This window comes from Cupressus sempervirens, chromosome 1 (assembly GCF_028749045.1).
Source record: "Cupressus sempervirens isolate cs-2001-9-10 chromosome 1, ASM2874904v1, whole genome shotgun sequence".
Lineage (NCBI taxonomy): Eukaryota > Viridiplantae > Streptophyta > Pinopsida > Cupressales > Cupressaceae > Cupressus > Cupressus sempervirens.
Genome location: NC_143118.1, coordinates 637,755,714 through 637,899,892, shown reverse-complemented (window position 1 = coordinate 637,899,892; position 144,179 = coordinate 637,755,714). Strand labels below are relative to the sequence as shown.

Genomic DNA, 144,179 nt, shown 5'->3' with positions numbered 1-144,179 from the left:
GGAATAAGAATTGATATATTTTCCTAATTTTTAAGTATGATTTATTAGTTGTTGAAAAATGCTAAAAAAGAAGGGTCTAGTTCCCATCACAAAACTATATGGAAATAAACATTTTCCCCATTGCTCTTAGACTATGCTATAAATGACATATATAGCTAGATGAATTAAAAAGATTTTTAAAAAATTATAAAAAGGCTTTTGACCTATATTTTCTCTTTTTATAACAATTCAAATTTCAACTCACCTAAAATTAGTAGTTTTCATCGTGTACAACATTTTTCAAATTAAATCTATTCTGACCAAAAAAAAATTATACTTTGTGGAAGCCAACTATCTCCTCTAAAATGTCATGATTTTTTTTAATAAAAATTATATGATTTACTTTTTATTCTTTCTCAAAAATAAACATCTTACCGAGAGTTAATTACAATATACTATATCTAAGTACATTGCTACAAAATCTATATGACAATATTCTTAACTTTGAGCTCTCTAAAATGGTGTTGATATGTTGTTAGAAAAATATCATTATAAAGAGTAAGAGTTATTGAAACATCTTTTTTTCTAAAATAATTTTATTTCTTTAATAATTGTACACAAACTAGTATAAAATATTCATTTAATAGACATTTCCTATTAGAAGAGTGTGGAAACATATATAACTTAGATAGAATGAATTTATCTAGATCATAAGTTTGAAACAAATATTTTTAGATAGAAATACTCAAACTTAGTCATTCCAATAAGTTAGCATGGAAGGTGACACAACTATGTACTTTTACCCTTAATTAAGCAGTTAAGCTTCATGTTAAGGGGCCAAAGCTCTAATGCTAATTGTAGGAATAAGATTGATTACTAAGATAGAAAGGGACATACATAAGTAGTCACAAAGATAACCACTTTCAAAATGTCTACTTATAAGATTCATATTTACCTATAATTCTTTTATCAATTAGATGTCTTAACCCACAGTAAAAAGTATAACCATCAACACAACAATAAAACAAGTATATATCTTGTGCAAACCTAATTTGGGTGAAAACCATGGTGTGATAATAGCACTCAAAAAATATTATACTCTTCTAGAATATGCTCTCTTAGGAGCTTTCCTAGTAAAGGGTTAGAAAATAGTATTAAGTGTACCTTATTACAAGATTTATCTCTAGATAAGTTAGGATCTTTAATCTACTAGTATTAACCTGATTAAAGGATTTCAACACTCTAAGCTAAGAATACCACCTTGCTAGAGGTTTTATAATAGACCAAATAAGGTCACTCTTCTAAGGGATTTAGGATCTTACAGTGAGAAAAAGTAGTGAAGATAAAAATGATCCTTAATTCACAATGACTTACTATATCAGATCCAATAATGCTCTTCAATAATTTATCATGGCATTCACTATTCTTCTTTTCTTTTAACATAACTTTTCCCTTCTATGCTCTAATAGGTTTGTTTCACTCCTAGCTTCTATTGTGTTGTTCTCTCTATGTTTCCTCTCTTCTCCTTTCACTTTTTGTGATTCACAAACCCTAAACCTAGATATGATGATCACATATATATCTTTCTATACATGTAGAAGCTTCTGGAACAATATTTTATTTCTTAATGTAATTATTGGCTTGACTTGTCCACTTCACTAATAAGCCTTATGTTCTTATACTCTGATAAGGTAATTTATCACATAAAACTTCTCCCATTGATCATTCCAGCTTTTACTTAGTATGGTGATTTTCTTATTTTCTCTTTGGTCCCTCAGTGCTAATAGACTTGCTAAATATATCGCAAGAACATAAAGTAATATGTCAAACTTTGGTGTTTTTCTTATTTTCTCCTTCGTTCCTCAGTCCTAATAGGCTTTCTAAATACATGGTAAGAACATAAAGTAATATGTCAAACTTTTGACATCAATGACAAATAGTATAATCAATGAAAAACAACATATAGCTTTCCTTTCTTGATCAACAACTTCTCAGTTATGCCAACATTTTAACCATAAACAAAATAATATGCCTAATGTTAAACCATTCATGCTAACTATACCCATAACTCTACCACTAAACCTAGGTGAAATACTCATGTTATCTATCATACTAACCTTAATTCTATCCCTAACCATAACATCAGCCCTAAAACTCATCCTAATTACACCATTGAACTTAGTTATTACCCTAAAACTAACCATAAACATAACCCTAACCCTAACTAATCATAATACTATAACTATATGTAACACTAGCCATTACTCTTATATAATTAAAAATTAAAATTCTTATAATATCATTACATTCCCTCTAACCTTAACTTTAAAATTAATTGTACCTATACCACTCACTAAGTATCTTAATTGTAACCATATCTATAAGAGAGTTAAAAAAAAGATTGATAAAAAAAAACACAAACTTCCATAAAAACTCAATGAATTTTTTTTAATGTAAGTTAAGATTTGATGAGAGTAGGTGTGTGAAAAAGGATGAGTTTTGGCACACAAACACACACATATACATGTATATATATACATGTATATATACATGTATATAATATATACATGTATAAATACATGTATATAATATATACATGTATAAATACATGTATATATATGTATGCATGTATATATGTATACATTATATATATCTATGTATATGTATGTGTGTATATATATCTATACACACACACACACACACATATATATATATATGTGTGTGTGTGTGTGTGTGTGTGTATAGATATATATACACACATACATATACATAGATATATATAATGTATACATATATACATGCATACATATATACATATGTATATATGTATATATACATATATATATGTATGTATGTATATAATATATATTTATATATACATATATGTATGTATAGATATATGTATATGTATATATGTATATAATATATGTATATATATATATATGATCAGACAGATGTGAAAAACGATCTATTGGTAACAAGCTTTATTAACACGCAACAATTCAATATAGTACACTATAACTAATTAGAAAGCTTGGAATGTTTTAACTAATTGGAAAGACTCCTAAAACCGGTTCAGCCAGTAGAGAAGTTTGTTTGGTTTTTAATCACCATAACCGTAAAACAGTTTCGAAGACAATCCATGCATTTTGCGAAGATCTAGAAATTACTTTTAAAATGCTGTGCCGGCGACGGTTGATGTTCTATTTACATAATAAAACACGAAGCGGCAAGCCTAAGCTGCCCCTTCAGTCTCCAATACACCCCTTCGAAACATACATAAAGACGGAAGGGAACTCGAAGGAAAACTCATCTTTGTAGTTGCAACTGTTTCATCGCACTGTACAAGGACAATCTAAATATGGCCGATGAGGAGATCGTTGAAGAAATGGAGCGAAGAAGGGAGGAAGAGGATGACACTATGCAATCAATTGAAGAATGTATGGATAATCTTGGCATCCGTGCGAGTTCCTTGAAAGAAGAGGCAACCAAATTAGAAACTGAATATAATGGTCTGCGTGAGTGCGTGGCTGATCATCCTGACATATCTCGCCATTTGATTGAGCCATTTGAAAATATCTGCGAGAAGCTGGACGAGGTAATTGGATTAGTGGGGAGTCCCAAATCCTCAAGCTCTACGAGTACATCTTCTGCCAATAGGGAAGCGTTTGAGGCGCTAATGGGCTCTGGTAGTGAATCGGGAGAACCAAGCAATCAATATGTTAATAGGAGACGTTCTAGGGCACAAAGTAGACAATCCACACCGCGTCAATCTCGAGGGCGTAAAAGAGATGAATCAAGGCATAAAGGAAAGAAGAAAATTGTCTCTCATTGTAGCCACAGGGAGGATACCAATGAGATACATGTTCGAAGGAACAGTCGAAGATTATCTGTGCCCAGGGAAATAAGAGTTAAATCCAGTCGGTGCAATCACACTACGGATACCTTTAATATACATATTACTCTGAATTGTACAAACGGTGAAATGGCGGCTGAATCTCCTAGGGACAGAAGAGGCGGGTCGAGAATAAGTGAAGAGGAAAGTATCTGCGAACACGGGGAGAACACCTACAAAATCTACATCAAACGGACCTTTCCAAAAACAGAAAATACAAGTGGAATGCGGATCTGCAGCCACGGTAACCACAGAGAGGATACTCATTAAGTATATGATATCAGTTATTATCCTAATACGAAAACATGAAGATCGTTCCCACCATCTCAATCTGGTAGGAGTAGAACAGGCGGATCATGGGTTAGGTCAAAGAAGGAGATCTTTTTTTCATTGCCACTATTTTCACAATCTTTTAAAATTTTAACTATATTTTGTTTTATTGTAGGATTCTAGCGGTAACTATTGTCTGATGAAAGAATCAATAATGCTCATGAAAACAAATGTCATTGTAGCATGCTAAATAGTTACAATTGGAGGCGTTAGACGTGGGACTCTGATGCATAATTGCTATAATAATAGCCATCAATCGAGGAGTGAGAAGTAATCCATGGCTATGGAGTACTAATTAAGTGTGTTTTAATATAATACTTTTGAGACATTTGTTTTGCATTTTTCCCGTTCATTGGTTTTCTGAAAAAAAATTAGTATCAATGAATTTTTGAAATGTGTGTTCTGCTACATTCTTCCCTTGTATTAAGTTAACAATACCGAGAGAGAATTTTGTTATTTTAACATATCTTTTAAAGTACCTTTATTTGATGTTGTTCTTGATTAAAACTTTTACTCTTTTATGTTGTCTTTCTACAATAATTTTCAATATAGTTAAATTCACTTGAATATATATATATATATATATATATATAATTGAAAAACTATATATATATATCATCCCATCTTAAAAATAAACTATTAGAAACCAATAAAATATAAATGATATCTTAGTAGAATGGACAAGCTATACATATTTTCGTAGTTTGCTTAGAAAGATTTAATTAATTCAAAAATCATAAAACATATTTCGAAAAGTGCAAAACTTTTCCTGTTATCAACATATAAGTTCCTTTTAGTTTTAACTACCATAACTAAAAAGTAGTTTTGAAGACAAGTCATGTATGTGAAAATATAGGCACTTCCTTGTAATATGCTATGCTGGACAATTATTATCATAGAAATGGTAAGTATGATGACTATTTGATTCATACAAGTCGTTCTATATATTTATTGCTAATATTATTTTCTTAAATTTCTACCCCTCTTTTTCTTTATATTAATTTTGAACATTGTAGTATACTGAAATCATGTTCTATGAAGAAATATTTTATTTTATTGGATAGATAATATACTACCTTTGATACCCTTTTCCTCACAATAAGCATTATGATACTTTATCTATGGTTTACCCTATCGATTTATGTCACCTTTTTGTTGGACTATACTATTGTCTTTACTCAATCTATTATTAATATTTTTCTTATTACATGTAATTCACTAGTATTTATTCGTTGTTGATAGAATTACTACATGAATTATGTTACCAATATTTGCAAAAAACTAATCTAAATGGCAACTAGTATCATTATCATAAGGTGTCAAATTCAGTCATTTAAGTGACATTTTACAAACATAAGTATTAGAATTTATTACATGCATATTTGAAATAAGTATGGTTGTAAGGTTAAAGTATTTTTAAAATGTTAAAAATTATATTAAAATGGTTTTAAAACTTGCTTAAAACCATGCATAAAATACTAGTATTTAAACTCTATTAAAATACTCATTGTGACAAAAACATAAATTATTATTAATAATATTAAATATTAAATTAGAACTTTTTTTAAATTTTAAATTAGGGATTTTTTTGTCATTGGATTTGCTAACAAAGTTGATTATGACACCTTATCCTTCCATAAGTGGTCTCTAAAATAGAACTATGATGAGTATATTTTTACAATTGTCCTTGTTTGGTTAGGTTTTTTTGTATTCCCCCTTGTTGTAAGCACCTCAACAAAATATAGAATCCTCTTGGCTAGGATTTGTTTGAACATAGAAAAACTAGAGAATCCCCCTTCGGTAATAGGAATTATCTCAAAACAAGGTATTTTGAAATAGGAAATGGAGTTTGAATCTCTCCCTTTCTCTTGTTTTGTTATGGAATCTCCAAGACCTAGCTTCAAAGAGGGGGAAAAGGACAAGAGGGTAATTCATCTTGTTTTGGTAGTTTCATTGGTAGGATTGGATCTTGAAGTGGAAGGGATATAAAATGATTAAGGAGAGGAAGTCTTTATAGATGACCTTGGAGATGGAGAGGTAAGGAAAATAAGGTTTAAGGCTGGTTAATATTTATTACAAGTGGTGTTTCTTGGTTTAGAAGACTTTAGGCAAGATACATTGTTGGGTCCAATGGTTAGGGTTATCAAAGAGTACATATGTGGTCTTAGAGCTTCTTCCTTATTTTATTTGGGAAACTAAATTTTCATTGGATTTTGAAAAAAGTGAGTTGGATGATGGAGCCCAAAGTCAATAGTTTAAGGTATAAGTTAGAGGAAGAAGAAATTCCTAGCTTCTACCTAGTTCTTCAAGAAGGTCTCAAAGTATAAACTAAAGTAAAATGTGTGTGGTAATAAGTGTGGGTACGGAAGGAAGAACAATTAAATTCAAGAGATATTAGTAAAGTGAAAATTGCAAGTGGAAAACAATTGACCATCTACGAGAGTTGCTCAAAAAGTTTTGAATGAAAATCATGTCATGGAACATAAGATGAATGAATGCTCCTCATCTTAGATATTTCTTGCTTTTTAAGAATAGTAAAGTGTTGGGATGTAGTTCCAAAGGAACATATGGAGGAGTTGCAGTCTTTTGGAATAAGGCTATAGTTCTAAGTGAGTTGATCTTGTTTGACAGTAACCTTTTGTGTGTTTAACTTTTGAATATTACAAATAAATTATCTTAGTTTTTATCCAATTTTTATGTGCCCAACTCTAATGCAGGAAGGATGGTGCTCTAGGATAGATCATTTTCTCTAAGAACCTCTTTTGTTCAAGGTCAATGACTTATCATGGGTGATTTCAGTACTATTATATACAATTATGAAAAGGTTGGATGAGTTTCATCCCAAAGTCAATGAGATGGAAAGTTTGATTTGGTAAGATTCCTTGACTCTTAGGCCTATATAGGATTCATCTTTACTTTGTCAAATCACATTTCTAGGATTGATATAATTCAAGTTAAATTGGATAGTTATTTAATTTTAGATAACTAGCTTAATCTTTTCTACTACTCTTTGTTTATCCTTCATAAAGTTAATTCTAACTACTTTTTAAATTTCCTTGGTAGTTAAACCCTCAACCATTAAAGTAAATTCTCTCTTTAGGTTTAACAAAATGTGGCTAGAACATTTGGATCTTAGTGGTAGTAATCAAGATTGGTGGAACATTAGGATTAAAGGATCTACAATGTTGAATATGGCTAAGAAACTAATTTTTATAAAAAGAAAAGTGAAAGTTTGAAATAATGAGGTCTTTGGGGCCATTTTCAACAAAAAAAATTGATATCAAATCTAAGCTAGATGTCATCAAAATATTAAACCAAGATTTAGGCGATTTCCTTCAACTTAGGGATAGTAAAAAAGCTACCTTAACTAAATGCAGTGGTATCATAACAAAAAAGGAACATTTAAAGAGGCAGGGCTCTTTGGCTAAAATATGGAAATATGAATTTGATATTTTTCCACGTCACTTGTTCTAAACATAAGGAACTCAATCAAATTTAAAAAATTGTCTCTATCTTTGGAGTTAAAACTTCTAATAAAGAAATCTCTGAAGAACTCAAAGGCTTTTTTTATTCTCTATTATCTAAAGGAAATTCTTTGATTTTCAAAATCCAGGAGAAATATTATGAGAATATTCTTGACATTCTGAATGAGAAGCATAAAAAGTTCCTTGTGTTTGTTCCATTCATTAGGGAAATTATTGATCTTGTTTTCTCCTTGAAAGGGGACAAATCCCTAGGACCTAATGGGTCCTTGATGTTCTTTTTTAAGGTGTTGTGGGATATTGTAGTGTGGGATCTCTATAATGCGATTAAGGAAGTCTTTGGTTCTAGACTCCTCTTTAAGGAAATCAACTCTACCTTTATTACCTTGATTCCCAAAAAAAGTTTGAGCCTCCTTGGTAAATGATCTTAGACCTAAAAGTCTTTTCAAATATGTTTATAAAGTGTTCTCTAAAATCTTAACTTCATGTGTTGAATTATCTTGATCACTGTAAATATATTAGCGATACTATTATATTCTATCTGTGTCTATTCTAAATGCAACATCCTCATACATACACACATATACATACATATATATACACACATACAAATATAGACACACACACACACATGTGTGTGTGTGTGTGTGTGTGTGTGTGTGTGTGTGTATGTATGTATGTATGTATATACATATCTCTATATATATGTATACATATACATATATAAATATTCATATATATATATATATATATATATATACATACATATATATATATATATATGTATGTATATATATATATATATGTATATATATATGTATATGTGTATATATATATATATATATATGTATATATATATATGTATGTATGTATATATATATATATATGTATGTATGTATATATATATATGTATGTATGTATATATATATATGTATATATATATATATATGTATGTATGTATGTATGTGTGTGTGTGTGTGTGTGTGTGTGTGTGTGTGTGTGTGTGTGTGTGTGTGTATTCATAGACATATATATGTAAATATATATTTTTGTATATAGATTTTTATATGTATGTATATATGTATGTATGGATGGATGAAGCAAGGAGGGATTTGAAGAGCAAGGGCTAGAGGCGCACCTAACAATCTAATCACCTTGTTGAGTAATACAATAGAAGCAAACAACATAGAGAACAACACCAATGAGAGAAGAAGCTTTGAAATGCTTTCTTCATTCATCAAATTATTTACATACATGCCCAACTGTAAGGCCTTCTAGGTTATTGTCAACAAAATAAAACTTAAAAATCCACTCCCCAGCTTCAAATTTACTATTCTAGGAATATTTTCTCTCAACTCTCTAAGTAATGCCTAACCTAGAACTAAAAACGCTTATTAATACTTGTCAAAATGGCTTACTAAAGATTCTAGATTACTACATAATAGAAAAGATGACCTAAAAATTGTTTGTGCACATTCAAAGACAAGATATGAATATCAAATTTACAATCTAGATTAATTTCATAAGTTGGCTGAAACTAAGAACTAATCATATAAAAACTCAGTCAATGAAGGAATAGAGCATTAGTAAATGTCAAGTTCACTCAAGACATGAAGCATCAATAAATATTCATAGTAATATTTTCCTCTCATTGTTTTACCAAATCTCTGATCCAATATTTTTGCAATCTATTCAATCCACTTCTTAGGCTAATCATCTAGTACAACAACATCATCATTTGACTCATGAAACTTGTGTAAATCAATGACACTGAATATGGAATATATATCCATGTCATCTAGTAACTCAACTTCATAAGTATTATAACTATGAAACTTCCTAAAGATCTTACAAGGTCTAAACTTCTTCATCTTCAACTTAATTTAGGTTCCAATTTGAAATATACGCTTCTTCAAATGAACCATCACCTAATCACCTACTTCAAAAACATGATGTCTACTAGACCTATCAGTATTATCATTATACTTTTGATTACTTTTTTCCAACTTTAACTTTACTTCCTCATGCAAAGACTTCATAAAACTAGAAAATTATTCTCCTTCAGCACTTCTCTTGAACAACAATATCCCTCAAATATGATACTAGTCTAGGCTTAATTCTAATAACAATCTCAAAAGGTCATTTTCTTGTACTACTATTCATAGAATTATTATATGTAAACTCATCTTGTGCTCATACCATATCCCAATTACTTGGATGATCTGCGACTAAACATCTCAACAAATTACTCAAGCTTATATTTATAACATTTGTGTGTCCATCTATTTGTGGATGGAATGTAGAGCTAAATTTAAACTCAGTATCCATCTTGTTCCACAAAGTCCTCCAAAAATAATTAACAAACTATATGTCTCTGTCAAAAATAATAGTTTTTTGTAATCCATGCAATCTAACATTTTTTTAAAGAAAATCTCAATAATATACAAATTATCTAATGTCTTCTTACATTATATGAATGTTGTTGGATACAATTCATTAATTATGTGTTTTCTTTGATATTACACAAATGTCATAATCATTATTAGTCAGTATAAGCTAAGCTCACTTGGGCAATCTAGAGAGTTCTTAGTGTCTACTGATCATTCCTTTGATTGCCTAGTTCAGAGGGTGGTGTCTACCAAGTTCACTCAGATGTTGAAGGAAAAGTTGCAAAAAGAGAGTGTTAACTAAGCTCACTTAGGTAACAAAGGAAAGTTAAATGGGACAAGTATTAACCAAGCTCACTCAGTTGCCAAAAGGATTTTCATAACTTTGTAGTACTAACCAAGCTTCTATTGGTTAATGAAGAAAATCACTTCAGAGTTAGTTTCTACTGAGCAAGGTCAGTCAGCAAAGGATTTTCCTATTTTGTTTATCTATTGATTCTAGTTGACTGAGGTTATGAATATTGATCAATGTAAATTGTATTTGAGTTGACTTGAAAAATTGAAAGGTAGAAGTATAAGGTCAAGTTGTGATTTCAAAGTGAGTAAGTATGCAAGTGAGTGCAAGAGAATGTGCAAATTATGTTCCTATGATTAAAGATCTTTTGATAAGTAGAAGAAGTGAATTTAAATGATAAGAAAAATATCCTTGTGGTGCAGCAAAGGCATATTTGATGAGAAAGGATTAAGTAAAAACTAGAACAGAGATCTAAAATCAGCAAACAAGTTGCATTCAAATCAGGTCAACTCATTGTTACTCTCTAACCATTTTAGTAGTAATCTAAATCTCTTAATAGAGTTAGCTCAATAGCTATTTGCAAAGCCTCTAACAATGTGGCAATTCCACTGAATTGTTCTCAAATACCTCTAACTAAGCCATTGCTAATAGGGTTGATTAAATCCTTTAATAAGTTCACACCTAATAGTATGTTTTGTAACCTTTAACAAGGTTGGCTCCTAACAGGGTTCAATTCAGAAGAGTGAAAATCAATAACTAGTTGCTATTGGTGGATTTTTCCAAATTGGGTTTTCACATTAAATCCTAGTGTCAAATGTGTTCATGCTATTTTCTTTAAGTGTTTTCAAATAAGTTAATTTAATGATAATTATAGATAACATCTAATGGTTCATAAGTTAATCTATTATCAAGCTAATCCCATTACTACTAAGTTACAACATTCTGTCTATTTACTGAGCTTCAATAGTATTCAATTATTTTTTCAAATTTTGTACTAACATGAAAAGGGATCTGTGATTTATTTTTGTAGTAACTAATTCACCCCTCCCCTCTTAATCAATCCTCTTATATTTCCAACAATTGGTATCAAAGATTTTGGTGCTTCCAGAGAAGGTTTCAAGGACCTAAGGTAAAGATCAGGATGTCTTACTAAAGAGAGATTCCTAAGCTGAACAGAGACAACTTTGTAGCCTGGCAAGGACTAATGAGATTGTATCTAGCTACCATTAGTGATTCAAGTTAAAATTATCTTGATTTTGAATATAAGACTCCTTCTAGAGCATTATCAGTTGAAGATATTGTTGAAAAGAAGAATTATAATGTCATGACGATTGATATTGCATCTTCTCTTAGTTATGCTGAATTTGATGAGGTAAAATACTACAAAACTACTTTTGATATGTGGAACAAACTAAAAGATATCTCTAGAGGAGATGACAATATGAGAAGAGCCAAAGAAGAAAGCCTTAGAGGATAATTTTATCAAAGGAGAATGAAGAAGATGAAAACATTGAAAAATATGTGGAAAGAATCAAGGCTATTGTTAGTGCAATCGAAGCATCTAGAGTAGACATCAAGGAGAAAACTATTGTAAGTAAAGTGCTTAGAAATATTCTTCCTATTTATTTAATTAGAGTATCTACTATTCAAGAAATGATATGTGATCCAACTAATAAGATAGGGTTGGGTGCTCTAGTTGGAAGAGTAACAACATTTGAGTTAGACAACTATGATAACTATGTTCTTGCTTCAAATAATATTGAATCTGCATTCAAAGATAAACTCTCACTCAAAGGAAATGGAAAAAAGTAAAAATTTAGTCAATCAAGAAGTGAAGAAGACCGATCATTAGAAGAAAATTCAGATAGTAATCTTGAGGTTGTTGAAGTCCTACTTGGAAGGAAGTATTCTAACAGAAGAGGGAAGTACAAAGATAAAAATCCTCTTATCTACTTTTCTTGTGAAGAAATTGATCACATTTCTGCTAGGTGTCCAAACAAGAAAATGAAGGATGAAAAGAAGAGCAACAAGCATAAAGACAAGGACTTGAAGAACTACAAGAATTTTCAGGAAAAAGGTAAAAAATCTTGCTTCATAGCTAAAGATTTTGATAAAAGTTAAGATGAAATTTTTTATATTGTTGTGAAAGATGGCACTTATCTCTCATATTAGCAAAAATGATATATGGATTACTGATAGTGGCTACTCACATCATATTACTAGTGACAAAACAAAATTTGAGCATATGGAATATTATGATGGAGGTAGTGTAAGATTTGGAAAAAATAAACCCTATAATATAGAAGGAAAATGATGTATCTTGTTAATTATAAAACCTATGTGTGACAATGTCTATTGGGTTAAGGACTAAAGCATAATCTACTAAGTGTGACACAACTAAATAACATTAGATTCAAGGTAGAATTCATGAATGGTTAGGGAAAACTACTAGATGGAAAAGGAAATTTGGTTGGTTCTGGCAAGCAAACAAAAAGTAATTTTTGTTTATCTTGATCCCAGTGATTGTTCATGTTTTATTGCTCAAATAGAAGAAATTTGGTTATGGCACAAAAGACTATTTCATGGAACTTTGAAAATCTGGTCAAGATAAGAAAACATAAAAGAGTAAGAGGTATTCTTGGTTTGAAGAAGCCTAACATGGGTCTATGCAAGAATTACCACATTGGTAAGATGGGAAAGACAAGATTCAAAAGAAAAACCTATTAGTCACAAAAAGTCTTGGAAATTGTTCATACAAACTTATGTGGATCTATTTGAATAAAGAGGTATAATGTAGAAAAGTTTTTCATTTTCTTTGTTAATGTACCTAAAAAAAAAATCAAAAGCTTTTCAAAAATTCAAGTGGTATCTGGCAAGAGTAGAAAAAGAAACTAGAAAGAAGTTGAAATGCCTTAGATCAAACAAAGTCGGTGAATTCATTTCCCATGAATTTAATAATTTTTACATTGAAAGAGAAATCAAAAGACAAGTATCTACTCCTGGTACACCACAATACAATGGTATAGCAAAAAGAAGGAATAGATCTATCATGGATTGTGCAAGAACCCTAATGATTGAAAAGAACATTGCTCTCAAATATCGGAAAGAAGCTATCAAGACTATAGCTCATACCTTGAACAGAGTTTAGTTAAAGAATGATTCAAACAAGACAAGTTATCAGCTATGGTATGGCTACAAACCTAATGTAAGTTACTTGAAGGTATTTGGTAGTAAATGTTACATATTGAAGGAATCTAGAAAAGGAAAATTTAATGTAAAAAGTGACAAAGACACATTTCTAGGACACTCCTATAGAAGCAAAGCATACAGATGTTTAAATTTGTCCACTCACAAAATCATAGAGAGTGTAGATATTAGAATTGATGAATATGTAGAAAATAATGAAGAATAAAGTAGCAAGGAACTTGAAGACTACAAAAGATTCATTTACTATGAACCTAATACTCTTCCTAATCTAGCTGAAAGAAAATATTCTTCAACTCTTGAGTCCTCAAAAAATGCAATAGCTACCGATTGTAGATAGTGCAACCTGAGTTGCAAGGACTGAAGTCATAATTAGAGGCTACCAAGCTAGTTCAAACCAAGCCTGATGGAACTGAGTCATAGATAGGACCCGAGCTTGAAACTAAAATTCAAAAAGAAGATGATGAAACTCATTCAAAGAGAAAAGAACCTGTACTAGCAAGATATTTCAAAAAATATCACGCACCTCACTAGATCGTTAGGGATAAATTTGATGGAACAATGAAAAGAAGAAAATTAAAAGGTACATGTTTACTTGCTAAATTTGAACCTAGAAGTGTTAGAAATGTGCTAGAAAATAAAATTTGGATTAAAGTAATGAATGAACAGATAGAACAAATAGAGAACAACAAAACTTGTACTGTTGTTCCTAGACCCAAGGATAAAAATGTAATTGGTACAAAAGGGGTATTTAGAAATAAGCTGAATGAAGATGGAAAAGTATCAAGAAATAAAGGAAGACTAGTATGCAAAAGGTACTCTCATGAAGAAGCTATTGACTATGGTGAAACTTTTGCTTTTGTAGCAAGACTTGAAGGTGTTAGAACTTTACTAACATATGCAACATATAGAGGATTTAAAGTATATCAAATGGATGTTAAATCTACATTCTTGAATGGAATTCTTAATGAGGAAGTTTACATTGAACAACTAGAAGTTTTTGTAGATCCTAGCAAAGGAGATATGTCTTGCAAACTGCACAAAACTTTATATGGTCTCAAGCAAGCTCCTAAAGCTTGGTATGAAAGACTTCATAATTACTTGGTATAGATTTTTTTTCAAAGGAATAATGATAGCAATAGTTTGTATATCAAGGAAGGACTAGATAAGAAGATCGTCTTAGCAAAAATATTTGTTGATGATACTTTATTTATAGGAAATGATAATCTATGCAAAGAATTCTTAGAAGAAATGAGAAAAGAATTTGAGATTTCCATGTTTGGTGAAATAAAATTCTTTTTTGGGTTGCAAATACAACATAACAAGAATGGTATCTACACCACTCAATCTAAGTATATCAAGGAAATACTGATAAAATTTGAAATGGAAGATTTAAACCTTTTGGAACACCTATGTCTATTGGACATAAGCTTTCCAAAAATGATGATTCCAAAGAATTGGATAAGACTACTTATAGATCAATGTTTGGAAAATTGTAGCATGTAATTCACACAAGGTCTAGTATTGCTCCAACAGTTGGAATAGTGGCAAGGTTGTCAGAAAATCCCAAAGAAAATCACATGATGGAAATCAAAAGAATCATGAGGTATCTAAAAGGTATTGAAGATTATGGTTTATGGTACAGACTTGGAGGCAATTTAAACTTAAAAATATTTATTGATGTTGATTGGGTAGGAATTCTTGATGATAGAAAAAGCACTAGTAGTGGAGCATTCTTTCTTGGTAAAAGACTAGTATCTTGGACAAGTAAGAAGTAGAATTGTACTTCTCAATCCATAGTAGAGGCAAAATATGTAGTAGCAATAGTTGATTGTTCTAACATTGTTTGATTCAAACAACTGTTAGAAGGAATGAAGGTAGAAATCAAAGATCTAGTTGTCATATATTGTGATAACACCAGTGTAATCAACATATCAAAGAATCTAGTGATGCATTCCAAAACAAAGAATATTACTATTAAATATCACTTCTTAAGAGAATTGGATAAAGAAATTAGAATTGAATATGTGAATACAAAGGAATAGATTGTAGATGTATTCATCAAGCCATTACCTAAGAATACATTTTTCTATCTAAGAGGTAAGCTAGGAGTCATTCCCCTATCTAAAATTCACTAATTAAATTTTAGTGAATGCATCAACCAGAACCTATTGAAGATCAATCAATTGGTGTAGAATTGGCAAGGGCATATTGCAGATGAATTAGTACTTAAGGTACACTGGAATTTATAAAGTTATTGTCTTTGGAATGTGTTGTAAAAGAGGGAGAAGTTTATTTTCATATCTCATAGAAATATTTTGAACTAGAATAAGGTTAGAAATTAGAGAAGGAGAACTTCTCTAAAAAGATGAAGTATGCTGAAAGTCGAAGATTGTTCTGAATCAACTTGCTAATAATTGTTGTAGACAAAATTTAGTAAAAAGGAAAAGATTACACTGATAAAGGGGGTTCTCAAATCCAAATTTTCATTGTGCTATTACATGTTGTGTTTCCATCAATGCCAAAGAGGAAGATTGTTGGATACAATTGATTAATTGTGTGTTGTCTTTGATGTTACACAAATGTCATAATCATTATCAGTTAGTATATGCCAACCTCACTTAGGTAGTGAAGATAGTTATCAACATCTATCAAGCATTCCTATGATTTCCTAGTTTAGAAGTTAGTGTCTACTGAGTTAACTTGGGCGTTGAAGGAAAAGTTGTAGAAAGAGAGTATTAATCAAGCTCACTCAGGTAACAAAGAAAAGTTTGATGGAACCAATGTTAACTGAGCTCACTAGGTTGTCAAAAGGATTTTCATAATTTTTTCATATTAACCAAGCTTCTATTGGTTAATGAAGGAAATCACTTTAGAGTTAGTTTCTATTGAGTAGGGTCAGCCAACAAAGGATTTTCCTACTTTATTATCTATTGATTCCAATCGACTAAGGTGATAAATATTGATTATTGTAAATTATATTTGAGCTGACTTGACAATGTGGAAGGTATAAGTATAAATTCAAGATGTCATTTCAAAGTGAGTAAGTAAGTGTGCAAGTGAGTGCAAGACAATGTGCAAATTATGGTGATATCATTGAAGATCTTTTAGTAAGTAGAAGAAGAAAATTTGAAGGATAAGTAAAATATCCTTGTGGTATAGCAAGGACATATTCAATTAGGAAGGCTCAAGTACAATCATGAATAGAGATCTAAAATCATCAAACAAGTTGCATTCAAATCATATCAACTCATTGTTACTCTCTAACCATTGTAGCAATGATCTAAATCTCTTAATAGAGTTATCTTAAGAGCTAATTGTAAATCCTCTAACAAGTTGGAAATTCCATTGAATTTTTCTCAAAGACCTCTAACCAGGCTACTCCTAAAGGGGTGATTAAATCCTTTAATAGGGTCACACCTAACAATGTGTTTTGTAACCTTTAACATGGTTGGCTCCTAATAGGGTTCAATTCAGAAGAGTAAAAATCAGTAACTAGTTGCTATTGGTGGTTTTTCCCAAATTGGGTTTTCACATTAAATCCTAGTGCCCAATGTGTTCAACCTATTTTCTTTATATGTTTGCAACTAAGTTAATTTAATGATAATCATAGATAACATCTAATGGTTTATAGGTTAATCTATTATCAAGCTAATCTTGTTACTACTGAGTTACAACATTCTATGTGTTTACCGAGCTTCAGCAATATTCAATTATTTTTCACATTTTGTACTGACATGAAAGGGATCTGTTATTTATTTTTGTAGTAATTGATTCACCCCTCCCCTCTCAGTTACTCTTATATTTCCAACAAATGCACTATTTTAGAAATATATCCACAAAAACAAACATGGAATCATACCCTCTTACTATCTTAGGTAATCCAAGAAAAAAAATCCATACTAATTTCACTCCAAGGTTTCTTAGGAATAATGATAGATGTATATAATCTAGTATTTTGACTTAGTCCTTTTACAACTTAACAAATTTTGTGAGTCCTTACAAACCTATGAACATCCATGTACATTTGTGGTCAATAATACTTATCCTTCAGCAAAGTCAATGTCTTATCAATTCCAAAATGTCTAGCTAGACCACCGCAATGCTTTTCCTTAATCAAATTAACTCTCATATAACGTCTTGGTATACACAACTGAATTCCTTTGAATAACATACTTTTTTGAATTAAATACTCATCAACTTACTCAATTGATATGATTGGAGCTCTTCAGTCTCCATGCCTATGAAAAATTAGGGTCAGTATCATCCAACTCCTTCATTTCATCAAAACTAAGAACTTCAACCTTCATCTTGGTGAACAAAAAAAAGTCTTCTGCTCAATGCATCTCAAACTTGATTGGTGACTCCACTTTTATTCTTTATCATGAATGCAATACTCTGCAAGTACTCATCCAACTTCATACATCTCATATTTAATTTATGTTGACTTCTCAAATATTATAAAGCTTTATGACTAGTATCATATACATACTAAATTTTAGCATCATTCAACTAATCACTAAAGAAAGAAATAGGTTTACCATCTTGACTCAACAAATCTCCTATTACACTACTACTTGCATCACGTTCAACTTGAATTACCTTATTGAAATATAACTTATGAACATTTTCACTATCTCTTTGTTGAAAGACCTATGTACACACTTCTTCCTCATGACTTATGCTTCCATGCTCTTCCTCTTTTCACTATTTAGAAAACCACTCCCTCGTTACTCATGCTTTCATGTTAACTATATAATATCTCCTTGTTTAACAACAATGCTAAAGATAATTCAACATATACATTTAAATTTTTCTCATATATACTCAACATGTATGTGCTTGGGCTTAATATACATCACAAGATTTGTAGATATATTTACACCACTTTTATTATCACAAAATATAATAATAGGTTCAATGATCTCTTCCTTCATTCCTCAATAGTTGCTTGATCCAATTATGTTAGAGCAATTAATGGTTGCATCTACATATTTAGCTTCAATAATAGATTGGGAATCACAATTTTTCTTCTTGCTTGTCTGTGAAAAAAGTCTCTTTCCTAGATAGAAAGCTCCACCACTTGTACATTTTCTTTCATCAACCTTTCCACCCCAATCTACATAAATATACATTTTAAGACAAAAAATTTCATTCTTCTTCTAATATAAATCATAGTCCTATATGCCTTTTAGATATCTCAGTATTTTCTTTTCATAGCCATCATGTTATTCTCCTTAGGTTTTGTAGAAAATATTGCAATAATCCTAACTACTGGTGCAATATCTAGTCTGCTATGAATAACATATTTCAACTTGCTAGTCATCACTCTATATATTGTTTTATCCACATAAGTAGAATTAACCTTTTCTAAAAGTTTATTTCTAGTTGTCATTGGTGTTACAATTGGTCTTGAGTCTTCCATACCAATATTTTTAAATATCTCCTTGATATATTTTCATTGTGTAATGTAGATAACTTTCTTCATTTGATACACTTGCAAGCCAACAAAGAATTTGATCTCTCCAAACATAGAAATCTCAAAATATTGTCTCATTTGATCTAAAAATTACTTAAACAATGCATTCTTTCCTCCAAATATGATATCATCTACAAATATCTTAGCCAAAAGTATCCCTTTTTTAGATCCGATCTTCATGCATAGATTTTCATTATTATTTATCCTTGCAAAACCAATCTTCACCAAATATGTATGCAATATTTCATACCATGCTTTATTGGCTTATTTCAATCCATACAAAGGTTTGTGCAACTTACATACCATATCACTTTTGTCAGGGTCAATGAATCCGTTAGGTTGTTCAATATTAGGCCTCTCAAAGAATTGCATTCAGAAATGTAGAATGAAATCCATCTAGTATACTTTGAATCATTTTAAAGAAGAATATGCAATTTCTCACTCCTTCTAATCTTGCAACAAGGGAAAATTTCTCCCCCATAGTAAATACCTTCTTCTTATGTGTATCCCTTACAATCTAGTCTTTCTTTGTTTCTTGTTACTTCACCTTTCTCATTCAACATGTTTCTCAATACCTAGTTTTTTTCAAAATTATTCTTGTCTTTTGGTCTAGGTATTAGTGACTAGGTTTTTTTCTTCTCTATCTACTCAATTTTTCCACTCATTTCTTTGATCTAATGTTCATTATCCAAGGCATATTTTACTAATTTGGGCTAAAATTCACATAGTAAACATGTATCACTTCTTAGCCTTTTTCTCCTTGTCATAACTCTAGTGTCTTTGTCTCCAACGAATTGATGAGGTGCATGATATCTTCTTTTATATTTTTCTAAGGTATGATAATTTCTTCTTTCTTATTCTACAACATCTTCCTATAGATTTTCTTTAGGAAGTACTTCATGTATTTCTACTTGTTCTTCTGGTTGATTAACATTCACTTGTTGTTTCTTGCCAAGTTCTACCTAGCATTCAACATGCACTTCATAATGCTTGACACTAACTTCTTGATGCTCGACATGTTGTTATTGTAACTTGAAATGTACTAGTTGTTGTTTCTTGATAGCTTTCTTCTTAGGTTCAAGTAAGATGTTAGGCTCACCTTCATCATTGTATATAAAGCTTCTATAATCTTCAGGCTCTTTCCTACATTCAACTTTATTCTTTTTTGTATATTCATCAACTTTCATGTTTTCACTTTCAACAACTTCTTTAGTGTTAGAGCTCAAACACTTATAGTCTTTGCTCTTAGTTGAATAACCTAAGAATATGCCTTCATCAATTTTAGCATCCAATTTTCAATTTCTATTATCATTCAATACATAGAATTTACATCCAAAAACTTTGAAATACTTCAAATTAGGTACATGTCCATACAATAGATCAAAAGGTGTTAGGTTTGTAGCTTTATTCCATTTTGTGGAGGGGTTCTAGGTTAATACATTTGTCTCTTGATCCCTCTATCATTATACAAGGTGTTGAATTCTCCATATAGAAATTCACCTCATGTGCTAGATCTGAGACACTTTAATATATCACCTATTTCTTTTTCAACTCTAGTGAAACACAACTTAAATATTTGAAATGCAACATATTTTTATTTAAGAAATATTGAATAGTTAGCATTCTAAAGTAGTCATCAAAAAATATAAAATAAAGGATGTGTCACCATAGTCGCTTTGCACATCAATAGGTCCACAAAGGTTAGTATGAATCGACTTTTAAATAACATCATAAGCATATGTCTTTCTCTTGAAACTAGACTTTGTCATTGTTCCTAACTGACATTGTTTACACATCACATTTTTAGGTTTCCTCAATTTTTGTGACCACTTACTTTCTTCATTTAACTAATTCTTACCAAATTATCAAAATTTATATTAGATAGCCTCTTATGCCATTACCATGTATCATCACATTGTGAAAATAAGAAAACATCATCAGATAGGTCCAGATAGGATAAATTAACTCTAGTTTAGTGTCCATTTCCAATCGATTCTCCTAATCCATTATAGATCCTGGCCTTCTTATTCTTAAATTCAACTTTGTATCTTGAACTGTTTGATTGTGCCACACACAAGAAATTATAGTTAAGTTCTTCAAGCCAATAATAATTATCATATATGATCTTATCAATCAATTTTATTCATTCTTTACCTTTCACAAGACATGGTGGATCATTATTAAACTTAATACTACCACCTTTATAATGTTCTAGGTTTTCAAACTTACTTTTAGCACTAGTTGTGTGATGTGAGGAACCACTATAAATAATCCATCTATCACCTTTACTCACATATAAAAGTAGTGCAATTTTCTCATCTTCATCAAAATCATCCTTCATAGAAACATACATAACTTCATCATTATTAACAAACTCATCATTAATATCTTCTATAGAAATATAACCAGACCTATTACTTTTTCCTTTATTTTCTTTATATCCTTTTTTGTGCTTTTCTATCTCTTCTTCCTTTGAACTTGATGTTGTTTCTATCATCATTGTCATCCCTACCAAGACATATTTTAGAAATATGAGAAAATTTATTGCATGAAAATATATTATAGGTAATTTACCTTTGTAATTTCATTTGGCTCTTGAATGTCTCCTATGCATTAATGCTTCAAGATCATTAAGATCATCGTCAAAAGATTCACTCTTACTAACTTCATGCTTTCTTTCTTCTTCTTAGACTTATGTCAAACCAATTATGATTTAAAAGAAGATTCAATAGTAGGGACATTAAAATTATCAAAATTTGACCATTCAAAAGTGGTAAGTCTACCGACTAGACTATCAAAGATTAGGTAATTACCAAGAGTACATCTTAGTTCTTGTATTGTAGAAACTTCAATAGCATAATAGGAAGTAAATTTCGCAATACCTTGTTGATTATAGTCTCATCACCAATCTTTCAATTAGCTCCTCTTATAATATTCACAACTTCTTTGACTCTTCTAACATATTGGGAAATGTTTTCACCTTCTATCATTCTCGTATCATCAAACTTTCCTCTCAGGCATTTTAATTTGGCTTTTAGTACATTATTATCTCCTCCATGGATCTTGGCCAACTTTTCTAACATATTCTTTTTACTATCACATTTTTTTATGTCATCAAACTCATTACAACTTAGGGAAGATGGAATCTCCAATATTGCTTGATTGTGCTCTAAATTTTTCCTTTATTTGATAGGCTCTCAAAGGTATAGGTATAGTTATATCATTATTTTCTAGGAAGAATACTTTTGAATTTCCAATTCCAACTATGTATAGCTTCATTAGATATTGCCATGCTAAACATTCTTCTTATTCAGCTTGGGTATCTTTAGATATTGATCTTTAGCTTTAAGTCCCTTCAAAGTTTTCCTCCACAAGAAGCAAAGCTCTGATACCACTTTTTTGAATGATTTAGAATAAATAAGATGGGTGGGTGATGAATTAGTTATCCTTAGGTCTCAATGTACAAATTAAAATTTTAAACACTTCAAACAAATATGAAACTAGGATCTAATGTAGAAACCCAATTTGTGTAAACCCACCATGAACATGTCACCAACTTTTTATTCTTTGGCAGAGAGCTCTATTAAGAACCAATCTTGTTAATGGTTCAATATACACTATTAGGTGTGACCCTATTAATGGATTTAATCATCCTATTAGGAGTGCCCTTGTTAGAGGACTTATTAACATTCTATTAGAATGTCACCTTGATTACAAGATTTACAAATGAGTATTAGGCTAACCCTGGTTGAAGGATTTCAAATAATACAATGGTTAATAACTAAAAATGGGTTGATCTAAATAAATAAAAATCATTTTGGAAATAGAGATAGTAGTTTGATTAAATAGATGATTTATTAACTAGCTTCCATTATTATTAGCATTAGTGATTTTCTTGGAAACTATTCATGCAATCACTCTTCACCTAAACTCTTCACTATTCGACCTTCTACTTTAGTTTTCCAATAAATAGAATCAATAATTTCTCCCACCTTTATTGGTTTGGTAACTTCTACTGACCTTTTTAGATTAGCCCTTATGCCTCCTTAATTAGGTAGCTTGACCTTTGTTTCTTAAACACATCATTGATCTTATGTTTAGGTCAGATTCATCAAATCCTTCTATCTTTTTGTTCCTCCCACCTCTTCTAGAGACTTCTCCAAAATTCACTTTGAATACATAAATAGAAAATCTCAAACATGGTTTCCCTTGTATTAAATATTCTAGCTGATCAATCCTTATCTTTGACATACATTCCATATTCCAATAGTTCAACTATGTCTCAACTAGGAATCTCAATTCCTTTACAAATTGTAAAATGTTGACAGTCGACCAACATTGTGTTCCTTGGCCTTGATCATAACTAGATAGCTTGGTGATGATTATCTTCCCTCTCTCGACTTACACTTTCTTCACTCGATCCTTATACCAGTGCTCAGTCCAAGTCTTCAATTACTCTATCTTTTACTAGCGCTCAACCAAGATTGAATTTTATTGGCTTCTATTGTTCATGCAGTCAATACTAACATAGATCAACTTCAACTATAAGTTCCTTACTCTTCTTCTTTGAAGCTCAGTTAAGCATAAGTATTATTTCCTTTATTGATCATCTCTTCTAGGGTTGAACACAACTCCCTTCTCCACTTAGTTCTATAATTAAACAACACATTATCTTTGCAAAGTCCATTTGATCAAGTGCCTATTATAATTCTTCATAACTTAACCTTTGCACTAGGTCCTCTTATTATCACTTCTCAAATCCTCTTCATCAATCATCTTGATATGGCACTCTACTTAGCTAGCAACTCTCTCACCAATAAGGTTTGACATCAATGACAACATAATAATTTTTTTTATTGTAGCTTCCAACATAAACTACAAAACTCATTTAGAATTAGCAACAAAATAAAAAATATCCAAGTAAAGTATGAAAGGTATACGAGACCATGGACATAACCCTCGCACCCTTCAATATTGCAAGTTCAATTTATACTTCCTATTATTTTTTAATTAAATATAGCTCAAGTTGTTTACTTTTTTTCTAGCATCAAAAACTTTATGACCTCTTTTTCAATTATTGTAAATAGGGTTTATTATTAATACCATTAAGTTCCTTTTATAACCATGTCAAAATTATTAATTTTATGATATTAATTTTAGGTATCTCATTAGTGTTAATGTCATCAAATAGTGTTAAGATCAAAGATCATTTAAATATATTTGAGTACTCTTGTACTAGAGAGATATTTATCTAGAAATATAGTATGATCTACTTGTTATGTCTAAGTATTACTTTAGTAAATTTTAATCAAGCTCAAATGATCCATCCGATAGACTCAATTAACTAACCTAAATTTGATGGATACATTAAAATTTTGATCCTCCTTATTTGTTTAACAATTTTGTTAGAGCTAGAGTACATGATGATTCATTCTTTCAGCACGTTTGATCCATTTATGGTTTTATTACTTAGACTCATGTTTCCTATTTACATAGGAGAATCTATGTTAAAAAAATATTTGGAAAATCTTGATCAATGAGAAATGATCCTTTTTTGGAAATAAGTAGCTTCAATGGTTTTATATAAATTCAAGTTATTTCTTCTTGGATTTATGATTCAATCAATATCTTTCTTTCATATCAATAGAAATAGCAAATAAAGAGTACTAGAGAATATAATTTCTCTTTTGATCTATGTTTAGTTCAGCTGCTTAATCCTAAATTAGTTAAAATGATAAGACATGAATATTAATCTGAAGTTCTACTAAATATATATATTATAGTTTCTTTCAATGTCACAATATCTAATCTATATTTTTTCTAATACTCAATAGTTTGTAGCATCTAACTCTAGTATGGTATCTTTTGAGAATTTTAACAAATAAAGCGTATTAACTCTAAAATGGTTGAACATTTAGATTGTGATCATGAATAGTGAACCTTAATAGAATTTTATAGTTTCCTACAAAATTTAGGTACCATTATGAATAGTATATATTGGTAGCTTGTAATAATCCTTTTAATTTTTGTTAAATTTGATTGTTCTTCAAGTGGGATGCATTTACATGCTAATATTCTTTTTTTTTGCATTTTCTTCAATAAAGTCTCATCCTCCGAATCTTAGTTCATCATTTTAGCCATTCTTACATCAATTTTTTTCTTTCTCCATATATTCATGAAATTCCTGGCTTCTAATCAAGTGTGATGTTTTTCTCTCCTTGAGGAGTATAGTTTGTCTAATCTCTTAGTCTATGTTCATTTCTGTCGGTGTTTCATAGTGGTTTCTTCTCACTTTCTCTGAATTTTAATATTAAATAGGGTTTTAGTAATTTATATTTGGCCATTTATTTTAATCTAGCCCATCTAACCTCTACCTAATATCATTGGATTCTTATTAAACAATCCTCTTTATATTGGCTTTAATCCGAATGCTCGATTTCCTATAGAAACATAAATGTCATCTATATCAATTCTTTTTCAATATTTATTCTCATTTTTTCTATTTTTAGTTCTCCTCATCTTGAATCAAGATGTTGTAGCTTGTTATGTTAAATAGGGGTTTGGTTGGTCTTGTATGTTTGAAAATCTATTAAGGTGTCCCAAATATAACATCTTTATCTACCCTTTCCTAATTCATATTTCACCCTTTAATTTATATCTTTCTTGAGGTCTCACTCTTATCCCTTATATGTAATTGTATAGCTTAGATAATCTAGAAATCTATGAGTTCAAATCACAAGGACATGGGATTAGAGATAGATTAGGTCTCTCCTATATCCCTTTTAGAAGGTAACTTATTCAATTCTTACTTTAGGTATTTTAAAAATAATATCACTATCTTGAAAAAAAATTACTTATTATTCTATATTCTCTTTTCTTTTTTTGTCTACCTATGTCATTACTGCTGTAGGAATTTTCACCTCACATTGACAACACATTCCACTAAGTTATGGTTTTGATGTTTCTTACATTCATAATATAAGATGTAATTTCTAAAATATCATGCTATACTAAGTGGTTTATTTTTTAAATTTTTATATAGCTATTTGGATAAAGTACACTAAAAAATGTAATATGGCTATTAGGATTTAATTGTGTAGTTTTTGAGTCAAAATCATTGACCCATGCTTCATGAGTGGTGATTTACATGAATCCATCTCTCATGAGAATAAATGCAACACTTAGCACTCATTAGATCTAGGTGATGCTCACAAAGTTGAAACACTAGGACATGTTGGGAGGTCACCCATCCCAATACTACTCTAGCTTGAGCATGCTTAACTATATATATTCCTCCATGGCTAAACCCACACTACTTTCAACCTAATTTGTTAAACATTAATCAACTTCTATGTCCTATGAACAATTCACTAGAAATCCCCTTAACCTCATTTGAATGAATTTTTCATGAGCAACACTTGGTGAAGGTTTTCCTAATAAGGCTACAAGAAGAGTGGGTTTAGCCATGGAGGAAACACTTATTAGAAACAAAAGTCCACCAAGATAACTGAGAGGGTGGGGTGGGGGTGAATTAGTTATCCAATGATTAAAATATTTATCAACTTTAAACAAACTTAAACATTGAACTAAAGTAAACAATGTAACCATACAGAGATGCACATACAAAATTACACTAGATATGTTAACTAAGGAAACCCTTGATTAGAGGGAAAACCCCAATGGAAATGATGCCCACAAGATGATGTACTAATATAAATATTCCTTGTTAGAGGATGGATCAGGTTAGGAGTCTATTACAACATTTAGTACATATAAGTCCTTGTTTGGAGAGTTTGAATCCCTATTAGAAGCTTCCAACTATGTTAGGAGTTGTACTAACCTTGTTAGGAGTTTTAGTACAATGTATGCAAGAAGAGCCCATTACCCAAACATGCAACTTCAATTACAAGAAGAGCTCACTACCTAGACAAGTAATTTAATATTAAGTTCATCTTTCGTGTATTTTTTCAACTGAACCAAACATTATCAAACCTTGTAGACCAAGTCCTGAACCTCGAATCCAAGTATCCAACTTTGGATCACTCAATAAAACCTTGGCAATGAAGTTTCCTTCAATTCTTCTCTACTCTGCTCAATTTTAGATTCTTTTCTTTGTGTTTCTTACAATTACTTCACATACTCATGGTAAAGAAAAATATCCTTCCTTTATATCAAATCCATAAAAAAATTCCCTAAGTTGGCTATTAAACCTTCTCAATTAATTCTAATAGGACCACATTAAGAACATGTTACACTTAGTGATAAAATTAATCTTCCTCCTTGCAACTTAAATAACTTTTTGTACATGTGTCATTATTTTGAGAGAACCTAGCTACATCATCACCAACATGTCTTCTTTACACCTATAAATTTGGCTTCTCAGAATAATAAATCTACTAAGAGATATAGCAAGTTTACAAGAACATGCCTCTGTAAAATCTATCTATAAATAGTCATCATGAAAACTTGCATAACATCTTCCAAACTTAATATCTTATCCTTCTAAGGTTAGCTAAACATACTAGACATTTAGTAGTATTCCCTTTAACCTCACTACTAAATGTGTGCTAGGATCTATTTTTACAAACTTGATCTTTTTATTGTTCTTTCGGTAGATACCACAAAAAACTACTATGTTGACATCAATGCAAACATAATCATGAATGTAACACATCATTATGGTAATATATCTAAAATACTCCCCCATAGGAATATCACCAGAATTTATATTTCTAACAATGTCCCCCTTTGCCATTGATAGTAACATAGATGAAAAACATCTAGTTCCAATAATAGCAACTATAAAAGACCATTAATATTTTCTTTTCAAATCCTCTTCATCAATCATTGTCCCTCATTAACATACCTCAATGTGCTTTTTGTTTTTCCATGTTGTACTTCCCCAAAATTATTTTCATGTTGAACTTCTCCCAAATAGGTTCTACTTACTCTAGCTTATTTTTCATGCTAAACTTCTTCTCCAATGACATCAATGTCAAAGGTTTCAATGACCAATAATCTCTACAACAACTGTCTCTAACTTGCTCAAGTGTCCAAAGACACTATTCAGAAACATCCAACAAGAGTTCTAGATAACTTTATCCATCACATATACTACCCCATATAGGAAGCATCAGCATTAAGTCTAGAAAAAAATAGTGCTCTATTACATAGGGCTGATGAACTTCTTACATTATATATTATAATGTAGGAAAGGGCATAATACCATATAATACCTTGAAAATACTCAAAAGTCTCTTTGGGAAGAGGCTTAGTGAAGATATTTGCAATCTTCTCTTTAGTGCTCAGGTACTCCAATATAATTTTCTTTTCTAGAACTTTTTCTCTCAACATGTCATACTTAATAGAAATGTTCTTCGTCTTAGAATGTAACACTATATTCTTAGACATATTTACTATGCTTGTGTTGTCACAATGTATGACAATGGATTCATTGAATTCTATCCTTATATCCTTCAACATTTGTTTCATCCAAACAACCTAATTACAATTTTTCATTACTGCAACATATTCTACTTCCGTAGTACTTTGTGAGGTACAATCATACTTTTTTCTTAGCCAAGGAACTAATCTTCCTCCAAGAAAGAAGGATCCACCATTGGTACTCTTTCTATCATCCATACTGGCTCCCCAATCAGCATTAGTATAAGCACATAAAGTGAAATCATTAGATCTATCATACCATAATTTGAACTCAGATGTTCCTTTTAGGTATCTAAATATCCTTTTGACTATTGCATAATGTGCTTCTCTGGGATCATCTTGAAATCTTGCAATAATTTTAACTGCATTTTCTATATCCGACCTTGTGTGAGTCAAATATTGCAATCCTTTGATCATAGATTTGTACTTCTTTTGTTAAACAATAAGTATCTTATTCTTTGTAGATAACTTGTGTCTAGTTATCATAGGTATTCTAATTGGTTTACATGTTTCCAAACCAAACCTTTTCAGTAATTCTTTCAAACAGTTAGTCTAAGAAATAAATATTCCTTCTTCATCCTTATCAATTTTTAATCCTAGAAAATATTTCATCTCTCCAGTCATGGTCATTTCAAATTCCTTCTTGATTTCTTCTACAAACTTGTAACTCTCATCATCATTTCCTCCAAATATGATATCATCAACAAATATTAGCAAGATCATTAATCGATCATTGATTTCTTTCTAATAGAAATTACTATCTATCATACCTTTTCTATATCCAAGCTTTGTCAAATGCTTGTCCAACCTTTCATACTAGGTTTTTGGTACCTGCTTCAACCCATACAATGCTTTCTTTAGTTTACATAATATGTTCTTGTCATCTGTCAAAAGGAAAATCTTCACGTTGTTCTATGTACACCTCTTCTTCAAGTTCTTTATTCGTAAATGCTGACTTGACATCCATATGATATACTTTGAATTTCCTATGTGCTACAAAGGCTAAGAATAACCTCACTACTTCTATTCTTTCCATGGGACCATAGGAATCATCATAGTATATTCCTTCTTGCTGTGAGTAGCATTTACATACCAATATTGATTTGTTCCTTAGAACTTCACCTTGCTCATTCATCATTTTTTTGAATACCCATTTAGTTCCTATTATATTATTGTCCACTGGTCTAGAAACTAATTCCCATGTCTCATTCTTTACTATCTAATCCAATTTCTCTTTCATAGCTTGTTTCCAATAGTCATATTTACATGCTTCATTTGCATTCTTAGATTTAACTTGAGATATCAACCATAGTTCTTCATTGATTCTACCTCTTGTCATCATACCTTTACTTTTGCTTCTAATGATCTACTCAAGTGCATGATTATTTGTCATATTCTTACCTAAAGTAGGAGTTTCTATCGCAATGTTTAGCTCTACTGAAGGTTTTGAGCTTTGTTCCTACCTTGGCTCTCCTTAATTCTACAAATCATTGTTAATCTCAAAGAATATTTCATCATTCATTAGTTTAGTAACAACATCATCATTTGAATTATAATCAACTATTCTTTCTTGTATCTTAAATTTCGCATCAACTCTCACATTAGCACTTTGCATAATGGTTTTAGTTCTTAGATTATAACATCTATAAGCCTTGATTCTTTAATGAATAACCAATAAACATACCTTCATCACTTCTAGCATCAAACTTACCAATATTATCATCTCTTTTGATATAACACTTAATACTAGAATTTTTAAAATACTTAACTATAGGTGAGTGACCAAACCACAATTCATAAGGGGTCTTGTTTGTGTCTTTCCTAACTTGCACTCTGTTTATAGTGTAGACTATTGTATTCACAGTTTCTCTCCAAGACATCTTGGATGCACCTTTCTAGGCTAACATAGCTCTTGCTACTTCTCTTGCTAATCTATTTCTTCTCTCTTCTATACCATTCTATTTAGGGGTTCTCAAAGCTGATAACTATCTTTTGATTCCATTAGCTTTACAAAAGATGTTAAATCATTTGAAGTAAATTCTACTCTTCTATCTAATCTTAAACATTTAATCTTCATGCCTTATTCATTCTCAACTCTATTCTTGAATATCTTGAACTTATCGAATCCCTCAGATTTTTATTTAAGAAATGCAATCCACATCATTATAGAAAAATCATCAACTAAAATCATTAAATACCTTTCACCATAGAATCCTTTAGTCTTTGTAGAACCACTGAGATCTGTGTTTATAATATCCAATTTTTTTATAGGAGTAAACTTCTTGCTATGAAAAGAAGTTCTTTTATGCTTTGTCAATACACACTCCTTGCAAATTGTGTCAGTAAGTTTTACAATCTTAGGAAAATCTCTAATTGCAAACATACTAATAGTCTTTACAATACTATCAAAGTTTATATAACAGAATATTCTATGGCATAAGCAACTGACATCTACATTAGCAACCAAACATGTCATTCCAATAGGATTCAATTGAAATACATTACCTCTAGATCTAGTTCCTATTCCAATTACCTTTCCATCTTCATCTCTGATCATGCATGTCTTCTCTATGAACTACAATTGACAACCTTTTTCCACCAGTTGTGCAACACTCAAAAGATTGTGCTTCAAACCATCAAAAAAATATACATCCTTAGTTTTAGTCTTACCATCAAGACTTACATATCCAATACCTTTAACCTGGCATGCTGCATTGCTTCCAACTCTGGCAATGCCTCCATCATGACTTTTGAAGTTAACAAACTTGTTCATCTCACCAATCAAATGATGTGAACAACCATTTTCAATTATCCAATTAGATTTCTTTTCAACCTATGATACTAAAGATATTTTCTCTGAGATTTCTCCTTTAATAGCCACAAATCTGATTTCATCATCACTAGCACCTACTACTTGTTCATCAAAATCACCTTCTTCATTTGCATACAAACATTCTCTATCTCTTCTAGGTTTAAAAATTACCTCTATACTTTTTCTCTCTTTTAGGACACTTACATGCATAATGACCATATTCATTACATGTCCAACATTTAAATATTTTCTTACCATCTTTTTCTCTTCATACAAGAAGGGTTATTCCTTCTTCAATCTTTCTATTTTTATTAGTTCTACTACTTCTAGAAAAATATCCTCTAGCACTTGAATTAGTTATCCAATGATTAAAAAATTTACAAAATTTAAGCAAGCTTAACCATTGAACTAAAGTAAACAACCATACAAAGATGTACATATAAAAGTACACCAGATATGTTAACTAGGGAAAATCTTGATTCGAGGGAAAACCCCAGTGGGAATGATGCCCACAAGATGATGTACTAATATAAATATTCCTTGTTAGAGGATGGGCCCTATTAGGAGTCTATTGCAACATCTAGTACATATGAGTCCCTATTAGGAGAATTTGAGTGCCTATTAGAAGATTCCAACCTTGTTAGGAGTTGTGCCAACCTTGTTAGGAGTTGTAGTACAATGCATGCAAGAAGAACTTGTTGTCAAGAAAAGTAATTTACTATTAATTTACTCTTTCCCCTATTCTTTCAACTACACCAAACACTACCAGACCTTATAGACCAAGTCTTCAACCTCAGATCCAAGTATCCAACTTTGGATCACTCAATAAAACCTTGGCAATGAAGTTTCCTTCAATTCTACTTTGCTCTACTCAATTTCACATTTCACTCTTTGTGTTGTTTACAATCACTTCACATCCATACGCATGAAAAAAAAATGACCACTTCCTTTATATCCAATTCATAAAAAAATTCCCTAAGTTGGCTATTAAACATTCTCAATTAATTATAATAAGACCACATTTAGAACATGTTACACATAGTGATAACATTAATATTTTGCCTAGCAACTTAAATAACTTTCTTTACATGTGTCATTATGATGAACAAACTTAGCCACATCATCACCAACATGTCTTCTTCACATTTTTAACTTGAACTTCTCAAAATAATAAATTTGCTAAGAGATATAACAAGTAGATTCTATTTGAGAACAATTATCTTGTCATTCCAAGGTTAGGTACATATACTAGGTACTTATTATTATCTCCCTTTAGTTTTCCTACTAAATGTGCACCATGACCTATCCATACCAACTTGATCATTTTATTTTTCTTCTATCAAATACCACAGGAAACTACTATGTCGACATCAATGACAAACATAGTCATGAATGTAACATATCATCATGATAACATATCTACAATACTCACACATAGGAGTATCATCAACATTCATGCTTCCAATAATAAAATAGTTAAGCATGCTCAAGATAGACTAGTATGAAGATGTGTTAGTTCCCATGAAGTCACAATGCTTTACCTCTATGAGTATCACCTTGATCCAACGAGTGATAAGTGTTCTAGTTATTCTTATGAGAGATGGATTGGTGCAAATCACTACTCGTGAAACATGGGACAATGAGTTTGAATTAATAACTACAAAATTAAATAATAATAGAAATATCACAATTGAATTTGTTGTGCAAAATATCTCTTACTTATCTTAAAGATATAATAGTCTGTTGAGTTTTATAAGATGTTGAAGTTACAAATTGTAGATGTACGATAGATTTAGTTGCTTTAGTAAATGATTCATTCTTATCTACTCACTTTCTTTATTGGTTAACTTTTTCCATATCTTCCCATTCTTGTTTTCTAAATTTTAAAATTTTTATTCTAATAGGTTGGAGTAAACATGTTGAATTCAAAATTTGAGCTTTATATTTTATGATGTTTTTTATTCTTATCTTTTTAACTCCTTCTTCTTAAAGCCCAACTATCATCTAAGAGGACCTCTCACTTTGAGTTGCACCCCTTCACCTTCTCTTAAAAATCTTATTTATATATGATCTTTTTTAAAGGAAAACGTTAAAAAACTTGTATATCTATTCAAATTCAATGACCTAAAACAAGCATTATTATTTAGAATTTGGAAATAAAAATTTCCCCTTTGATATCAGACATATACAGGTAGATCAATAAAAAATAAAAATAATATTTTAAGCTATATTTTCTCTTTTATAACAATTCAAATTTCAACACACCCAAAATCGATAGTTTTTATCTCGAACCACACTTTTTGAAGCTAATCTATTATAACCAAAAGAAAATTTACACATTTTGGGAGAGGACTCTCTCCTCAAGAATGCCATATTCTTTTTAATTTTTTTTAAATTAAATTCACTATTATTTTTCTCAATATCAAAATCTTCTCAAGTGTTAAAATACATGTACTTGTAATATTTTTTCATTACAATATATTATATCTAAGTAAAACATTGTAAACTCTATAGGAGAATATTCTTAACCTTGATCTCTATAAAATGGTTTTTATATATTATTTAAAATATATCATTAAAAGGAGTAAGAGTTATTGAAACATTAACTTTTGGAAATAATTTTATTTCTTTAGTAATTGGTTACAAACTAATATAAAAGAAGAGAGTATTTAATAGACATTTCCATTGGAAAACTATAAGAACATTTATAAATTAGATAAAATAATTTTATCTAGATCATATGTTTGAGTAAATTTAATTTTTAGATAGAAATACTCAAATTTAGTCATTCTAATAAGTGAATTTAAAAGGTGACACAACTTTGTACTTTTACCCATTTCTCCTTACTGTTGTAATACTTTTGAAGATAATTTTAATTCATGTAATCTAGATTAACATTTGTCTATTTTCAATTGTCTAATCATGTTATTATTATTAGAATATTGGTATATTAAATTTTTTTATAAGGGATAATTTCTCTCAATATGCAGATTTGAAAGTTCCAATTACTTCTTATCCCAAGTTGAATCCATAGTGTAAGTTCAACATATCTTAAAAGATGAGCATAAATTAGTTTATCATTTATTCAAAATAGCCACCCTTGAGGCATTTCTCCTCCTAATATTATCTTTATAAAGGAACCTTACATAACTAAAGACTAAGGACTTTTACCTATCATAACAATAACAAGAGCTTTGTAGAGCTAGAATCTTACCATAATGTGTAAAACCAAATTAATTATAATTTAATACTTTTATTTATTTCATGATGATTTTATGATGATATTCTAGCCTAAATTAATGTCTCAAATATTTGTATTGGGAATTCAAATAGAGATCTCTAGTTTCCACATAATTTGTACCAATGGAGAGATAATAATTAGTAGTCTATGCTAGATGTTTGTTTAATTCCTTTTGTGTGACTTAATAGGTAACCATCACATTAATGTCTCACTTTCAAAAATATAAGATTCTTTAGCTCAGGTATAAGGTGCTCTATCATATGTAGTTTTTTCTATTTACCCACTTTTAACTATTGAATATGTCGATTATAGATTTGAAATTCATGGAAGATTTATATTTTATGGGTTTTCACAATAGATAATTTTCAAACTTTTTTTTCATAAACAAATCACATCAAGTTCATTTCCAATTATGGCATTTAATAAGGGCAAACTTTGTTTTCATATGCACATCACATCAAGTTCATTTCTAGTTATGGAATTTAATAAGGGTTTGGTTAACTTAAAAATATTGAATATGTTTCAAGTTTATTTTTAGTATAATTAGTAGACTAATAAGTTCTATTTTCTTCATTAATATTTTTGGCACTCCAAGTCTTAGATGGGGAGGGTCACAAGGACTATTATACATTATATACTGATCTAGAGGACTTTGGGGAACTTAGGAATAAAAAGTGGATTCATGTTGGGCTCTATGATACTATTACTTTTAAATTGAGTATATTTTTTATGAAGAACATAAATATGCAAAAAATGTTATCTTGGATGGGCATAGCTCTAGCTTCTATTTACTATAGCTAATTTTTTGGCAGGATCATTTCCATTGCAAGATCCTTCCAAGGCACCTGCCATAAGTTGTGCAAGTTGTATCATTTGATTATCTTTTTTGATATGATTGAATTTTATTTATGATTCAATTTACATGTGGGGTGGACTTGAGATTAGATGTTGTGATTAAAAATTATCTTTTCCTTGAGATTGTGCCTAGTTTGGTCTTATGGTGCTTACTATAACTAATAATGATGTGGGAATCTATCAAATTTCAACACTTTTGATGACTTTGGGGAAGTTGAACCTACAATTGTCCAGTGGAAGGCATTTTAACTTTTGTCACATGAGTTCCTCCTGGAGCATACTACATTTTTTTTATATTAAATAATTTTAATACAAAAAAATTAATTATTAAACATTTGATTTTAAGTTAAGAAAATCAGATAAAGGGACCCTACAATTAAAGCCCAAAAGTTAGCTTTATATAGAAACTTGAAATTCATAGGAATCTAATCTACCAAGCTAAAAATATAATTTTAATTGACAAGCAGCAATAAAAAAAAGAGAAATTTATACTTCTAACATAACAATATAGAGAATTAGTATTCAACCATAGCCATATAATTTTTCTCTATATTTATGAGAATTGTCCAAATTTTATTCAACACAAGCCTATCTAGTATCTCTCAAGTAGCTAAGTTTTGGATGTGCACTAATATATAAAAACTAGCTACATACTACAAAGAGCTTGAAGGGATCATCTTTGATTGTCCCAAGTTTATTAGAAACTTTTTGATATTTCTACTACATCTACAAATTCTATTTTTGACTTCGACCTTCTTTAGGGGCATCAAAGCTCATTTTTGTATTCTTTGTCAAGCACCAAGCACTAGCTTCTAGACAAAAGTGTTGAGATTTTGTTCTTGATGGCCAATTTTTTTCCAAGTCAAATAATTAATTAGCAATATTTTCACTTCTTCATTGGAAGATGGAATCTATCTGTACAATGTCATCTTCCTCCTCTCTCTACATTCACGAGTGCAACAATTTTGCAAATCACATCTCCTCCTCTTAAGCCTTAGGGGCAATGTTGTTGAGATCCATATGAATTATAGTGTAAGTGGCCATACATTTCTTTCTAGGATTTATCATTTCTACTACATGAGGTTTATGTAAACTTTAGATTTAATCGAAGAGAAATATTATTTCCATACAAATAACTAGAACATAAATTTCTTCCTTAATAATGATTTTATTACTGATATTAAGGAGAGCTTCCTATAGTACAAGATTAATAAAATGCATTACCTTCATTAAATTTGAGATGTTAAAATCTGTGCTTATGATTGCTAGATGTGACAAAGCTTCATATGTAAAGCCCCCATTAATATTTTTATTATCTTTCATTAATGGCCATTAAATATTAGCATTGAAAAGAGTGATAGATTTGTTAATGTTTTCATTAAACTCAGTATAAGTAAACACCCAATTTCTTTGACAATTTTTAAAAGAGAAAAGATTGTGGGAAAGGCTCAAATTAAATTATTACTCAAGATGGAATAGCTTTTGTTGATTACATCTATGAAATGTACCATCCAACTCTATAAGGATATCAATCCCATCAAATTGGGCATCAAATTTCAATGTAAATTGATAATGTGTATAGTGACTATGCCATAGTCATAACCTATTTGGTGCATTGTACATTATAAATAAACCTAGTATTATATTATCAGTCGAGATATGTAAAATGATTTAATATGTTAATAAATGTAAGTGAAAAGTAAATGATTAAACAAGTTTATTTGATCTAATTTGATGTTAATTCATTTTATAGAGTAAAAATTAATTCCCATAAAACAATGCACATCTTTTATGAGAGTGGATCTTTCACGCTACATTCAAATGAATCATACTATGGTGCTTCTACAAATAAATGTTTATATCTTTCAATTCACCAAATACTACACTTAAAGTGTCCAATATCTAATGCTAAGCTTAAAAATTGCCTCCAGTCTCACATTTATATTCAAAATTATCTTGGATAATCCAAATATAGATTTAAGAATGAAAAAATCAATAAAACATTCATAATTTAGAACTTTCTAGGCTCTCATAAGGTTAAACACCATTAAGATCATCAATTTAGCATCATTCGATTAAAGAAATTTATAGAAGAAAATGGATATATGAAATTGAGAATTGTAAAGTATGATTAAAGCATTGAGTAATGAAAATAAATATTTTAGTATCCCATAAAATTTTACTTCCAGATTGTAATTCACTTAACCTCATAACAACTTCAAGTAAGCCAACTCAAGAAAATTGGGACACTCTAATTTCTTAATACATAGTTTAACAAAATGCTTTAAAAATGTACAATTTCAATTTAGAGTGCATACAATAATCTTAGAACTATTAAAACTATTAAATGAGGAACAAGAGAATTAAACACTAAACACTAATTGTAAAGGTTACATAAATAGAAATAGCAATACAAGTAGGAAAAACTTACAATGAAAAATATTCATGGAGAGAAGCAAGGAAATTCACTACAGGGAAGCATCTTTACATTTAAAGTCACCATTGTCACATAAATTTATGTATCAAATGTCTCTTCCATCTCAGTACATGAAACCAAACACTACCTTAAAATTTATCACAAATACAAAGATTATAAGACTAATGGGGGGTATTGCTCTCTTTAAAAGTTCAAGGTACAAGTATCTAATCCACTGACATCTTAGAGAGAATGGTGAAGCCAATGGACTACAAGAGAATCAACCCCTTTTCATATGTTTAATGTAGCAGGATCTACTTTCTCCATTTTGTCTACAATAGGGTGGCATTCAAAGGGAAATTTGAGAGTCCTCCCTTAATGAGAACCCTAAGCCAAGGATGGGGCTTCAGAATAGACTCTAAAGGACTTCAAATTAAAAGACCCTCAAATTAAATGTTGGTTAAGTCAGATAAAAGACCCTCAAATTAAATGTTGGCAAAGTCAGTCTCATCTATGGTACGAAATCATTACAAGACCATGCCTATAGTAGCCAAGACCCAAATAGACACCAAAAAATCAACAACACATGCCCGTAAAGATTGTGCAAATATAAAGCGTTTCTAAATAAAATCAAATAGAAAGCAATAAAAAAATCATAGTCGCGAAAATTATTTTCTGATTTAGCTAATGTTGTCTCTACACTACTTCACCCTTTTCTGGCTACTAGATAATTTTAAAAACATGAACATATCAGATAAACAGACTAGCATGCATGCATCTAGCCACATGAATTATTTGAAGGTTTCCAGGTGTCCATGAAAGTTTCCTCCTGTCCATGACAAATAGGTACATGGATTATTAATCCTTTTTCTAATTTTATCAAGATAAAAATAGAAAAGACTACTAGGAATTGTAGCTATAATCAGTTACAAAATAGGAATAAATTTATAAAAAATAGTTTTAATAGAATTAGTTCCATAGACCATAGGCTAATGAGCTGAGCACAATTTTCAAAACATAGATCAATTGTAAAGAAAGATGTAAAAACTATAGTCTCCACCTATATAAACAAGACTAATAATATAAAATATAGTGTTAAAAATGAGCATCTTTAAAAAGTTCTTAAAAGATATCTATATTAAAATAATTTATTATCCAATAGATATTTTCCTATAAACAGAAATAAGGACAAAGCATTCGTTTACTAGCACTTTCAAGGTCCATATAAATCGCTATGTAACCGACATTTTAAATTGTAGAATCATATAGAAAGAAAAAGGGAGAACCAGTTTCCCTAAAATGAGAAATCTTAATATCTCACAAATTATCCCTAAAGTCTATGTACTTAATCATCTAATCAGTTTAATCACTTCTCTTTGAATGAGAGAAAATTAAATTGTACACTAATATGTCGGTGCCCCGCACATGGGACACACATTTTGCCTTTCCAACCATTGCTGAATGCATTTAGTGTGAAATATGTGATTTTCACTGCAAAACAAATGGCATATCTCCTCTTCCAGTTCAAAATGTGATAAACAAATGGGACAAGCCAGATCAAAATCACCAAGATGATTCTTGGAAATTTTAACGGTACGTAAATCTTCTAAAACTTGTTCCATCTCTTTCTTTGCCTGTCTTTCTGCCCGTTCTCCTAAATCGCTTGACCAGCTTTCCCAAATCAATTCATTTACACCGTAGAAAACATCATGAATTCTCTTGATTGGATCGCATGAATAGCCACTGCATTCAACCCTTGGATTGTCGCATAAGCAGCAGTTCACTTCGTAAGAGTAAAATTCATGCTACAATGAATCAAAAACGTCGTAAAGCCGGTTAAGATGAAATGCAAAGATATTGGCTTGATTTTGAGGGTTTGCTTCATACGCATCTATCTGCCGAATAAAATCAGTTTTTAATCCACCAGCACGACTGTTTAGGTCTGCAAAACGGGTCCTAAGAGCTTCTCTCACACTATCGCCCTCTCCTGCGCTTTCATTAGCGAACATATCGAGCTGTCCTGTTTGTGACATTTTCCCGCTTGATTGTGCGCTCAAAACCCTATGTAGGTAAATAATAATGGGTGAGATTGATCTAACGCTCCTTTATTTGTACCATCATTCTTCTAAAAAAAAGAAACAAAAGGTGGTTTTATAGTCCACAACACTATGCCATAATTTTTGGGTTTACATATGGTGACAGTGATATGGGCATACATACCTTACCCCCCAGTGGGATTTGAACTTGTGACCTCTCTTTCAAGAGTACAAGTTCTCCACCACTAGGCCAACTTAGGCTATATGAATGAATAGACACCAATGCGAGGGAGTGAGCTAACGTCTAATCATTTGCATTTAAGAAACTCCGTTAACATTATATTCAAAAGCCTCTCTTTAAGCGCCCCAACCAAACACGTCATAATAATTAAATTGGGTTTTAAAAGTAATTAGGGGCAATGATGTGGTAGTTGTCTAAGCTAATTTTGCATAACTATAATTCTTAATTTGTACTAAAAATTTGTCACTTATTTTGGTGAACTTCTGTAGGTAAGTGAAGAGCTGAAAGCTAACCTTTTGTCATTTCCACATTTACAAAACTCTCTATAGAACTTGTAAAAAGAGTGCAAGGTGGTCTAAAAGTGTCATTATAAAATGTTCATCAAAACCCATTATGTTCACTCTTCAATACCCACTCACCAAAAAATAGTACTCTTTGGTACAAGCGGACTAATTAGCAACCAAGAAAGCTATAAAATATCAACTGTTTGTACGTGTATGATTGGCTATTACTACTTGTGTTATCATTTTTTGGCACTTTTTATGATCATTTATTGGGGGAATCTATAAGATAGCCATAGCGATCATTAGAACATAAGCAACTACTCAATCATCTCTCCTATGTTTCATTGTTAAGACATATATAAGTCCAAATCAAAAAAATACTTGTGTTTCATATAACATTGGCCCATGTTACTCAATTATAGCAAATTAGAGATATTATTATATAGGGGACTGACATTAGTTCGCTTCATTTCCAGTCTCTTAATGTATATACAAAAAAAAGAATATATTGATATATTTGTTATAGATAAAAATTACTTAGAAAACATCATCGAACACATTATTAAAGATGAGATGTTTAATAAAGATAATAAGCATGAAAGAAATTAAATTTTGAAAATTAACTATAATTTATTTCATGATTGTAAGTATTTCATAGCATACATTTGTCTTCTTAAGAATCTATTAAAATGGGTTATATTTCATCCTAAATTTTTTAAACAAAGCAACAAAGGACATGATTTTATGCTTAAAATAAATTTCTACTATTGTAATTATTGAGTTAAGGTAAACTCAAGATTTATAGGGACCTAGTAGTATCAAAATACAAATATAAATTACCATGCTCAATGTTAAGACTATGCTGGGAAAATATTAAGATTCTCGTTTCTAACATCCTAGAACCAAAGACCAACATATAGACAAGACCAAAAAAAAAAATCTCAAAAACTAACAATGAACCAAAGCTAGGTTGATTCCTTCAAAAGCTTAGCCACCTAGATGTCAGCTACTTCTGGTTCCTTCTCTATGTTCTTTGCATAGTAGGCACTTTATTTCTCTTCTTTTTTCCCCTATTAATTTACAAGGTCATCCCATGACTTCTCCTCCATACCCTTTGTCCTCTCCAATCAAGTCCACCCTAAGCTCAATTGCCTATGTATCCACTATACCCTTACTAGGAATCAATTTTGCACCAGCCCTTCAATTTTTGAATTGCTATCATCATTGACTTTATTCAATTCCTTTATTTTATATGGGACACCTTCTTCTAGGATTCTCATGGCTGCGACCTCTTTCCACAAATGTTTATCTTGTTTTCCCACATCCTCTTTAGTGACATTAAATTTTTTTATTACCCAACCATCAAAATCAATTGCGACCTCCTCTTCATCCATCACCCCACCAATATTGATTGAGGCATGAATGCGGTGTCTTCCTTCTCCTTTAATTTTTCTCTACAGGGTTCTCTAGAGAATCTAACACCAAATACCTAAAAAAATTTCTAATTAGAGAATATATCCTTTCAGACTTTTTGCTTTTTCCATCTTCCCTAGCTAAGTTATCCTTATTCTCCTCTTTAGAGGTCTTTGTATTTTTAGGTGAAATAAAGCAGTTTTTAATAATTTTGACATGAGGGGATTATTCATTCTATTATACTATTTCCCTTCCTTCAAGATCATCAGAGACCCTATCCTCTCAACTATCCATAGATTCTTCCTCATCACCTGTTTCCATCCTAGAATTTTCATTGTCCACATATTTTTTCTTCTCACTTGTAAAACTTCAAATATTATAATTAAAAATTATATAGATGGACTATTATGTGAGATAAATTTTTTGAATTCATAATTTAAGTGAAAAATTAAACTAGGTAAAATGCAACTACAATTTAATTGATGTTTGGAAAGTTATAGTGAGGAAGAAGTAAATAATTTAAAATTGTATGAAATGGACATGCATTGAGATTTCAATTTTTTCTTTCTCAATAAAAGATATAGTATACAAGAAAAAGAATAAAGTAAGAACAATAAAGTAACATAACACAATGGGAGCTATGAATAAACTCCCTAAAGAAACTAATGGTTATCTAATACAAGGGTGGAGTGGAAATTTTGTTACATGTTCTATTAAAATCTTATATTGCTATATCTTTACTGTAGTGATGTAATGTATAACTCTAGATGGGAGATATGATTGGGCCCACACCTAAAAAATTTTGTTTTTAAATCACTTTAGATATAAGAAAAATGTGTGCTTCCATGTTTATTGTTAGCCAAAATGCCCTCCCACCAAAAAATCAAATTTAATTAATAGACCACTCAAAGGTTGCTTAGGGTTTCTAATTTGAGATATTTGAGAGGTTTTCACAAAATAATTTAAAATTGGCTATATCCTTTTATCCTAAGTCTATGCAAAATATTTTATGTGATGTCTTTGAAATATTTTAAGTTGCAACCATGGAAATCACCCTTTGGATCACATGGTTGCATCAGAGTAAGAGCTAACCAAAGTTCAAGTTACGATGAGGTGACTAGACTATTATCACTTGGTCGTAGTGGATTAAATTTTAACTAAGGGTTATCCCCCGATGGTGTGATCCTAAAGTTTTCACATTGTCAGAAGGATGGAGCAGTTAACCTAGGTTTAAGTGGCAACATTGTGATTTTCCTTGTATCACACAGTCACATGGGTTAAAGAGCATACCATAGTTAGTGTTGCAATCATGTGATCTTTCTTGTTTTTCAAGATTATAGTGAGTTAAGGCAATCACAATTAAGGTCTCACACTTCACAGGGTTGTGGCAGTTGGTGAAGAATGTTGAGGGAAAATTGTGTCACAACAATAATAGTTTGTTGGCTCAATCATAAGCATTTGATGTTAGTCTAAAGGTAAGGTGGCAAAGCCATGATCATTTGAGATGATCAAAGAATGAGGACTTTGTGGAGTGGGAGAATGGTAAAGGATGATTGGTCCATGTGGCAAGACATGAGGTTTGACTCTAGTTGACCAAAGATAAATTTGATTTGGCATACTAATAACAAAGGAAGCAACTCTTTGGTGGAAAATTTGATCTTTTCAATCTCCTATAACCACTTTCATCATTCCCCATGTCTGATAAATGAAGAGAGACACTCCATTAATACATTTTGGTCCATCTAATTAGTCAAAATGATAATGGCCATAATTTTTATCTCTTCAAGGGATCTATTTGGTGAATAAGTTATTTTCTAGTGTCTAGATGTGTGCCATGGTTAGATCTTTCCCATATTGTAGTGATTGCTCTCTGCCATGTTGAATACGATTGTTGAGTTTTTCCTTAGGGTAGAAGCTATTTGAGTTATGCTTAGGCTATAAAAGAATATTATGTAATCTTTTGAAGGGATTCTTCTCTATTTTCCTTGACATGTTTTGGTATGCACATTATAAATTCCCTTTGCCTCTGAACTATTCATGATATTCTACCTTATCTCTTTCAACCATCGATGTACCGTGCAAGATTTATTTGCATTTCTTCAATGTAGTATGGATATCTACAATTTGAATGAGTGTATCTATTTTCTCCTATAGATGATATACACTAAAACTCTTCTTCATTGTGTCACTCATTTGGTTGTCTTATTTGCATGTGATTGGTAGATTAAAAATGTTTGAATCTATATATCTTTTGGTGTCATGATAGTTAATTGTGTATTTATGGGCAGAGATAGGATTTAACACTCTATTTTGGTGTATCACCTCCTTAGAAAAAAATAGGTAGTTTCTTTCATTTATTCCTTCTCTCTTTTCCTCTCCAAGTGTAGTTTAGGTGCATCTTGGTAGAAAAGGAAGCAAACATTCTCTAGCAACTCAACCTCATAGTTCAAGTTCCATAGCTTGGAGGTTGTTTCCATGTTTCACAAGGTTTTCCATAGGTTAAAAAGTTTCAACAAGGGTGCAAGAATTTGTGACAACATATTTTGGCATGTCGAATGGGAGAGACTCTTGAAAATTTATAATTTTATTGGTGTCAAAGAAGAAAAGTTCCAATATGTGTTCAGAAGATAGTGCTCCTCTCACTATTTTCAAGCCTTCAAGAGGTTCATTTTCATGTACTTGGTAACTCTATCCTATAGTATATCTGATTTCTAGACCAAGTTGTTGTGATTCATGCCCAAATCTCATACAAGGCCATCTTCTAGAGGTAATTTTCAATACACTAAGCTTTCATTTTCAAATCCTTGAAAAAATAGAAATAGATTGTGTCTATCTTTAGTTAGGAGTGCAGTATTAGCACATACACTTACAAGATCTCTTTCCACTCCTCCTGTTGATATATCACAGCCTAGAATACCATATGCTCATATCAATAGATCACACTCATACATGGATCAGCCTAGAGAACATGTATTTTCCACCTTTAATTGTGGGAGTCCTCTCCTTTGGGCTCAAAGACATGATATCCTAGTGTCATCGCTAAAAAGTATACCTAATTTTATTGGTGAAACTTCTATCTCCCTTGTGAAAAATATTTAGGAGATTTCAAATATTTGTAATATGCATGGTGTTACAAAGGATGATTTTGTTGTTAGGATTCTAGTTGCATCCTTGAAAGGAAAGGCATTACAATGGTATAAAGGCTTGTATCATAACTCTATTACTAATTGGGATGGGTTAGGAGTAAGACTTTGTAAGAATTTTGAGGACAAAAGTGATCAACTATCACATTTAGAACAACTAACAACCATCAAGAAGGAACCCCATCAATATATGACAAATTTTAATTATATATTTTAGAAGACATGGGATAGAATATGTACTACAATAAAGCCTTCTCTGAGTAATGCATTCTTTTATTACCTCAACACCTTCAAATGTGATATTGGTTCCACTTTTCAATCTATGGGAGGGGACACTTTACCAAATGCTTATGAGATTGCCATAAGAGTAGAAAATATCTTGATACAAGGAGCAGAGTTAGCTCCAAGGCCTCCAATGCCTTTCTTTCCTGACATACTCAATCATTAGCTTATTGTAACCCCTACTCATACTTCTTTTGCAAGTCAACCCCTTGCCATGGTCCCAATAGCTTCCACATCCTCTAATGGGGTTGATTAGATTGAGGCCATGATGAAGAAATTGATGGATAATATGGACAAGAAGTTGCAGGCTCAAGAAAAGAAGATAGAGGACAATAGTGTAGTGATTCAAAAAATAAGTAATGATTGATGACTATGAAGAGGAAAAAAACTCAAAATAATAAGCCACCCCAACTTCACTATCAAGGTCTTATATATAATAGACCTCTGAACCAAAGTCATGTCCCCTATAATCAGAATAGACCTATTGACAACACCGATATTATGAATACCAACCTAAACAGGGCTTTAGTTCCTCAAAACAATCTTGCTCAAGATCAAGATTCCTACCCTTTTTGCAACTACTCCTATGGATATTGTATGTGTCTATGCATAGAGTCTTATTTGGCATTAACCAAATAGGAAAAATTAGTGGACTAACAACACAATGTTAATCAACTTGCCAATGCTCCTCAGCAAGGTGATTGTTCCTTGATGAACCGTCGAGTACAAGAGCATTGTCATGTAAACCAAGATTCCACTGCTCACAACACTCGGAGCAAGAGAAGAGTTGTTGAATATTCTACTCCTCTTCCATCGAATCAAGCTTCAACATCAAGCATAATACCTCATCTACAATTTTTGGACCAAAAACACAATGCTAATCAACATGCATATGCTCCTCATGTAGGTGAATTTTCCTTCATGAACCATCAAGTAGAAGTGAATTGTCATGTAAACAAGGATTCCATTTCTCACAACACTAGGAGCAAGAGAAGATTTTCTAAAGCTGCTAGTCCTCCTCCTCCCAATTAGACTTCAAAATCAAATACAATAGCTCATTTACAAGCAGCAGATCATTAACACAATGCTAATCAACCTGTAATGCTCCTCAAGAGCAAAGGAATAATAATAGCAGAGGAGATGTGAATGACCCTAGGGTTGTTCCATGTCAAATTCCTACACATTCAGCCCCCAAGGCTTATACCTAAGTACCTGATGCATCATTTAATGTGGTAGAATAGATGAAGAAAAAAAATGTGAATATTTCTATGTGGATGTTGTTGCTACTAGACCATCATAGAAGAAGCTACTTCAACAAGAGTTGGAGAGCATTGAACTAAAGGATCAGCTACCTAGCATAGAGATTGCCACAAGTTTTGTAAAGCCATCAAGGGAGGTAGAAACAAGTTAAAATTTTAGACCTCCTACATTTTATTTTTCTCAAATTGTAAGGGATAAGCTAGTCCATAATTGCATGATTAATTCAGGAGCTAGCAGTTCGGTAATGCCCAAGTGTGTTGTTGATGTCTTGTAAATGAAATATAAGCCCATTATTAGGGATGTATCATAGTTGGATGGTAGTACTATCAATACTATAGAAACCATTAGGACTATTAAAATGGCCTGACATGTATGCCCTCATTGTACTATAGTTCAAGATATATTATTTGCTAAAATCAAGCCATATTTCCCCATATGTCTTTCAAGAGATTTCACTTCCCAAATAGGTGGCTACATATCCTCTGATTGGTCATACATGTTTTTTAGAACAAGCTATGGAACTAAAGCTTTGATCAAATTAGAATGTTTAGCCCTCACTCATATTGAGCCCTACACTCCTAACCTCATCAATATGAGTTGTACTATCCTAGAGATAGATGAAAATGGCATAGTAAATGAGCTTGTCATGTCCCTAGCAAAGATACTTGATTTTCTCTTAGATGAATGAGCTCATGCATAGTAGTTTGGTTCTATATTAGAAACATGAGAGACAAGCCTTGGTGCTTATTGTATATCACAAAAGGATGCTCCTTTTCCAAACCTTATGAAGAATAGAGAGTACACAAGTGGGACATGGAGCATGTACTTTGATGGATCAAGAAATAAAAATGGATTAGGGGCTAGTGTGATGTTAGTTTCTCCTACACTAGAAAGGTACAACTTCTCATTTAGGTTTCAATTTAGTTATACTAATAACATAGAATAGTATAAGGCATTGATTTAAGGTCTCCTTCTTTCTCAAAAAAGAGGAATTCAAGTGTTAAGTATATATGGAGATAGTGAGTTGATTGTATATCAAGTAAGAAACTAGAATATCACCAAGAACTATTTGCTCAAGTCTTATAAAAATAGAGTATACGATTTTCTTGAAGGTTTCAATGCATTTAATATTTAAAGCATCCCTAGGAGAGGCAGTAGTGGGTACATCTTATGAGAAAAAAGTAGCCGATTAGAGTGGTGATTAGGCATGATATCCCTGATAATAATATCAATCGACAATTGCTCAAATTTGATGGATAAATTATGAGTTTATTGCAGAATAAAGTAGAGTTCTTATATAGAAACCAACCAAGATTACATGATCAGTATGGGGATCAGGTCATCAATCTTAGTTCAAACAAGATGCATAGGGGTTTGATTACCTTACAAACTTCCTTCACCCTTAATGATCGAACAAGAGATAGAGGCATAAATCTTGCTACACGTAAGGATGATCATATTCTAGTCATTTTTGCTAATGGAACTAACTCTAAAAATGGGAAAGGTATGTACTAAGGTTGAGCAAGAAAATTCCATTCATCTATGTCAAGAATTTAGTGATCTACTTTCACTAACATATGATGACCTAAAGGGTTTTAACCCGAGTCTATTTTAGCATACCATATATTTAAATGATAATGCCAAACCAATAAGACAAAAGAAAAGGCTAGTGAATCCTAGGATTGAACCATTAATGAGAAATGAGTTATCCAAGCTAATAGAGGCCAACATCACTTTCTCTATTAAGAAATCATCTTGGGTAGAAAACCTTGACCCTGTCAAGAAAAAGAGTGGAGAAATTAGACTATGTGTAGACTTTAGGGATCTTAACCAAGCATCCCTTAAGGATCATCATCCCCTCCCTTCCATAGAACAAATATTGTCTAAGGTTAGTGGTTTAGAGAGATTCTCTTTATTAGTTAGATTATTTGGTTACAATCTAGTGTTAGTCAAGCAGTCTGACAGATTTAAGACTGCATTCACAACAATGTGGGGCACCTATGCCTATAGTAAAAATACCTTTTGGACTATAAAATATAGGCATCAAATTTCAAAAGGCAATAGAAATGACCTTCAAGATTATGATTGAAAGATTTGTTTTGGTATACCTTAATGATATAACAATGTATTTGAAAAATGTTGCAGAACATTTGGGCCATCTTAGACAAGTATTCATTTTAAATTTTTAATGTATGGAGTATCCCTAAATCCACTTAAGTGTGTCTTTTCTACTAATCAAGGAAAACTATTCAGACACATTGTATCTAAGGAGGGTCTGACTATTGATCTAGAAAGAACCAATGAAATATTTTCCCTCTCTCTTCCTAATCACAAGAAAGGGTTGAAAAGTTTTCTTGGTAGTATAAATTTTGTGAGGATATTCATTCCTAATTTAGCTACCGTGGTGAAACCTCTTATAGCTATGCTCAAGAAGAACATGATCTTTGAATGAACTAAGGAAGGGATGAAAATTTGTGAAGAGATCCAAGCAACCATAGCCTCAGCTCCTACTCTCATCAATCCAAATTTTGAAAGAGAATTCATCTTTTACACCTTAGGAGGTGAGTCAATTATTTCTACTATTTTGACTCAATTGAATGATAATAATGAAGAACAACCTATTTTGTTCTTTAGTGAAGGGCTAAAGGAGCATGAAGATAACTATAGTTATGTAGAAAAGAAAGCTCTTGCAGTCATAAAGTCTTTAAGGAAATTAAAAAATATTCTATCCTGTAATAAGAACCATTTTCTAGTGCACCATGCCAATGTCAAGGACTTCCTTTTGAGGAAGGATATTAATGAGAAAAGGATAGGTTCGGTCACCAAAGTGATGGACTATGATGTGGACATCCAAATCACCAAGTTGATAAAAGGGAAAGGATTGTGCAAGTAGATGATCTCATCTCAGGAATTAGATGAAAAATTTACCTTGGTATTGATGGATCAGTAGGAGGTCACGGATGACAAACCAAAGAGTTGGATAAACAACATGATGACCTTCTTATTAGGAAATGGATAACCTCAAGGATTAGATAGATCTAAAAGAAGATAGTTCAAATTGCAGTCAATCCTCTATGCAATGATTGATGGTATCTTATTTAGAAAGGACTTCAATGGAGCTTTGTTAAGATGTATTGATGCAGATCAAGCAAAGAGATTGATTAAGGAGCTTCATGATGGTCCTAATGGTAGCCACTTTTCAGCAAGAATAAATTCCATGAAGATAATGAGGGCAAGTTACTATTGGACATCATTGTTCAATTATTTCTATAAGTATGTTAGTAAGTGTGAAAGATATGCCTTCTTTTAATGTAAGCAAAGACTAGCAGCCCTTCCACTTCATCCTATTCAAGTGGATCAATCATTCTCTGAATGACGATTGGATTTCATAAGTCCTATTAATCCCCCTTCTAGTTTAGGTCATAAATGAATTCTAGCTATTACAAATTATTTTACAAGCTAGATGGAGACAATTGTATTAAAAGGAAACTACTGAGAATTTAGTTGTTGAGTTCTTAAATGGAGTCATCACAAGGTTTGGTACTCCTCTCACAATCATTTTAGATAATGCAAAATCATATGATGGAACTTAGATTTGTTCGTGGTAGTAGATCATGGTATTTATTTGAGTACTTCTTCCAATTACTACCATCAAGTTAATGGATTAGCTGAGTCATCCAACAAGAATTTGATTACAATAATGAAGAGAACCATAGAAGATAATCAAAAGTGTTGGCATCAAAAATTGAAGACAACTCTATGGGCTGATAGGATAACATGTAAGAAAGCATAGGAAATTCTTCTTTCATGTTGGTATATGGCAGAGAAGCTAGGTTTCCTATATCATTGGAATTTCCTACTCTTGAATTGGCTCATCAACTTGAGTTAGCTAAGGATGATGCTATGACAATAAGGATAGAAAATTTGATGGAGTTGGAAGAGAAGAGAAATCAAGTAATTCAAACTTTGGAAATACATCAGCAATAGATGAAAAGGTCCTTTTACAAGAAGGCTAAAATCAAGAATTTCAAAGAAGGTGACCATGTGCTAAAATGGGATGCAAATAAAGAAAGACAAGGGAGACATTCAAATTTGGATTCATTATGGAGCAGTCCCTATGTAATAATCAATTACAAGGAGGTCAATGCCTTCTAGTTAAGTAGGCCTAATGGTGTGATCTTTCCTATTCGAATCTATGCAACCTCTTTTATGCAATTCCTTTGAAATATTTTAAGTTGTGACCATGCAAATAACTCTTTGGTTCACATAGTCATGGAAAAGTAAGAGCTAACTAGAGTTCAAGTGGTGATGAGGTGACTGTATTGTTTTCTCTTTGTCATAGTGGGTTAAAGTTTAACTGAGGGTAAGCCCCTGACGATGTGATCCTAATGTTTGCACATAGTCATAAGGATGGAGCAACTAACCTAGATTTAATTGGTGACATTGTGTGTTTTTCCATGTATTGCATGGTTGCATGGGTTAAGTAGTAGATCATAGTTAGTACAATGATCAATCAATCATTCTTATTTTGTAGGGTCATAGGGAGTTAAGGCTAACCTCATGTTAGGGAAATGATAGTGCAATTATAGTTACAGTATTAGGTGTTGTTGGGTCATGGGGTTGGTAAAAAATGTCAAGGGCAAGTTGCATTGTAGTGATAAAAATTTGTTCACTTAGTTGTAGGCATTTGATGTTAGTCTAAAGGAAAGGTGGTGATAACATGATCGTATGAGATGGTTAAAGTAGGAGGACTTTATAGAGTGGTAGAATGGTAAAGGATGATTGGTCCACATGGAAAGGCCTAAGGTTTGACTCTAGTTGAGAAATGACATGGCCAATTAGGTTTACTAATGACAAAGGAAGAAACTCTTTGATGGAAAATATGATCTTTTCAATCTCCTACAACCACTTACATCATTTCCTATGTCTAATAAATAAATATAGACACTCCATTAATTCCTTTTGTTCTATCTTAATCAATCAAAATGCTAATGGCCATAATTTCTATCTCTTCAAGGGCTTTGTTTAATGAATAAGTGATTTTCCTATGTCTAAATGTGTACCATGATTAGATCTTTCCCATATTTGCAATGACTATTCTCTGCCATCTTGAATGCAGTTGTTGAGTTTTTCCTTAGGGTAGAAGCTATATGAGTTACATGCTTAGGCTATAAAAGAACATTTTGTAATCTTTTGAAGGGATTCTTCTCTATTTTCCTTGGCATTTTTTGGCATGCACCTCCAAATTATTCATGATATTATGCCTGATCTCTTTCAGTCATAGATTTACTATGTAAGATCTATTTTCCTCTATTCATTGTATTATCGATATCTATAATTTCCATGAGTGTATCTCTTTTTTCCTATGGATGATATATAGTGAAACTCTTCTTCCTTGTGTAACTCATTTGGTTGTTTCGTATAGATGTGATTGGTAGATTAAACAAGTCTGAATCTGTATATCTTTGGTGTCATGATAGTTAATTGTGCATTTATGAGAAGTGATAAGATTGAACACTCTATTTTGGTGCATCACCTCCTTAGAAAAGAATAACTAGTTTCTTTCATGTATTCCTTCTACCTTTTCCTCTCCAAGTGTAGTTTAGGTGCATCTTGATAGCAAATGAAGCTAACCTTCTCCCAAGACTCAACCTCATAGTTCAAGTCCCATAACCTAGAGGTTGTTTCCATGTTTTACAAGGTCATACTTAGGTAAAATCTTTGGACAAGGATCAAGCTTTTGTGAAAACATTTAACTAATAAGTTTATTGTCTCTAAGTATCAATGAGTTGATATCAAACCCTAATAAAATTATTATGAATGAGGGATCGTGGAAGTTGATTCACAATTATGTCAAAAGTTTTCTTCACACCCACTCCAAAAGAAAATTGATGACCAAAGTGAAAAAAAATTGACGTCGAGGGGGGAAATGGGAAAGGGATTTTTTTTGAAGGGATTAGAGCTTAAAATCCCTGGGTTTAGCAAAAAGAAGAGAATAAAATTTTAGTGAGGAGTTGATTTCAAATAATGAAGAAGAAAATGACTATAGTGAAGAGAAATAGGAAAAAGAGGGTCCAAGTGTTAGGATAAACCACGGACAGAAATAAAAACTACATGCAAATATAACCAATAACAGAAAATAATAGAACACACAGAAATGAACACAAGGCACCAAGATTTAACATGGTTCACCCAATCCCTAGGCTACGTCCACCAAACAACAAGTCCGATCTTATTACAATCCAGTGATTACAACCTGATTACAATCCGTAATCCCTTACAGCTCAATACCGCCGCAAGAACCAATTTCGTATCACCACATATCAAAAAATACCCAACCCTAAGCCCTTTTTATACAAGTATTAAACCGCTTTAGGGTTATAACATGTTTGCCATATGTCGGCCATAATATGTCGGCTACCATGTCGAACCCCACTATTTATGAAGTATGTACAGTACTTTCCTGATCAGTCACCACAATCTAACAATCTCCCACTTGGGGACTGATCAGGCTCCACACTAAACAACAATCTCCCACTTGGAGACTGATCCTGTAGCAATACAACTACCGCATGGGGCTCCCACTGGATCAAACCACCCTGGACTCTGCTGTTCTTTTATTCACATTTAGTCTAAAAGACCAACTGAAGCTGAAGAGGAGTTCAGCTTCTCTCTTGTGACAACCTTTGTCAACATATCTGCTGGATTTTTATTGGTATGTATCTTCTCCAGCTTTAATTGTCCATCCTCCAAAACTGACCGAATGAAATGGTACCGCAACTGTATGTGTTTCGTCTTAGAATGCAGAGCTGAATTCTTAGCAAGATGAATGGCACTCTGACTATCTGTGAACAAATAATTATCCTTCTGAGGATGTCCCAATTCTTCCAAGAAGAACTGAAGCCATATCATCTCTTTGGCTGCCTCTGTAGCAGCAACATACTCTGCCTCTGTAGTGGAGAGAGCATTAATCTTCTGTAGCCTAGAAACCCAGCTCACGGCTGCCCCACCAACAGTAAAGACATAACCTGTAGTACTCCGCCTGGTATCAATATCCCCAGCCAAATCTGAGTCAACATAGCCCTGTAAATCAGTAGTAGAGCCCCCAAAGTGTAAACACTTATTGGATGTTCCTCTCAAATATCTGAGAATCCACTTGACAGCATTCCAATGCTCAAAACTTGGATGACTCATATACCTGCTAACGACTCCCACTGCATGTGCAATATCTGGCCTAGTGCATACCATAGCATACATCAAACTTCCTACAGCTGAAGCATAGGGTACCTTGGACATCTTATCCTCCTCTTCTTGTGTCTTGGGACACATCTCCTTAGTCAATTTCAAATGACCAGGTAAAGGTGTGCTGACAGCTTTAGCATTCTCCATAGAGAAACGTTGCAACACCTTCTCAACATAATCAGCTTGAGATAGCGTCAATGTTCTGTTCTTCCTATCTCTGCAAATCTTCATACCAAGGATTTGTTTTGCTGCCCCCAAATCCTTCATAGCAAATGCATGTGCTAATTGGCATTTTAGCCCCTTAATATGATCCATGTTAGACCCAGCTATAAGCATATCATCAACATATAGACATAAAATAATATAGCTATCATCATCCAACCTCTTAAAATAAACACAGTAATCTGAATGACACCTGTTATATCCATGCTCATGCATAAAACTGTCAAATTTCAGATACCATTGCCGAGGTGCTTGTTTCAGGCCATATAAACTTTTCTTCAATTTGCACACTAAGTTCTCCTTACCTTTGACCTCAAAACCCTGTGGCTGAGCCATATATATTTCTTCATCCAAATCACCATGAAGAAAGGCTGTTTTAACATCCATCTGCTCTAAATGCAAATCTTCAGTAGCCACAAGACTTAAAACAGTACGAATAGAAGTCATTTTAACAACAGGAGAAAATATTTCATCAAAATCAATTCCTTTTTTCTGTGCAAATCCTTTTACAACTAACCTGGCCTTAAATCTTTTCTTACCTCCTTCCTCTTCTTTCAACCTGTAAACCCATTTATTCTGTAAAGCCTTTTTACCTGCAGGCAACTTGCACAAATCCCATGTCTTATTTTTCAGCAAAGATTCCATTTCATCTTTCATTGCAGACTCCCACTGAATCTTAGTATCCACCTGCATAGCTTCATCATAACTTTCAGGTTCACCAGCATCAGTAAGTAAAATAGAATACAAAGAGGGAGAAAACCTTTGTGGAGGTCTAATTGGCCTTGTTGACCGTCTAACATTCACTGGTGTATGTGGTATTTGTTGTTGCGGTTGTTGCACATCATGAGGAATGGCTGGAACATCAGCTTTTGGAGTATCATCCAGCACTACATAATCATCTTCTTTCTTCTCATGTTGCTGCAACAGATCTTTGTACAACACTTTTTCATTGAATATGACATCCCGGCTTCTTATAATTTTATGATTTTCAAAATCCCAAAGCCTATAACCAAATTCATTAATGCCATATCCAACAAAGACACATTTCTTTGATTTAGCTTCTAGCTTGGTTCTATTTTCAGAGTTTATATGAGCAAAAGCTTCACAACCGAAGGTCTTGAGAAAAGAATAACTCACCTTCTTACCAGTCCATGCTTCCTCTGGAATACCACAGCCCAAAGGAGTAGAGGGACCTCTATTAATCAAATATACTGCAGTATTGACAGCCTCCGCCCACATGTGTAAGGGCAACCCAGCATGCAACCTCATGCTCCTTGCGCGCTCCATTATAGTCCTGTTCATGCGTTCAGCCACTCCATTTTCCTGTGGAGTCCTTGGAACAGTTTTTTGTCTACGAATACCATTAGTGGAGCAATAATCTTCAAATTCATGACTGCAATACTCACTACCATTATCAGATCTGAGACATTTTAGTTTCTTACCAGTCTCATTTTCAACCAAGCATTTCCATTTCTTAAAAGTTTGAAATACATCAGATTTCTGTCTAAGGAAATAAACCCATACTTTTCTAGTTGCATCATCAATAAATGTAACATAATAATGAGAGCCACCAAGGGAAGATACCTGAGCCGGTCCCCATACATCTATATGCACAAGCTCTAATTTCTCCTTTTTGTTTTCCTTCCCTATCTTTACAAAACTCACTCTCTTTTGTTTTCCATACACACAACTTTCATAGAAATCCATATTCACACATTTTAGACCTGGTAAAACTTTCCTTGAATGAAGTACTTTCATACCTTTCTCACTCATGTGCCCAAGTCTATTGTGCCACAGCGCTGTATCATAATCCACAGCAGCTATTTGTTCTCCCTGCTCATCTGCAGTAATTGTTCCTGAATATTCATTTTTCTCTGAAACAATCAAAGTAGAAGGAACAATATGACCTGTACAAAGATATAAGGTGCCTACTTTCACACCTCTTGCTACTACAAGGGAACCTTTTGAAACCTTCCAATTTTTATCATTAAAAGTAACTACACAACCCTCATCACCGAGTTGCCCTGCTGAAATTAAATTTCTACTTAGTTTTGGAACATGTCTTACCTCATGTAGCAGCCAATGATTCCCATTCTGCAACTTAATCTTAATTTTTCCCTTTCCAACAATCTGACAGGGTTCATTATCCCCCAAATAAACAAGCCCAAAATCCCCTTGGACATAATCAATGAAATAACCTCTATGAGGTGTAGCATGAAAAGAAGCACCAGAATCTAAAACCCATGAATCATCAACACTCTCTAAAGACAGAAGCAAAGCATCCTCTTCGGATTTATTACTTACCACATTTGCCTCTTTGTCTCCATCTGATTTATCTCCTTCATTTTTCTTTCGAGTCCAGCAATCTTTCTTTTTGTGCCCTGATTTCCCACAGTACCAGCAATCATTTGGTCCTCTTGATTGAGACCTCCTCCCCTTTGACTTTCCTCTTGATTTCCCACGATTTCCAGAGTTACTTCCTCTTTCAGTCGTTCTGCCCCTGCTTTGTGCATTTAAAGCACTTCCTGATGTAGATCCACCTGAGGATTTTCTACGAGTTTCCTCACTTAAAATAACACTGATCACATCATCATATTTTAGGGTACTAGATCCAGGAACAGAATTACTCACCGCCATTACCAAGCCATTCCAGCTTTCAGGCAAAGAACACAAAATCAAGAGAGCCCTAATTTCTTCATCAAAATTGATACCCATAGAAGATAATTGACTAGTAATAGTATTAAACTCATTTAAATGATCTGCAACAGATCCACCTTCTACCATTTTCATATTAAATAAACGCTTCATGAGAAATACCTTATTTGAAGCGGAGGGCTTTTCATACAGTGTCGCTAGGGTTTTCATCAAATCTTCTGTCGTCTTTGCTTTTGTAATATTAAATGCCACCAATGGTGCCAAGCATAACCGAATGCTTCCAAGTGCCTTTCTGTCCAAAAGATCCCATTCAGCCTCTGACATAGTTCCCTGATTCTTGGCTTTTCCTTCCAACGGCTTCCACAAATCCTTCTGATATAAATAGTCTTCCATTTGCATCTTCCATAACTGGAAGTTCTGCCCATTAAACCTATCAACCCTCAGCTTACCATCATCTGCCATTGCTCCCACTCAACCGTGAGACTCCCACTTAACCGTGAGACTTTCCTGCAGAGGATAACTGAGAAACAACTAGGCTCTGATATCACTTGTTAGGATAAACCACGGACAGAAATAAAAACTACATGCAAATATAACCAATAACAGAAAATAATAGAACACACAGAAATGAACACAAGGCACCAAGATTTAACGTGGTTCACCCAATCCCTGGGCTACGTCCACCAAATAGCAAGTCCGATCTTATTACAATCCAGTGATTACAACCTGATTACAATCCGTAATCCCTTACAGCTCAATACCGCCGCAAGAACCAATTTCGTATCACCACATATCAAAAAATACCCAACCCTAAGCCCTTTTTATACAAGTATTAAACCGCTTTAGGGTTATAACATGTCGGCCATATGTCGGCCATAATATGTCGGCTACCATGTCGATGTCGGCTACTTCCAAAAAATTTTTTTTTACAACCCTAAGCCCTTTTTATACAAGTATTAAACTACTTTAGGGTTATAACATGTCGGCCATATGTCGGCCATAATATGTCGGCTACCATGTCGATGTCGGCTACTTCCAAAAAAAAAAAATTTCGGGGCGATGCCCCGAACCCCACTATTTATGAAGTATGTACAGTACTTTCCTGATCAGTCACCACAATCTAACAATCTCCCACTTGGGGACTGATCAGGCTCCACACTAAACAACACCAAGGAAAGTGAAGATGAAAATAAACATTTCAAAGGAAGATGAATAATTTGAATTAGTTGAAAGAATTTTCGGAGGTGGCATGGAGTTTCCTAGTTCACCGAGCCCAATACAAAATTTCATTTATTAAATTATGGAAGAAGAATAAGATACCAAGATGAAAAAGGAAGACATGAGTACCCCTAGTACTAAAAAGAACAATGACAGGGTGTTTAGAAGAACAATGTGGATGATGAAGAATCTAGAAAGACTATCTTTTTTGTAGACTATGATGAGTCAATAGACCATGATGTGTATATTCCATAATTGATGTTCTGATGAAAGGTACTAAATTTTAGTCTGAGAGAATAAATAAATCTTTCTTGGAAGAGAAAGAAAAGAGAAAGGGGTGAATCCTTATAATTTTGTTGTTGAAGAAGAAGAGCTTAATTTAATACATATTTAAGATGACATTAATGTTAGAAATAGGAATTACTTGGGGGGTGAATCAATAATCTACAAACTTTAGTCACCAACTAGATATTGTTTATTGCTTTAAACCATACATATGAAAGTAAACAAGCAATGTTGAATAGTGACAGTAACCATGCACAAAGATAACTCATAACACCATATTTTGTTACCTAGGGAAAGCCTAGCCAACTGAACCCTCAATGGGGATGATACCCACTAGATAATATACTAATATATGTTAGTGTAAATAATTATTGTTTATGCTTCACTTAAGTTTACTTAGGATAAATGCCTTTATTTATTAGTTGTCACCTAGGAGTAAGCATACTCTTATGTGTTGACTTTTTGACAACAAAGGAGTTTGCACCTACCTTTTCATACTTATCCTCTCGTCTACATGGAGGATAATCCACTTTTGGTGGATGGGTGATTAGTTGTCATGCTTATCTCCTAGCTCTTTCTAGCTCATTTTAGAAGCTTCCTAGAGGCCTTTATAAACAAGCTCTCCTAGTGTATTTGTATATTATATTGTACAACAATTTACATCAATTCATTCAATTTTGATTATAGCATTTTTTTTTTGTTCATCAAGAATGTCTCATTTATGGATTTGGCAATTCCTGCCTCCATAGCTTTTTGCCTCTCTCTTCTATGATAAGTGTTTGCATGCAGGTGATTCTTGGGAGCTATGGGGTTGATCTTTTATCAACTTCAACATGGTATCAAAGCTCCAAATCTTCATGCCCCTATTTTGTTTGTCAGAGATTTGGCATTGGATATGATAGCGATTTTCAGATTTGAGCTTTCAACATTTTTTGAGTCAAATTTGTGAAGGAGGGATTTTTTAGACTTTGGATTTGGGAAGGCATTTTTTTCCCAAAGGGCCATTTTTACCCTTGCATGTGGATTGAGGCAATTTTTAATTTTTTTAAAGTTTTGTATTTACACCTTTTTTTTGTGAAAGCTTTGTGTGTGTGTGTGTGTGTGTGTTTTTAACAAATTATTTTTTCCAAAAAATGGAAATTTACCTACCTATATTTTGGAGACATGTTCAACAACCTTTTTTTAACATGGCATAATTTTATGGCCACTAGATATTTTTCTTCAACACTAGCCCTTTGTTTGATTCTTGTTTCTAGTGGTTGGAGCTTTCCTCCAACAAGAGTCTTTTTTAGGCTTTTTTGCTTCAATGACTATTTGACCATCAAATTTGGGCTCGTCATTTTCTGACATTAGCACCATGTTAGCACTACATCACTACTTCCTGTCACCTCCTTGGCCTCTATTTGGACCTACACTTTTTTGCTCATATCTCTAGCATACGAACTCTAGTTTTTGCAAATGAGATATCGTCAGAAAGATGGTTCTCAGCCTATCAGTGTGGTACAAGTAATTTTTAGATTTGATGCCTTTTTCTGCTATCAAAGTCTAGAGTTCCTTTTTGCATCAAGGAGGCCTATCTTGAGCATCCAATTTTCAATTTGGGAGTTCTTTATATCATTGGAAAGCTCTTTATGGGCTCTTTGTAGTGATGTTATTTTTCTAGATTTTTCTCTAGGCACATTCTATTTAGTCTTTTGCATTTTTGCATTTTGGTTGATACCCTGGTTGTTTTAGGTCTAAGGATCAATTTATTTGCTTTAGATGATTTTTCATGACTTGTATTATCCTTTTTATTAGTTGTATGCCTTTTATGATCATTGTTGATATTATCTATAAGCATATTTATGCAAATGCAGTAAGATAAAGTCCACTCCTTGCTTTTCAGAATATTTTTCATCATTGTGATTTATTGTACTTCAACTATATTATAAAGTGCCATGGGGGGGATAGTTGTATGTATATTTGCGCCCTCTTCCTTTGTCAAGTGAGTGTAGCTTCCATGACATTAGCCCCATGATGTGCCATTGACACATTCCTTTATAGGTGTTTGTACCTTTTCCTCACTCTCAATGTTCTTTGTTCTTTCTATAGGAGAATTTTGGCCCACTTTCTCAGTTGCCTATCACCTCACCCTATTTGCATTAAAGGGGGTTCTTTTGTTGTTTCTTATGCTTCCTTGGTTCATTGGAGTGAGCTATGTATTTAGTATTTGATCCTATGTACTAGGCGATTGCAGTGGTTAGCCACATATGTATTTTAGTGGGATGGATCATCTACCTTATAGACACTCTTATTGGCTTTCCTATTTTGGTTGTAGCTTTCTATTTTAGAGGAGGTTATATAGATCAACAATTTCCCTTTGTCAAAATTTGTGGCTTCTTCATGCTCCAGTGATGTTCTTCATGATCTTCTCTTTGTTCCTATTTTCTAGGACATTCCTCTAGTTGGAGACTTCTCCAGTCCTTCACTAGGATTTCAGCTATTTCTTTTTGGAGTAGGGTTTTTCCCATTAGGTTTTCTCTATTATCTTTGGTTTATAGAGATTGCATTACATTTCATTATATTTGTACATGGGTAGCTAACAAAGCCTTTTTGTTGGGACCCATTATGCATTTCATCATAGCTTTTTATGAGCTTAAGTGCATTCCCCTAAGTTTCACTTAAGCGAGGGTGTTAGTGTAAATAATTATTATTTATGCTTTACTTAATTTTTTTTAGGATAAATGCATTTATTTATTAGTTGTCACCTAGGAGTAAGCATACTCTTACATGTTGAATTGTTGAAAACATATAATTTTGTACCTATCTTGTCATACTTATCCTTTCATCTACCTGGAGGATAATCCACTTTTTGTAGAGATGTGCTTAGTTTTCATGTTTGTCTCCTACCTTTTTCTAGCTCATTCTAGAAGCTTCCTAGAGGCCTTTATAAATAGGCTCTCCTAGTGTATTTGTATATCATATTGTACAAAAGTTTACATCAATTCATTCAATTTTGATTATAGCAATTTCTTTTCTTCTCATCTAGAATGTCTGATCTATGAATTTGGCAATTCATTCCTCTATAGCTTTTGCCTCTCTCTTTTGTAATAGGTTTTTGCATGCAAGTGATTCTTGGGAGCTATGGGGTTAATCTTTTATCAACTTCTACAATATATATGTTCCTTATTAGAGGATGGACCTTGTTAGGAGTCAATGAGAAAATTTAGTATAGATAGTCCCTATTACGAAACTTTGAATCCCTGTTAGGAGATTCCAATCCTGTTAGGATTTGTAGTACAATAGATGCAAGATGAGCCCACTACCCAAACATACACTTCCAATTACAAGAAGATCTCACTACCCAAACAAGTAATTAGACTTCTAGAATATAGATTCTATAACTTCTTCCTTAGTTTAATCTTAGATCGTAAAATCAACTTTGCATTATCACTTTCACAAAAAGTTCACATACAACAATACTTTACTTGCTTGCACAACTTCCTCCTTTCTTACTATAAGATGTATTTTGCAAAAATACCATGTCTTTGCACAAATTACTACTAGGTTAGCTAAGACCATAATACACTTTCCAAACTTAGAGTAAACATCTAGAATGTCGAGTCTAATTGGTCAAGTAATTATTTTATAAACAAAATAATTCCTTTCCTTTGATTTTGTTGTCTTATTTAACTAGTAAAACATGCATATCTCTTTTCCATATAGTCCGTACTGATTTATGAAGTTGTATACATGATCATCGACATGTATACTATCTTCATCTAATGTTGCTAGTCATTACATGATGCCAGCACCAAGTTATGTACAAAACAATATACTATGGTAAACTAAATCCATACCTAGACAAATTTTTGAGTACCAAAATCTAAGTATCTTTATTTTTTGAGGTTTCCTATAATCATTTGTTACCATAAATGAAAAAAATTACATATCTTCATTAGCTAATTTTCAACAATCTACCCTTTTCATATTGATGGCAACAAAATAGGGAAAATTGGCTAAGTATCAAAAACTTGTCCAAATTATTATAGTAACAATACATTAATCATCAATTACAACTTGTCCATCTTACATATGCTCCCCCTTAAAATATGATTTCATACCTTACAATTTTAACTTCTCCCCTTTACCTAATTTACAATTTTCTTAAGCATCTTCTCTCCCTTTGACATCAATGACAAAGGTATGTGAAAAACACTATCAAAAACTATAATCATCTACCTTAAACTCATAGTATCTTCATGCAATCATCCAAACTTTCCTTAAGATTGATTAAACCTTTCCATGTATCCTTGGTTGATTTAGAAAAGGTGAGTATTGCACATAGGGCATATGATGCAATCTCAACTACATTAAGTTCAGAGTATAAAAATTTAGAATAAGTGTCATTGGGTTTGACACACTCCACGAACTATCTCTCAACAATAGATATTTTTAGAGAAATAGACTCTTTGAAATCTGATGCTCTCTTCAAAATTTGGTCTTTCCAAAGCTCCAATTTCTTGATATCACTATGAATACTGGCCATTTTTCATTCAAAGTCATCAATTTTACTAGAAGGTTACTATATCTGGCTTAATAGAGCCACTAGCTCACTCAGCTTACCTCCAATCTTACTATAAACATCCTTGCTTAACATATGAGATAGGGTACACTTGATGTAGAATATGTTTCCATCCTATTGACATTTCTGAAGTTTCTTGATAGAAGTATCAAGACTAATCAAATCATTCTTGATGGTTTGACAAATAGTACTAACCAAATTAGCATCATGTGATATTTGTGCCTTTGATTCTACAACATTTAAGAAATTTGTAAATTCCTTATCAATATATTTCAATACTACTTGTGCCCTCTATTCAAGATCTTCCTCTATATGCTAGACTGTTAGAGTATTGTGTAATCTATCAATAACCTCCACCAAGGTTCTGTGGAGGCTCTTTACTATCTTCTTCTTCTGAATAAATTTTGACAAAGATGAGATCAAGTCAGTTTGATCATCATCATTAGTTGTTAGGCTAGCATGTGAATGAAGAGTAGATGAATTAGCTTGTTTAGATTCATCTTTCATTTGCCTCTTTTCAGCTATCTCTTTGATTCTTCTTTCTTTTGTCTCCTTATCTTCTTTCTCTTCCTCCTCTATACTCTTCTTCTCTTCATCCTCTAATTTCTTCTTATTTTTTTCCTCAAATTTTCATTTCATTTCATCTTCAAGAATTTATGCTTGGCTTCTTCTATTTTCCCCTTTTCTTCCTATAATATCCTTTTCTCCTCTTCAATTTGTTTTAGTGGATCTTTAATATCCCCAGTATGAGATTTAGGCTATTCTAAACTCTCAAAAGGGTTAGTATCATCAATGTTAATGGTAATATTGGTTTGATCAATTTGTATTGTCTCACTACTTGTTGACACTTTTGAGGTTCTTAGTGCTGGTGAAGATGTTTCCTTAGACTGTGTCATCATCTGACTTATGGCTACCACTATTTTACTTCTTATTTTTCCCTTCTCACCCACCATAAAAAGAAATGGTCTCACCTTGTTTCTCAAGTAAGGTGCCAGATTATTCAACAATCTCTTGGCTTCTTCTTCATCATTAGTCTTGCATACATTCCTTGTCATAGAATTCCAAAGTTCTATGTCCTCTTCTTGAGTTGGTTCCTTCTTCTCGAGAAGGTTTTCACAGACCTCTTGATTTACCATTCCTTCAATATCCTTAAGTTTTAGATTATTAGCTATTATATATCTCACATTAGAGATATCAATTTGATCGTTCTCAATATTAGTGTATGAGTCATAAAATTTGTTCATTTGAACAAATTTCTCTTCATTAGCAATGGTTGAATTAATCTTTTCTATCTTCAGCTTCTAGGGTTGCCAAGATTTTCCTACTAATTATTTAGAAGTAGTAAGTTTCTTACCTATTTAGTGTTTTGGTCTTCTTCTTCATCTTCACTAGATTCAACAATTTTCAACAATATCTTTTGTCTCTTTTCTAGACCAATAGCTTGTTGCCTGACTCTTTTTGACTTTGTAGTCATAGATTCCACTAATCTTTCTGATTTCCTCTTTGGTTCACTTGGTATTTCATCTAATAGTGCTGCATAAGGAATTTTCTATTCTAAATATGTCTCTCTAATAGAGACTAATAATGGTTTCATATTCATTATACCTTGTTTCGTAGTCTATCTAATGACCTGTGACTCACTTTCAGTCATGCTGGACTCTATTAGAGATTTCTTCATTATTCTCTATATCTTCTTATGGGATCCCTTCTCTAAGGATTCTCGATGAGTTGATTGGTTAATCTCTTCGTATGTCCCAAATCTATACCCAACTTGGTCCTTCTCAAATTTCAACAATAAATCAAAGTATCCAACTACTACTTCATCAACTAATTCATAACTTAAGAGATCAAGAAATGTTTCACAAGGTTGTATTTCTTGAATATAAGTAAAATTTGTGTCAACCATAACATATATATCTTCTTTAAATCTTTCTACAATTGTAGGTGCAATTCTAAATCTTTCTCTCATCCCATTCTAAAATGTTTTCATGATCAAATACACACTATCAAAAATTTTATGTACTAGATGTCTTCCACATACATCTATAATCTTTGTAGGAATTTGGTATAGCTTTGATACCATATAAGAATTATTCTAATGCAATAATTCACCACCAAGATCAAGAAGCTTAGTAGATAGCACAAGAGACACTAACGATGATCAAATGAGAATCTCAATAATGATCAAAATGATAATGGATATCTGATAAATACACACTACAAGTGCTTGTATATAAAGGCATCTAGAATGATTAGGAGTTATCAAAGAGATAAGCTCAATAACTAAGCACATGCCAACTAGAAGTGGATTACACTTCATTGTGCATGAATGTACATGCAACAATGAGAGGATAAGTATGACTAGGTGTATCTAATATAGAGATTTTGTAGACACTATGTGCTTAAATTAGTTGCTAACTTCTATGTTGTCAACAAGAAAAGTCATGTGACTATGCATATTCCTAAGTAAACTTAAGTAAAGTGTAATAATAATTAATTATTTACACTAACACCCCCACCTTATGTGCAACTTAGGAGAATGCACTTAAGCTCACAAAGCTAAATGCAAGATATAATGTGGGTCCTAGCTACTAGGCCATGATAGGTACCCATGTACAAATGCAATGGTCTACATATAATGCTATGCTATGCAATGCAATGCAATCTCTCTAAAAATGGAGAAAGAGGGAAAACTTCATGGGAAAAACCTTCTCCAAAATGAGAGATGAAGAAATAAAATATGCATACAAGGATGGAGTAATCAAGACCCCTTGGTATGATATACATCATGCATGTACAAGAATATATCCCCCATAAGAAAAAATAGATGATGGTATCCCTCCATATTGAATAATCTCCTACAAGGGTGTCATGAATAAAAAAAGTATCCAATGCCTACAAATGAAATTTCTCCCTTTAGGAAGAAGACACACCAAGTATAGGTGCAAGTATACTTCCCATTGTGGATAGGAAGATGGATTAGGAATTCATATGTAGTATGTTATGGATGCTACCTCTAAAGTATGCTCATATGTTGACAAGTCCTTGATGAATGTAGATGCCACAAGCCAATCTAGTGGATGCCCAAAAGAATGTGGCAAACAAGGTAACATGTCCATGTATGAAAGTGAATCAAACTCCAAATACAAGAAATTATCCTTATAGGAAGATATGGGAAGAGAAGCAATCTAGCCTCTCTTCAATGATGAATGCACACCCATGAAAGAAGATTCTTGATGACTGAAGAAGTTGCATCATGAAAATTGAATGATGTTCCTCCTTGTAGGAAGAAGTGGTGCCATAGGTGTAGTAGAGAATTCTCCCCAACTAGTAGGAAGAATCCTCAAAAGATATGATGTTTGAGGAAATTGGAATACAATCTCCAAATACTGATATGTCTCCTTTGAAGTAAAAGACTCCTCCTCCAACTACTCAAAATTAGTATCCATAGTCATGTCATTCTCGAAAGAAAGATAAAGTGGTTGAAGGTTAGAGCATTCCCTCGCAACAAGTGAATAAGAATTCTACTCAACAAATAGAAGGTTAGAGTGTTCCCATATCTTCAATCTTCTCCCTAGTACATCTCTCACTACTCTTAATCTTTGTGATTGACAAATAAGGAAATATGTTAAATACATGAGAGGATATGTGATTAACTAGTGACTGGAATCTAAACACACCATTTTTAGTCCTCTTTATTTTCTCAAAGTTTTCGAGAAGTTGCATTCTAAGAATTTCACTAAGGTCAACCTATTCCTTCTCAACACATATCTTATAGGTTGCATAGATAAATCTGGTTGACAATTCATCAATCTTACAACTTGCACATATAGAGTAGGCAATGATTCTACTTAGGAATCTTACATCATCTTGTTTAATGGTGCTGATCACCATGGCCTTTTGATTACAAACTACTTTTTTATATCTCTCAACTTTCTTCTTAACAAGTTTCTCACCTATAAGTACACTACGTTGTTTTGCTAAGGCCGGTCACCTCATGAATAAGGTTGGCTAAAATATCAACTATATTGTCTTCCATCCATAGTTTTCCATCATGAATTATAATTAGTATGATCTATGTCCACTCTTTGGTGTCCAATTCTTGGTGGACATTATATTTGAAAATATGTACTTTTGTCAAATCTTCAAATCTAGGCTTTATAGTCATATCATGCTTAAAGACTAATTCCATATCTTTGTTCATATACTTGCTCCCAATATTTTAAAAATTTTTGTTAAAATAACTTCCTACATCTTCCAAATGTACTACATTATTTAGAGCAATGGATAATGCTAAATTAGGTTTTCTTATATGGGTTTCATCGAAACAACCTTCAATTTTGGTCTCTCTTCATTCTTAAAATTATGAACTACTAACCTATTCATGATTATAACAAATATAAACTTTTATCAAGTAAATTTGGAGATAAATGGTAAAATATTTTTTTCTGAAAATAGGGTTTACTTCAATATTTCCTTGTCAAGTCACTTTTGAGTGCTCTATGCTTCTAATATAATCATAATGAAGTGGTAATAAAGTTTGCACTCCATTTTATTCCTCCAATTTGAACTTGCATTAATTGTATACTTTGCAAACATAAAAAACCTATCAATTACACTCTAAAATCAAACATCTACTCAAGATCTTCTATCTAGTCTTTAGATGCTACCTAAATTTTACCATTGTTTCCTTCTATCATGAAAATGCTCCACAAAAAATTTCTCCACTGAATTCTCTATAAAAAAATATTTTACATCCTCTACTACAGAATTAACTTTCTCTGTAATAAAAGTAACTCTTAATTCCTTCATAAAAAGTTAAGTTAAGCTTCAAATTTCAAGAAATCTTAAATACTATCTAAACTTATCTTGATACACCTTTTCCCAACTTCACTATCTCTAGATGAATTTTCAAATTTGGATGTTGTGAACAATCTTAATTCAACTTAATTGAATCAAACTTGATTTCTTAGTTTGATCTTGCTATCTCACCATCTTCTAACTTTTCTTTTGAGATGTTTGATGCTTTTACAAATGTCTCATTGAGTTCTTCTCAAATTTTATTGACAACATTTCTTTCTTCATCATTGGCTTTCTCAGTTTTAGAGTTCCTTTCATGGTTACTCCTATCATTTTTGACATTTGTTCCATTATTCCTTCTATTTTTGAAGTTTCTTCCATTGGTTCCTTCTATCTTTGAAGTTTTTTTCCATTCTACAATACTTTTCTCTATATCCAAAGTTGTTTCATAACTGACATACTGGGGTTCTGCTTCTAGAATTCTATTGATCATCAAGTGCATGACGATTTTGACCTATGTGTCCAAAGTTGTTGCACTTATAACACATAATCTATCTTCTTTCTTCATAAGGTCATCCTTCTCTTAATGTGCTTTCATTAGATCTTCTTCCATATGTAGGGTTAGTATTTCTAGACATTCTACTATTCCTTCTATCATTATCATATTTATGTTTCCCATAATCATTTTCTTTATGGAAAATACCATGACAATTATGACAATAAAAATCTATAACATGATTAAATGACTTATTTTTACAATCTCTTTTCATATGAACTATTTCATGACATCAAAAACACTTACCTCTAAATTCATAGCTAGTTTCATTGGGAGATTCCAGTTTCTTTGGTTCATCCAATATCTCAACTTCCTTCTATTGTCCAACTTCTTTAGGTTTATCAGAAGATTGATTGGATTTAATATAATAATTAGATTTATCTTTTTCTTTCAGATCAAATCTAATCTCAAGTTTCTTTGTAGACATGTTCAATAGATAATCAAGACCAGTTTTATCATAAGTAGGTCTCTATATTGACATTAAATCATCAAGCTTTTATCTGCTAGAATAAAGCTCCTCAAATTGCTACTTGTATTGAGTTAGTTTTCCTTTCATAATAGTGTTGTACTTATGAAGTTCTTCATGATCTTCTTTCAATGTTTCAAAATCAGATGTCTTCTTTGTAGATTTTCTCTAATATCTGCATTCTTAGTCTTCAAATTAGTTTCAAATTTATATTCATAATCTTGAATTCATGCTTCAAGATCTTGTACTCTCTCTCTTCAGCTTTGAATAATCACCATCACTAGTTTTAGATTTAGTAGATTCGGGCTTGGATTTGAGATGTTCAAATATTCTTTCCTTTAATTGTCCAATGTATACTTTGGATTCTTCATATCTATCCTTCAATGTTTCTCTTTCTTCAGTAAAGAGATCATTTTTTTCAAGCACCTCTTCATCAACCATTCCATATCCATAGGGATCTTACTCTTGAAAGTTGTTAAGAATATTTTGAGTAACTGTACTCTGATACCAATTGTTAGAAATATGAATTATTGAGGGGGTTGAATTAGTTATCTACAAAATTTAGTCACCAACTAGATATTGTTTATTACTTTAAATCATACATAAAAAAGTAAACAAGTAATGTTGAATAGTAATAGTAATCATGCACAAAGATAGATTGTAACACCATATTTTGTTAACTAGGGAAACCTTGATCAAGGAAAAACCTTGGTGGGAATGACACCCTCTAGATAATATATTCATATATATGTTTCTAGTTAGACGATGGATCCTTTTAGGAGTGAATGAGAAAATTCTGTATAGAAACTCCCTATTATGAGACTTTGAATCACTATTAGGAGATTCCAACCCTATTAAGAGTTGTAGTATAGTAGATGTAAGACGATTCCACTAACCAAACATGCCCTTCCACTTACAAGAAGATTTCACTACCCAAAAAAATAATTAGACTTCTAGAGTATAGGTTTAGTAACTTCTTCCTTAGTTCAATTTCAAATCACAAAATCAACTTCGCCTATATCACTTTCACAGAAAGTTTGCATATCACAATACTTTACTTGCACAACTTCCTCCTTTCATAATACAATATTTCTTTTGCATAAATACCATGCCTTTACACAAATCACTGATAGGTCAGCTAAGACCATAATACACTTTTCTAACTTAGACTAAACATCTAGGATGTTAGCCCTAATTGGTGATGTAATTATTTAAAAATAAAATAGATTCTTTCCTTTAATTTTGTTGTCCTATTTCACTATTAAAATTTGAATATCTCTTTTGCATATAGTTCATACTAATTTTAAAATTCATATATGTCATCACCAATATGTATACTATCTCCATCTGAATTCTCTAGTCATCATATGACATTAGTAACAAGTTACATACAAAAAAATACATTGTTGTAAACCAAATTCATGCTTAGACAATTTTTTTAGTACCAAAAGTTAATTGTCTTTATTTCCAAGGTTTCCTATAATCATGTTTTTCCATAAATGACAATGATTACATATCTTCATTAGCCAACTGTCAAAAATTAGAGACCTAGTTGTTGTTCCTCCCCATGGGGTGTTAATAATTGCCAAAGCTATATCAAATTATTCACTGATGCTAGATAAATGGACATTTCACTTTATCAAGTTTTTAAACCCAAAATGTAGGGATTCAAAGGAGATAATTGATGAGAAAATAAGAAATAAAGGAGTGGGAAGATGGAAATTTTCATTGAGACACATGGGTTATAGGAATTCATGGAATAGACAAAGAAGAACATATACAAAATGGAAGACCACAAATGATGTGCTAACAAAATGCTACAAAATGTTGGACACTTCTTTCAATTATCTAAACAAGGTCATGAGTCTCATGGAATAGGGAAAGAATGTGAAACATGTACTAGATCTGGAAGAACCTAATAAGGATGAGGTAGAGGCTAGATGTGGTAACTGTAGTCACTCCAATACTAAAAGGGAAAAAAATAAGGAGATCCAAATTGCTCAACATGAAATCAAGAAGGTTACTAAGAAGATTGAAGATATTCACCATGAGCTAAAAGATAAGTTTAAAGCTTTGGCCTAGGTTGTTTCTCTGTTTTGTTATCCTTTTTGGTCTCATCTACTCTAGTTTGGATTTTGGTTTATTTTCTTTGTTACTACTTTTCATGTTACTATTACCAAGGTTTAGCTAGAATTAGTTGTGGGTGTTTTTTCTATTTAGAACACAATTTATCTTAATGACTTAATGCTATCTTCTTTTCTTTAAAACAATTGGTGTTTTAGGTCCCCTATAAAAAAACTTGTTTTACTCTTATAAAAAAACTTGTTTTAGTCTATTAAAAAAATATGATACATGATACATGATGTTGAAAACAAATTGATACAAGTATGATAAATGTGTTTCAATCATTATTTTGTCACTAATGTCAAGCTTGCTATTCGTTGGTAAGATAACTGGTTATATGATTTAAGTACTATCACTTATTTAATTGATGAAGAGGATTTGATCAAATGATGTAACAAACTATACTAGAGGAAAGTTTCACTTATGATATTAAAAGGAGTGCAAGAATTAGCTAGGATCATGATATCACAGTGCATTGATAATCTACTTAAGGTTGCAAAGGTTGGCTATACTAAGCAAATTCAAAAGAAAAAGTTAAAAATAAAAATGTCTACCAAGCTTGATTGAATGGACAATAGGTGTTGAATAGAGTTAGTGCAAGCCAAGAAAAAATGTGTATGTCAAGTAAAATAATTGATTCTGAGTAAAGTTTAGTTGATGCCAAGCACCAGTAAACTTTAGTTTGTGCAGAGTGATTTTATAGAGGATGTCGAGTAATCCATCTTGTGTTGAGCATCAGAAGAAAGCTAATGCTATGTGTTGACATTATTAGAATGATCATGAATTAAATGGATCTAAGCCAACAAGTTTGTTTTCCTAGATTGTGTGAACTAGGTGGAAGATAAGATTGATGAGCCGGTGGCATAGAATTCATGGTAACCCATTTTGAGGTAAATTCAAAAAGGATTTAAGGATAATTTTATAAAATAAAATGGAAAGAGGGGTAGATTTATTGAAATCTACCTGATCTATCCTAACCCTAAATTGGTTGATGGAGAATAAATGACAAAATATATTAATTCTCTATTAATAGGGGTGGCTAGTTAGAAGGAATGGTTATCATGTGCAAGAACCTAAAGAAGACAATGAGTCTAGGGTATTGCTTCATTTAGTGACCTAATTGAATAGTCTACATCTATATGATGAAAAAGAAGGTTTAAGGATATGGATTCTTGAAGGGTGAACAATCTATCAGAGCTAAAGTTTGTGAAAGCCAAGCAAAATGGAGGACTAAATTTGAGATCTGTAATCTACAAATGGAGTTGAAAGTGGTTAATATTACTCTCTAATAATTGTAATTAGTCTAGGATAAATCCTTTGGATTAAGGTTGACCTAATAGTCATTTGTAAATCCTTTAACCAAGTGACATTCCAAGTGAATAGTCTAAAGTCCTCTAACAAGGCTCACTCATAATAGGGTGATTGAAATCATTTAGCTAGGTCACATTTAACAGTGTGCAGTATAACCTTTAATAGGGTTGGCCTTTCATGAGGAATCACCTTAGAAGAGTGTAAAAGAATAGCATGTTACTAGTGGTTTTTCCCAAATTGGGTTTACATTATTTTTTTTAAATGTGGTATTGTATCTATTATGTTTCATGTTACTTCAACAAATTGATTTGACAATAACCTGCAAATTTTAAGTGATTGCATAGTCTTATGGATGCATGCATTATGATAAAAGTTTTATGAGTTCACTAAGTTGTGACAAGAATTATTTGTACATCTATACCTTGAATAACTAATTCACTCACCCTAGTTATCATAAAAATTCCAAAAATTGGTATCAAAGCTACCTGCTTGACAGGACTAGTTTGAAGGTACTAGAAGCACAAAGATCAAGATGTCAAAAAGATATGTACTCAAGCTTAATAGAGACAACTTTCCTACATGGAAAATTTTGATGATGCCACACCTTTTAGGACCTAGATATCATACACAATCTACCATTACTACTAAGCATGCTGATCCTACTAGAGCCCTAAATGCTGAGTGTTGACACATCAGTCAAGATTTTTATTAGTGAATAAACTTATTCAAATTGTAGGTATCTACTAAGATTTATGTACTATTAATAGTATCAACCAAGAATTTTAGTTGTTAAGAAGTTCTACAGTTGCTACCGAATTGTTTGGATAAATTTTAGTATGTGTTGAGTAGTTATGGATATTGTGAAGATCAATAGTGTAAATTATGCATCTTAGTGTATGCTAAGTTTACCTATGTAAATTGAGCTATGTAGTGCCTACCGAGTTCATAGTTGATGTGAAGTGAGTCTAGTGTTAACTGAGCTACTCAGTATTAACTAACTGATTCAATTTATATCAAGCTCATAGTGGAAGCATTAATCAAGCTACATAGTGTGAATCAAGTGATTCAATTTATATGCCATGTTTCATAGTATTCTCTGAGTCACTAGTGCAGACTGAGTTCAAGACTACTTGGAAGTGATTAGTATGGATTGAGCTTCTATCTCTATCTAGTGCATGATGATGCTAAGCATTGATAGTGGATGTTGAGTATTAGAACCTCACCAAGTCACTCTCCAAAACTTGAGTGTCTACATTGGAGCTAAATTTGTAATATTTGTGAAAACTTGTATTGTGGCCAACTTTGTAATATTTGTGTAAAATTGTATTATGGCTGACTTTGTAATTGTATAATTGGATTGGTATATATTTAATAAATTGTATCATATCCAAGTGGGTGTAACCAATGGAATGTAATCAAATATAATTAGAGAAGAGAAGAAGAAGAGAATTACAAAGGCTATAGCAGTATAAGGAGGAACAAAGATATATCTATCATAGTAGGGTAATTTGTACATACAAATAAATCTCATTCAACAAACCAAGTTATATATCATAGATCAGCTTTTGCTTCATCTTAACAAATGGATTAGTCAAATCCTTTAACAAGGTAGACCTAATAGTCTTATGCAAATCCCTTTACCAAGTGCATACTTCATTGTATGTTTGTAAATCCTTTAATAAGGTGGATCTATTAGTCTTTATTTCTCCTAATAGGGCATATAATCAGAAGTGATCAATGTAAGCCTTAACATGACAAGTTTATACTGTAGTACTAAAGTTTGTATGTATCATCCCCATCCAAGTTTTACTTTCTATTTGGAAGGTTTCTAGGTCACCAAATCTATGTTTCAAAGTGTTATGTATGTTTTCATGTTTTTAGTTTCTTATGCATGCAATTAGATCAAAATATATGCAAAGGTTTAATTGGGGAATTAAAAATAGAAGTTCTAAGAGTTATTGATTCAGCCCTCCCCTCTCAATAACTTAGCCTTTCATAATATTTCTAATAATCTATATCAGAGCATTTTGGTTCTTAAAGAAAGTTTAATAGCTTGAGAAAAGATCAAAGACCATGGAGATATTCAGACTTGACAAGGCTATTGACAATGAGAAGCTAGATTTGGAAATGGTTGTTGCACAACTGAAGAAAGAAAAGGAGCAACTCTCTTAATGCTTGAAAAGAAGAAAAGATCATGCAATTAAAATGAATGATTATCTCTAAATTGAAGAAAGAATTGAAGACTTTCATCCATCAAGTAGCTCAGATGAAGCAAATGAAGCAATCAAAGAACTCTTAGAAAATAATGGTTCATTGTAAGAAGAAGTAAGAAAACTAAGAAGAGAGCAAAAATTTCAGCCAGTGAGGCTACGTGAAGTCATGGAAGAGAAAAACAAGATAAAAGTAAAAATGGAAGAAAAGGATAATGGGATATAACATCTATCCCTTTAGCAGACTAACTTTATTAATCAACTTACCAATGCAAATGAAGTAATCATGAACTCAAGATCTAAGAATGAAAGATTACAAAATGAACTAAACTCTAAGAGGCAAATCAATGAAAGAATGATGAGATCTCAAGTCGACATGAATCAATTGAATGAGAAAAATCTCTATAGACAAAAAGGAAAAGAAGGAATTAGATACAATGAAGAAGGTGAATCTTCAAAAGAAGGAGCTCAAAAGAATTAATGACCTACTCCCAATCACTTTGGTGAGATAGGTCATACATCAAATAAATGTTGGAAAAATGTAAAAAGAAAAATTCAATGGAAAGTGCTACAATTGCAACCAACATGCTCATAAGGCTAATGAATGCAAAGTGAAACAAAGATTTGAAGGCACGTGCTACAATTGTAGGAAACATGGACACAAGTCATTAGAATGCAAAAACCAATATATTGAATCCAATAGAACAAATTATGAAAGCTATATTTGATTGGGACTATAACACTTGGTGTAGATGTTATTACTATGGAGAATTTGGACACATTGGAATAAATTGTGTAAAACATCACATGAGGAAAAGAGACACTGCTAAAAGTTCTTTAATTTGTACTAAACTTGGTCATCTTGCCAAGAACTCTATAAATACTAGAAAGATTAAAGATGAAAAGAAGGGAAAGGTTGATTACATTAGAAAATAGATGAGACAACAATGGGTTCGAAAGTCTACCAATAATGCAAGTCCAAACAATGATGAACGAGTCATTCGAGAATTGGGTGAATCTATCATTTCTACTTAACTGCTCAAAGGAGAATAGGAACTTGGCTACCAAAGAAGAAATCCAAATAAGTCCTAGTTGAAAGGACAAAAGATCCATATCTATATTCAAGATATAAAGGAATCACTGAGTAAAAGGGTACCGGTTACTATCGGGTTACTTTCCTTACCACATGAGCTTGGGTCACATACTACCAACCAAGATTAGAGGAATTGAATCTTATGTGGTTATTGAATGATGGAAGAACCTATTGAGTAATCAATGTAGGTGAAGTGGATGACAATCTGTCAAATTAATCTACCATTTATACCAAGAATATATGGAAAAATTTGATAAAAGGAATAAAATTGAAATCATTTTCATCCTAAAATTTCAAGAGCTATTGTGCAATGCAATCTTTAAGTGCATTCAAGAAATTTGACTGAATTGTTACCAGAAGATTTCAAATTCTCTCAAACCCTACCAAGTGAAGATGACATCTAGTAGCAACAAGGGAAAATGCAGATCAAATATGTTGGTTTGTGGTGTAGAATGGAATGTAGTGGACTTTAAGCTCACTCTTGCAATCACTGAAACCCTTAATCTGAGTGGAGTGTAGTTACAAATCCCTCCAAAGGTACTATTGGTTAACAACATTCATTCTCATTTTAAATTCATGATTCAAGATATTGGTACTTTGGAAATGGATAAAGCCCTAGAAAAGTTGTGTGTGAATGGCATTTTGAAACCCAAGCATCAACACCTAGAGACTAAAGGATTAACCCATATCCCTTACATGCCCCATGATTTCCAATTAAAATGGATTAGGTTTATTCTCAATCGGGTGCACAATGGATAGTTATTATTGGAACAACCAATATTAATCACAAAGAATATGATTCATGGAATCACTAGTCTCCCAATGTTGGCCATACCTAAAATGACCAAAACCCTAGGTCAGGCTAAACTAGAAAAGAAAACCCTAGCAAAATGTGATGGTAAAGGCACAAAGATAAGAAATTTCATTAACATGGAATTGAAATTTGGCATTCACATCATTGCACACAACATCTATAGTTCAAGTAGGTTGAATAGTGTGTCATGTTAAGTATTTGACCTGGCATACAAGGTAGTCAATAAAAACCTTTCTCTTGATCTTACCAAGTTATTTCTAAATCAATTCAACAAGAACATGGAGAGCATTAGAACATCAATGAATAGCGTATGTGCAGGATCATGGTGTGCCAAAAAGTGGCGATCTAAAAAATTTTTAGTTCTGAAATATCTCAAACCATTTCAAAATCCATTCCAAATTTTTCCCCACCCATCCTGATACTAAATGAAAATAATTAATATCTTTATAAGGTCTACTATATATTTTGATACCAAACCTATATGGTCGACTTTAAAAACATCCTAAAAATGAGCTTTTGGCCTATTTTTATTCGATTTTTTCTTCAAGCATGTAATTGACGACTTTTTTTTCACCAAAATTTGATGAAATGAAAAGACATTCTTAAGAATGTCCTTATCTTTCCATAAATATAAGGTTTGTCAAATTATGAGTTTAGTAAGTAATTATTACTTATTTTCTAATGTAGTTAAGTATAAAGTGCTGACTAACACACTACTTGAAAAAAAACTATAACTTTCAAATGGTACAAAATTTTTTAAATCCAAAAGATGCATCACATTCTATGTTTCTTCTACTATAAGGAATAAAAATGAAAAATTGAATTTTTTTGAGTTTTTAATTAGTTAAGTTGGTCAGACACGAGAGTTTTTTAATTCCAAAAATACTAAATTCAAAAATTAATTATTTATTATTTATTTAGAATTAAAATACCAAAAAATATGTGTCACATCCAGGCATGAGTCTAATACTTATATCTAGAATATTATTTTTAAAAATTATCATTTGGTTTTGATTAAGGTGGTCGGACATACGTCTACTTTTTATTTTTGTTCTAAAATTTTTGTAATATTGCATTAAAATTCAAATTTTTGACCAATCAAATTTTTATTTTTTTTGAGATAAGTCCTAGTAGTTTAGAAACTAAATTCAATTTTCTAGAGATTCTTTTCACTCAACTTTTTGATTTAAAGTTAATAACAAGTAGAAAATTACATGTCACTTGAGTTGACATAGCCTTGATTTTCTAATTTTTTATTGCCACTTAAGAGCATAGTTTGGTTGACATGATCCTGCACATACCCAACAACCCATGTAAGTTTGGCTCCCTATTCACATGTTTATTCTTTTATGTTCCAAAATTCTTTTCTTCAAAAGGTTTAGTTGTATGGAGAAAAGATGTGTCAATACTCTACAAGATAAATGTGTACATTGCTGAGATGGGAAAAAATTATAATAGTATCATGGATAATTATTTTGATGCATTTAAGGAGAAAATCAATAACATATTTAAGATTCCAAGAAAATTAGTTGAATATTTCAAGGATGATGTGTGTTTCATGGTAGATAGTGATAAGGTATACATTTAGGTAGTCAGGCCTAGAATTGCATGGGTCAAAACTCTAGGATATGAGGTTAATATTGATGAAACTAAAGATATCATTGAGGCACTAATAAATGAACCATTTGATCCTAAGGTATTTTATTTTGGTACTTATGATGAAGCTAAAACAAGGATAGAACTAAAAATCAAACTCTCTTAGGTAGTAGTAAAAGGCAAGAAAAGGATTGCCAAGCTGAAAACCAATTCTACATTTTAATGACTAAGGGAAAAGGTGAGGATGAAGAAGTAGAGGATGAAGAAGAATCAGAGAAAGAGGAACCACTAAAGAAAAATGGCAAGGTAATCATTACCAAGCCAACTAAGCTATCCACTGTAGTATTTACTAGAAGATCCTCTAGCAAGAAAGCTGATATGGAAGGAGGAGATATAATATTAAGAAAACCTCCACCTACCTTCCAAGATAGATTGAAAGAACTGGAAGTAGGTGTTGGTATAAGTTTTTTTTAAAGAATTAAAGTATGAGACTAGGATTGATGAAGAGCATAAGTATATAGAAGATCTAGTGATGCACAAAATGGGTAACTGGAAATACTCACTAAGCCTCACTTCTTCACTCTCCAAGAAAATTAGTGACAACATCAAGCATGGAGATATCCTTAGTAGGATTAATTATGACCACCAATGACAACAAAAACATCCAATCAATATTTTCACCAGTTTAGGTTAGCTCATCATTGGTTGAAGTATCAAGTACTTCATCTACTGAGATACAGATTCTTCCCTCTTCAAAAGTTTTAGACACAACAATTTTGGATACATCAATTTTGGATACTACAGGTATTTCTACTAGTATTTGTACAATAAGTGTAGTATCAATTTTTGTAGCTAGTCCTACTATTTCTACTATTGTATCCCCTCCTAGTAAGTGAGAAATAGGTTCAAGGATAGTTGAGACCGAGCCTCAATAGAGTACAAAATTTTTGGGCAAAGGAAAAGAAAATGAGGAAATAGACCTAGATGAGGAAATTCTAATCCCAAATTGGGACATTTCCAAGCTCAATCATGATCAAATGTAGACATTTGGTGAACTTCTCCAAAACAAAGCCAAGCAAAAGAGGCTAAGAGATTAAAGGGATAAAGAACTCAAAATCATTGAGGATGCCAATAATATTTTGGTAGAGGCTATAGGCTTAGAGGTTGATTCTTCTCAACTATTTTTGTATCAATTGGTAGAGACAGTCCAAAAGTTCAATGAAGACTTGGATGGATAGGACAATTTATTATAAAAAGAAGAAAAGAAGTTTGAAAATAAAGTGTTAGAGTACATTGCTCAAAATATTTCCATCTACCAAGTAGAACTCTCTACAAATTTGGGCTCTCTAGAAAATTCTTGTACTAATGTATCATCACTTTTTGGTAAGTTATGTGATGTTTCAAATTTTACCAAATAAATAAAGGTCAAATTGTCTAAGATTAATGAATATCTCAAGGAAAGTGCTTAGTAGTTGCAATTTGACCCAAGTTCAAGCTCTACTCATTTCAATAAGATAAAATTTTTGATAGATATGTACGTAGAATTGCTCAAAGAAGAAGCAAGAATTAGATCTACATTAGTAGATATTCAAAATATGATTCTCCCTAACATGGGTACACTACAAAAGTGCATTGCTCATCCAAAAACCCTCATCCATGACAAAAATTTCTCTATAGAAGACCACATGATTGAGTTGTTAGCAGAAGTGCAAATTGCTCAACACACATGTAAGGTCTAGTAGGATAACTGGGATAAGACTTTGGTGTTTATTCTCAAGGTACATTTAGACTTATTGTCTCAATATGGAATTACTAGTTATATAAATATATAGAAAAAATGTTTGGCATTAATTTCAAAAAGGAGGAGAAAGTTGTGAGTTGTCTAAAGGGGGAGGTAGATGGAGAAAGGTGTAAAAAGTTATGGGAGAGAAAATCTAATAAGTTGAAAAAATAATGGGGGAGAGAGATGTGAATGAAGAATGTAGAACATTTGCAGTAAGCATATATTGTATATATCAAGGAGATATATAGTATACTATACAAATATATATCTTACAAAACTAATTTTAAAAAATCTCAAAAACAATATACTCTACCAAGCTAAGAATCACAAGGTGTTGGATTAAAGTATTGAAGAAACTTTTTGAATTTAGTTTTGGCTGATAAGTTCTTTTGTCACTAATGCCAAGAGGAGAGATTGTTGACATATCAGTCAAGTTTGTTACTAGTGACATACACATATTCACATTATAAGTATCTGCCAAGCTTATTATATAGTTAACAAGGTTAACCAAGCATTTTTGTTGTTACTGAGTTCTATAGTTGTTATCGAGTCCTTTGGACAAATTTTAGTATGGGCCAAGTAATTACATCTATTATGAAGATCAACAGTGTAAACTATGCATCTCAATGTATGTAGAGTTTACTAGTGTAAACCAAGCTATGTAGTTCTTACCAAGATCATAGTTGATATGATATGAATCAATTGTTAATCGAGCTACTTAGTGTTAACTAAGTGAATTAGTTTATACCAAGCTCATGGTGGAAGAATTGACTAAGCTAGATAGTGTGAATCAAGTGATTTAGTTTATATGTTGAGTTTCATAGTATTCACCAAGTCACCAATGTAGACCAAGTTCAAAACTAGTTGGAAGTGGCTAGTATGGACCGATCATCTATGTTTATCGAGTACATGATGATGTTGAGCAATAATAGTGGATGTCGAGTATTAGAATCTCACTAAGTCAATCTTTAGAATCTAAGTGTCTACATTTGAGCTAACTTTGTAATATTTGTGTAAACTTGTATTATGGCCAACTTTGTAATTGTATAACTGGATTGGTATATATGTAATGAATTGTATCATATCCAAGTGTGTGTAAGCAATGTAATGTAATTAAAGAAGAGAAGAAAGAGTGAATTAAAAAGGCTACAATAGTATAAGGAGTGGCAAAGATATATCTATCATAGGAAGATGATTTGTACATACAAATAAATCTCATTCAGAAAACCAAGTTATAGAGTAGAGATCGGCTATTGCTTCATCCTAATAGGTGGATCAATCAGATCTTTTAACAAGGTAGACCTAATAGTCTTATGCAAATCTCTTTATTGAGTGCATACTTGATTGTATGTTTGTAAATCCTTTAACAAGGTAGACCTAGTAGTCCTTATTGCTCCTAATAGGGAAGATCATTAGAAGTGATCAATGTAAGCCTTAATAGGCCAATTTATACTACAGTACTAAAGTTTGTGGGTATCATCCCCACCCCATTTTTACTTTCTATTTGGAAGGTTTACGAGTCACCAAATCTATGTGTCAAAGTGTTATGTATGCTTTCATGTTATCAGTTTTTGGTGCATGCAATTATATCAAAATATATGTAAAGGCTTAATTTAGTAATTGAAGATAGAAATTCTAAGAGTTACTGATTCACCCTTCCCCTCTCAATAACTTAGCCTTTCATAATATTTCCAACACTAAGGATCTAAAAAAGAAGAAAGAACACAACTAGGCAATGTTGGAGATTGCTTATACTAGAAAATGTGGGATTCTTTACACACCGTCTATGGAGGAGATGAGAATGCTCCAAGAGCCAAATCTAAGAGTCTCAGAGGAAATTTTTATGATATGAGAATGCAAGAAGGTAAAAATATTGTTCGATATTGTTCAAGGATAAAAGATGATGTTATTGAAATAAGAGGATGTACTAATAAAATATATGATGATATTGTACTAAGAAAATTTTTAAGAACACTACTACCTATATATGTTATTATATTTTTTGCAATTCAAGAAATGAGATATTTACTAGGTAATGTTCTAACTCTTGAAGGTCTAGGACGTAGGCTCACTATTTTTGAGCTATCTCACTTTGATAATTACAAACCTAAAAATATTGAATCTAATTTCAAAGTTAAGATATCATTGAAAAAACTAATATGAAGAAGAAAAAGAAAAAATATGTGTTTAGTAATAGTGATACAGATAAAGAGGATGTAGATCAACTTGAAGCACTACTGGAAAGGAGATTCCATAGAGGTAAAGGAAAGTCTAAAGCTAAACTACCTATGATTTGTTTCAATTACAATGAGGTTGGTAATATTGCTGCTAGATGTACAAAGAAGAAGAACTACAGAGGTGATCACAAGTAGAAAAGTAGAAGAGATGAAGACAACAAAAATTACAAAGAAAAAGGAAAGAAGTCTTGCTACACTACTAAAGAAGAAACAAGAAATGAATCTAATGAACATGATGATGAAGTGGTGTATGTTGTAATGAAGGATGAATCTAATAAAGATGAGGCAACTGCACTTGTGTCTTGAGGATGACAAATGGATCATTGATAGTGGATGTTCACATCACATGATTGGAGATAAAATTAAGATCATTACATTGAAATGTTATGATGGAAATAGTGTAATATTTGGAAATGATGCACAATGTTTGATAAAATGAAAAAGGTTCTATCAAACTAACAAAAAAAAATTTATGTGACAATTCTTACTATGTTAAAGGACTTGACTATAATCTATTGAGTGTATCACAACTAAATAAATAAGCTATATTAAAATGGTAAAGTCACAAGGAACAAGACAATAGTAGTCTAGAAAGGATAAGCACAAGAAGAAGGAATTGACTATGGAGAAACATTTTACCCCATTACTAGATTGGAAGGGCTAAGAACTCTACTTTCTTACATACAAAGGTTTCAATATTTATTCAATAGATGTTAAATCTACATTTCTGAATGTTATATTAGAGGAAGAAGTTTACATCAAATAGCTAGAAGGATTTTTTGATGATAAGGAGGACTACACAAAGATTTATATGGTTTGAAGCAAGCACCAAGAGAATGGTATGAGAGACTTTATAATTTTCTTGTTAAGACTAGATTCAAGAGGACTGATGGTAACAACAATTTGTACTTGAAGACAAAGAAAGTAAAATGTATTTTTTAATCTAATTTTTTTGTTGATGATATCATATTTGGGGGTAAAGATGCTTTGTGTAAGGCTTTTGCAAATGAAATGAAGCAAGAATTTGAGATGTCTATGTTTTGAGAGATCAAGTTATTTTGGGTGTGCAAGTACATCAGATGAAATATGGTATATACATCACTCTATCAAACTATGTCAAGGAGATATTAAAAGTTTTTGGATTGGAGGATTCCAAGCTAGTAAGTACACCTATGGTGAGAGGACATACATTGTCAAAGAATGATGATTCAAATGAGGTAAATCAGACATTATATAGGTCTATGATTGGCAAGCTATATATACATTATATAAGGTATACATAAAAAAGATAGATGAAAATGGTAAGGTCACAAGGAACAAGGAAAGATTAGTCTGCAAAAAATATGCACAAGAAGCAGGAACAGACTATGGAGAAACATTTTCCCTTGTTGCTAGATTGGAAGGATTAAGAACTCTACTTGCTTACATACAAAGGTTTCAATATTTATCAAATAGATGTTAAATCTACATTTTTGAATGGTATATTAGAGGAAAAAGTTTAAATAGAACATCTAGAAGGATTTATTGATGTTAAGAAGTACTACACAAATATTTATATGGTTTGAAGCAAGCACCAAGAGCATGGTATGAGAGACTTTATAATTATCTTGTGAAGATTGGATTTGAGAGGATTGATGATATCAACAATTTGTACTTGAAGACAAAGAAGAGAAAATGTATTTTGTTATCTAATTTTTTTTTGATGATATCATATTTGGAGGTCAAGATGCTTTGTGTAAGGCTTTTGCAAATGAAATGAAGCAAGAATTTGAGATTTTTATGTTTGGAGTGATCAAGTTCTTCGTGGGTTTGCAAGTACATGAGATGAAATATTATATATATATATATATATATCACTCAGTCAAAGTATACTAAGGAGATACTAAAAACTTTTGGATTGGAGGATTCCAAGCTAGTAAGTACACCTATGGTGATGGCATATAAATTGTCAAAGAATGATGATTCAAGTGAGGTGAATCAAACATGATATAGGTCTATGATTGGAAAATTACAATATGTAGTACATAGCAGACCTAATATTGCATTATCTATAGGAATACATGCAAGATTTTTTTCTAATCCCAAGGAGAATTATTTGATGGCTATAAATAGAATAATGAGATATTTAAAAGGAATAGAGGAATATCATCTATACTACAAGAAAATGAGAAATTTGAATTAAGAGCCTATACTGATGTTGATTGGGTGGGAAAATTTGATGACATAAAGAGCACTAGTGGAGGAGCATTTTTCTTAGGCAAGAGGCTAGTTACAAGGACTAGGAAAAAACAAAACTACACTTCACAACCTACTATTGAAGCTGAATATGAGGTTGTTGTAATTGTACAAACATTATATGGATCAAAAAACTACTCAAAGGTATGAAGGAAGAGATCAATAAACCCATGATACTATATTTTGATAATACAAGTGCTATAAATATATCAAAGAGTCATGTGATGCACACAAAGGCTAATCACATTGCAATAAAGTATCATTACTTGAGAAAATTAGTTCAAGATAAAGAGGTGGAGATGGAATATGTTAACACAAAAAAGAAAATTGATGATATCTTCACAAAAACATTACCTAAGGATGCATATGAGTATCTAGAAGGTAAACTAGGGGTGATACCCCTATCAAAGGCTATCTAAGAAACAAGAAGAGTACCTTGCATCAAACAAGTTGATTGACATATGTTACACTTTGATATAGTGGATCTCACTTCAGGAGCTTCCTAAAGTAATCAAAGAGCTAAAAGTACAAATCGGTCATAAGGAAGGTGACAAAGAGGAAAATTGAAAAAGTTCATATCTTCACATTAAGATGACAAGTCTTTGGCACTATTTTCAAAGAGGGTGATATAATTGAATGGAGATATATATAGGATAAGGGAAAAATCCTAACACACACTATGAGGGAGAAATTTTGATTCTATATTCTTAATTTTGATTCTTAATTCTTAATTCTTAATTTGGAAAAATATCTTAATTCTTTATTTGTAGGGATGGTTAGTCAAAAGTAAGGGTTTTCATGTGTGAAATCCTAAGTAAGACAAGGTAATCAGTCTAGGGTAAATCCTTTAGATTACAGTTGACCTAATAGTAATTTGTAAATCTTTTAATTGAATGACATTCCAAGTGAATGGTCTAAAGTCCTCTAACAAGTATCACTCCTAACAAGGTGATTGAAACCCTTTAACCAGGTCATGTTTAATTTCATGCATTGTAACCTTGAATAGAGGGTGCCTTTCATAAGGAACCACTTCAAAAGAGTGAGAAAGAGTAGCGTGTTACTGGGATTTTTTCCCAAATTGGGTCTCCATGTAAATCAATGTGTCAAATGTGTTATTTAACATGTTATGTTTCATGTTTACATTTCTACAAATTGATTTGACAATAACCTACAAGTTTTAAGTGATTTCATAATCTTATGGATGCATGCATGATGATGACAGTTTTATGAGTTCAATAGGATGTGAAAAGTTTTATTTGTACATCTAGATCTTGAATAACTAATTCACACCTCCCCCCTCCCTCAATTATTCTAAAGAATTCCAAAAACATGACACATTATTTTTTCATTCTTTCATTCTATCAAACTAGAAATGAACTATTAAAAAAGTAAATACATATTACTAAAGAAACTAATCTATTACTTCATATTTATTGAATTTGAAATTCTAACATCTAGAATAATTAATAGTCAACAAATAATTATGTTATCAATCCACTAGAAATTTTGGTTGTCAAACTATTTTTTTTTTTCTAACTTAAAGCATTATTTATAGACATAAATGAAAAACATATCATGTTTTTTTTACCTCAGTTGCATATTTAAATTTTCACCTTAAATAACAAATTCACCTAGCTAGATTGAATTATTGGTAAATTAGACCATTTCTGGATACTAGAAGTTTGGATCTAGCTAGGGATAAAAATCACAATGTATGCAAGAAAGAATTCTCAAGGAATGATCCTTTTAAGATAGCTCAAAAATGAGATGTAAACGAAATGTTCAAAATTGTTAAATTTTTTAACAAAATTATGATAGGATATAGGATAATGGAACTCTAAGAGACAAATAAAAAACATGAGTTTAGTTTAAGAGTAATTTCTTTTATTTAGAGGTTTTTTTTTGTTACTATCTAATAGAAAAAGATAATTTTTATTCCTTATTATAAAATAATTTTAACATAGAAAAAATATATTTGTAGTATATAGATTAATAGATGTAGATACCCTACTATACATAGATATAAACTAACCTTCTTCCCTTAATAGTTTTAAAACCAATAAAATAGGAGTCATAATTATCCATAAAATTCCTTACATTATAAGATATTGGTTGAAAATTTAGCTCTAATTATATTGAAACCTATTAGCTACTCATTATTGAATCCTTTAGAACACATTCAATTTGCAAATTTTAATATGTACACATGGAATAAAATAATAGAGATTAAATCATCTTCTTAAATCCATATGTAGCATTGGTAGGTTTCACATAAATAATGGATAGTCTAATAAATAATATCTCATACTTACAACATCAATAATATTTACACATTTAATTTTATATATTATTTATCTCTTCCCTCTTTTCAACATCCTCTATAGAAGTTTCAATGTCTATGAACTAGCACTTGCACCAGGGTAGGGAAAAAGTGTATAGCCGATAGGTAGGTGTGGAGGAGTGTTATGCAACTTTAAGATATACGTTAAGATTATAGATCTGATTGCATTAATTGTAGGTGAAATTAGATCCACATCTCTATAATGAAGGGGCCTCAACCCATTGTAGTCTTCTTGGCCTATAGTGTCCCATAATCCCATGTTCACTATATTACCATCAAAAACTCAATTTATTTTAGTAAATCCACTTATACCATTAATCATTTACTCTTCATAGACATTTTTTATGCATGAGTTGAAATAGAAGATTCGACATTAACATTTTTTATGAGTACTTGAAAGATTTTTTACCTACAAAAAACCATGACAATTATGGTCCAAAGTAATTTAGGTTGTTACTTGGGAAGAAGCCAATTGAAGTTAATTACTACATATTGTGTTAATGAGCACTCCCAATTCATCCTAATATTTCTAATTATTGGTCATGAGATATGATGTAACAAGATACTATTGGAAAACTATTGAACTTACTATGTCGGTTACTCAAATCATTATGGAATTCTCACAACCTCTCTTCAACATCTTGAATTGATATTAAATAAAAAATTATGGAAAAAAAGCATAGGCTCAATTTTAAACAACAAGTATCTATAGAAAATATCATTTGTTAGTCTAGATACACTAGAGACAAAGCCAATAAGGGATTTCTAGATGAGTGATTTTTTCTCTACAATCAAGCTACAAATATTTGTGTAGAGGATTAAAGAAATGATGGGCATTGATCTTTCTTAAACATTTGTACCATTTGATCTTGACAATGAAATTAACTTTCAATGTTTAGAATTTTCATTCATCTGAAACTTGCTTATTACTAGCAATGCCATAATGGTACATGTTGAAACTAATTAACAATCATAAAGATGTCATTTTGTACATACATTCAAGGATGGTAGACCTAATTTATCAAGAGATTTCCATCATAATTTCACCCATGGGAATAATGTCCATAATTTCATCCATTACAAGCAGTTTTCATGTCCTTCTGCCACAAGATTTCATAACAAGCTTACTCTTCTATAGGTTGAGTGTATAAATTTGGTTGTTGCACATAAACTATTTTACTACATGAAGGAATGAAATAAATAGATATTCAACCATGTCAATTTACATTTTCAAGCATACTCAAAGCCTATGCCAAATTGGAAGCTTTAGAATAGGATGGGTGATTTTTCAATTCAAATTTGTAAATAATGCCAAATCCCCCATCCAACATGATATTTCTTCATACATTGTCCTACTAATTTTTTTGTATAGTTTAATGGTTTCTTGCAAGAAAAATTTTGCAGTGAAGGTGAGATAACGTCCTCAACAATTTACTTTCTTGAAGAACATGAGACTATTGGTTGCTTGATATGTAAAAGGGGACTTTGAACATACAAGAAAGTATACTTTTTTTTTATCAAGGAAAGGATTAGAATCATTAGGAATTGCCAAGAATACTTTAGACTAATAAAAAATAAGAATAATGCTAAAGAATGTCTAAAACTTCATTATTAAATCTTTCTAATCTTTGTGTCATTGGCATCTAGTGAACTGGCATCCAATATCATAAATAAAAGAAGGAAAGACACTGGGTGTGAATTGATATAGCTAGTAGGGATATTCACATGTCTCAAATATTAGTAGGGAGACTAATTGGTTTGGCTTTAGTGAATATTTCTTTGAGAAAATATATAGTCTACAAGGAAAACATACACAACCCAAACTCAATTTCCATATTAGCTTCATAATAGCACAAGCCAGTAATGAGAATTTAAAATAGGGGACATACTACTTACCAGAGTAGTTCCAACTCTAGTATTTGATGCTTTTATGATATCCAAGCTCCCAATGTGGCACAAGATGTGAGTATTCTTACAAATTTAAACTATTTTGGTTTGGTGTCTTGTGTCAACAGCTAGCCACTCAGAGCCTTAATCCACCTTTAGCCAGGTTGGTGGCATTGAACTACTAGAGGCCTTTTGATTTTGTTTTCTGAATTCAATGTTGCTAATGTTCCCACTTTTTGATGACCAAATTTTCCATCAAAAATAGGAGTGTGATGAAATTTTGGTGGGCCCTCACCCATAAGTGAAAGCTTATTGGCAATTATGAGACTTTACTGGTGATTAAATTTAATATTTGAAGCTAGGTTTTGGAAGAATTTAATCTTCACATTAATAAATGTAAATTTCTCATCTATTTTTTAAGTCCCTCCTTGTTTCCATCTATTTTTGAGGAGATACACTAATATATACTAGAGCTCACAAGTCAGAAGAGCACATTTTATCCTTAGGTAGACCAAGAAATTATCATTGGTAAGTGAGGGGTAAGTAATATTTATTGACATTTAATTTATGAGAAGAAAAGTATTTTCAAAATGGTGAACGTGGATATACAAGTTTCTTAGATAAAAATGTATTTAAAAGAAATTAGTTTTTCACAAAATGAAAAATTATGGTATAAAGTTTTTGAAGGAATAAAAAAATGATCTTTTATTAATATGCTAAAGTTTACCTAAGAGCAATTTATTGATGGTTATAAATGAGTTAATGTGAAGAAAAGATTTCAAGTATTTATTAAAGATTTGTTTTTTACTATAGCTACAATCAAAATTTAATCTAATATTAACTATTAGAATACCATATAAAGTAGGGTAAAAGTTAATTAATTGTGTATACATATAAAAATATCAAAGAATGAAAAGTCAAATAAAATAAAAAATATCTAGAATTCAAATGTGTTGTTCAATTATTATGCATGATGACAATGACAAAAATCCTAATGAATTTCTTTTTTGAAAAGATGGTCAATTTAACGAACTCCAAGGTTCCAAATTGGTATTTTTCAACCTACTAGGTAGTTGAACTGAAGATCAATTTGTATATTCCCAAGGAGGCCTCTATTGGCTTTGTAATTTTTTTAGAACTTGAAGAAATTTGACCTAAAACTAATGTGTATTTTTTTCAAAGACTTTATAATGAACGCATTTTTATAAAAAATAAAAATATATAAATTTCTATTATAAACTAGTTGAAAAGAAAATTAATGAGATGATGTAAGAAGAAATTAAAGCCAATTTCTTAAATGAAATTTCAAATGGACATAATTCATAGTAACAATGCATCTGCAAATTAAATTTTTAGAAGGATCAAGAAGAAAACTAATGAGACTGTGAGGAACATGTACTTAACTCCATTTACACAATCATCAAAAGAACCAGTGAAAAGTATATGATGTTTTAAAGATTCATTAAACCATGCAGCCCATTAAAAGTGCATAAGATGAGACAAATCATTATGAAGAACTTGTAGGTGATCCTTTCTATAGTTTATCACAATAAATGAATTTGTTAAAAAATATGAGAAATCGAAAACTAATTAATCACACAAACATGAAAATAAAATAAAATAATTGGTTCCATCAGCATCCATGAAGATAAAATTCATAAATCAAAGACAGATTCGAACAAGAAAAACTATACACACAATGAGAGCACTAATACCATACATTATTGCATCAAAATATATACCTTGAATACATATATTACAACTTTTTTTTTATAAGAAATCCTATCCTTCTTAAAAAATTTGATCTAGGGTATTTTCCTTGCAAAAAGTATGCTAAAAACAAAAAATTTATGGAAATTATATACAAATAGAATCCTAACTAGGAGCTAAGAAAGAATACATTTTGAATTTTTATTTATGAAATGGTGTGTGGGCCTCTCCATTAAATTTGAACTAACATACTAGAAGGAAATAAGAAGAAGATGTTAGATGAAACTTGAGCTTCTAGGACATCTAAAAAGGGGAATTTGGACTTCTCCATGTCTATTTTAATAGTTAAAATAACATCAAACTCACAAAAATGTGCTTTCCATGTATGAAAAAACTCAAAAATAGGAACTAATAGTTAATTATTGGAACATCTTGAAGTGTTCAAGAATTGTCACACCTGTGCACCTTGGGGAGTTGTGTACATAAACACATATTAGAAATGTTTATAATAACTAAGTGGGGGTGAGGGAAAAATCAATTACTCGAGGTCTATATGTACCATTTGAACTTTTAAACATAAACATTCACTATTCAGTTTATCCTATTATTGCTTGATCTCTATTGTAAAAATATTGTCTTAAACATAACATGTATTGGTGAATGAAAACATCATCAAATCTAAAACATATATAGCATTCAACAAAAATTTCACACTAGGATTTTATGTGGAAACCCAATTTGGGAAAAACAACCAGCAACATGTCACTAACTTTCACTCTTTCATAGGGAGCTCTGTTAGGAGCCAACCCTATTAAAGTTTTAAAAGAACACTCATAAATGTGACATTGTAAAAGGATTTAATCACCCTATTAGGAGTGGCCTTTTGAGAGGACTTTGATCATTCCATTAGAATGTCACTTAGTTAAAGGATTTACATAAATTGTCAATTCTTCTAAATGATTTCTTGTCCAACCTCTAGTAAAATGATTTCAATATAATTTTTTTACAATGACAAGTAAGAAAATAATAGGTTTTGATCTATGTGATTAAAAATCACTTTGCATGATTAGATCTCTATTCAGTTCACATGTTGATTTAATGATAAGTTCTCCATTATCATCTTTGATCTTGATTCACTTGGCAACCCTTCAAGCAATCAACTTTCCAACTTCATCAAAACTTAAGCCTTCTTCTCAGATTAAATTATAAAAATCAACATAAACATCTGCATAAGCAATCTCCATTAGTTTTGCATTCACTTATACTTGTGTGTTTTTGATAAACCTTCTTCTATATGCTTCTCTTACATACACTTTCACCCACACTCTTGTTAATTTTTCTAGCTATGTACCTATTTAAACAGGAAATTATTGCTTTACCATTTTCTATAATGACTATAGATCTTAGGTATTATGATTAGGTTCAACATGATTTATTGTATCTATCAATCTTATTGATCATTCTCTAGAAACTTCTCTAGAATCTTTCTACGAGGTCTTTACCTAATCCTCATCTTGAATTTAATGATGTAACTCAATAATCTTATCTTCAACATAGTGTACATCTCCCAAGAAATCAATTGAGCTAGCTAGATCTCATAATTTCCCTGAATTTATTCTCATATTGTTACTCAAAAACTCTCTAAATTATGACACTCATCATCACTGAATTGATTAGTCACTATAAAACTTCTAGCTCATGGTGCAGGAGAACCAAGAAAATACAACAAAGTATTCGATAGTATTCATAATTAAATTCAATTATGTTTGCATTAGTAATGTCATCAATATTATAGGTTAAAAGAGTCTATCATAATGAGTTGTCCTAATATGGTATTTAATTGGTTATTTGATAATAACCATGAAGTGGTAAAATGATGATAAAAGATATTGTTATTGCATTCTAATATATTTTGGATATTCTTGTGAAGTTGTAAAGTCATTTGAGTCAATTTTTTCAAAGTTGCATTTTACAACTTTTATAATATTTGACTCAAATGACTTTACAACTTCACAAGAATATCCTAAACATATTAAAATGGAATAATAATATCTTTTGTCATTATTTTACCACTTCATGTTTATTTTATATAAATTTTATCAAATAACCAATTTGAGACCATATTAGGACAACTCATTACAATAGTCTCTTTTAATCTTTAATATTCATGACATTAAACATAATTGAATTTAAAATTATGAATACTATATAATATTTTGATGCATTTTCTTGGTACTCCTACACCAAATCAACATTAACTATCTGGCTTGGTCAATACTAAATTTTATCAACTTTAATTGTGGCTTGGTTGAAAATCACATCACTCGACATTCCTTAGCCTTTTACTCTATTACTCAGCTTGCTTAATTTTCTTGACATAAATAATCACTTTGCTTTATCAAAGTCAATCTAATCAAATGTCCATTGTAGCTTTCTTTTTATAACTCAACCTTTTCTCTAGGTTCTATTGTTATGAGCAATTTATCAAATCCTCTTCTCAATCAAATAGATACATGACAATTATATTAGGTAGCAATATTTCTTATCAATACATTTGACATCAATGACAAAACAACAATTGTTCCAATTGTAAGTTTCCAACAATATCCCTCTTTGGAATTGATAGCAACATCTCTACATCTCAATATTAGCAATATCTCAATGTATCAAATGTATCTCACTTTGTTACCGTAGAATCCAAAAGTTTCTCCTTCAAAAATAATAGATCTCCATCTATTATTTCTATATATTTACCTCTTTATCTTTATCTAGTTATCTCTCCCTCTTTTACTTTTGTCTCTTGATGTATATCTCCATCTTTGTATATTGCATCTTCTATATATTTTCCCTCTTTGATAATAATCTCTCTTTTTCTACTATATATCTCTCCCTCTTTGACAATAATGCTAAAGAAACTTAATGTATTTAGCTAAGACACTTAGCTTTAAACTTCAATCTCTTCACACATCTGAATCATGTAGATTTTTCATGTATGGCTTATTTCAATCACTTCTCTATGACTGATCTATTCTATTGCACTAAAATTTCTACCTTAGGCATATCCCAAAGTAGAGTTGTATTATATCACTATGTAGGATATGTTGATGAGTAAATGTGATTCAATGCACTTTGTCTCTTCAAGTACCATTGGTTAAGGGAACCACCCCTAATTTACCTCTAAGATATTAATAAACATCATTAGATAAGGGTTTTATGAATATGTCAACAATTTGATCTTTGGTATTCACATATCCTAGCTTCATTTCCTTATCTTGAACTATTCCCCTCAATTTGTGGTACTTGATAGCAATGTTCTTTGTCTAAATGTGCATCACTAGATTCTTTGAAATGTTGATAGCACTTGTGTTATCATAATAGATAACCACTAGATATGTAATTTATTCTTTCATACCTTTCAATAATTGCTTGATCTACATAATATTTGAGAAGTTCACTGCAACTGCAACCTAGTCAACTTCAACTATTTATTGGGAAATGCAATTTTGCTTCTTGCTTTACCATGACACAATTCTCTTCCTAGAAATAATGCACTTTCACTAGTGTTTTTTCTGTCATCAATATTTCGTTCCCAATATGATTTAGTGAACACCTTCAGTTGAAACTTAACATTTCTCTTGTATTACAATCCATAGTCTTCTATACCTTTCATATATCTCAACATCCTTTTCACAACTATCTTGTGATTCTCTTTAGGATTTGTTGAGAATCTAGCAACTATCCCCATTGCTAAAGCAGTATCTGGTATGTTGTGAACAACATACTGTAATTTTCTAATCATAGATCTGTATAAGGTCTGGTTCATTTTAGTAGAATTATCAGTCATAGATAGCTTACATCCTATAGAAATAGGTGTACTCAGTGGCCTTAAATCTTCCATACAATTTTTTTAATATCTCCTTGATGTATTTGGATTGAGTAATAAAAATACCAAACTTACTTGTATTCAAACAAATAATTTTATTTCACGAAACACAAACATTTCAAATTCCTTTTTCATTTCATGGGAAACTAATTCCCATAATGCTTCTCTTCCTCTAAATATAATATCATCAAAAAATATTTCAGCTAATAATACCTCAATGTTCTTACCATTCTTGAAATGTACATTGATGTTGTCATCTATATTTTGAAAACCAATTTTTAAAAAACAATTATGTAATATTTCATACCATGCTCTAGGGGCTTGCTTCAATCCATAAAAGGATTTTTTCAATTTACATATAATGTTTTTATTGTTTGGATCCACACATTCTTCACATTGTTCAATGTATAATTCTTCCTCCAACATACTATTAAAAATTATCATTTTGACATCCATTTGATATACCTTTAAATTCTTGTAGGTTGAATATGCAAGCAGAGTTCTGACTCCTTCAAGTCCTCCTATAGGGGAAAAAGTTTCTCCATAATAAATTCCTTCTTCTTGAGCATAACCCTTGCATAGCAGTCTTTCTCTATTACTTATTACTTCACCATTTTCATTATGTTTGTTCATAAAAGTCTGCTTTGTCCCAAAGACATTTTTTTCTTTGGGCCTTGGCACTAAAGTCCAAGTATTATTCTTCTCAATCTGATTAATTTCCTCATTCATTGCCCAAATCGAATCTTCATGGTATATAGCATCTTTTAGTATTTTGGGCTCAAATTCACAAAGTAGACATTTATCATATTTGAGTATTTTCCTTATCATTACACTTGATTCAACATCACCAATGAATTTTTTTAAGATTTATGATGTCTTCTCACATATTTTGCCAGCACAGGTAGTTTACTTCTTTATTCTTCCATAGATTCATCTTTAAAAATAATCTCAAGCTCATTTTCTCTTTCTTGTTTACACTTTTGTTCATGTTCTAAATCCTTAGAAATTGCTATCTGATGGTCCACATTGCTTGTTTGTGAGTCAACATCTTCATTCCATTGCCTGGCACCCACTCTGTACTACTCAACATTTGATATTTTCACTTCATCATTTCTTGTCTGCTGAGAGATTTCCACTTGATTTTCTTGCTCATTTAGAGTTCTATGACAATCATCACCCACATAAATGAATGTAATGTAGTCTTTAGGTTCTTCTTTACATGCACTATCATTTCTTTATGCAAACTCATCAACTTTCACAATTACACATTCCACAACTTTGTTTGTGTTAGCATTTAAACACTTATAAGCTTTTCTCTTGGTGTAATATCCTAGGAATATGCCTTCATCACTCTTTCTATTAATTTTTCCATTCCTATTATCTTTAAGTATATAGCATCTACTTCAAACTATTTTGAAATATTCTACATTAGAAGTATATCCATAACATAGGTCAAAAGGTACATAGCATTTGCACCTTCCTTGACTTGTACTCTATTGAGGATATAGAGAGTAGTACTAATGACTTATCTCCAATATTTCTTTGATATGTTGTTCTCCATTATTAATGTTTATGCAAGGAGGGTTTTGAATAGGTGGGGCTAGCAACATAGCTAACTATCAAAACACCTTACTAAGTAAACACAAAAAAAAAAAAAAAAACATTGAAAACAACACCAAGAAGAGATAGAATGAAATACTTTTATTGATTCATCAAGTTCACAACATACATCCCCAACTATAATGCATTCTTGGTTACAACTAAATGCAAAATACAACTTCAAATGCATGCTCCAACTTCAAATTCACTCTTCTAGAAACATCTACTCTAAACTCTCTAAGCTCTTCAATGCCCTCTAACCTAATCCTAAGAACCATATTTATATTTACCAAAATGGGTAATAGAAGATTCTAGATTGTTACATGGAAGAAATTTCAACCCTAAAATGGTTTGCACACATCCCAAGATAAGACTTGAATATTAAATCCATGATCAAAATTTAATACATGAGCTGATGCAAACTACAAACTAATCATAGACAACTTAATCAAAGAATGAACCAAGCATCAAAAAATGCCAAGTTCACTTGCCACATGAAGGAACATTCAACCAACATTGAATAACCCAGCCAACAATGGATATCTAAGTTAATTCTAATAGAATGATTTGGATAACATGATAACTAGAATGTTAGCACAATGGAAAAATTACAACTTGATCGATACTAAATAATTATCGGCACTCAATAATGATTGCAACTCGATAGAAATTGGTAGAAAGAATACAAATGAGTAGGATAACATGTTAGGCTAGGATGCTCCTACATTAGATAACTATGGTAGAAAGAAATGATTCTCCCAAATCATGCAAGTGTCACAACCTGAGTTGAATCTAGCTTAGATTGAGAAATCCATGTAGCATCTTCAACTAGTATGTTCTTTGACTTCACCAAATACTCATAGTAATTTTTTCCTATTGGTCTCTTACTAACTCTTAGATATAATATATTTTCAACCTCTTCAATATTTTTCTTAGGATAGTCATCAGGGGCAACAACTTCATCATTTGTCTCATGATACTTATACAAATCAACACCACTGAATATATGAGATATATCCATGTCATTAGGTAACCCAACTTCATAAGCATTACCACTATCAAACTTTCTCAAGATTGTACAAGGTCCAATCTTCTTCATCTTTATCATATTGTATTTTCCAATAGGAAATCTACCTTTCTTCAAATGAACCATCACCTCAACACCAACTTCAAAAACATGATGTCTTCTAGATTTCTCAGCATTTTCCTTATATTTTTCATTACTTTGTTCCAACTTCAACTCTACATCCTCGTGAAAAGAATTCATAAAACTAACAAATTATTCCCATTCAACACTTTTCCTCTCCTTACCAACAACATCCATCAAATTTTATATTCTTCTAGGTTGCATTCTAGTGACAATCTCAAAAGATATTTTTCCTGTATTCATATTCATGGAATTATTATATGAAAACTCATCTTGTGCCAATACTAGTTCCCAATTACTTGGTTTATCTACAACTAAACATCTCACCAAATTACTCAAGCTTATATTTACAACCAATATTTTTCCATCTAGCTCTCAATGAAATGTAGAATTAAATTGCAACTTAGTACCCATCTTCTTCAAAAAAGTCCTCCAAAACTAACCGACAGACTTACTGTCTATGTCAGAAATAATACTTTTTGGTAATCCATGAAATCTAATGATCTCTTTGAATAAAATCTCAACAACATGTAAAAAACTTGATTTCTTCTTAGATGGTATGAAATGTGCCATCTTAGAAAATCTATCCACAACAACAAATATGGAATCATACCCTCTTGTTAGCTTAGGTAATCCAAGAACAATATCCATACTGATGTCCCTCCAAGTTTTCTTAGGAATATAACTAGGTGTATACAATATAGTATTATGACTAAATCCTTGTGAAATTTGACAAACTTCACAACTCGTTACAAATTCTAAACATCCTTATACATTTGTGCCCAATAATACTTATCCTTCAACAAACTCAATATCTTATAAATTCCAAATTGTCCAGCTAAACCACCATAATTCTTTTTCTTAATCAAATTAAATCTCATAGAACATCTTGGTATACATAACTAAATTCCTTCAAAAAAAATACCTTCTTGAATTTAATATTAATCATACTTACTCATGTGATCTAATAGATTTGGTTCTCTGCACTCTCTCTATGCCTTAGAAAAATTACGGTCAATATCATACAACTCTTTCATTTTATCAAAACCAAGAACTTCAACCTTCATCTCAATCAATAAATATCATCTTCTATTCAATGCATCAAGAAATTGGTTAGAAACTCCACTTTTATGTTTGATCACAAATGTGAAACTGTGGAAGTACTCAACCTACTTCATATGTCTTTGATGCAACTTATTTTGACTTCCCAAATATAGTACAACTTTATGGTCAATATACAACAAAAAATCCTTAGGAATCAAATAATGTCTTCACTTCTTCAAGGTTTTAACAATAGCATTAAAATCATGATTATATATAGAATACTTCCTTTTAGCATCATTCAACTTTTCACTAAGGTAAACAAGTTTAATTTATTGACTCAACACATCTCCTGTTCCACTACCACTTGCATCGCATTCAACTTAAAATACCTTATTGAAATTAGGAAAAGTAAATACAAGTAATTCAACAACCTTTAGTTTCAATGTCTCAAAACTCTTATTAGCTCCATGTGTCCACCTAAAATTGTTTTTGTCTCATCTCTTTGTCTTAGTCATAGCATTATAAACAAAACTAAAATTGTTTATAAACTTTTTGTAGAAACTAGCCAAGCCATGAAATGATTTTACCTCACCTAAATTATGAAGTGTAGGAAATTCTAAAATTTCTTTAATATTATTATGATCCATTCTCAAACCATTAGCTAAAATGGTAAACCCCAAATATGCAATCTCCTCTTGCATAAAAGAATAATTTTTCAAGTTAGTCATCAAGTTCTCCTCTTTCAATCTCTACAATACTTGTCTAACATGATTAAGATTTTCCTCATTAGACTTACTAAATATCAAATTATCTTTCAAATCAACAATCACAAACTTACCCAAAAATTTTTTGAGAATGTCATTCATCAACCTCATGAAAGTACTAGGTGCATTGGTCAGACAAAAGGCATAACCAACCATTCATACAAACCATCTTTTGTCTTGAAAGAAGTCTTCCATTCATCACCTTCTATGATTCTAATATGATTATAACCACTCTTGAAATCAATCTTTGTAAAATAATTTTCTCCACTCAAACATTACATCAATTATCATCCATCCTTGGCATAGGAAATCTATTTTTCACTATGATGTTGTTAATAACTCTAGATTCAATACACATTCTCCATTCTCCATTCTCCATTATTCTTAATTGCTAATAGAAAATTTACAACACATGGACTCAAACTTTTTTAATCAAACCTTTCTACAATAATTCATTCATTTGTTTGTTAAGTTATTCATTCTTTGTAGGTGTCAATCTATATGATGCTTTATTCAAAAAACTAGCTCCAAGAATCAGATCTATATAATGACTTATACTTCTTACTAGTTATAACACATCAAGTATATCTTTATAAATAATCTCCTTATGCTCATTCATCAATATTTCAATTTCTACTAGCACTTGGTCATCACTATTTGTTGTCACTCGGTTGCTACTACCACAACTCGATCCCTTAGGGATTACCAGAAAAACATGGTTCTTTTTCATCTCCTTTTCAAATTGTTTCGCATTAACCACACAAACTTGGATAATAGTATAATTAACCTCATCTAGACTTTCAATAAAAGGAAACACAACTTTCTTTCTTCCATTCACCTAAAGAGTATATTAATTTAATCTTCCATCATGCACATCATATCTATCATATTTCCAAGGTCTACCCAAGAAAATATGAGAAAAATCCATAGGCATAATATCACATAGAACTTCATCAAAGTAATTTCCAATTTTGAACTACACAACACATTGTTTACTTACTAGGAACATATGTTCAACCTTGACCCATAAAATATGATAGGGTTTAGGGTGTCTTAACCTTTGCAATTGTAACTTTGTAACCAATTCCTCTAATGCCAAATTTATTTAACTTCCACTGTCAATAATTACTTTGCAATATTTTTCAGCCATCTTACATCTAGTCTTGGAAAGATTCATCCTCAAGATAGGATCCTCATCAATTCCCTTATTGCACAAAGTTCTTCACACCATCAGATTTTGTCTAGCCTTAACTCCACTTGGTGAACCCTTGGGATCTCCTTGAATTACATCATTTATATTACCTTGTTCATTCTCACTAGAGGATCTACACTTAACGGATATATTCCCTTGTTTGCCACATCTAAAACAATTACCATGAAAACTACCTCTAATATAAGAATTACCTCTTCCATAGTAGGAACTAATACCTCCTTAGCAAGAATTATCACCTTTCCATTTGGTCTTTTCTTTGTTATCATTTTTATATTCAGATTTTCCTTTATCTTGCACATGATTGTCGTATCTTCCACCTTAGTGGTAGATTTTCATATCTTCCACCTTGTCCATAATCTACCACCACCTCTACCTCATTGGTTTTTTTCATGCCTCTTTCTCAAGATCTCCTTAGCTTTCAAGGCATATCAGTATGCTTCTTCCATAGTCTCCATGTTCACAAAGATTATCTCATCTTGAATTCTAGATCTCAATCCTTTGAGATATTTTGCAACTTTCTTAACCTCATCATCCACATGTCAAGATCTCATGACCAATCTATAGAATTCCTTAGTCTACTCGTTCATAGTCATGACACTTTCTCTCAAATTTTACATATTTCTTAACAAAATAACTTGGTAATTAGATAGATAGAACTTATTCTTCATTTTTTTCACCATTTTTGGCCAATTCTTGATCTTCTCCTTTCTTCTCCTTTGTCTATTAGTTTACAAATGCTCCTACCAAAGTGAGCCATGACCTTTCAACCTAGTGACTATAATTTTAACCTTCCTATTATTAGGAATGTTTTCAAACTCAAAAAAAATATTCATATCATAGATCAATCCAACAAAAATTTGGTGTCCAATTTTCCATGATAAGGTGCAACTTCTACAATAGGCTTTGAATGTATGCTAGATTATACTCTCAACAATCTTTCCTCATCTTGATCTTCTTCAAGTTTTGGATTAGATTTTTTTGCTGTTACTTCATCATCACTCACATCATCAAACTGGACTCCTCTCCTATAGGCTTTCCTGACAACATTTGATCTAGCTACAATTTTCCTCAACATGTCCATAACAGAAGTGTCAGCATTTCCTCTACCTCAAAGCATCTTTATAAACAAGTTCCTATAGGATGATAACTCTCTACAAGTTATAGGTCAAATCTATAGATCTACCATCCTACAACCAAATCCAACTTAATTTTCTATGTGATCTAATCTCCACAATGATGAACCTCAAGCTCTGATACCAACTAACAGAAGGAGGGTTTAAAATAGGTAAGACTAGAGGCACACCTAACTATACTAACACCTTGTTGAGTAAACACAATGAAAGAAAACACAAAACCACCAAGAAGAGAGACAACAAAACACTTATATGGATTCATCAAGTTAAATGCATACATGCCTAGCTATAAGGCCTTCTAGATTATGACCATATACATAATGTAACATCAAACCCACACTCTAGCTTCAAATTGGCTCTTCCAAAAAAAATTCTCTAAACTCCCTAAGTTTGTTAGCCCGCTCTAACCTAAGCCTAAACACCCTATTTTTACTTTCCAAAATGGCTTACAAAAGATTCTAGATAATTACATAAAATTAAGACCAACTCTTAAATGCTCTATACACATCCCAAGATAAGATATGAACATTAAATTTGTGATCAAAATTCATTACATCAGTCTACTTAGACTAAGAACCAATAAAAAAAATGTAGACCAACAAGGAACCAAGGATTAAGAAATAAAAGGCTCACTCAACACATGAAGGAATGCTCGACCAACATTAGATAACTTGGCCAACTCGATAGGACATTCAATACTAATAGAATGAATGGGATAACATGACAACTAGCATGTTAACATGACTTGGAAAGAAAAAACTCAATCAATACTGAATAATTACTACCACTTGGCAATGATTGCAGCTTGGCACTAATTGGTAGAATGTACACAGATGAGCAGGATAACACATCAACCCTGGATGCTTCTACATTAAATGTTCTTGCACAATCCATTATTGATCTATTTCTCCTTTTAGTTATCCCATTCTAAGGAGGTGTCCTTGGTTTTAACATCTATCTTTTAATTCCTGTGTCATTGCATAATGTATTGAACTAATTTGAAATGAATTCGCCACCTTGGTCATATCTCAACCACTTCAGACTCTTCCCTATTTCTTTTTCAACTCTGGCTAAATACCACTTGAATAACTAAAAAGTATTAGATTTAGCTTCAAGAAAGATCACATTAATCATCATAGAGTATTAATGAACAAATATAATGAAATACTTATCTCCATGTTAACTTTGAATATCTATGGGTCCACATAGGTGAGTATGAACCAATTCCAACATATCACTAGTAGTGTATGTTTTGCTCTTCAAGCTAGACTTGGTCATTATTCTTAATTGACATTATTTAGACATAGCATTGGTGGCATTCTTTAGTTTATACAATCCTCTTAGTTTATTTATCTTACTAATATTCATGAAATTGTCAAAAATTACATGACATAAGTTTTTGTGCCATAATCAAATATCTAATTGCTATTGAAACAAATATGTCTCATATGATAAATCTAGGTAGAAGAAGTTACCTCTTTTCTGTTCATCAATTCCAATTAGCTTGCTACCAACATCATGTATCTTGGACTTCATATTGTGAAATTCAACTTTTTATCTTGATCTATTCAATTGTGAAACACTCAACAAATAATAGTTAAGTCCTTCAACCTAGTAAACAATGTCACATGTTATCTTGTCAGTCAGTTGAATAGTACCTTTACCTTTCACAACACATGGGATATCATTTCCAAATTTAACACATCTACCTTTGTATGGACCAATATCCTCAAATTTATCTTTATCACTAGTCATATTATTTGAACATCTATTGTCAACTATCCCTTTGTCACTTTTGTTTACATATTAAATTAATATAGTTTTATCATCAGAATCAGAATCATGTTCCATAGTAACATAGAAAACTTCATCATCATTACTCTAAAATTGATTATTAATTTCTTCTCAATCAATATAACAAGATTACATACATTTTTCATCCTTTCTTCTCTTGAAGTTTTGGTCATCTCTTCTTCCTTTGTAGTCACTTTCCTTCCTTTCATCCTTATCCTCTCTATCAAGACACATAGAAACAATATGACCAACCTTGTTGCATCAAAAATAAATAATAGGAAGTTTACCTTTTTATTTACCTTTTTGTCTTTCAAATATTTTTGCAATAAGGTATTCAAGTTCATCAATCACATCATTAAAGTTATTAGTTTCATGCTTCTTATGTTTACCTTTCCTTTTGCTAAGAACTAATTGTGACTTCAATATAGATTTAATAGTGGCAGGTGTGTGGTTCTCAAATTTAGACATCTTAAAAGTAGTAAGTCTACTAATTACACCTTCTAAGGTTAAATTGTTACCTGGCATGCATCTCAATTTCTAAATTGTAGAAACTCCAAATGGATAAATAGGAAGAAGAGTCCTCAATACCTTAGGTATCACTATTTTATCTTTGATTTCTCCTTTGCACTGCCAATAGAATTTAAAACCTTTAACTCTTATGTAATATTGTACTATATTGTCACCTTCCATAAGTGTCATGTCATCAAATTTTCATCTTAAACTTTTTGATTTAGTTCTTAGGACATTGTCATGACCTCCATATATTTCTTCATTTTTCCCACACTTTCTTTACACTATCAAAATATTTAAGTCGTCAAACTCAACATAACTAGGGATGAGGAAATCTCCAAGATTTCATGGTTTTTTTCTTGCTTTTACTTTTGTTGATCAGCTACCAGAGGAGTAGGGGTTAATATTACATACTTATTATCCACAAAGTTTATAGAAGCATCACTGACACTTGATATGTGTAACCTCATCAAGTTCTACCATGTAGGAAAGTTCTCCTTGTTCAACTTGGGTACAACTCTCTTTTTAGTAATGATTTTTAGTATTAAGTACCTTCAATCTATTCTTTGTAATTATTTTTATCTAATACCAATTGTTAGAAATGTTTAGAATAACTGGGGCATGTTTAATTAGTTACTCAAGGTCTATATTTACCATTTGAACTTTTAAACATAAACACTCACTATTCAATCTATCCTACTATTGCTTGGTCTCTACTATAAAAATACTATCTTAAACATAAGATGATTTAATAAAAGAAAGAATCATCAAATGTAAAAAATATAAACCATTCAACACATATTTGACATACTAGGATTTTGAATGGAAAACTAATTTGGGAAAAAACAACTAGCAACGTGTCACTACTTTTCACTCTTTTGAAGTGAGCTCTATTAGGAACCAACCCTATTCAAGGTTACGGAAAGTACTATTAAATGTGACTTTGATAAAGGATTTAATTTCCCTATTTAAATTAGCCTTATCATAGGACTTTGATCATTCCATTAGAATGTTGTTGAGTTCAAGAATGTTGTTGAGTTCAAGAATTTACACAGACTATTAAGTCTTCCAAATGGTTGTTAGGTCAACCTTTGTTAAAAGGATTTCAATGAGAAATGTTTATAATGATAAGAAATAAAATAGTATGTATTGATTTGTGTTATTAAAAATCACTTTGCAAGTTTAGATCTCAGTTTGGTTCATGTGTTGATTTATTGATAAGTTCTCCATCGTCATCTTTGATCTTGATTCACTTGGAAACCCTTCAAGAAATCATGCTTCTAACTTCACCAATACTTAATCCTTCTTCTTATATTCACTTATCAACATCAACATATACTTAAGAAATCTACTATAGCTTTGAATTCATTCTCACTTATGTATTTTTTATCAACCTTCTTTTGTATGTGTCTCTTACATACACTTACACCTACATTCCTATTAATTTGTTATGCTCTATATATATTTCAATAGGAAATTCTTGCTTTACCATTTTCCATGATCATCTTAGGGTTTATGATCAAGTTCAACATGATTCATTATATATGTCCATCTTCTCAATCATCCTTAGGAAACTTATCTAAAATCTTCTTGTTAGGTCATTAGCCAATCCTCATATTTAATTTATTAATCCAACTCATCAATCTTATCCTTAACATAGTTTACATCTCCCAAGAAATAAACTAAGTTAGATAGAGCTCATGATTTACTTGAATTTATTCTCATATTGTTACTTGATAATCTCTAAATTCTAACACTCGGTCACTATAAAACTTGTAGCTTGGAACATCAGCTACCTTGCTTGGTCAATACTAAATTTTCTCAGTAGTAACTATGGCTCAATTGACACTCACATCACTTTGTATTCCTTAGCCTTTTATGCTATTACCTAGCTAGGCTTTACTTTCTTGACATAAATAATCATTTGTCTTTATCAAAGTCTATCTAATCAAATATCTATTGTATCTTCCTTTCCATAACTCAACCTTTCCACTAGGTCCTATTATTATGAGAAATTTCTCAAATCATCTTCATTAGTCAAATAGATATGACAATTAGATTAGGTAGAAATATGTCTTATCAATAGATTTGACATCAATGAAAAATTGACAATTGTTCCAATTTTAAGTTTCGAACATTGGAGACAAAATATCTTCCTCCAAAAAATCTTTAATAAATGGACCTATGCACCTTGGACACATTGCACTTGTGCATATTTAAGAATTAAAAGTTGTTCACCTTGTGCACTCATCCATATTTTTCATGTTTGTATCTGTAGAACTTGTGTACCCATTCACCTTACACACCTACACACCTTTCATACCTATGCACCTTGTAGAGCTACATAAGGTGCAAAACTTTGCCAAAAAATGAAAGTTCTCAAATTTAAAAACAATTGATGGATATTTATCAAATAGGGTCTTCATGCAATCTTCTATATTTATTTTTTATATTTTATATGGTTTTGTTTTATTTGCACACTTTTGCACCTAAGGGACTTGTGCAAGGTGTGCTACTTTGCTAAAAAAAATAAAGTTCCTTGATTTGAAAATAGTTTTTTGAGTTTTGTTCAAGTGGAGTCTTGGAAAACTTTTGTTTATTAATTTTTCATCTTTTTTATGATTTATAGACTCCATATAGTCCAATATTGGCATGAAATTGAACTCCTACTTCTTTAACCTCAATTTTTGATGATGTGAGGGTGTGGGATCTACATGTGAAATGTAATTATCATCAATATTTTATTAAACAAAAAAAAATAATCAAAGATAATTAATGTGGTTATGATCTAAATTATGAATTTATGTTAAGTCTGGCGGATCTAAATGGTCACCATTATGCTCTAGGAATGAAAAGCTAAAGATGTAAATGAAAACATAAGAAAAAATCAAGGACTTGACACAACATTAAATTAATAAAACTAACCCAAAAGCCTCCCTAACATGACCCAGAGCCTCTCAAGAATCAAGCTCTCCTAGAAGAGACTATGATATGGTGGATCAAGGAGCTAAATGATGCAAGGAAAAAAAAAAAGGAGAAGGGATGCCTAGTTTCATAGTTGAAGATGGTAAATATGTTATGGAATCAAAAAAGATAGGCCTAATAAAAAGAAAAAATAGAAAAGTAATTTATTTATTAGGAGTCACCCTTAGACTCAATCAAGAAATAAAATTAATAGTGATTTGATATGAGGTTACATAGTATCTTATCCACCAATGTAAAACCATATTTTTCATGTTTAATATGTGCATAATGTCTTAATTCCTTTTGATTCTTAGGCTAAGGAAACCACAACTAGGAAATAATTGAGACCAATCTTCACCAATTAGCAAGAGATTTGATAATTTTCAAGAATCCCATTTCTTTCACTATTGACTAGATGCTAGAATCCATTTACAGGGCTCTTTTAATGAGTCAACTATTAGCTTTCCTTTTAAATAAGATTTGAATTCTGAGAGATCATTAATGTTTCCATTTAAGCTAGCGATTGGCCTCTGCTACCTTCCATGATCTTTTATTTTCCCTTTCTTTGTTACTTATATATATTTTAAAATCCTTGGGAAATGGTCAGACTATTCTACCAAATCATTTAAAACTCCACAATTTCTTCACTTTCTTTCTCTCATTGTTTGAATTTCTTATTTTTGAAATTTTTGAGACTTGCATGCCATGAAGAAACATAGAAAGGCTCTAGAAACCATTGTCACTCATACCAATCAACTTGGATAAATCACAACCACTTCTTACCTGGATCAATAACTAGTTTTGTGTAGCTCTTTAATTATGTAGAGTGATGAGAACAAAAGAGCTATATAATGTTTCTTATAAGATAAAACCCTTTAAGTGCTTTGACTAAAAAATACTCTTCTACAAATTAGAATGAGCTGGGATTGACCATGTGATGGGAAAAAACCCACAAAAAGACACTAACTCCCTAACTCAAATACTAAAAATAAAATAACGAAAATGATGCAAAAACCTAAACCAAAAATACTCAAAACATAAAACTTAGACCTGCCTAAATAGACTCAAAATAATGGTTATAAATCTTATATACAAAAAGCCTTCAACAATAAATAAATTGAGTTTTTTCAATATATTTATCATTATGTATAGTAGTAGTAACCCACCCCATATAGTTCTAAAAAATATTTTCTTGTCTTCATACTTAAAAAAATGAAATTTGAGTAATCATGGTTAAAATTGTGGGCACAACTCACAAAAAATTAGAAGTTGAGGTAGCTCTCCATAGTCATGATTAATAAACAAAAATTCTTTCTTCCCTTTAGCATCATATTCAAACTAAAAATAATTGAACTGAGAGGGCTAATGGCATGATATCATCTAACTTTGTGAGTCCCCCACCGTTGGGGTACACTCACAGATTGTGATTTCATCTTCTATAATTTTTACCTCCTAATACATAACTTCATGCACACATGGAAACATACACATCAATGATTTAATATCTACCAAAGAAAGAGCCAAAATATTTAACATTACATTTATGATAGTTATTATCACTATCACTAGCCCTAAACTATAAATTATCACATTTAGGCTCCTTGGGACTAGCCAACTCAATCTTAACCCCACCTTTTGAATTACTAGGTTCATTAATATTATCAAAATCTAATCAAGTTAACTAGCTTCAAGGTCCTAGATGGTTGTTTTTCAACCTACTACATAAATCAATCGAACACAAATGGTTATGTTTACAAGGAGGGCTTTGTTAGTAGCTTTAAATCTCATAGAGTTTGAAGAATCATGACCACAACACAATTTATTTATTGTATTTTTCCTATTTTATGATGAATGTATGTTTTTAACAATGTTACATTTATATGAATTCCTATTATTACCACTTATTCAAAAGAAAATTAAAAAGATAGGATTACAAATAAATAATGAAAAATGATGAAATTAAAATTCCTACTTTAGATAAGTCATAGAAACAATGCATCTATAAATTAATTTTTGAAAAGGATGAAGAATATAACCAATAAAGCCAAGAGCATCACATCCTTAACTCAATCGATCTAATTGTCAAAGGAACTAATAAAAATCATATGATGTCTTATGATTTATCAAATGATGTAGCCAAAGTGCCCACACAAGAGAACAATAACTATGTAAGAACTTAAAGGTGGTCCTTTCTCTAATTACTCACAAAAAGGGAATTTGTTAACAATTATGAAAAACACCAAAACTAGTTGATGGTACAAGCATTAACATATAAAAAAACTATTATCTCCATTGCTATTCATGAACATAAAATTCATAAAGAAAATTCACATTTGAGAAAGAAACACTATAGATAGAATGAGAGCACTAATAGCATACTTTATTGCATCAAAATATCAACCTCCAATACATGTTACATTTTTTACTTATTATAAATCCTTTCATTTGTGGAATTTTTAGATCTAGGGCTTCTCCTTGCCAAAATTATGTTATAAACACTATTTCTACGAAAACATTATACAAATAGACTCCTAACTAGACTATGAGGAGGAATGTACTCTTATATTTACTTATTAAATGGTGGATGAGCCTTTTACAATAACTTTAAACTAACATAGAAGAATGAGATTAGAAGAAATAATACTTTAGATGAAACTTGATCTTATGGGGCTTCTAAAAATGAGAGCACAAACATTTCCATTTGTTTTTGTTAGCTAAACTTTTATTAAACTTGGAAAAATGCATTTTTAGTGCATAAAAATGACCAAAAACTAGAATTGGAAGATAACTATTAGTACAACTAAAAGTGTTAAAAAATTATTGTATTAGAACACCTTGGGAAGTAGTCCACTTGTGAATCTTTGGAGAAAAAATCTCTTCCTTAACCAAATCTTAATATTGTCAGCCTATGCACCTACACACCTTGGGGACCTTTAGGTCCTTGCACTTGTTCATTTTTAAGAATTCAACATTTTGCATCTTGCTCTCCTCTGCACCTACACACCTTACACACCCACATAAACCAAAATCCCTTGGTGGAATTTCAAGTTAGAAAAGTTAGCGATCTGAGCAAAGCACTATTAACTAAAATTAGTATGATATTAGAAAAATATATTGAAGGGTGCTAAAAGATTATGAAATCAAATTACTTTTTTAATCTCTCCTTTTCCTTGCATCTATTTGACATGGACCTCACATATTGGTCTATGATTTTGAACAATATGATCATAAATTTCACCTCTCTTAAAATGGGGTTAGAGATGATAGGTTAGTAAGTGTGGAAAATTTGGATTCTTAGAGCATAATTGGATGGAAGGTAAGTGTCATATAATTAGTATTTTTTCTTATCAAGCATGAAGTAAAAGTTAACTTTGGTTGATTAGTCAATGATTATTTTACTCCATCCTTTAAATGAAAATCCCTTAACCTTAATTTGGAGGGGGGGCTCCCTAGGACCTATTATTGATCAAGGAGTTACAAGATCTTATTAATTTATATAAAATTTATACCATTCCCTCTAAATATTGAACTATTTTTGATACATGCCTATCAATTAATTTATCTATTTAGCTCTCTTATCTTCTTTTGGTTTATATAGATATTCTAGGGAAATGCTAGGATAAGGTCTAGATTAAGCAACTTACTCCATAAATTAATTTCTTTAGATAGGCCATTCTTCATGAGAGAATACTGATTGTTGATAATTTAAGAATGAGGGACTTCTAATTACCAAATAGATGTATTCTCTACAAAAAGGGTGGAGGAAAACATATAGCACCTCTTTGTGCTCTCTTTGTTTCAGAAATTTAGGCATCCATGTTGAAAAAAATTCACCTCTGTTTGGTCTTTAGTAATAACATTCATTAATTTTTTATTCACTTCTTGATCCTATTTTCTCACCCTCCTACTAAACTTATCTAGAAGTTGATTTAGCCACATGTCTATTGGATTTTTTTTGAAGTAAAGGAATAATACAATCTAGGGATACAAAGATAGATGTGGAGGCTATTATGATTATGAATGTTAAGCTATTATGGAAGACACTCATCATTTCTACATGGTAGAATCTGTATTGAGGTCCATCTTTGATGGATTTTTAGCTGGAAATAGAGTAGAAATTTTTGAAGGTTTCTAATTACTTTGATAGCTCAAAGCAGCTAGCTCGTGCAAATATACATTCATATCCTCAATGGTGGTTGGAAAAAGATAAATTTTGATAGAGAAGAAAAGGGTGGTTTACTTCCAAGAGGTAAAATTATAAGAAATAATGGCAAATCTTATTCTATCCTACTCTAGTAATGTTTGAACCAACTTAAAATGGTTTCAGAAAATGAATCTTATAAAAGATCTGATTATTTGATAGTGAATCCTAAGCATTATTGTCTCTTCATATTATGTGTGTTTTTCATATTCAACTAGATGTGACTCAAAAAGGACATGTAAATCTAGTTTGAAGTTGTTTATTATTGAACTCAAAATATGATCTAAATAGATATATTTCCCAACTTGAAGAGTCTATTGAGATTATGTGTGTTGCACACATTTCATAATATTATTGTATTGTATTATTTTATTTTATTATGTAATGTTGCATTTAGGATCATCTAGATGGATGTGCAACATGGAGAGATTCCCATAGGGTATACTTGATGAGTTGTATTGTAACATTGTGATAATATTTGATGTAATTATTTAATATTGGGGACACAAATTAAATGTCCAATATTAAATGTTGGTCAACGGTAGTTTTGTAGCACATGTATTATGTGCTACCACTTAGTTCTTTTGTGTTGTATAATTGACTTCAAGAGGAAGTTCTATAATTGTGTTCCCCCTTTTTAGCAACATATCCCAAACTAAAGCACAACAAACAGAACTATATTCTTTCGCCTCAATCTGATGACCTTAAAGCTAAATTGAAACCATGCCTTCTTGGTTATGACCCCTAAATGATTCATTCAACATCATGTTCACACTATTTGATCGTTGGGACTAAGATTTGACTAAATTCTATATAGCTTCATAAGTAAAACTAAGCAACTATATTTCCATGAATATGTGGTGGAAAACTAATAGACCCATGTTCCTTAATAGCACATGATTTTTACCTCTATAAATTTGAGTGGAATTCACTCTATCTTTGGTCCACAAATTCACAAGCCTTTGGGCATGACATAATCATATTCACATCATGTTAATCCCTATCATAGATTCATCCTTCAAATTGATAATTGATATAGTTCACTCAAGGGGAAAATCAACTCAAAAGTAAAAAATCTATTGGACATGGAATATTAGAGTAAGACACCTAATTATGTAATGCAAATAACTTATTTCTCATGAGGAGGATACCAGAACACATCCCAACCATGCCTAGATCACCTAGACCCTATACACACCAAAAAAATGGGAAACCCACTTTAGATGATGGGTAAAGGTAATGCAAGGGGGAACCGAAAAAAAAAAGAAAGTAGAACACTTTAAGAAAGATGAGAATTAAGTGAATTAAAAGATACTTAGACATCACGCTTGGACACAAACTAAGTATCATATGAAAAAATTAGGATTAAAAGGGTAAGACTAAAACTTGGCAACACAAAGTGGTGACAAAATTCATAGTAATTATTTAGCAAAGTAAAGTGCATGTCAAGTATAATTGTTTGGATAGTTCATTTTGAGAAATATGATAATTAATGTTGAGCATTAGTAGATTCTAAACATGCAGTGCGTGCCAAGACATTCAAGTGCTGAGCCAATAGAGAGAGCTGAGTAAATAGTAGGTGTCAAGAAAACAGAGTTTGCCAAGCAATTCATGAGTCAAGTATTAGTATTAGGAGCACAATAAAGGTTTAAGCATCAAAGCTTATGGATGTCGAATGAATAGTCTAAGACATAGATTTTTGTAATGGAATAAACTTCTTTATAAACTATTTTTGGGTAGACATAATCATAATTTTGATTATAAGAGATATGTATGGAGTCATATTATGAATCCTTATACAATATGTATGCAACCAATTAGAGTGAGGGAAGCATTAGGAGACAATAAGGATCAACCTCAACCATTGATTCTTACCTAATCATTCACTACCAATATTTATTTAATAAGACTAAACCCTAAGAAGTTTATGAATGTTTGAGGAGATGAATGCTAAGAGTTTAGATGAAATTCATGGTGGTTTAGATGGCTATGACAGAGTTATGCATTGAAAAATAAGTTTGAGAAGAATTGACTAAATAAGTGAAAGGAAAGAGGAGACATATCTTATCAAGAGGATCAAGGCTTGAATAGTAAGGAGAAAATATGACATCAAGAAACAAGGTGCTAACTAAAGGATCATAGTGCTGAATCATTCTATTAGGTGATGCTAAGAAAATCTCTTAACCAAGTAGTCCTAATAGGGTGTTGGAAATCTCTTAACTAATTGCTTACTTTATTGTAAGTTTAAATCCTCAAACAAGGTGAAACCTAACAATCCTTGTAAGCCTTTAATAGTGTAGAACTCTCATAGGATAGATCATAGATTATGATTAAACATATTGTATCCATAATTGGCCACACTTTACAACTATAGTAGTGATGTTTTTTGGGTGTTAGCTCCACCCTGATTTTACCTTCTCATTGGAGGGTTTTTGGGTATCCAAATTTATTGTGTTATGTGTTATTTACTTTTTGCTATGGATGTGATGCATGTTAAATTGTTTAAGTTGACATGTTAAGTAAGGAGATGGATGTCGGTGATATGTTTTAAGAGGATAGAGTTTTAAGTGTTGATTCATACCCCCTCCCACCCCACCTGAACATATTTTCCCATTGTTATTTCCAACAATTAGTATCAGAGATTTATTCTTTTGAAAGGAAAGTTTTACAACTTTGGAGGTAAGATCTTAAGGATGAAAGTATACATGTTGGGAAGGACTATTGAGAACCAAAAGTTTAGAATACAACTTTCCCTAAATAAACTCAAGGAGGAAAGAGATGAATTGTAGCATTCATTGAAGACAAGAAACAAATTGGTTTTTCAAAAAAATGACACTCAATACCAAGAAGAAGACATTACTAGATTGTTTGAGGATGCTAATTCAAATGAATATTATGTAGCTATTATAGATTTGATGGAAATGAATGGTTCCCTAATTGAAGAAATCATAAATCTCAAAAGAGAATAGGAAGTACAATTAGTACTACTATGTGAGATAACTAAAATGAAAAAGAAAGCTAAGGAAGACAAAGTCATGATGGAAGAAGACAAAATAATACTAACAAACTTGAAGAGAAGGCATCAGATGTGCAAAATCTTGCTAACATGCAATTGGATATAATGAATCAATTGATGCTTTCAAACTATGAATTGAGTGGAAAGGACATTGAGATCACAATCTTAAAGTCATAGAATGATCTACTACAAAATGAATTAAGAGAAGGAAAATGAATTCATTGAAAGATTGAACAAGCCAATTGAAGCCATAAACCACTTTGAGAAATTGATGGAATCACCAAGACCTAATAATGATACTATTGGATTGGGATATACTAATACTAAGAAAGGAGAATCATATAGAAGTGGTGAGAAAATGAATAAAAAAAGTAATAACTACAAACCTACTTGTCATACTTGTGCAAAATTAGGTCATACATCAAATGTTTGTAGGAGAAAAATTGTCAACCATAACCCCAAGTGAAAATATAGAGGATACTACTACAACTACAACAAACAAGGACATCAAGAAAATGAACGTAGGACCAAGACCATGAGCACTCAAAGATTTGAAGGATACTACTAAAATCATTAGAAGTATGGATATAAACCATATCAATGGTGATCTAAGACCAAGTGGACATCAAACAAATAGACAAAGGTAGACTAAAATGGAAACTCCTATGATTAAGATTACAACACAAGGTACAGTTGTCACTATTGTCAAGGATATGGAATATTCCTTAAAATTGTATAAGGACACATTTTAGAGGCCACTACAATAAATAGTTGAGTGATATTACATGCTTTAGTTGTCTTAAGAGTAGTTATGTCAAAAGAACTTGTCCAACTAGGTCACCAACATTGAACAAAAAATTCATTAAAGGTAAAGAAAAAGTCAATATTGAGAAAGTAAAGGTGCAAATGAATTAAAGATGGAGAAAGAATGAGGATCATAGTAACCAAGTTTAGATAAGGTCACTTCATCTAATGGATCAGGTGATCACATCACCCCCAACTATGTAATATAAGGTTTGTGTGGAACTAGGATTTGAAAAGTTATACTATGCATCATTTCCAATTATTTAAGATAAAAAGAATGAATATTCAAGAATCAAGTTGCAATAAAGGAGTTAAGAGTAAGAGTTATTCTATAGATATATTTTTTTCTATGTGGCTACCAAACATGGAAGTAATTGCAATTATTGTCAAGTGATGGATTCAAGGGTAGTATGAGTTGGGCTCCATTTGTTAGCTTAGCATGCTAAAAATTCTATGATAGTCGACCTTATAGATGTATAAGTACTAATAATTTCATGACAAATTTGAAGGGTTATATAGTCAATTTTTGACTCATTTGCATTCACCAAAGTTTGAAAAGCATTAAGAACATGAAAGTGATTGGAAAAAAGAGATACTAGTATTTTCAAACTAGATATAACTACTACTCAACACCATTCTATGGATTCAAGAAGTATTTAGCTTGTACCAAGTTGTGTTACTTTTCTTTTTGGAAATCCTAGAAAATTAAAATGGTAACTCATACTTCATCTATTGTTAAGAAAGAGGGGAAGGAAGTTTTCAATGTTAAGTTGATTAGAAATGATGTTAGGTTGTCCCCTTTCTCAAAAATTCTTGAGATTGCATACAAGGGAGATCTATTTGGTATACTATATATGATAGCACCAAAGGTTCTTGTCATTTAGGAGATATTTCTATAATGGAAATATTAAAGACATAGCAAACATGAATATTAGATATATCTATAGGAAGCTATGTGACAATTATGTTTTGAGGGAAGAGAATAAGATCATTTAGTAGAAAGGGTTAATGTGTTCCTTATACTATCCTTAGATGTTTAAAAATGAATGCATTTGGATCATTCTAAGTTGTATAAATGATATCTAGATTTGGTTAAAGGGTGGACCAATCAGGATTTCTAAGAGAATTGTACATAGAGTAATAGTGTATCCTACCCTTGACCAACCAAAGAGCATACAGAGTGATCAAAAGGAGGTTATTAAAAAGAATACAAATGACATGTGGAAAAATTGAGGGATGTTAATCTACACTATTTTAGATCCCATTGTTGCCTTTGGAGTTACATTCATTGCCCATATATTCTTTCAACCAAGTTGACTCGACAAAGTTTCCTATATGCTAGCCAAATTAGGTTACAAAATTGTGAAGAGAGGCCATTCCTATGACCTTGTCGAGTTACAACTATAGTAGTTATTAGAAAAATTGGAAGCAATTAGGAAGGCCAATAAATCATCTTGAAAATTTGGTTCTTTGATTTTTTTCATATTTTTCTATGTGAAAAACACATTCCCCACATTTTGAAAGGTTTCATGGAAGACTAATAGGTTAGTTATATATCAAATTACAAAATTCATTGAGTAATTTGGAGAGAATTTTGAGTCACTTATGACTAGTTATTTTGAGGATTTTAAGAAATCCATGAAACAAATATTAAGGATTCATGTATCATTAATGGAACAACATTACAATGATGTGTGTTTCCTAGTTCATGGAGATTATACATATTTGCAAGCAACAATAACTAGGGTTAGATGGTTAAAACTCTTTTCATATGAGATTAATGTGGATGAAGCCTCAACAACAATCACAACTTTATCAGTAGAAGAAATTGAAAAGGATGCAACATCTTTTGGAAACTATGGTGAGGAAAAATCAAGAATAATAATAAATTTACAAAGTATCTATGCTATAAGAAAGAAGAACAAAAATAGTGAGGAACCTAAAAGAGAAGCTTTGGGAAGGTGTTGAGAAGGAAGAAGAGGAATAAGAAGGAGGAGGAAGAGAATGAGAAGGAGAAGGAGAAGGAGAAGGTCAAGGAGGAGGAGGAGGAGGAGGTGGTGGAGGAGGAGGAGAAGAAGGAGGAGGAGGAGGAGGAGAAGGAGAAGGAGAAGGAGAAGGAGAAGAAGAGGAGAAGAAGAAGAAGAAGGAGAACAAGAAGTAGAAGAAGGAGAAGAAAAAGTAGTAGAAGGAGGAGGAGAAGAAGAAGGAGAAGGAGAAGTAAGGAGAAGGAGAAGGAGAAGAAGAAGAAGACATTCACACAAGGCCTAGGAGAAGATGAATATATTGATGCAAAAGTTTCTAAGGGAGAAGAAAAAGATGAGGAAGCGCCTAAGGTTGCTAAGAAAAAGAGGAAGGAAAAGGAATAGGTAGTGGATAAAATTAAGAAGATTGTGAATCATTCATAACCAAAGCCTATTATACCTTTAACTTGGTCAAGTACAAGGGAAGTCAAGTGATACAAAAAAGGCAAGCCAGCCTACTCAAAAGACCTTTAAAAGATTATGGAAAAAGTACAAGCTAGAAGAGAATTTAGATGACAAGAAGAAAAAATTTGATGACTTGAGTCAATTCAAATTGATATGCCACAATCCCTCTTATGACATTGATAACTTATGTGAAAACATTAAAACCCATGCAGATTTGTCAATTTTTACAAATGTTGATTTTGATAATCTAGGGACTATTGATAAAAAATAATATTGAAGAGGCCATATATGATATGATAGCTACTTTCAAAATAAATCCTCTAAGAATTACCAACTCTTTACATAGAAATATTTATCATAGAGTTGAGCAAAGGTGGCAATTTAGTTTAAACACTAAGAGATAAATAAGGAAAACTACACTAGCTGAAGTTATGCCTAAATTAGATAAAAAGATTTTTTTTAAGGGAATGGAGCATTATGAATGTACCATAACATTGTTTGAATTTATTGCATAAATTAAATAGATATGCCATGATTATGTGTTGAGGATAAAAGAAACAACTAAGAATTAATATACCATCATGAAAAGGGGAAATTGAAAGAAATATTTCTCATTTTTAGATTTTTGATTTCATAATAAAATAAAGGATAGTAATTCATCTTGATTATAACATATAAGAGGCATACTTATAAATGAGATCACTATTACAAATATTCTAAAGATTTGGCAAGGATCAAGAGAGTTCATATCAGGCAGCCCAACATGCTATAGTGGATGAGTTTTTGAATATTTTCATGACACTAAGGGAACAACTACCTATTGCATTTATGAGAACTAATTTATTTTTAAGTCACATAAGTAATCATGTTTTAATAAGTGGAAGGAAAAAAATATGTCACCAGATAAATATATCATTGATGTATCTAACATATAATGTATGTATCAAATATTTCTAGTTTCATATATTAAGAAGATGAAAACTGCATGATATGAATTATAATCTACATATTTTCATCCAATGTATAGTCTTAAAAGTGCATGTGTCCATTAACTACTTTCTTATTAATTTATTTTTAATTTTTAGACTATCTAATTTGAATAATAAATTTTTACACTATTTTTATTTCTCAGTTGTGACTTGTTTTACTATTACTTGGTTTGACAAAAACTTGTGTAGGAAGTTTGTTTCAATTCCAACTATCATTTCAATGATTGATATAGTTGGTCCACCTCTACTACATATTGAGGCCCACTTTGAGTATATTTTGGATATGGGATATGATGCATTTTTACAAGTGCCACATAGAGAGGTCTACATATGAGGGAAATTTTTATTTTTTGGTTATTACAAGCCTTGTGATCTTACAAACGAAGTCATGATTTATGGATGGCTTCATACAGTTAAATATTTTTCTTAAGGTCTTTAGTATTCTCTAGTTATTACATTTACAATATAATTTGTAACAAAATTCTTGGATATGGTTAATGTAAGTTTATTTTTTTTAAATATCTAAATAGCATAATATATGAATCTAAAGTTTTGTTCAATTTGTAAAATACCATCTTCATGTACCAGGTGATGTTGGAGAGTGGAAGCCAAATAGAGCAATGAAAATATTGATAGTAAGAAAAATATACTTAAGCTTCAAAAAGAGAATGTATTGTTGTGGAAAATATTAAGAATGTCTATTGCCTTTGGTCTCTTATTAATATGGTAAGTTATCTTAAATCATAAAAAACATTAAAATAAATGATTATGTATTTGGTTATTTGTTACAGTAGTCTCATCTATCAAACATTTTTTGGTATCACAAAATTTCGTAAATAGATATAAATTTTGTAATTTTTTTGATTTCTAGACACCATACATCATTATAATATATTTTGAATGTTGTAACATTCTTTTCCCATACCTTATAGCCATAGTTCACACTAAAAGCTTAAATCTCAATGATTGTCTTTATTAGAAGAAGGTTTCATGATAAATTTGGTGCAGGTGGATTGAATATTTCCACTACAAACCTCTCACAAAACCTAATCATATTTACATTTGACATATATGAAGAACCAAACCCTTTCATTCACTAATAAAAAACTCAAATATTAGTTAATGTTTTTGGATGTAAGATATTACATTATTCTTCTATGCATGTGATACACTATTCTTGCAACTAATCTTGAGGATTTAATAGTTGTTTGGAATTTATTTGGTTCGCATCAATCCAATTAGCTAAGTTGATTTACTTGTACATAAAGAAAGGAGGATTTCACTAAAAGAGAAAATGAAATCCTTTTGTCAAAAAACCTGTGTAACACTAGTACTAGGGTACATCGAGGTGGAAGCATGCTAAGATGAGTTTCTAGGATGGGGGTTGGGGGATGCTAGTAAGAGGAGGATGGAGAAGGGAGGGTTCTTGTATAGTATTCAAATATATGAACATAACAAAATTACAACATGAACTAGAACCATTGAACATTCAACATATTAAAATTCAAAAATCAAAATTGAAATAAAAATTCAAGTATCCATCCTAGTGGCAACATGATTGCAAAATGGCAAGGTGGGGATACTTGGGTACTTCAGTAATTGGTGTAGTGACATCTTAGGGATGGGTACTTTGAGGTTTGGGATGAGGGTGTGAGTCCCAATTCTACACTACAAAGAACCAAGGAATATTTTTTACTGGATAGATATAATTCAAATAACAATTATTTTTAAGTGGAATAAACTAAGCTTATTATTATAGGTCCTCAAGCATAACTCTAAACATCTAAAAATTGAATTTACCATATTTTGTCACATTATGTAGAGAAAAAAACTCATTTCCCAAACCATCCCATAGTTACATAGATTTTGAATAAAAGAAAATGTTATAGACAAAATCTCTGCAATAGTTTTATATGAGAAATATCACTAATGGGTTAGGTACATTCACAAAACCAAAAAATCATCATATGATTGGTTATTTTCTAATAGTTTTCATGCTATAGATGATAGGCTAGTTTGATATTAGACTTCCCCTTGATTGTTCAAAAACTTAAAAATATGAACTTATCAACAATCTTCCAAATAATAAATAAATCCTCCTCAACTTTGACTAATGCAAGGGTTACAAATAATGAGTTCTACTCATAGTAATGCATATTTTCTTCGACTATTAGTGTCTCTAGTGCAAACTTATGTGAATATACCATATATACCATCCATAGGTACCTTGATTCCTTCACATCAACCTGAAACATCTCCATACTAATATAAAAAATACTCTTCAATTACCCATGATGGCCCATCACCTCATCTTTAGCGTCCTGCATTGAGACATCTACTAAAATGAAAGCTTCTTCATGCCATTTACCTTGAAACTAAACTAATGCATTATTCATCTCTAAGGATGTCTAACCCTTGAGCCTCACCATTTAGTGTCATAGGAGTACCTTGCATGGTACCCTCCCTTTCTTCATCCACCATCTTATTTGTTGATGCTAACCTTTGTACAAGCCATTTTATCTTCTTCTTAATATATTGGCATTAAGAAGCAATCTCCATCACTAAATGGCCTCCCAAGTTGACAAGTATGATAAAGTATAACACTTTAAAGTTAGACAAGTTCCATGGTATTATGGAAGAAGCTTTCTCCAGAGTGTAGATAGAAGTTGACAGGGAGTACTTGGAGAGAGTGAATGCATGTGATCCAATATGGGTTGCAATTTCTATTGAGTCGGTGATGTTTGAAAAATTAGGTTATTTTGATGGATCTTAGAAGGTCAAGTATAGGTCTATAATGGTTAATCTTGAAGATGGAAGTAATCGAGAATTGTGAAGGAGCATGCTTTTGGGGGAGATCGAACCTGATAAACTTATTATTATGATAGTAGAAGAAATGGCTAGTGATCAAAGAAAAATTGAGAATAAGCAAATTAAAGATAAGGCTTTTTTGTACTGTGAATGAGGTCAAAATCCTAAAGTTGTAACTAACTAATTTAAGTGTGATAAATTTGACCAATGTAAGTTTACCTATTATTAGCTACAAACACAAAGTGAATATGAATGTATGACCACATTTGTCACATGTGTAAACTATAGTAACCACTAGAAATTCCCTAGAAGCTTATTCCTTCAATTGAGCTTGAAATTTGGCAGATTTAGGTTTGCAAGATACTGCATTTCTACATATTGCTTTACATTACTTTTTGAAAGATAAAATTTATACAACATTGAAATTCATTGAATTTTCAAGTGAGAATAGAATGTAGTTGATTTTTTAGGTTATCATTTCATTATGTTCGATTGCCAAATTCATGCAATAACTACATGAATGATATATGTTCAGATAATAACTGGTAATGATGAAAGGTATCCATTAAATTGTAATATCCTTTCCAATATTCACAGCATTGACCATAAGAGGCTTTTGAGGATAATATCTTTACATAAGCTTTAGAGTTTCCTTAGTTCCTTACTATAGGCATCAAAATATAATAAGGACTTGCAGAAAGAAATTTAAGTGATCTTAATCTCCTGTGGGTCATCACTCAAGATCCCACCTACATTCATATTTGATTCTCATTTAAACCATCATAAGAGAATAAGGACTAATAGAGATAAATAAAAGCACTCTTACTTACTTGGCTTATCAGTCAAGGTCCCTTCGATTTCTGCAACTCCAATCTTCTCTCTAGCAAACTTATCCCTAATATTTTTTTTTAAAATGATATCCTTTATTTCCATACTCAAGCCTAGGCACTTTTGATCTAGTTTAAGTATATTAAGCTACATAATTTTGGGATATCTATAGTGTTGTGGTGGTGGATCATTTGTGCTTCCAAAGGGCATGATTTTGAAGTCATTCTTGTAAGTCATTAATTCTTTTTGTCGATAGGCTTTCACTTGTGGGTGACAGACCTCAGAATTTCCTCATGTTGCAGCTTCCAAACTAGAAAAATTTTGTCAAAATTTTTGTTTTTGATTAGCATTGGTAGATCTTTTAACTCACAATGTCCAAAGACTTGGTGAAAGGCATGTGTTACACACCTACAGTCAGCTATCTCCCTGCTCCCCCATGTTGCTCACTCCAACTCCACTTTCTGTCTGTGCGGCTAGCTATTGACACAAGATGAAAAACCAAATGAGCTTACATTTGTAAGTGTACTCACATCTTGTACCAAATTGGGAGCTCTAGGCATCATAAAATCATTATATGTTATATTTACAATTCCTTTGGTAGGTAGTATGTGCCTTATTTTAAATGCCCATTAGTGACTTGCTCTATTATGAAGCTTATATGGAAATTAAGGTTGGGTTGTGTATGTTTTCCTTACAGACCATATATTTTCTTTATTTCTTTTCTTGTGCAACATAAGTAGGGAAATTGTATTGAGGGATATGGTTGATGTGTTGTCTACAAATGTGTCAGGCTCTCCAATTGTTCTCATAAAGAAGAGAGGTGGATCAAGGCATCTAAGAAGGAAGATTACTGACAGCCCCTTTTCTTCAAAATAAGCCAAAGCTTATCTATTATATTCCATAGCACCCTAGAATGAAGTAAGAACTAGAAATATTAGCTTTAGATGAGCATGTTCTCTTTCTCCACTACACAACGCACAATCACCCTAAGCCTACAACATTAGGAAAATTTTATATGCACTTGAACATATATTTACAACAAAATAGATTGGAAAAAATAACTTTGTGAATTGTAAACCCCAATAAAGGAAAAGTAGTAGAATCACCATGCTACAAAATAATTGCAGACATACCTAATGTAGAAAAATCTCATGATTTTATAGGTGTGGAATTATTCCTTCTAGAACCGCCTTATAAAATCTTTTATGCTCAACTTCAAGTCCTATAGGATCAAGATTATCCCAATGCAGGAGCATGCTTTCAAGATTCCCACCATTTTGTTTTTGGTGGTATGAACTTCTAAGAGAAGCATGTGAATACAAAATAGAGCTTATAGCTCATCTTTGTGTGCCTAAGCTATGATAGGTTTTAAAGATTTGACATTGGTCTTTGCTGGGAATGGTATCTTGACCTTAGGGTGGTATCATTTAGAGTTCTTTGTCTTCTCATGTTTTTGAAAGGTTAAGTGAGTAGTCTTTATTTCATTTTGATCATATGTGTGCTTTAAAAGAGTTTCCAAGGTGGACTATTAGCTTGGAAGACCTTAATGCTTAACCAATACAATTTTATGCAATACCTGTCACCATATGGAATCATTTTTTTCAAGAGTTTGGAGGTCTAGAGGGAAGAAAGATAATACTTCAAAGGATGTTTTGGGAAGGTGTAGCATGGTCTTAGAAGGTGGAAATAAGTAATTCTACTTGAGAGGGAAATTTTTTTTTAAATTTCTAGTAAATTTTAAAAGTTGTTGAAGCAACTTTTCAACTTCTTCCATTTTGTATCTAAAAGACCTATTTTTGTAATGTGACTTTAAAATATATATAAAACCTATCTTAATACCATGGGATATAATATTTAAGGTTGTGAGAACATGAACCAAGGGTTACAAGTCATTGTTTTGTATGGAATTGTACTTCTATAGCAAACCATGACTAATTTTTACACATTTTTACTAGTTTTTGGTGTTGTTTGATAGAAAATCACATTGTTACTATCTTTTTGTTGCATGTTATTGTTTTTATATTGTATATTATTAATTATCCATGCATGAGATTATATCTTTACTCAATTTTAGAAGGTTTTACTAAATTTCTTTAAAACTAACATTTTGTTGTACAATTTTGAGTTGTCAACAATGAACAGGTTATAGCTCTCATTTCCACCTTGGAATTTCCATGGCCTTTTGAATTCCAAGAATAAAGACCTAATGTGCAACATATTGGATTAAAGGACTCATAAAATGTGTGCAAGCATTTTTTTGACAAAGCCCTAGGTGAGCTAGGCAATGCCCAACTAGGAGAAATTAGTAAAGAAGTAGTTCTCAAGAGCAAAGTATAAAGATTCATGAATTTCCATTTGGAGGGATTCCAAAGGGATATAAGAAGTTTCTTTCTCAAAGATGATAATTTTCTATGAGTTGAATAAGGTGTTTGAAAGTTGAGCATAGTATGCAGCACTCAAAACCCTTCAAAACACTCATTTTTACCATTATTGTTGTACAGCTTTTTGGTGGCCAAAAACCTCAAAAATATTTGTGTATGGACTATATGTAACAAATTTTCTTAAGGAAATATTTGATTAATCTCTAAGAAAATAAAGTGATTGGCCCTATAAATCTGGGTGGAGGCCTAATTATGGGCTCTTCTAGTAGCCTTTTGTGAAGAAACCAAGAAATCGAGTATGAACCCATTGTTACCATCCATTCAAGCATACTAAAACTATTCTAATAATATCTTGAAACTCATAAAAAACTTGATTGAGCTAGGGAGTCTTGAGAACCATAGTAGACATACATTTTCCTTTTGGAATAATTGCATTCCTAGGAGAATAAGAGAGTCATGGAGGAAGGTTTGATCATTTTAGCTAGTGGGAATGTTAGGGCAGGTCAAGGGATGTTCTAAGTTGCAAGAAATCCTATAGACCAAGTTATATGTTAGGAGAACACCAAGATCCTAGTGTGGTTTGGTGGAATAGGCTAGTTAGTCTACCCTAAACTCTCCTTATTAGATTGGTATTAGAGCCTACAAAGGTGTGGGACAAAGCAAGTTTAAAGAAAGGTGAATGTAGTCACCTAGTGAATCTAGTGATTCCAACGCAATGGTAAAAAATTATGAATTGGTTAAGAAGGTAGAAGAATACAAAGAAGACAATAGGCATTTGAGAGAAAGATTGGTATAATTAGAATAGGTTTTGAGTGAGATCTAAGACACTATAGATAAAGTCAATGACAAGATGGAGTAGAAAGAAGAGGAGGCTAAAGGAAAAAGGCATTAAGTTGGAAGAAGAAACTCCAACACTAGACCCTATTTTACTACAAGAGCCTTTCTTGAAGGCAATAAAAGCAATAAATAGTAAAGCCTTGGAAGGCATTCCTCTATTCAGTGGTAAGATGGATCCTAATCTCATCATGGAATGGATTGAAGGAATGGAAAACCATTTTGAATGTGACGGTGTCTCTGATGCTCAAAAGGTTAAAGTAGCAAGGTCAAGGTTGAGATGCACTACTCTCACCTAGTGGAAATTTGTACAAATAGAGAGGGAAAAAGAAGAAAAAGGTCCTATTACTTCCTAGAAAGGAACAATGGCTAAAATCAAACAAGCCTATATTCTTGAAAACTATGAAATATAGCTACATAGGAGGAGACAAAATCTAATGCAAAAATACATGGATGTACATTCTTATACAAAATAATCCCAAAAGCTATGCTTAAGGTCTAAAGTGGTGGAAGATGAAAGTATCAGGTTGGAAAGATATCTAAATGGACTCAAAAAGTCTATTCAAGAAGAAATGAGCCTTGTCACTACTAAAAAATTTCATCAATTTTATCAAATGGACCTATAAGTGGAAGAGAAAGGAAAAAGAATGTAGGATTGTATTCCAAGAATAGGAGAAGAGGTAGAGATTATTGAGGTGGTCAAAGAGGTGGTGAATCAAGAAACCAAGGGGAAAGTAAACTTTTAGAACAAATTTTTGAAATTAGCACAAGGGGATCTTTTGATAGGGGAAGAAATAGAGGAAGAGGAGCAAGAAGGAGCAACTCCTACTTTTCCACCATGAAGTGTTACCAATGTAGAAGACTTGGACATCCTACCTACAAGTGTCCTGATAAACCATCAACCTCTATTAATGAAAAAAGAGTGGCTTATGCTAAAGAAGATGGTGGCAGCTCAAGCACTAATAAAGTTAGAAAATTAGAATTAGAAATTTGTGAGAAATTGATGATTAGAAAGGTTCTCATGAGATAGCTCAATCAAAGTGAACCTAAGTAGAGGAGGGCTCTCTTTAGAGTTAAGTGAGAGATTCATCTAAAATTTTGCAAGGTTATAATGGATTCAGCATCTATAGATAACATTATATCAAAGGAGGCATCAAATAAGCTGAAACTTACAAAGATTCCCCATGCAAATCCCTAGAAAGTGACCTGGTTGAATCAAGAGCAAAGAGTACTAGTTAATGAGCAAACATGTGTTGAGTTTTCTGTTAGAGCTTATAAAGACAAAGTACTTTATGATGTCTTACCCATGGATGCATGCCATCTTCACTTGAGAAGACCTTGTCAATTTGATAGGAAGGTGATCTATGATGGAGGAAAAATGCCATTTCTTTCAAGAAATATGGAAGGACTTTCAAAATTTAGTCCTTGGTAGTAAATGAAGGGGAAGCTTCCTAGACACCTAGTGTGTTACTTAGTAGTGACAAAGAGTTCTTCCAAGCTTTATAGGATGAGGAGACCATAGTATGTGCCATTATATTCTAGCCAAAGGAGGAAGATACTAAATTTCAGCCCATACCTCTTGAAGTGTAGCATATTCTTGATGATTTCAAGAACATTATTTCAGATGGAACACCAACAATACTACCACCTAAGAGAGCAATTAGCCATCAAATTGATTTTGTACCTAGAGCTTCTTTACCTAACAAAGTAGTCTATAAGCTTACTCTAGATAAGAATAAGGAAGTGGCAAGACAAGTGCAAGAATTATTGGATCAAGGGCTAATTAAGAAGAACATTAGTCCATGTGTTGTCCCAATGCTCTTATCATCAAAGAAAGGAGAAAAATGGAGGCTTTGTATAGATTCAAGGTCTATTAACTAGATCACTATTAGGTATAGATTCCCTATTCCAAGAATATAAGACTTGATGGATTGTTTAGGAGGTGCTCTGTACTTTACTAAGATGAATTTAAAGAGTGATTATCACCAAATTATAATCAAGGAGGGTGATGAATGGAAGACCACTTTTAAAACCATAGATGGGTTATATGAATGGCTTGTAATTCCATTTAGGCTTACAAAGGCCCCAAGAACTTTCATGAGATTAATGAATGGGGTTTTGAAGGACTTCACATGAAAATTTGTGGTTGTTTATCTAGATGATATACTCATCTATAGAAACACAAAAGAAGAGAACCTCAAACATGTAAGGTTGGTCCTAAAGAGACTCTAAGAAGAGAAACTAGCCATTAATGTAGAAAAGTGTGTATTTATGCATGAAGAATTGGTTTATTTGGGCTTTTTGGTGTCCAAGGATAATCTAAAAATGGACCCACGAAAAGTGAAGGCAATCTTGGATTTGTCTACTCCTAGAATAGGGACTGAGGTCAAAAGTTTTCATGGCTTAACATAATTTTATAGAAAATTTTTGAGGAACTTCATTGGGATTTGTGCACCAATATTAGAAACCATAAAAGAGATGGCTAAAAAAAAATTTTAAATGGATTGAGGCAGTAGAGAAACCATTTCAAACATTGAAACAAGAGGTAGCTACAAAACCCATTTTAATCTTACCTACTTTTGATAAATTATTCACTCTTGAATGTGATGCAATTAATGTAGTTGTAGGGGGTGTCTTGAGTCAAGAAGGAAGACCTGTGGCATTCTTCAATAAGAAACTCAATGACAGAAAGAAGAAATATTTACCTTATGACTTGTAGTTATATGCATTAGTACAATCTCTCTAGAAGTGGAGACATTACCTCCTATCCAAAGAATTTGTTGTCTTTACAAATAATTAGGCTTTGAGTTACATAAACACTCAAGAGAAGCTTAGTAATAGGCATTTGAAGTGGATGGAGTATCTACAATCTTTCACATTCACAATCAAGCATAAGAAGGGGCAGCTCAACAAGGTAGAAGATGTCTTAAGTAGGAAGCTTTTGACTGTCCAAGAAGTACAGCTACAAAGCATTGGAATTCTTTCACATTCACAATCAAGAATAAGAAGGGGCAGCTCAATAATGTAGAAGATGCCTTAAGTAGGAAGCTTTTGACTATCCAAGAAGTACAGCTGCAAAGCATTGGAATGGAAGGTTTTAAAGACTTGTATGAAGAGGATGAATACTTCTCCCAAGCCTACAAGCTATGCCTAGAGTTTGAGAATCATGTTCAGAGTGATTTTATAGATTATCCCCTTCAAAATGGATTGTTATTTAAAGGTAATCAGCTATGTGTACCTCAGGGATCCATGAGGGAAAATCTAATTCAAGAGAAGAATAATGGAAGCTTGAGTGGACATTTTGGTATAATAAAGACATTGGAATTAGTACAAAGATACCACTTTTGGCCTAAGTTAGCAAAGGATGTATGAAGACATGTTCAGCAATGTGGAATATGTCAAAGAGTTAAAGGAGGTTCAAGTAATGTAGGACTCTATCAACCCTTGAAAATTTCAAATAGGCCTTGGGAATGTGTAAGTATGGACTTTTTGGTTGGACTCCCTAAAAAAAAATTAGGTATGGATAGCATTTATGTTGTAGTAGACAGTTTCTCTAAAATGAGTCATTTTATTCCATGTAAGACTGCTCATGATGCAAGTTCTATAGCACATCTCTTCTTCAAGGAGATAGTAAAAATTCATGGACTCACTTTGAGTATGATGTCTGATAGGGACAACAAGTTCATGGGTCATTTTTTGAAAACCTTATGGAAGAGACTAGGAACTAATCTCTCTTTCTATTCAGCATACCATCCTCAAATTGATGGTCAAACTAAGGTCATTAATAGGGTGTTTGGGAATTTTTTAAGGTCCTTAACAAAGGAGTATGGGTAGAGCTGGGATCTTGTTACCTCTTAGGCTGAATATGCTTATAATGATAGTGTTAATAGGACCATAGGAAGAAGTCCTTCTAAGATAGTATGTGGTAGTCACCCTGGAGGAGTGAGTGAGTTAAGAGACTTAAGTTGAACAACATTTAATATTCTAATAACACCTCCTACATTTAGAAGATAAAGAAGATCATCTACAACAAGCATAGAAGGTATTATCTAAGTCTGATTTAATAACAAAATTTGTAGAAACTTTATATGGTATCAAAGCTTTGGTAGTTGAACCTAGGCTCTACAAATGAATTAATTAGACTTGATATATATCTACCATCATTCTCCTATCTTCAATGGCATACACAATCAGACCCAAGCACAGGTTTGATGGAAAAGAACACTTTGATGCTTGGAAATTTAGAATCATGATGATTCTTAAAGAAAATGATGTAAAACAATTTGTTGATTCAGCATCCAAACAACTTAATGTTGAAACTCATAAAACTATCTAGAGTAAAGGAAATAGAAAAGTCATTCAAATCATATAAGATGGAGTGAAAAATTATATTGTAACTATGCTAATGAAACATCACACAACATTTGATATGATTAATGCATTACTAAATGCATATGAGGTCAACAATGCAACTATAGTTCTTGCATTGAAAAGGCAACTAAATCACATACAAATAAAGAAAAGAGAATCGATGAATTCTTACTGCCTAAGGGTTTCTAGTCTAAGAGATGAACTTGCAAGTATAGGAACCATCATTAGTGACACAAAATTGACACTGATGGCTATAGATGGATTACCAAATTCATGGGAAACATTCATACAAGGAGTAAGTGCCAGAGACAAACTTCTTGACTTCAATAGAGTTAAAAGTGATTGCCTTCAGGAAGAATCTAGAAAACTTAAGAAAGGAGGAAAATTGAAAACAAAAGATGAAGAACTTCATGTTCTTAATACAAATTCCTATAAAGGAAAGAAGAAGCATTTCAAGAAGAAAAGGGGTAATCAAAAGAATGACAAACTTAAGAAAGATCTATCCAAAATAAAATGCTCTAGATGCAAAAAATTTGGGCACTACAGATCTGATTGCCCTGAGAATTTTAAACAACAAGTGAACTGTACGAAGATTACTAAGGAAGAAGATAACCATGATCCTGTGAATCATGTATTGTATTCAACACTATCAAATGAAGTCTCAAGTAAACCATGGGTGATTGATAGTGGATCATCTTGACATATTACAGGATACAAAAAAGCACTAGACTTTATAATAGAAAAGTTTAATGGTGAAGTCACCATCGGTGATAATTCAGCACATTTTGTCAAAGGAATTGGAAATTGCACCTCGAAACTAAAGTCGGGTAGTTCTCTCATTCTTAAGGGAGTACTCTATGTACTAGGAATAAAAAGGAATCTAATCTCGGATACAACACTTGAGGATGATGGACATAATGTTGGATTCATGGATGGTGAAGTCATAACCTAGGCTAAGAACTCAATTAAGAAAGCAAAATTGATTGGTCAAAGAAAAGGGTATTTGTATGAATTAAACTCAGAATTCAGTTGACCTATTCAAGCCTTAATTCATGAAGCTACAGATATAAATGAAATATGAAACAGAAGGTTAGTACATCTAAATTTCAAAACTTTATCAACTATGGAGAAGATAGTTACTAGTTTACCTAAATTGAATAAAGATCACTCAAGCCTATGCAAAGGATGCGCTCTAGGTAAGAACACCAAAAGTCCATTTCATGATAGCACTAGAAAAACTAACAATGTTTTGGAATTAATCCACTCATATTTATGTGGACCTATGCATGTTCCTTTCTTGGAGGATTCTGGTACTATATACTTTTTATAAATGACTTCTTTAGGAAAACTTGGATTTACTTCTTAAAATGCAAAGAATCAGAAGAAATCCTAAAGAGATTTAAAGAATTTAAAACCTTAACTAAAAACTTATCAGGACATAAAATTAAAACTCTTAGAACTGATAATGGAGGGGAATACACCTTAAATTTGTTTTAAAGGTTTTGTAAAGAAACAAGAATTAAGAGGGAGTATACCGTTCCTTATAACCCACAACAATACAGGGTAGTAGAAAGGAAGAATAGAACAATTATAGAAGCTGCTAGAGCTATGATATTTGATCAAAATCTAGAATATTATCTTTGGGCAGAACCCTCTTGTACTATTGTGTATATTTAAAATAGAAGCCCTCACTCCTACCTTAGAGATAAAACTCCTGAAGAAGTCTTTACTAAGGTTAAACCCAATATAAGTCATTTTATGATTTTTGGGTGCCCTATATATATCTATGTTCCAAAAGAAAAAAGAATGAAGTTAGAACCCTCTGGGAGGAAAGGTATTTTTGTAGGGTATAGTGAAACATCTAAAGCATATAGGATTTTCATATTGGACAGAAAAATATTGAACTTACTAGGGATGTAACTTTTTAAGAAGAGCATTCAAAAGGGCCCTAATTTATGAAGAATCCTCTCCTTTACCTAGTTTTGAAAGAGATACTGAAATTGAGTCTCAAAGAGAGAACATTGAAGAAATTGAAGATGAAATTCAAAATCGTAATCTTGAAGAAGCTCAAAATTCTAAGAAAAGACCACTTTGGGTCATTAAAATAGTAGAGGAAGCATAAGATTTTGCTGCACCACCTGGAAGAGTTAGAGAAAGAAAAAGACCCAAAAGATTTTCTAGTTATACAACAAACATGAATGATTTGTCTAAATCAGAACCAACCAATATTTCATATTCTATTAAACATATGGCTTGGAAAGAATCTATGATAGAAGAATGCCAATCTATTATGAAGAATGATGTTTGAGAAATTGTTTCAAGACCTAAAGGAAAATTTGTTGTTTCTTCCAAGTGGATATTTAAAATAAAGCATGTTGCTGATAGTAGCATTGAAAAATATAAAGCCAAATTTGTAGCTAGGGGATTCTCTCGAAAAGAAGGGATTGATTATGAAAAAACTTTTTCTCCTGTTGCTAGATACACCTCTGCAAGAGTAGTCCTAGCTATTGCAGCATCAAAGGGATAGAAAGTACATTAGATGGATTTAAAAACAACATTCTTGAATGGAAAGATTACAAAAGAGGTATTTTTGGAGCAACCTGAAGGATTTGAAACTCATGATCCTAATTTTTTTGTTTGCAGGCTCAAGAAAGCTCTTTATGCACTTAAATAGGCTCCAAGGGCTTGATAGGAAAGAATTGATAAGTATCTCACCGGCTTAGGATTCTCCAAAAATGAAGCCAATCCAAATCTATATTATAAAAGGGATAAAGATGATATGGTAATTTTGATACTGTATGTTGATGACTTACTTATAACAGGTGATGATCATCTCATAGATCAATGCAAGAAAGATCTAATTAGAGAATCTGAGATGAAAGACTTGAGACTTCTTCATTACTTCTTAGGACTGGAAGTACAATAGAATTCTGACAGCATTATACTTAATCGTGGGAAGTATATATTAGATATTTTGAAGAGATTTGGAATGTGGAATTACAAGTCTATGTCTTCTCCAATGGAGACTAATCTACATAAACTTAAAAAAGCAGCAGTAGAATCACCTTCCATAGATTCTACTCTCTATAGACAGATGATTGGGTCCCTTATGTACTTGGTAACTACAAGACTTGATATATGTTATGTTGTTAATGCCTTAAGTCAGTTTATGTGTGATCCAAAAGAGATTCACCTAGTTGCAGTCAAACACATTATAAGATACTTACAATGCACTCTTAACCTTGGGCTCAAATATGAGAAAGTTGACTTGGATCTACATGGATTCACTGACTCAGATTGGGTTAGAAGTGTTAAAGATAGAAAAAATACTTTAGGATGTTGTTTCCGTTTAGGATCAACAATGATATCTTGGATATTGAGAAAACAGTCTTCAGTAGCACAAAGTTCCACAGAAGTCAAATACATTGCAATAGCAATGGCCTCTCGAAAAGTAGTTTGGCTTAGAAAGTTACTTGTGGGATTATTTGGTCAAGCCATGAATCCTACGATTATTCACTATGATAATCAGAGTTTTGTCAAGCTTTCGGTGAATCTAGTTTTTCATGACAGGTCCAAGCATATCAAAATTCCTTATCATTATGTAATAGATATGGTAGACAAGAATACTGTAAAATTAGAATACATTTGCACTACAGATCAGACAACAGATATTCCCACCAAACCTCTCTTTAGAGGGAAGATAGATCACTTTAGGAAAAGACTTAGTATGGTTGAATTGTAATTCATTTGTATTCTTTAAATTATTAATAAAATAATTTTATTGTCAGCCTATTAATTGTTATGGGATCCACCATTTGTACTCATTATTTTAGAGGTGACGATCTCTGAGATAATCAACACTTCTATGAACAATATTATGAGAGATGATGATCTCTTAGATAATGTGCTAAACAAGAGTTCTACTGTAAGATTTAGATGAGTTTGTAATGTCCCAACTTTAGCAATCGACCAAGTATGTGTGCGTTAGCCTAGTTCTACATGGTCCCGAGGGCTAATGAAGGGTTCAAAGGGATCTTCGAGCGTTTTGGCCTAGTCATCTCCAATTTGGGCCGAAATGGAGTTGATTTACTCAGTTTCAGGCATACTTACTATTTTTAGTAAGTCAACAAGACACAGGGGAGGATAGTTTTGGTGATTGAATTTGATACTCCATGGCGAGAGCTTTCCAATGAGCTATCACTCATGCTATTTGAAGTCTGATAGCTAATATATTTTTATGTCTGAAGTATTATTAAAGTAACAATTAATTTAGTTGTAAAATATTAAAGTATTACTTTAATATTAAATTTTATGGGGATGTGTTCAAATAAAAAAGGGTGCCTAAGGGAGACATAAGTGATTATCTTAATATGTTTTATATTGCACATCTTTTATCCCACATTGCTCATGTGAATGGAATGGACTCTTGGAGAAAGAATAAAAGGGAGCATTAGTGGCTTCATTTGACAGGTGGAATATGAGAAGAAAATGATCTATTCTTGGCATTAGAGGATGTCTATCCTCTCTTGTGACATTTTAAACATCATTCCCTTGGTATTTGGCCTTTGGAATTCTTTGCTATTAGCTCTATTAATAGGCAAATTGGGCACATTTCCAACTACAAGTGGATTGGGTGTTTTCTCATATCATTCTCACTTTTTGTCTGATGCTTATGCCATTATGAAGGGATGATTTTATGAGGGTCTTGAACTAATTGAAGGCAGATTTTACTGTAGCAGCATTGTAGTGCAACACTATTCTTATTACTATAGCAACAAGATGGGAAGTCATCACTAGAAAATTATGTTATAATGCTGGAGTAATTAGTGAGTTGAACAGTCTGCTATGTATTTGATTTTATTAGTTGAAAATTAATATTATTTCAGCAGCAATTCAATCTTTAGTTTGCATATTATTATAAATTCCTTCTTGTTCATGTTATGTGGTTTCAAATTTATGCAAAGACATAAAAAAAAATAAACATTTTATTTCTAGAGCCATAAAAGGGTTTAAACATTTAATAGAGAAATTAAGAATTGGATGCAAATTATTTGACTAAATTCGTATTAGCAGTTGGTTTAGTTTTTGGACAATTCTAGGGTGTCCATTATAACAGTATCAGATCTTTAAGTCCTACTATGCTATAGAAGCCTTATAGAGAATTTGGAATAGCTAGATAAAGGGAAAAGTGTTTGACAAAATATCAAAACACTAAAGTCAAAAATAAAACAAGTTTAGAATGTATATTTGAGCATGTGATAGAGGTCGTTAACTTCCACCTTACTAGAGAAAAACAAAGATTTAGACTCATAGAATGAGCAGTCTAGTTCATCCATGTAGGTGGACATTGAATCTAGTCATACAAACATAAAGGAGATATTCTTTGAACAAGAAAACAGTATGGGTGACTGAGACAATAGGAATACAAGACTAGGCAGAGGCAAGAATGCCAGTCCATATCAGGAGGAGGCAATGTTAAGATGGTTACTAGGTACGTTAGAGGAGGGGCAACATATGCAACAGGAGCATAATAGGTGAATGAATATAATGTTGTAGCTTATGGCTAGACAAATGAGTGTCAATATTAATCCAGGTGATGCAAACAGTGGAAATTGGGGTAATGATAATAATAGAGGTCGAGGCAACAAAAATGGTCCTGAGAATAACATTAATGGTAATAATAATGAACATGGCAACAATGGGAATGAGCCTGATAACTTTAGACATGTTACACGCCCAACTTAGACAGTGAGCTCGAGACCTCTTCTACCCACCTTCCTACCCAAAGATCTAATTCAACCTATAAATGAACCACAAATTATTGAGTTACAAGATCAGTTCAGGAGAGATTGGGAGGCTAGTGGACTAGAGTTTTAGGAAGATATTTCCCTCAAAGATTATATGGACTTGAGGATGAGAGACATGCCTTGAGCAGGAGGGAGAAATCAAAAATGAGATGAGAAAGAAAATTGGTAAACTTTCTTTACCTTATTATGATGCCTTAGGGAAGATGACTGCACAAGCTTGGGTGCAGAAGGTAGATACATACTTCCAACTGAATCCAATGCTTGAGGAGGCTATCAAGTATGCAACTATTCATTTGGATGGCTTAGTGCATGAGTGGTGGCACCATGGCATGGTAACCTTGGGGCATAATAAGATCATATCTTACAAGTTCACTGAGAGACTCCTAAAGAGATTTGATACCAAAGATCCTAAGTTACAGTTTAAAGAGTTGGCACAGCTCAAGCAATGGGGATTAGTTGAGATGTACATCCGTGAATTTCAAAGGTTAGCTATGTTGGTTATAGATATTTCAAAGAGGAGATTATTAGTTCTATTTATGGATGAACTCTTAGATCTCTTGAGGGGTTGGGTCAAGGGTCATGACCTAGCTACATTACAGGAGGCCACTAAGAAGGCTCATGACTTAGCACCTTCTTCTTTTAAGAGAAAATTTTAGCCTAGGGATTCACATATGAAGAAGGATAAGGATAAGGAAAAAAATCTTTTTACCAGGATGCACAGCCAAAAGGGGATAATGGGAAGTTGGATAATGACACCCTGAATGAGTTGAGGAGGAGGAAGTTGTGTTTTCATTGTAGAGAGCCTTGGGGCTTATTTCATAAGTCCCCTCTCAAGGCTAAGGCAAATCAAATGGAGTATTTTTCAGCAAAGTCACAGTCAAAGAGGGAGGATCAGCACTTTGATTCAGATGAGAGTAGCACTCCAAAGGAGAACATCATTCCTAAGGATGATAGGTTGTTGGCATGATTGACAGGGGCTCAAAAGGCGATCACATTTAGGGTCAGGGGTACTATCTAGGGGTAGAAAGTGATCTCTCTCATTGACACTAGGGCTACACATAACTTCATAGATGCATGATTAGTAGCCATGAGAGGTTTATAGATTGAGGAGTATGTTGGGTTTAGAGTCATGGTAGCTCATGGTGACAAATTATTATGTACTTAGAAGATATCTAATCTTCACATCAAACTCGAAGATAGCTATGAGCTAGAGGATGAGTTCTATGTAGTAGACATGGGAGACTATCATGTCCTCCTCAACATGACTTGGATGGCCTCGCTAGTTTAGTTCACACTCAACCTAGCCAAACTAGAGATGAGATTCCAGCATGAGGGAAGAATTGTTGTACTCAGAAGACTTTTGGATGGGAGTTGTAGAGTAATCTCCCTAAGGAGAATGCAAAGAATTTTTCAACATAATGACATAGAGTGTGCAGCAGAGTGTTTCATCATGCCTGCCCCATAGGAGCTACAGGTAAAGAGTCATCCACTAGATAGCTAGGAGATACTTGATAGGCATGCCAAAGTATTTGGCGATATTCTACACAGGGTTCCTCCTGACAAGGGAATAGAGCATGTTATTGAGCTCAAGGAGGGAGCCAAACCAGTCATGATTACCCTCTATCATCATCCTAAGAAACACAAGGATGAGATAGAGAAGGCAATTAAGGAGCTATTGGAGATGGGGCACATTAGATCTAGCAAAAGCCCTTTTTCTTCAATAGTAGTTCTAGTGAAGAAGGATGGGACAATGCGCATGTACATCAATTATAGGGCACTAAATTCAAAAAAATTAAAAACAAGTGTCCCATTCCTAGGATTGATGAGCTGATTGATGAGTTGTATGGTGCACACTTCACCAAAATTGATTTACGATTCAGATACCACCAGACTAGGATTAGAGTAGAGGACATTGAGAAGACAACCTTTCAATGTCATTATGGTCACTTCAAATTTATGGTTATGCCATTTGGACTAACCAATGCACCTGCCACATTTTAAAGTTGTATGAACCAGGTGTTCAAGGGGTAATTGAGGAGATTCATCTTGGTCTTCTTTGATGACATCTTGGTCTTTAGTAAGACCTGGGAGGAGCACTTGCAACATTTGGAGGAGGTGTTATCTATTTTGGATAGAGTCATTGTATGCCAAGGAATCAAAATGTGAGTTTGGCATGATCGAGCTCCTTTACCTTGGGCATATCATTAGTGCTGATGGTGTTCAGGTTGATCTTAAAAAGATTAGAGCTATTGTGGATTGGCCTACTCCAACAAACCTCACACAACTTAAGGGGTTCTTTGGTTTATGTGGTTTTTATAGGAGGTTTGTTGGGGGATTCTAATGCAGTGCAAGATAGGAGAATCCCCAAAGTAGATGTCCTAGCCCCTAGCAAATAACCACACAATGGAAACACAATAATGATCCAAGAAAAGGTACCAAATCACAACTCTTTATTCATAAAATAACTGTTACATGCAATGTGTTGGGCTATAAGGCCTTCTTGATTATGGCCAATTACAATAATAGTTTTGCAAGATCCCTCAAGATACAACCCAAGCACTAGCTAGTCTAGATCCACACTCTGGTAGAAACCTCCAATGAAGATCCAACTGGTACTTGCAAGCCCACCAAGAAATCTCCTTATTTCTATACCATAGCCACTAGCCCTTCTTACAAACTTGCAACTCCACCACAATCCTATTGTAAACTGCCTCACATTTGGTGCTTTGTCCATAGACTTAGGATAACTCACTCTTTTGCTTCCTCCTCTCCAAGCTTCTACTAAGAAGAGATCATGTCTTGAAGCTTGATTACAAATGCTCATATGGCTTGCTTAAATAGGCACTTACCACCCAAGATGTTACAAACACAACCAATGTGGGATAAAAGGTAATTACAAATATTTTACAAAAATATATTCAATTCCCACCCAAATACAACTAAGAACCACTATGTGGCCCAACAAATATTAAATGCATGATTTAAGGAAATATCCATAAATATCTAGAATTCCACCTACAAACCTCAATAAATGGAATGACAACCATTTTAATTTATTTTTCTATTTACACCACCTATGCACCTTGAAAATAGAAATTCCTCTTTTCTCCTTTTTTTTCTATTTTTTATTTTTTTCCTCTAATTTTCGTCATTTTCTCTCTCCTCCAATTTTTTTTTTAAAGTTTTAAATTTATTTAATTTTATTTTTCTAATGCAAGATGTTCCTGCATCATATTCTTATAGATTTTCGCACCTTTGACAAATCTTACCAAGAAAGGAGCCTTCACATGGATAGAGGCAGCGTAGAGATGTTTTGACCACTTCAAACAGGTGATGTCATCTTGTCTAGTGCTAGCTCTACCTGATTTCACAAAGCCATTTGAGCTTGAATGTGATGCTTTAGGAGATGGGATAGGAGTAATATTGATACAGGAGAGACACCCCATTGAATTCGAGATTAGGAAGCTCTAAGGAGTTGAGAGGAGTTATTCTATCTATAACAGGAAAATGTTGGCCATAATGCATGCATTGGCCAAATTTCAATCATATTTGGTAGGTGGGTGTTTTGTGATCAAAACTGATCACAATAGTATTAAATACTTCATGAGCCAATGTGATCTTATTTATCGACAATAAAAATGGGTTACTAAATTGCAAGCTTATGACTTTGATATAGAGTTTGTCAAAGGTAGGAAAAATGTGATTGTTGATGCTTTATCTCGAAGACTTCACTTATGTGCTCTAGTAGAGGTTTCAAGATATTGGAGAGATCGAATTGAAATAGAGTATGCAGGAGTGATTGGGCTTATGGGATAGTTACGGGCACCATTCAGGATGACAGGTATGTGGTGTTGGATGGGTTGATCAGATTTCAAGATAGGGTTTATTTGATCCCTACATCACAGTTTAGAGAGGAGATTCTGAGGGCATTTCATGATACACTTGCAGTTGGGCATCTAGGGGTCTTCGAGACCTAAAGGTAGATCTGAGAGCAGTTCTCATGGAGAGGGCTCAAGGATGATGTTCAAAAGTATGTCAGGGAGTGTGTAGTTTGTCAGCAAAGTAAGGGAGAGCACACATTTTCTACATGTTTACTACAGCCCTTGCCCATTTGGACAGGAAATGGAAAAGTATTTCTATGGACTAAATCACTAGTTTACCATGAGTGTAAGGAGGAGATTGTATTTATGTGGTGGTAGAAAGATTAACAAAGTTTTCTCACTTCTTTGCTATTCCTTCTACTTATAAAATAGCAAAGGTTGTAGATTTATTCTTCATAGAGGTCTTTAGGTTGCATGGGATACCAAGATTTATTGTTAGTGACAATGATAGAAAGTTCATGAGTACCTTTTGGTAGGAATTTTTTAGGCTATGCAGTACAAATCTTACACCTAGTATGAGTTACCACCCTCAGACAAATGGAAAAATAGAAATAGTATATAAATGGGTGGAAGGCCATTTGCGCAACTATGAGACTACATAACAAAGAGCATGGGTCAAGTGGTTATACATGGGGGAGTATTGTTACAATACCACATATCACATGACCATCAGGGTGACTTCATTTATGACATTGTATAGGTATGAAGCACCCAGCTTCATGGATTTAGTGTTGGGGAACAACTGAGTGCCCAAAGCCAAATACTTGTTGCAGGATAGTCAAGATATCTTGAGAGCACTCAAGGAGAACATACAACAAGCTCAAAATCAGCAGAAGTTGTATGCTGAACAACATAGGGTAGAGCATAGTTTCAAGGTAGGGTATATGGTGTATTTGAGGCTAGAACCATATAGGTAGTCATTGCTCAAGAGGAGCATAGCAGAGAAGTTGAACCCTAGACTTTATGGTCCCTACAGGGTGATTCGCGGAGTGGGAGAAGTCACCTATGAGCTTGAACTTCTAAAGGACAATCAGGTGCACAATGTATTTCATGTGTCGAGGCTTAAGAAATCCATTGGTCAGAGTGTAGTTCCTTCTACAAATTTACCCCCTTTGGATGACGAGGGGAAGCTCGTGTTAGTACCTAAAGCTATTCTAGACACCCGAGAGAGGAAACTCAGAACTAGGATAGTGAAGGAGTATTTGGTTAGATGGAAAGACCTATCAAAGGAGGATTCTACATGGGAGAGTGAGCAAGTTATTCAGCAAGCTGGACTAAGATTGCTTGAGGACAAGTAGTTTCAAGGGGGCAAACTGTAATGTCCCCACTTTAGCAATCAACCAAGTGTGTGTGCGTTATCCTAGTTCTACATGGTCCCGAAGGCTAACGAAGGGTTTAAAGGGATCTTAGACTATTTTGGCCTATTCATCTCCAAATTAGGCCAAAATGAAGTTGATTTACTCAGTTTTAGACATACTTGCTATTTTTAGTAAGTCAGCAAGACACAGGGGAGGCTAGTTTTGGTGATTGAATTTGATACTCTGCGGTGAGAGCTTTCCAAGGAGCAATCACTCGTGATATTTGGAGTCTAGTAGCTAATATATTTTTATACCTGAAGTAATATTTAAGTAACAATTAATTTAGTTGTAAAATATTAAAGTGTTACTTTAATATTAAATTTTATGGGGATGTGTGCAAATCAAAAGGGGCACCTAAGGGAGACATAAGTGATTATTTTAATATGTTCTATAGTGCACATCTTTTATCCCACATTGCTCATGTGAGTGGAATGGACCCTTAGAGAAACAATAAAAGGGAGCGTTAGTCACTTAACTCAACAGGTGGAATATGAGAAGAAAATGATCAATTCTTGGCATTAGAGGACATCTATCCTCTCTTGTGACATTCTAGATGTCATTCCCTTGGGGTTTGGCCTTTGGAATTCATTTCTATCAGCTCCATTAATAGGTAGATTGGGCGAATTTCCAGCTATAGGGGGATTGGTTGTTTGCTCATATCATTCTCGCTTCTTGTCTGATGTTATACCATTGTGAAGGGATGATTTTATGAGGGTCTTAGACTGATTGAAGACAAATTTTACTGTAGCAAAATTGTAGCGCGACACTATTTATATTAGTGTAGCAACAAGATGGGAAGTCATTATTGGAAAATTATGTTATAATGCTGGAGTAATTAGTGAGTTGAAAAGTATGCTATGTATTTGATTTTATTAGTTGAAAATTAATATTATTTCAGAATTAGTTCAATCTTTAGTTTGCATATTATTATAAATTCCTTCTTGTTCATGTTATGTGGTTTCAAATCTATGCAAAGACATAAAAACAAACAAACATTTTATTTTTGGAGCCATAAAAGGGTTTAAACATTTAATGGAGAAATTAGGAGTTGTATGCAATTTTTTTGACTAAATTCCTATCAGAAATTGGTTCATTTTTTGGGCAATTCTAGGGTGTCCATTACAGAGTTCAAGATCACATTGAGATGTAGACATTGCTATGTCTATAAGTCACAATTTTGATAAAGGAAGAATTTTATTATTCTCCAGAGTTTATCCCGTGTTCTGGTAGATCTTCACTCAAGATCATGTTGTGATATAGGAATACTAGTACCTATGAGTTATAACTTGGATAAATAAAAAATTTAATTATTCTTCAAATTTATCCTGTATATTGTATTCTTCACAATACTGCTATTACTAATATTAGTGATATCTCATACCACAAGTTTAGTAATATGACATAGTATCATGTGTTCATGACACCACATACTCTGAAGACTTAGATAGACATAGAGTGTCAATCTATGCTTATTTATCTTAATTGATGATGCTAGATATGTTATCTCTCAGTATGATTATTAAGTTAAGAGGGAATGTTAATTCTATAACTTATTAATCATGTCAATCTGATAGTACAGATCATACGGATCAAACTAAGTAATCTATGCCTTCATTGTGATAGGCTAAAGATATAAATTGCCTTGTCTTAGGAAGGATCGGCGTCTCCCTTGGGCTATTTAGATAAGTCTAACTTGTCTTTAAATTAGTTAGGATAAACACTAACTAATATCTTTTCCCTTGAGCACTGATTCTGGATAAACTAATCATTCCCGACATAGATAGGGACATGTCTCTTAGAGAGACTTGCCCTTTGGTTTCATATTTATAGATGATGGAAATGTAGTTAAAGGACACACAAGAAACAAAAGTCTGCTCCTTTAAGCAATTCTGCCTATACAATTTTATTGCAAAGATAAAATAGATTTCAGAACAGCATTTAATATTCTAATAACACCTCCTACATTTAGAAGATAAAGAGGATCATCTACAGCAAGCATAGAAGGTATTATCTGAGTCTGATTTAATAACAGAATTTGCAGAAACTTTACAAGACAATGAGGAAATTTAAGGACTTGGGGACCAATAAGATACAAGGAAGCCACTAAGTCATCATACAAATGATCATCTACGATATATACTCCTTTCATCCTCTCCCTTTTAGTAAAACTAGTGAACTTAAGCAAAATTTCACTATGTTCCTCCATGTCAATATTAGGAAGGTTGTTATGTTCAAATTCCATGACCTCTCACCTCTCTATGCAATCTGTATCTTAATTCCACCTCCTTATTCTTGGACTTCTTCCTCTTCGATGGTTAGACTGTACAATGCTTGAACCCTTTGTATTTCCACCTTCATCATTTGGAATTCCTCTTTGTCTTCTTCATCTTCAAATTTGATTGGAGCAATCCTTTGAAAACATTATTATCTTCCTTGGCATATTAAATCCATTTCTTTTTGTGACTCAATCATCATCAGGATCAGTTGCTTGGTTGTAGCCTTGTCCTTGAATTCTTTCTTGCTCTCAACCCCAGACTTACCTCTATGTCCCTGTCCATGCTCATGTGCTAACTTTGGTGGTAGAATCATCCTTGAACATTACTTGTTAAACTTTTTTGATCCTTATGGATAATTGATGTTAATATGGAGAAGTTGATCTCCTTGTAAGATAGTCTTTATTCTTCAAATATCTAATCAAATGTAAATTTGACTTGCATAGGGACATGTGCATGTCCATGAGTTGAATCCTTGAACTTGTCAATGGACCTCTTTGAATCCAGACATATTCCATGTTCTTGCTTGATGAAGGTGTGGTCTTGGGATAATTTCTTCATCTTAGACCTTGAATTTTCTTACCTTTGTTTGGGTTTGAAGTGCATCATCTTGTAGTGTTTTCCTTTAAACTCAATAGCTTTAGACTAGTCCTCTTTCATTGCTATGCTTGGCCTTAAGCTAGAACTTGTCTTCGACATTCCTTTGTTCCCTTCCTTGTGACTATCCTTGCTTTTGGCTCATACATGATTCTTGGTACAAAGCTTAAAGTCAGTAAGGATTAAAGACTTAAGAAAATAATAAGTTTTAGATCATGAATGTTCTTGAATTTATCCATGGATTAGATGAAAAGTTCCATACTTTGTCTTAAACACCAAGGAAAGAAATAAGCAATATACAAGCAAGAATATCAAGACACCAAGGATCTTTAATACTTAGGTAAACTTATGAGTTCTAATTGTTGAACCATTCATGATAACATCCTCAAGTCTGTCCCATTTACTTGTCAAATTAACTACAAAACATTACCCAAGACTCCAACAAAACCCTGGAACCAAAAAATAGTCCAATCATGGCAGTGAACTAGTTACTTGGAAGCTTAAACTTTTGAAGACAAGTCTACAATTTCATTTTTATCCCTCTTAGGATGATCCCAGCTATCCAAATTAAGAAACTTCTATGTCCATGGATTCATTGGTGAGCAATGAACAAAATGATCAAGCATTAAAATCGAGTTGATGATCAAAACTAACCAAAAAAAATTCTTAGGATAAGTCTGAAAATAAGTTGGAATTGATCCAAAAAAATCCATGCACAATAATTGTAATGAAGGTTTGGAACCTAAGTTTGCACTAATTCTTGTGTAAGAACAATGAGTCATCAATTAGAATAATAGAATAAGATCTTAGCAAACTTCTGATTTTCTGAAGACAGTGCATGACTAAGTCTTAAAATGTATCAAGTCAGTCCTAGAATCTCATTATTTTCATTTCAAATCGTGAACCAAAGCCAAGGAATGAAGTTGCAAATTAGATATGGCACACCAAACTATTGATCATCAGAAAATTTTTTGAGGACAAGGCATAGTAAGTCTAAAGACACATCAAAATTATTCCTAAAGCTTTTCACATTTATCCCCACAATCTGTTGGAAAACTTAAACGTTGAAGAGCCAGCAATTTGTCCTCGAGCCCCACGCCCATCTACCTTGTCAGGTCACCGCAGGCATCCTTGAACGGCAGGAATTTATTTTTGGTAGGTGAGATTTTGAATTTAGATGTTGAGGGGGAAAGATATGACAAAAGGAATGTTTTATTCATTCATTCAGAGAGTTTTGTAGATCAAGCAGATCAGAGAGAAGTTGCAGAGCTGAGCAGAGAAGGAAGAAGGAAAGAAGTTTGTGCCTGTAGTTGCATGTGTTTCCCTTATTCACTCTATGAGTTTTTTGTTGTTTGGATTTGTTCTATTGAAGTAGTGATTGCTCTAAGCACCATTGTATGTAGCCATTAGATTTGTAGGTTTAAAAGTTTATTGAAATTTGAAGTATTATCAATTTAGGGTTATTTTAGGGTTTTTTGGTTAAAGCCAAATGCTCCCAAATTTTGTAATAGTTTAAATCTTAGTTGAATAGAAAAGAAAGTAGGCATACTTGGATCTATTGTTCTTCCTCTTCTATTCATTATATTTAAGAAACTTGGTTGAAAGGTTGAAGCTCAGCTCTTTGGTTTTAATTTTGAAAGCATTCACGTTAGATTGTTTCTAAGTTATAAATTTTATTAGTTGGAGCCGACCTTACTCGGCATCCATTTTCTTCTTTGAGTGTGAAG

At 32.1% G+C, this 144,179-nt stretch overlaps 1 pseudogene; it reads left to right on the top strand.

Moving 5' to 3' along the window:
• The first annotated feature begins 39,898 nt into the window (after positions 1-39,898).
• Positions 39,899-120,528, top strand: LOC149579544 (transcription elongation factor TFIIS pseudogene; annotated as a pseudogene).
• The last annotated feature ends 23,651 nt before the right edge of the window (positions 120,529-144,179 follow it).